The sequence below is a fragment of the Alligator mississippiensis genome, chromosome 11 (genome assembly GCF_030867095.1).
Source record: "Alligator mississippiensis isolate rAllMis1 chromosome 11, rAllMis1, whole genome shotgun sequence".
Taxonomy (NCBI): Eukaryota; Metazoa; Chordata; order Crocodylia; family Alligatoridae; genus Alligator; species Alligator mississippiensis.
The window spans coordinates 51464806-51606017 of NC_081834.1; the positions used below are offsets into that span (position 1 = coordinate 51464806).

The 141212-nt window shown below is 50.3% G+C and overlaps 3 protein-coding genes and 3 non-coding genes across 7 annotated transcripts; 1 reads left to right on the forward strand and 5 right to left on the reverse strand.

Moving 5' to 3' along the window:
* Positions 1–451: 451 nt before the first annotated feature.
* LOC102574760 (E3 ubiquitin-protein ligase TRIM39-like) lies at positions 452–10416 on the reverse strand. The gene is made up of 7 exons (XM_006270029.4): positions 9951–10416; positions 9362–9457; positions 5986–6216; positions 5333–5355; positions 3001–3116; positions 2362–2394; positions 452–1394 (listed from the first exon to the last, which is right to left on the reverse strand). Exons 1-7 carry the CDS (start codon positions 10365–10367, stop codon positions 880–882), a joined length of 1431 nt encoding a protein of 476 aa, XP_006270091.1. The 5' UTR covers positions 10368–10416; the 3' UTR covers positions 452–879.
* A 3491-nt stretch (positions 10417–13907) lies between these two features.
* On the reverse strand, positions 13908–30481 carry LOC102574993 (zinc finger protein RFP). The gene is made up of 8 exons (XM_006270030.4): positions 29769–30481; positions 23582–24004; positions 21602–21697; positions 19986–20216; positions 17282–17304; positions 16821–16936; positions 15611–15643; positions 13908–15194 (listed from the first exon to the last, which is right to left on the reverse strand). The coding sequence occupies exons 2-8, from the start codon at positions 23996–23998 to the stop codon at positions 14683–14685; spliced, it is 1428 nt and encodes a 475-aa protein (XP_006270092.1). The 5' UTR covers positions 23999–24004; positions 29769–30481; the 3' UTR covers positions 13908–14682.
* A 136-nt stretch (positions 30482–30617) lies between these two features.
* LOC102575226 (tripartite motif-containing protein 10) lies at positions 30618–45196 on the forward strand. 2 transcript variants are annotated; one of them, XM_059714269.1, is made up of 9 exons: positions 30618–31001; positions 32383–32567; positions 33298–33808; positions 35557–35652; positions 38226–38456; positions 40529–40551; positions 41126–41241; positions 42918–42974; positions 43885–45196. In XM_059714269.1, the coding sequence occupies exons 3-9, from the start codon at positions 33392–33394 to the stop codon at positions 44400–44402; spliced, it is 1458 nt and encodes a 485-aa protein (XP_059570252.1). In that variant the 5' UTR covers positions 30618–31001; positions 32383–32567; positions 33298–33391; the 3' UTR covers positions 44403–45196. The 2 variants fall into 2 exon arrangements, with proteins under 2 accessions (XP_059570252.1, XP_059570254.1); XM_059714271.1 differs by lacking the exon at positions 32383–32567.
* Positions 45197–57171: 11975 nt separating this feature from the next.
* TRNAI-AAU (transfer RNA isoleucine (anticodon AAU)) lies at positions 57172–57245 on the reverse strand. The gene has a single exon. It is a non-coding gene; the product is annotated as a tRNA-Ile (tRNA).
* A 43768-nt stretch (positions 57246–101013) lies between these two features.
* Positions 101014–101087, reverse strand: TRNAI-AAU (transfer RNA isoleucine (anticodon AAU)). The gene has a single exon. It is a non-coding gene; the product is annotated as a tRNA-Ile (tRNA).
* Positions 101088–101890: 803 nt separating this feature from the next.
* On the reverse strand, positions 101891–101962 carry TRNAG-UCC (transfer RNA glycine (anticodon UCC)). Its single transcript has one exon. It is a non-coding gene; the product is annotated as a tRNA-Gly (tRNA).
* Between the last annotated feature and the right edge of the window lie 39250 nt (positions 101963–141212).

The window sequence follows — 141212 nt, forward strand, 5'->3', positions numbered from 1 at the left end:
CTGATGCTGACCTCATTCAGGATTTAAGCTACCTCCTGTGGGACTTAGCTGGTGCTGCTCTGAGCCACGATTCAATTATTCATTCACTAAGTCCTTCTCACACATTGGTGTCTCCATTGATACAGGCTTAAAGCAAGGCATGTCTGGAGCCAAGCAACAGCCTCACCTCTGAAACAACTGTGAATAAATAAAAAGAATTAGGGCTGGGGACAGTCCCTGCTTCCACAGGACCCCACAGCACAAAGGTCCGTGGGTTGAGAGAGTAGATTTGCTTTGCCCCAGCTGCAAGTATGAGAAAGGCAGTCCTTTTCCATTCCCTTCACTCACATCACAATCAGCAGAGAAGGACGAGGGGACATCACACCCCCCTCACATCTGCAGCCAATTCTGTCTAGAAGCATAGAGGCACTGGGTCACATGCAGGCCTGGTATAGACACAGATGGAACTTGCTCTCAGTCCAAAGGTATGAACATTTATTTATCTGGGTTTGTAGCATGACATGATGCTAAGTGAATGAACTTGGGGAACTTGGAACAAAACATCAAAGACTAGTTTCCATTTTGCTCATCCTATTGTACATCAGAAATAACTCTAGTGAGGTCAAAGGGAATGACCCCCCACAGTCATATTGGTGCAAAGTAGCTAGAGTGCAATTGTTCTCCAGTCCATACCTACAGACCCTGCAAATTGCTAGGGTGCTCCATAAAGGAGTAACAAACTGCCTGGACAACACATTTGGCTTCTCTAGTATCATAACCCAGCTCACTGAGGTTATCATCATTTCCACTCCTTGTGACCCTGGAGGCTGATACCAGGTGCTGTTGGGAGCTTCTTCATTCAGCAAGGACAGGTATCAAGGGAGAATTTTACCTTGTGCATCAAGGGCACAGACTGAGCTGGGATCCCTTCTCCACCCAGAACCAAGGGTAGATTTTCTCTCCTTTAAAATAGGTTGGAGAGAAAGTGAAGATTTGGGCCTTTGTCTCTGCATCAAAAAATTCCACCTGGTTCCTTTCATAGTAGAGAGAGATCTGAATCCTCCTGGGGACCTGGCTCAGGGACAGGTGGGTTGAAGGGGATGTAATAACCAAGTACTCATGTTTCCATAGTCCCACAGCCCAGATCCCTTCCTGAGGGCTGAAGAAATACTCTCCCTTCCTTCTCACAGACTCTCTGGCAACTCCCACACCCCAACCTGTTCCACCCCCAACCTCCACCTCCCAGCAGTGTCTTCCCGAGGTGAATCCTTCACAACCCAGCACACAGAGCTCTGCATCAAATCTTTTGGAGTTGTTGGGCAGCTGATGATATTTTTCTCCCCATTTCACACATTTTCGATCTTTGGACAGGAGCAGGCAGGGATGAACTGTGTTTGGATCCAGAGTCACATTCACTGTTGGGAAAGAGAAAAGGGTCAGAGCTCAGCCTTGGGGTAGAATGGGACCATTCCTTGCCTTTCCTAGAAGTCCTGCACTGCCTAGGACACCTCCTGATCTTCTGTCTCTTGGACCTGAGCCCCAGGGAACTACCTCTCTTCTGGGGCAGGGAATGGATGTCACTGCAGCTCCCAGGTACTGCAGGAGCCAGGTATTAGAGCTGCTGTTCCTGTTGCTGCTGGGGCTGCAGAGGTACCAGGGAGGAAGTGGGGAAGGGGAAAGGCATCAGGGTCTGGGAGTGGGGAGTAGAGAAGAACCACCAGGTTGCATTGCATGTTAGAGATGTTCCCATGTGCCTCTATACAGGAGGTGGCACATAAGAGAGTGCATACAAACGCTAGTCCTGGTGGAAGGGCATGGGCAGTGGCCACAAGCATGGTGGGGGAGTCGGCAGTGATGCAAGGAAACTGAGGCAGAAACAGGCAGAAATTGGGTGTTGCAGAAATGGTGAACAGAGGCACCCAGCCCATATGTGATGGGTACAAGGCAGTACCAGATGGACAGTCTCCTCCCAACCCAGCTTGAAAGGGGGAGAAAGGAGGCAGTAAATGGAGAGAGACCTCAAGTACAGTGCGAAGAAAAAAGCTTCATGGAGAGTCCCCCAACTCAGAAGGATGGGAGAGTGGTCAGTCCTGAAGAGGACAGTCGTGGCATCTACTCAGTCTGGCTATGGCTCAGGAGAGCCCTTACCACTAGGAAAGGTTTTAACAGACCAGGATGTTGAAGACCCTCTTTCTTTCTGTCCTGCTCCATCTCAGTACATAGCAGCCTCTGATTTGTTGGAGTTCAGAATTTGACAAATGAATCCAGTCACAAACAGTGCATCTTGTGTTCTTCTTGCTAGCAAAATAGCCCTGAGAAAGCTCACCATGCCCAACTTTCCCTCTTCCTCCTCCTTTTCCACAGCCAGTCCCAGACACTTACCCCATTCTTTCTCCAGCTCCAGTAATAGAGACTCTAGAGAGATGAGAGGAGGGAAATGATATGTCATGTTGCTGTGTTATGACAAGATTTCTGTTGTTAGTGATTACAGTATTGTTGAATGTGATGGCACAAATGTTACAAGGAAGGAAAGGAAAAAGAAAAAACAATAAGAAAGCATTCTTGGCAGTTTGTACTAAAAAGGTAAAAATGGCAGGGGGAATGGTAGAAAGCAGAAACAAAATCAAAATGTAGGTCAATTAAAAGCAAAAAAGAAGAACGGAGACGATTTTGGAAAATACATTTTTTCCATCAAAAATACTTGAAAAATTGTGCATTTCGTTAGTCAAAATAAATGCCTTCAAGCGTGGGACAAGACAGGGAAAGAAAAAAAGATGCCATAACTGAGAAAGAAGCAAAAGTCATGGACTGCACATCTAGAGAGGCCAGGTTAAAGGACTGAGACTCACATTAACATTTTTGTTTCTGATACGCACTTAATTTTTCCTAGGCATGATAGCCTTTTTGCTCTGTGCAAGACTTTTAATCTACTTCTGGGTCATTGTTTCACTTAATTTTCCATTAGTAACTAATTGGCCAGTGTTCATCTCTTCCCACATTCTCAGAGGCAGATCTCCCTACCTTTGAAAGCCTTCAGAGTGTTCTTCAGAACAACGTTTTTCTGGCACAAGCCTCCAAATTTCCTTTTTGCCTCAGGGGAAACCTCCACCAGCTTCTGAAATGTCCCCTTTTCCCATCTAGAAGACAAACATTTCTAATTAATCATGTGCTTTCTTTGCTTCTGTGTTCATAATTTGAACTCCTTGGGCATGTCCAGACAAGTGTGCATGTGTGGTATGTGGCACTGTGCAGACCTGTTTGCAGTGCCGCAGACTACACATGCCACACATGTTCCCCACACTGCTAATTTGCAGCACTGTGGGGAGGGACGGCTTGACACCAGGAGATCCCAGGGTCAAGAAAACCTTCAGTGGAAAAAAAGTGCAGTGGTGCACGTGGCGGCAGCATGCACTAGCCAAAACTGGAGCCTGGCCGGGCTCCCTGCTGCTGGATTGCTGTCACTGGAGCCCTTGGAGGCGCCCAGGTCCCAAGGTAAGGCTGCTGGGGCCAGCCCAGGTACTGGCCCCAGCCTCCCCTACCCCACCTGGGACAACTTGCAGTGTGCCAGAGTGCATGTGCATGATAATTCCCCAGGGACAAGTAGCAGCGGCACATATGGTGCCACCACTATTTGTCCCCAGGGAAACTCACCTGCATGCTCATCTAGGTGCGCATGATGGCAGAAACTTCTGAACTGAGGACAATTTTTTTCTGTATATCCTAACTGCACAGCAAGTATAGCCCAGGAAATGGCAGCATGGTGCGTAGTCCTTAACTTTAGTTATCATTTTAATAGCGCTATCAGGTGAATAAAATTTCCCTTAGATCAGATAATCAAAGAGCCCACTATGGGTGTGTCCAGACATGTGTGAATGTTTGGTTCCCTGGGTACAACTAGCAATGGCACACCTTGTGCTGCAGTTACTTATCACCAGGTGTGCCACACATGCTTTGGCAAGTGGCAAATTGCCCTGGGTAGGGGAGGGGAGGCTGGGGTCAGCACTGGGCTGGCCCCAGCAGCCTTACCTGGGGGCCTGGAGGCCTCCACCACAGTGATTCTGCCATGTGAAGCTTGGCTGGCAGCTGCAGCACAACTCTGGTTGGCCTGGCTCCACTTTTCAGCAGCATGTGCTGCCCGACCGAGCGCTACACGGTTTTTTTTTCTGCAGTTTTTTTTTTGATCCCTGGATATCCAAGGGTCAAAGAAACCCATGAAAAAAAAACCAAACCATGCAGCACTAATTTGGGTAGTGTGACCTTGTAGCACAGAGAACACCAGGCTGCGCGGTATCTGGCACTGCAAACATGTTTGTGGTGCCACATACTGCATGGTCGTGCTCATCCGGAAATGCCCTATGAAGCTCACTGAGTCCAAGGTGTGACAAGGGTCCAGCACTGCTACTGGCCCTCCTCTGTCTCTGGACAAACCAACCACCTACTCACCTGCCATGCCTTGTTGGTAATTAGTAAAGATAGTAAACAGGCAGAAGGCTGCCCTTCGAGTGCCCTGCTGTACTTGGGCAATTATCCACGGCTGCCACCATCCCTTACCATGGCCCATGCCTCGCAGATGTATCCTCCAGTGATTTGCACTGGGCTCTTTCTTTATACAGACAAATGGACAAACACACACACAAACATACACTGAGCCCCTGACCCCACATACTGGGCTCCAAGCCCTTGGCCCCCTCACTGGGGCTCCACACTGGGCTCCTGCACCCCGTGGGGCTCAGGTGGCCACAGCTGTGCCTGGTCCCCTCTCAGTGTCTCCACCACTGCAGGACTCACGGGGAGCCTGGGTGCTGTTCCAGGTCCCTCCCCTGACCTGGGTCCTGCCTCAGGACTCCTGTGAGCCTGGGCTTCCCCTGTGTTGATCAAACCCACCAGGGATGTGAGGCTGGGGTTATGAGGCTCACCTCCTCGCCTTTCACTGGGGAGGTGATTGGCTTCACATTTCCTGGGGGCTTCCATGACACTAGGAACCCCACCAGACCACTGTAGGGTGCAGTTTTACATCTTACCCGGGACAAATGAGGCCTCTTCCACCCCCATAGCCTCATCCTTTCCTCTGCGATGTTCCTAGAGCTGGAGCTCAGCATGGAGATGTTTGTCCCCTGCTGGCTGGTCTCAAACTGCTCTCCCTGGCTAGCCTAAGGTTGATTATGTCCACCCCCATCAGTCACCTGCTAGATAACTGCCTTAACACAAGGTTCACTGCCAAAGAGGCAGAGCACTATGTGCGTAGCAGTCCTGATCCTTGCACTCTGCTCTTATTCTTCAAAGAGACAAAGTGACATCCTTATCCCAAGTCCCTTCCCATCAGTGTGAGTGTGAGTGAGGAGGAGCCACATACCTGTACATGGAGCTTTTGGCATCCTAGATGGGAAAGAAGAAAAAGAAAGTTCAATCCTGCACACATAATAATGAGCCTGTACTTGTTTGCCTTTCAAACAGGTTTAATGGGGAGGCATATGCCATATTCTTAGTGCACCTTGGTTGTTGGTGCATAGTTAGACCCACTTAGTGCAAACCTGGGGCTCAAGACATCTGGGTTCCATGTCTAGTTTCACCACAGACCCCCCTTGAAGCCTTAGGCAAGTCACAACCTCTCTTTATGTTTCAGTTCATCCATCTTTAAAATGCAGATGATATTATTTTAAGAATAACATTTCCCTTCCTCTCAGAGGAAAGGATAAATTCATGTTATTGGAATGCTCAGACAACGTCGTGATGAAGGCTGAAAAACCATTCGAGAAACCAGATGCTGGAATAATTGAAAATCTCATGCACACTAAGCAGCCCCTTTCCTGGTGTCCTGGGAAACAGAGAGGTATAATGTTCAGAACAATAACATGAAGAGCCAAAGAAAGTGACTGGCAGCCTGTTTTTATTAAAGTAACATGCAAAGTGGATCCTAGTGCATGACTGGGATCCTGGACTCCTCACCTTGCAGGCTTCACCCTCTCCCTTTTTCCTCAAACTCTATGAGAGGCCCTGAGTTCTCACCTGCAGGAGGTCACTGGCTGGTTGCTGGCACTTCTCTTCCATCTCCCTGATCAGATCACTGAGAAGGGAAATCTCCTCAGAGAGTTTGGTGGTATTTTTCTTCTCTGTTTCTGCAATGTCTCTCTCCACTTCCTCTAGCCAGGCCAGCAGGTGTTGTTCTTGTTTCTCCAGAAACTGGTGCAGTTGGTGAAATTCAGACACAGTCTTCTGCCTCTCAACCTTTATCTTCTCCTGCAATGGATGCATGTGATGTAAACAGGAAAAAGGCCAAGATAAGGGGCATTTCAGAGCAGGCTGGGTGGTGGCAGGGAGAATATCCTCAGACCACTTGACATTTGGAGAGAAACTATCTCTTGTTGGCAACAGAAGAGATTTTCCTGGTCCTTTCCATTAGGAGAGTGATTCTCAACCAAGGTGCCATAGCACCATGGCATGCCTTGAGATCTTGGTAAGGGTGCAGCAAGGTGCCAGGCAATGTTAGCATTGTTAGGTGTACAAACATGATTCACAAGATAAACCCAGCGATTTCACATAGGAATCCATAGCAATAAAAACATTCTAACTTGCTGTGGACTTTCTGAGTTCTTTGCAACAGAAAAATTGCTCTATATTTTTTTCTGTGGCCAAAACATGAGTGAAAATGAAGAGCTAGCATTTTCTGAGAAGGGTCTTGAGTCTAACAAGGGGTGCCTTGGGTTTAAAAGGGTTGAGAACCATTGAACTGGGATTTGACTGAAACTCTCCCAGCCTGCAAGGGGAAACTCATTGTTTCCCACATTTTTTTCCTTTAAAGGAGAATCTGTTTTTAAATTTTGTTCACAACCTTTTCATATATGCTTATGACCCACTTTTGGGTCGTGACCCAAGGGTTGAGAAATACTGCTTTAGGGAACTCTGGGGAGTCAGGGAGACCAATTCTTGAGGCTCTTGAGGTTCTAACTTACATCTCCAGAATAAAGGAAAGGCAAAGGTGAACTAAATCTAAACCCATATATAGAAGCTACATAACTGAGTATTAATAGCACACAATACCACCACAAAGACAGGGAGGGACAACTACTTTCCCCTAGCTCCTTCAGGGATCTTCTGACATGACTATGAATGTATCTACAGTTCCCCTGTGCTAGCAAAAGCCCTTCTTTCTGTCAGCAGAACAACCTGACCTCTGTGAGAGACAGATGGCTTCTCCTGACAACAAGCAAAAAATGTGTGCACACTTCTCACAAGACAGCCACTCTCCAATATCTCAGTTCTAATCTTCAAAGGGAATTTACAAAACACCTTTCATAGACAAGTCTATGAACTTCACTTCATAAATCTACTGGATACAAAAAATCATGGACTGAATACAGACATTGTTTCATAATTTCATAGTAGTTAGGGAAACGAGGGACCTGAACAGATCATCTAGCCTGACCCCCTGCCACAGGCAGGAATGAATGCTGGGTTCACAAGACCCCAGACAGGTGATCGTCCAACCTCCTCTTGAATTTGCCCAAGGTAGGGGCAAGGACCACTTCCCTGGGAAGTTGGTTCCAGTTTTTGGCCACCCTAACTGTAAAATATTGCCTTCTGATCTCCAACCTAAACCTATTCTCCATCAGCTTATGACCATTGTTCCTTGTCACCCCAGGTGGTGCTGGGGAGAAAAGGGCTCTACCTATCTGCTGTTGATTTCCCCTGATGAGCTTGTAGGCAGCTACCAGGTCCCTGCTCAGCCTCCTCTTGCTGAGGCTGAACAGGTTCAGGTCCCTCAGTCTCTCATCGTAGGGCCTGTCCTGCTGCCCTCTCACCAAGAAGGTAGCCCTCCTCTGAACCCTCTCCAGGCTGCCACATCCCTTTTGAAGTGCAGTGCCCAGTACTGGACGCAGTACTCCAACTGCGCCCTGACCAAAGTCACATAGAGGGGGAGTATCACCTCTCTGGACTGGCTTGGGATGCATCTTTGGATGCATGACAAGGTATGGCTGGCCTTGCTGGCTGCGGTCTGGCATTGGCGGCTCATGTTCATCTTGGAGTCGATAATGACTCCGAGATCCCTTTGCACCTCTGTGCTTTCAAGAGGGGAACTCCCCAGCCTGTATGTATGCTGTGGATCCCTTCTCCCAAGGTGCAGCACCCTGCATTTGTCTACGTTGAACCTCATCCTATTCTCATCTGCCCACTTTTGTAGTCTGTCTAAATCTAGTTGCAGCCTCTCTCTCCCTTCAAGTATGTCCACCTCGCCCCACATCTTAGTGTCATCAGCAAACTTGGACAGTGTGCTTTCCACCCCCTCATCCAAGTCACTGATGAAGATGCAGTGTAGGCCCAAGGACCGAGTCCTGGGGTACCCCACTGCTCACATCTCACTAGTTTGGGTACAGTCCATCCACCACTAAAAGGAGTCACTTCACTTCTGTGGCCCATACAAGGCTTGAACCCATGACTTTGGCATTATTAGCACCCCCTTTAACCAACTGAGCTAACCAGCCACCATTGGATTTGTAGCATATTAAAACTACCTGCCATAATAACCCCAGATAACCTCTCTACCTTTTACTAGCTACATTCTATCACCAGATCAACATTCCCCCCACTCCTTTGCCTCTGGTCAACCAACCTGTCTCACACTTATTGTCTCTCATTCCCTCTGATCCTCACTACCATGCATTTGCATTTTCACAGACCTGCATTTTGCATATTGGCTTCTGTTCCATCCAGGACAGCACAAAACAACAGCAGACACTCCCTATGCCTGAAGAAGGGTGTTTGTGCCTGAAACCTTGCAAAGAACAATTTTTCCAGCTATTTAGTTGGTCTAATAAAAGATATCACATTTACCTAAAGTACCTTGTCCGTACTTCTTTTACATCTTTTACCTTCTGTCCTGTCCCTTTCAAACAGCTAGTGCTGCCCAGGATGCTCTGAGCACCCTGCTGGCACACCTACTATGGTGTAACTGTGCTGAGCAGAAGGAATGGGGCATGCTCTGGTGGCTGCTATCTGTTGAAAGAAGTGCTGTCACATAGACCAGTGGTTCTCAACCTTTTTTTGTACCAGAACCCATTTGTAAACATCAATGGCCAGTCCTGACTCAGTGCCCCTCTCTTCCAACCCACTGCCCCCTACCCCCAGGCCCAGTGTGGGGGGCAGGGCTGCCCCAAGAAGCCCCTTTAATACTGGAATTCTGACAGCCTGAAAGGGAAAAGCCACCGTTTCCCATGTTTTTTAATCCATTTTTAAAGTTTGTTCGTGACCCTTTCATATATTCTCGTGACCCACTTTTGGGTTGCGACCAATGGTTTGCGAAACACTGCCATAAACAAGGCTTCAGGGAGAGAGATACCCATCCCATTACTTTAATGTTAATAATAAAACCCCCCCAAACACCTACCAGATATTCCTGGGTTTTCCTTTCTCCCATTGTTTGAAATCCCTGGAGCTTCTCTCTCTCTTCCCTCAAGGTCTGGAGTTCAGCCTGAATAAATTGCTGAGGAAAGATACGGTTTTGATTAGCATTTACTTGCACTGTTTTTTGGGGAAGTCCCTCAGCAAGGGTGAACAGTTTGTCCTGTCTATGAAATCCTGTGTGACACATAACCACCAGGCTGAAGCTGGCTCCTTATTCTTAGTTACTTATTCCCGGTTCCTTATTCCTTATTCCCGGTTCCTTTTTTCAAAGCTAATCTATAGCCACTAATAGCTTGTTAATAATAAATTACACAGTCTAAAGAGAGCTAACTGCATTAGCTATGTATATTTACTAATTAATTAAAATGTAAAATAATATCCTGCATCAAGTACAGAACCCTAAAGGAAGATCAGATTAGGATGAGATTATGGGGCAAAATACTTCTCGGGCCACCCCAAACTTCCTGTCACATAACCTGCCTCCTGGTCTTTATCCTTTAAACTAATAAAAAACAATAGTCATGAAAACACAGAACTGTTACAAAATAGGATCCTAAACAGAAGTTTCTTACCTTGTACTTTTTGGCAGCCTCCTCTTTGCATAACGCAGTGTGAGCTTGGTGGGTGTGGGGTTCCCTGCAGATCGCACAAATTGGTTCCTGGTCCTTCTCACAGAGGAGTTTCAGCTCCTCTCTGTGTGTCTCAGTCACTTTTTCGCACCCTGCTACTGCTGTTGTCTGCAAACTCAGGCGTTTAGCTATTTCTACAATGTTTGCCAGCTCCCGGTTGGGCCTGAAGTTTCTCTGCTGGGCAGCTTCTCTGCACTGGGGGCAGAAGAAGTTTGCCTCGGTTTCCTTCCAGTACTGACTGATGCAGGCTCGGCAGAAATTGTGCCCGCAGGGTATAGACACAGGGTCTTTGAAATACTCCAGACAGATGGAACAGGAAAGTTCATCTTGGAGACTCTGTACAGGGCCCTGTGCAGCCATGGCTACTGGTAGGGGGTGTGTTGACTAAGTTCGTTTCTCTTTGTTCGGGTCAATTCCAGAAATGGGTGTTTCCCTTCCTGGCTCTGCCTGATTAGCTGCTCTGGCATGAAGCAAAGCTATGAGTTTAAAACCCTGGGAGATGCACGCCTCCCCTTTCTATGAAGGAGTGACAGTAAAGTCTGAAACTCATAAATGCAATTAAAGCTTGTGAAACAGTGCTAAGCAATAGATAAATCCTGTGTCTGTTACTCAGAGGAGAGATGAATGGGATCTGCTGGTAAACTAGTAACAGCAGGATCACAGCTCAAACTTTGTGTGAGCTCCATTCAGGGGCAGTGGGACCCATAGCTCTAACATCCCATGAACTGGGTGCTGCACTCCTGCTGGTGCAGTCCTGTGCCAATGCCTTCGTGGCCACTAAGGGGAGGGAGAGCCATGACATTGCTGTGCCAGCAAGGACGGGCAGAGGCTGGCAGCTAGACGAGTGGACTGCCAGCACTGGAAGGGCACAGGGGGCAGATCCAGGTGGATGGCTGATAAGTAACAGCCAGAGGTGTCAAATGGAGAACTCTCCATCCCACCCTGTTGAGCTCAGGGAGGGTCTGAACTGCAGGGAGAGATTCTGGGGGAGCTGTTCTCCCACTGGGCAGTGGATGAGGTGGTGACTGAGAGCCCAGAGGGTGAGGGACCAACCTTGTCCCTGAGTCCTGGACTCCGTGGAAAGTTTGCAGCTTTCAGGGACTGTGGGCAGAGCATCATGTGATCTCAAACTGGATTGTGTCCTCAGTCCTCCCCCTGAGCAGGGGCTAGTGCACAGAACTACTGTACCCCAATTCCCAGAGAAGCCCTGGTAGGGTGTGCTTGAGACGTTCCCTCTGGGACGTGTGATTCATCCAAAGGACATGTGGAAGTGACTGCAGCCTGTGATCAGAGATCAGTCTACACGCCCCCCCGCCCATTGCCTAAGCAGGGAGCATGGCCTGTCAGGGGGTGCACCAATGCTCTCAGGGGGTGCATGTGCACCCCTGTGGGCCCCTATGCATCGTCGCTGTTTGTAAGTTTGCATTGAAGCAGCTCCCATGCCTGAGCAGCCAAGTGGGACCCCTTCATACCCCTGCCAGCCACTCCCAAGCCTGTTTCTAAGAAAGGCGTGTGGACAAAATGACCAGTTTGGTTCTGAATCACACAGGACGTTTCTGGCAGAAAAAATCCTGATCCCCAGGTCTGCAATCTTAGGTTACCCCTTTAACCACAATACCACCCTTTCTCCCATGTGCTGAAGGTCAGTGTCATTCACCATGGAACTAGATGTATGGGAGTCAGGAGTGCTACCTGCCTGCACTAGCCTTGGTTCAGTTAGGAAGAGGGAAGAGAATACACCTCTTCTTTTCTCATCTCTTAGTTTTTAGAGGCCTACAGAGGCTATTTCTAGAAGTAGTGTGTGTGGGGAAGGGTGATCTGGCTGGGGGGAGTTCTGGAGTATCATGGAGGTTAGGGCAGAAAAGAGGGGGAGGCATTCATAGGAAAAGTGATGGGAAGTCCAAACAGGAAAGCACAGGCGTTTGACGCAGCCAGGGAATTGCTTTCTAGAAACAAGATGCCCTGTTCCCATGCCTATGTCAGGAGACAGCTTAGCCTCTAGTTTAGTTCAGAAGAGGGCTAATATGGACTAAACTGTAACACATTTGACTCATGTGGGTGTAGACTCTTGACCAAGCCCGTTTCTCATGGGAAAAAACATAGGAAACAAAAACTTCCGTCTGTTTCCCTTGGGTTAGCTGAGTCGCAATGTATTTACAAATCCCTGGGGAAAGCAAACCCCATCTTCCCACAGGCAGCTTGCTGTTTGTGAAGGGCCAGGGATTGTCCATGTCATTTTATAAATCACCCACACAGTTCCTGCTCCAAGGAAATTAATGCTTACATTAATGTTTACAGGAGCCTATGCCACCTCAACACAGAGTACATGGTGGACCTCCAAACCACAACTGGTTTTCATGATATCTGCATTTGAGGGAATATACCCACCTGCCAGACAGCAACTGTCATAGAGGCACACTTTTATTTGACCCCAGCAGGCTTTCCTGCCAGAGCAGGCAGGGCTGGACTGATGATCTCATGCGGTCCCTTCCAGCCCTAAACTTCTGTGAATCTGTGAATCTATGTTCGTCTGCACTGGCACTGAAGCACTCATTGTCAAGGTGTGGGACTGCATCGCTGGCACACGCAGCCTGGAAAAGCTTCCTCCTTCCTGCAGATATCCTGCAACCATTGCTGATCTGAAAAGTAAGAGATCCTTTTGCTCAGTGCTTGCAGTCCCGACACATCAGAAGTGTAGGGACCCTCCTTGCAATGAGCTCTCACCTCTTTGAGTAGCTTAACTCTTTGTTGAATCCTAGGTTCAATACTGTTTCCCCACATAGGAAGCTACTATGCCCTTTCTTTAGGTAAAGGTCAAACACTTGTAACCCTTTGGGAATCAACCAGGGCCAGTTTGATTTCTAAACATGCTTCAAAATGTAAGAAGGGCTGTCAATCTTGAGTTTGTCTTTCTTGTTTTTGCACCTGGGAATGCTGTTGCTCAACTGACCCTACGTTTCAATCAAAACCTAAATCCACCCCACCATGAGAAAGACAACATTTTGGGCAATTAATTGAATTTTAGAGCAGTTCGAGTTCTAAGAAGTAGTGAAGTGCCCCATCCATTTCACTGGAGCATTTCCAGCTGAATGAGACTACCCACTGGTGATGAATACAGGCATAAATGATGTTTCTGAGAGGTTTGACTTGCTGCATTCATCTCAGCGGAGGTTCTCTTTTTGTCCCCGGTACCATTCCTTGAGAGCTTGTTCTCATCTCCTCAATCCAGTCTCAGCCTTATGTGCTTGGTGCTTCTCAGTGAGACAGGGTTGCATGTTACCAGCTCCAATGGAAGGATCCAGACCCCCAGCAAAGAATTAAAGTATCTCTGAACATGGCTACCACATAAAGCAGTCAGAGAAAGGGACTCAGATACACCCAAAGAAACTGGCTGTCAGCAGGAGGCCTTAGTAGAGATATTCAGAGGCCCACAAAAGCACAGCTCCCCGCAGATCCCAGCCCTGGGCACGCAGAGGAAGTGTTCTGTTGGGTATGCTCCATGCTTGCTACTGGATCAGCTCCTTCAGCAGATTTAGGCACTGTTCCACCTGGTTTCTAGATCCCAATGGGGATCTAGGCAGGAGTTAGACACACATCTGACCTGACATATACAGGCTTGTAAGCACTGAGGGAGTTATTATATAATAACTGAAACAAAGATCCACCCAAGCCTGAAATTTGAATTTTAAAGGAACCACATTAAAGTGCTTGAATTGAACATAGAAGAGAAAGGAGTATTTCTAAAATGAGATTGAAAGGGATTGTCATTAGGTGCTTATAGCTTTCCTTTAATGGAAGCCATCTTGATGGGAATGAATGTCAGTAAAAATAACCAAATATTCAGGTTACAAGAACAGTTCAGATGGCTCCTGTGCTCCTCGTGAGAAGAATAAGGAGGCCTTTACAGTGAATAAGATTCTTTAATTAAATCTTTTTCTGGAGTGTACAAAAAATTGCTAAAAAAATAACACTGTAAAATTCCAGAAAATGTTCTCCAAATGTGTAGGCTTGCCTCTCCTGTTTCTGCTTTATCCACCCACACACTAGCTCTGAGAAACACAGATCGTATCACTGAGCTCAGTGAATTTTAACTCTGAAATCTAAATATGGCAACTGCATGGTCAGCATCACTAGTTCTTTGACTGGTGATTGTTTTAGCAGAAAAGTTGTGGTATTGCATGTAGCTCAAACTGTTCCCTACTCCCTTCGCATGGGTCAAGATCCTCAATGTGCCTACTCAGTAGGCAAAACTTGCAACTTCCTCTACTGAAAACTTCTACAACCAATAAATGTATCTATTGGCAGCTGGACAAAGTATAATGATACAAATTGAACATCAAAATCTATGCCCCAGGGGCTGCTTAATTATGGGATTCAAGCTTAGGCCAAGTGAAATACTCCATGTCAAACCTATCTCAGCTTTTGAGGAATGTACAACTAAGGCTGGAGAATCTAGAGACCATGTCACAGAATCACTAGTTTCCTGATCCCCCAGACATCTCTAGTTCTTCAAAACCACAGATGGATGATAATGCCACACAGACTAGGCAATACCATTTGCTCCACTTCCTTCTTCCTTGTTTTGATACTCTAACTTCTGCAGTCATGGAAATGGAGATGTCAGAGACTTCTCTAGATTTCATTTCATGGTCTACATTGAGATATAACCCGTATCTCAGGGGCACAGCATGAGCTGGGATTCCCAGACCCAGAAGAAAGGGAGGATTCTTTCTCCATTGAAGGAGGCTGGAGGGAAAGTGAAGCTTAGGACCTCTTCATGAACATCAAAAAAAGCCACATGTCCCCCTTCATAGTCCAGAGACACCCGGATTATTTTGGGCCTTCCATTCAAAGGCAGCGAGGTTTCAACAGAGGTGAAAGCCCGGTACTGCTCTCCACAGAGCCCCACAGCCCATATGCCTTGGCAGGGGTCAAGGCTGATCCATCCTTTTCTCCATGCAGACTCTCTGGCAACCCCCACAGCCCAGTATCCTGTAGGGCCCATATGCACTTCCCAGTAATGTCTTCCTGATGTGAATCCCTCACAGCCCAGTATGGAGCAATATGTATCAAATCTCTCCGGATTGTTGGGCAAATCCTGCTCTGTTTCTTCCCATCTCACACTTTTCTGATCCTCAGAAAGAACAAGGTGGCGATTTGCTGTGTCTGGATCCAGCTTCACATTCACTGCAGAAGGAAAGAGACTCAGTGTTAGGGGCAGAGTGCAGCCCTGGGAGATGTTTGGGCCATTTGTCACCCTCCCTAGCAGTCCTGAGCCGGCTGGAATGTTCCTTGATCTCCTCAAGGAGACAGGAAACAGAAGCTACAAACATGGTTAACCAGTCAGTTTTATATGGCCCCCTTCTCAGTTCTCTGCACTGCCTATTGCTTTGATATCTGCTATTAAGCAATTAGCTCTGGGGTGCTAAAGGCCTTTTGTAAAATTTCTTTATCATTGGTGTGAGACTTTGGTTTGACTCAGAATCATCTTCTGCAAAGGAATCCAGGTGCAAAGTGGATCTCCTCATTCGGGAATTGCACCTGTGAAAATTCTTTCTTCTACCTGCTTTTGCTCCCCTCCCCTCCCCTTCCCTGAGACTTACCCCATTCCACCTTCAGTTCAGCCAACAGATTGTCTAGAGAAAGGAAAGGGAGGAGTGATGAAATTTCATGGGGTTCTCTTTATGAGATAGTTTCTACAATTCTTCATATAGCTTGATTTGAATTATGGGAAACAAAGAGAATGAGACAGGGATATTCAGAGAAGAGACACCCATCTTACGGCCTAAACAACAACTGAATCCCCATCCTTAAGGGTAAAGTTTTGTCAAAAGAGGCAGGACAGAGTGGTACCTGGTTCAGAGAAGTGCGAGCTTTTATAAGTAATACCTTGCTTGGGCAAATGATTCATTCAATGCAGTTTTGTCACAGCAGTTTAGGTAAGTTACCTTGAGATCGGTTGAAAAAGGTGTGGTGAAAAAAAAATGAGGCATTTTTCGTGGAAACATCCAAACAATAAACTCTTGACTACACTTCCCTACGATAGAGGACTGGCAAAGGAAAACTATAGTATGGCAGGCAGGTATTTATTTTTTCCTACATGCCAATATCTCAACATTTGGTATGTATTTCTCCCTATAATGGAATAATATCTGGAACCGTGTTTGATTAATTTCAGTGTATCTGGGAAATTTGTTGGTATCCGTGGCCAGAATCCTTCTCCTGGGAAAATAAAGGAATTCAGTCACTCTGACCTTCTAGATGTGACTGCTGTCTCCCACAAACTACAGCTCCCATGATCCTGTAAGCTCTGCTCCTGGTTGAAGGGCAGAATGGGTGACAAGAGATGCACAGTTTTTCAAGGTCATGGATTCTGTGTCCTCAGTGACAAAATTGTAGCCTTACCCATGATATAATTTAAAATGAGCTATAGCAGCACACTGGCCTTTTGTGCTGTCTCCCTAGTGGCGAGCTGAATTTCTTAGCCAACGGATATTAATGGGGGATGAACAGGAATGTGATTTGTTCCCTTTTGCATGGCTGTAGAGCTGGTTTCACCCCAGGACAGGGCATATCTCAATACGTGTGACAAAGGAATAAAGGGGTGTAGGTTGTAGCTGTGTTGGTCTAAGGACATAAGCAGACAAGGTTCAAAGACAAAGGAATAAATGCATTTATGCAAACACAGTGATACCCTCTCCTGGACTTCCCTCCCTAATCCAAAGATTTCTATATTTCTTTACTGTTATTTAGGTAGGCTATCCATTAGCAGCTACTTGGGCACAGCTTCTCTCTATTTCCCCTTGGTGGTACCTTTGAATTGCTGTAGAGCTGACTTCAGAACAATATTTTTTTGAGAAAAATTGTTGAGTTTTTTTTCCACTTCAGGGAATGTTTCCATCAGCTTCTCAAAATCCCTGCTTTCACACCTACAGAGAAACAGACTCTTATTTATTTGTTCTTTACTGGCCAAACAAAGCAAGTCTCTATGTTCATTCAAGGGCATTTTTATTAATATTTCTTTCAGTAATGTGATAACTTTTGAATCTGCTTGCAATCAGTTCCAGCACTCCAGGGGGGCTGTGGTTGGTATCAGTAGCCAGAATCCAACTCTAGGGAAAGTAAAGGGATTAATTTACTTCGGCCTTACAGACGTGTCACGCTGCTCTACCCAGGGAAGTACCACAGTTGAGCCCTGCCCATGGGGTCTGAAGCTGTGCCCTAAGGATATCTCCCCTCAGAGCATAGTGTGAGCAAGAAGAGTAGATACATACCTATTCAAGGTGCTTCTGATGCCCTAGAGGTAGAGAAAGAGAACAGGATGCCCAGTTAAGGAACAACACCAAATAATCTTGGAAAGTCTTGGTGCATTTTCCCTCTCTAGGACCCTCAGCTCTAGTCTATACCTACAAATTATGTGTTGATTTGGGTCCTTATCTTCCTTGTCTCTGAGGCACAAATCAGTGTTCATGAAAGAATTAATTGATAAATCAGCTTGGGAACAGAGCAGCCTCATCCCCCTTGCCTCCCTCCTGCCCATACTAGAATACTCAATATAGTGAATTCAGAATGATCCTGGTTAGAAGAGCAGTCCTCCAAACCGTGACTCACTACCCCTACCTACCCCTTCATTATTCTATAAAGAATTTCTGTTTGTCCTGGAGAGGAAATGGTTTTATACTTAACGGCTTGGTGGAGGACTGAGGCTTGTCTCCACTACAGACTCCACCAGCCTAGAGCCTCACTAGAATAGCTGTATTGGTTAAATCTTCCATCTGGATGAGGCTCAGTTGACAGAATTGGATTCTGCCAACAGAGATGCTGTCAACTGGGGCAGGGATGAGGCAAAGCCAGCAGAAAAAGCCTTCCTATCACTATAGGCCATGTGCTTACCTGGGGGCTTTGCTATCATAGTTCTACAGCAGGGGTGGGCAAAAGATGGCCCATGGGCCATATCCAGCCTGCCAAGGGATTTTATCTGGTTTACAGTGGGTCCCTCTATCCTGCCCAGCCAAGGGGTTGGGCAGGTAGGGCAGACAGCCCAGGCTGTAGTGTGTGTGGCCAGTCCTGCTACCCCTGGGCATGCAGGGGGACTGGAGAAGTACAGTGGCTGGACTCCACTTCCCAGCAGCTCCAAAGGTGGCAGCTCCTTCTGGCTGCTGCTGCCAGTGTTGCTGCCACAGCCAGACCCATCCCCATTGACCAGGCACCGTCTGCTCCGCACCCACCTCTAAGGGCACAGGATGGAGTAGACAGGAAGAGTCTCCATGGAGACTGGTCTGGGACCCCTATAGGCAGGGTGTGCTTGGCCAGATGGATGGGGCTCTGAAGTTTGGCACCCACAGCAAAGCCTGAAGTGGCAGCCCGCCCATGCACAGATCACGGGGTGGGGGGGAGCACATCCCCCCCATGCTTGCCCAGAGTGCACGCAGTGGTGGGAGCTGCCCTTCCCTCGTCCCTGTGTCCCCAAATGAGCCACTCGTGGCTGCGTCCTGCACCCCGACCTGACTGGGCAGCACCTGTTGGCACCCCCTTTGCTTCACCCACCCCTGTTTGCTATGGCACTGGCTGGGACTGCAGGGTGGTGACAGTGTGGGGCCATGTGGGGAGTGGATCATAGTTCTGCCCTGGGCTCAGGCCCTGGACCTGCACCATCACTGCCCTGAGATCCCAGCCATCCATCCTGCTCCTGGATGTTGCTCCCCACCCACCCATGGCCCTATCCCATTTGCCTGGCCAAGCACATCCTGACTACGGGGATCCTGGGCCAATCTCCATGGAAACCCCTCCTACCCACCCACTTGTTCAGTCCAGCACCCCTGAACCAGTCTAAGAATATGCCACTTAGGGAGCTTTTGTGAGCTGTTGCGGGCTGTGGGGGTTCTCAGCAAAACTCTCCTAAGTAGCCCTCCAGCCCAAATAATTGCCCACCCCTATTCTACAGGTATGGCTTTTCAAACTCCATGATATAAACAAGCCGTGATTGGGATTCATTCCTGACTCTGCTTCTCCAGACCTCACCTTGCCACAGTCATGTCATGTCATCTGTGTGCCTCATACATCAAAGTCCCTTCACCAACTTGCATGTAATTGTTACAAACAAAATTGACTGATTGGATCATAGGACCTTCTCAGCATATATTAATGACCTGCTTTCCCGTCACTGCAGTGGCAGGACATGAACAGTGCCCTTTTCTTCCCTGCTTTTCCCTATGGCCTGCTATAGGATGTTCTTGCTGTTTTGTGCATTGTGCCTTGTAGCCATGTGTGATGATTCGAAGTAGCGATTTGGGGGGTTCCTTGGGTAAGTGGTTGCCTGCAAATGCAGGAGACTGGATTCAGTGGTCCAACTGACCTATTCTCATCCTGTGTTCTTATCTTTACCAGACCCTCAGGTCCTCCAACAGTGGTGAGAGCCACCAAAGTCACAATAAGAAACTTGGGTCAGTTGAATTCTACCAAAACAGAGAGAGATCATGAATCAGTTTTATAACACTTGATGCTAAATTTACAGGTCACATAATGGGCCGTCTTCTAGGATCTCAGTCCTCTGACCAAATGTGAAAAAAGTAAGTTAATTTAACTGCATTATAATCAATATTAATAGAAAGTGATTAGAAAACAATGATCATATGAGTTGAGCATTAGTCATGATAAGCACATAAGCATGTTAGCTCAAGGTTAAAGAAGGGCAGGTTATCTGCTCCATGGTAACTGTCCATGTACCTGCTTCTATCCTCAATAAGTGAAAACTAAGTTGCCTTAGCTTAGCCCTCAACAGCAGACGTATAAGCTGCCATGATATTGTTTTCATTTACTACAGGGTAAAAGCCGGCACATGGGCAGACATTGCTGAGTGGCAGATTCATTGTACAGAGTCTTTCCTCCTTTACTTTGTAGTAACTTTTTCACATGCCAATAACTTTATATATGCTAAGGTTCCCAGGATCCATCTCCAAAGTACTTCACAGCTCTCACCTGCAGGAATTCATCCACTGGCTGCTGGTACTTCCCCTCCATCTCACTGATCAGATCACTGAGATAGGAGATCTCCTTAGAGAGTATGGTGACATTTTCAGTCTGTGTCTTCACCACCTCCTTCTCCAGCTCTCCTAGCTGGGCCAGCAGGAGCTGTTCTTGTTGCTGCAGAAACTGGTGCAGTCGCTGAAATTCAGATGCAATCTTCCTTCTAACCGTTTTTGTCTGTTCCTGTAGTGAGTGGATGGAAAGAGAAAGGACAGGTCAGAGACATGGGAAGGCAAGGACCTTTTTACTGAGCTCTATCTGCAGCAGGGAGGATTTCTCCGAAACCCTTAGAAAGTACATTTTAATTAAGTTTAGTTGAATGAGATGTTTTTGGTGGACCAATTCTACAAGTACTTCCAGATTGTCCATAATAAAAGTCACATTTACCCATACTTCAGTAATACTCCCAAACTATCTCTTTGATGTTCTCATTGTCACTGTCCTCATTGGGTGTTATTGGGGTGGTGTCAGTGTTGAGATCTGAGACTGCTGTGCTGCCAAGCAGTCACAGCCAGGAGATGCCAACACCAATCTTGTCTTAAGGAACGACCACAGGCTCCGTTAGGTGGGAAAGCCTGGAGCAGGTCTATTCTCTACAAGGTGTGGCCCTAACACACCTGTGATCTGATAGACAAGGTGTTAAAGCATGTATGCCTATAACAAGGTATTAGCACAACACAAAGCAGGCTCCCCTGGGCCAATACGAAGTTCCCATACTTTCTAATTCTCCTTTCATATAGTGATCAAAATTACATATTACATACCACCAATATCTTGAATATTTTGAGCCTCTCTGTGTCATGGGCATGTTCCACATACCGATCTGGGTGTTCCCATTCCAGCCTTATCATCTTTGTACTGAACTATTCTACATCTTGTACAGTCATCTCCTGCCAAGAGTGCCCATCTGACTCACGGTTCAGGTTTTGCTTATGTAAAAAATGTATGCATCAGTCAGGTTCACTAATCAGGCCTACGCTGGCCAATGTTTTAGCAAAGCTTTGTGTAAGCAGGAGGTTGGGTTCCACTTGGGTTTGGCATTTCATCCCCTGGCTCTCTTCAGCATTCCTTCAATTCCTAAATTGGTGGCAAGTTTTAGGTAGTACAGTGGCATCTCTGCTGACTCTTTCCTCTGTCCTAGTTAGATAAACGAGCTTTAGGATATTTTGGTGAAATGCCTGTTATGGTTCCCCAAACTTTTGAGGAAATATCTGTCTCCTGCTTCCTCATATTCAGGGCATGGGAGTAGACAGTATCTGTCCCAGCTACTGCTTACTCTGTCCCAGTTTTCATCCTTAGTGTGTGGTCACTGATTGTGGATTTGGTGAGAAGCTGCTTCAATTCATGCCACTGTGGTGGGGTAGATGTTAGTGGGACATTTCTGTATTGGGCTCTGGAGCAGTCTGGATCATAGCGGTTTGATTTAGTCTTCCCAATGGTGCTGCATTAGGTGCTGATCTAGAATCCAGTCCATTATTATTCATTCTTTTGGCCAAAGAATGACACTGACCTAACAGTATTGAAACCTACCCCCAAGTCTCTGCTGGTCAATAAAAGTAGGCACTTACCAGATAATGCTGGCTTTTCATCTCTCTGGTAGCTTTTAATCCCAACAGCTTTAGTCTCTTTTCCTTCAGAATCTGTAGTTGGATCTGGATTTGTTCCTGGGCATAGAAAAATGGTCTGAATAAGATTTAAAAGTATGTGGTGGGGAAGGCATAATTGTTTTTTCTGTAAATCTCTGAAAAGTAGCTAGCAATCAATATAAATTGTCAGGAATGAAGTGTGGAAAATTGATAGAGGAAACTGTACATATCAGGGGAAAATGTCACAGATGGGATGAAAGAAAAATCAGAAAAGTTTTTTTTGAGGATATTAGAAAAAGAAAAAGCTTATGGGCCTATGATTATGGGCATTTGATTATGCTTATGGGCATTTGATTATGCTGTGAATCAGGATCCAGAACAGGCCAAAGTATTCAACAAGTATTTCCTTTGAAGAGAAACAGGCTGATGTAGTTGTATCACATGGGAATAAAGAGGTGCTTTCCAGTCCTCTGTTATTGCCAGGTCCTCTCTTGCAGATGTTTCTGTTAGTTTCTTTTTGGATGAAGCTCTTTCTGAACAACAGTCTTCTCCATTAGGCTGTCTACAGCGGCAGGGACAACTGAATAAAAGCCTCGAATGTGATGCAGTGCCAACCAGATACAATATGATCTTGGGATACATAAAAAGCAGAGTAGTAAGTAGAGGTGAAAAAGCAATTTTACCTCTAAATATGATATTGGTGAAACTGATACTCAAATCCTGAAAGATTTTTTAATTCAATTCTGATGCCCACATTTTAAAAGAATTTATTGAAATATTGGACAGATTATAGAAAAAGACCACAAAAATAGTCTTGGTCTGGAAAAAAAATGCTTTACAGGGAGAGATTTAAGGCTTCTGATGTGTTTAGCTTAGTGATTCTCAACCAGGGTGGCATGACACCCTGGAGTGCTGGGAAATCGTTTTAAGAGTGCCACAGGATGTTGTGTAACATTAATTCGTGAATCACATGTAGATGTTTGCATACCTAACAGTGCTAAACCCAGACATTTCAAATATGAATCCACAGTGTCAACAACACTCCTACCTGTTGTGGTCTTTCTGGGTTCTTTGCAACAGAAAAATTACTCTATTTTTCTGCAGTCAAAAACTGAGTGAAACCTAAGTGCTGGTATTTTCTGAGGGGTGTCCTGAGTCTAAAAATGGTGGAGATCCACTAGTTGGGCTTATTTTTAAAAAGACTTGAAAGGTATCAGTGTGGATATACCTTTGCAGAGTTTATAGCATGTAAAGGACTCTGAAATCAAAGAAAGGCATAACATAAATGAATAGCTGGAAGAGAAATCTTGATAAATTCAAATTAGAAATAAGAAACAAAATATTAAACAGTAAATAGCCTGAGTACAAATTACCAAAGGAAATGGTGTATTTGCCATGTCCTCGCGCTGAAGCTGGATGCCTTTCTAGATTAGCAATCAGGACTCATTGCAGAGATAATATCTTTTATTAGACCAACAAGATTTTTGCAAAAACATTTCTTTAATTGCAAGCTTTGGGTAACAAACACCCTTCATCAGGCATTGAAGAAAAGATTGTAAAAGTTCTCCTGGGTAGAAATGAAAGTTCATGTTTCATAGGATTTCACAGAGGAGACAACAGATGGAAAACTCCTCTGGGCAGTCAAAAAGCCTGAAAGCTTGCAATTAAAGAGATTTCTTTGCAAAAATCTTGTTGGGCTAATAAAAGATATCATCTCTACTATGAGTCCTGATTGCCTTTTCCTCTAGACCAATACGGCTACAACCTGGATATCTTTCTAGATTAGCTGAACACAAGTGATTGGTCTTGGTACAGGAAGAACTGGATGGAGTTTCCCTATAAGGGATGAGGTATAGGAGGGGAAGCCTGAATCTTTGTCCTATGGAATCATGAAGAAAATAACAGTTAAAGTATTAAAAAAAAAAATAGTACCAACTCTGGCACTAGACAGAGATTTCTTACCTTGTATTCCTGGGCAGCTTCCTCTATGGGGGCCACAGCGTGAGATCGGTGAATCCTGGACTCCCTGCAGATCAAACAGATGGGGGTTTGGTCCTCCTGACAGAAGAGTTTCAGAGCCTCCTGGTGCTTCTCACACATCATTTCCACTCCTGCTGATTTTCCTCCCTGTAACCTGAGCCGCTTGGCAATTTCTGCAACATTTGCCAGCTCCCTGTTGGGCCTGATCATTCTCTTCTGGGCAGTTCCTCTGCATTGAGGGCAGGAGAATTTTCTTTCTGATTTCCCTGAGCAGCGGGTAATGCAGTCTCGGCAGAAGTTGTGCCCACAATCGATGGACACCGGGTCACTGAAATAATCCAGACAGATGGAACAAGATGCTTCTCTTTGGAGGCTTTCTATGGGATCTTCTGCAGCCATGGCTGCCTGCAAAGAGAATGACACAGTTGGTTTCACTTTTCTGTTCACCCTTCAGTGAAAAATGGGTGTTTCCCAGTCTGAATAACCTCACATTCTGAGCTGGAAATACTTGTGCATGAGCACTACAGCCTGTTGGGTGTTGGGAACGTTAGTTGTCTCTGCGCAGGGCACAAGTTGCAATTCCCATTTGAAAAGTGAGTCAGTGGGACTTCATTACCTAAGCCACATGAGCACTCTTGAAATGGTCTGTGACGCTCCTGACAACTAGAACGAACTTGCTTCATCTGGGAGATTTTCAGCTGGGTTCCCCATAGCCACAGCTACCCATAATACAAGCAGCTTCCCTGTGTTTAGAAATATGCTCAACATACAGCAAAAAATGGCCTTTGCTGGGCTCGTTTCAATTCACTGCCTGAGCTACAATGCTTGACTGAGCCCTTGGGATCTCCAAGAGATGTGCAGCCTTTTCGAATGAGCTAAACAAAGTTTCAGGACTTTTTTTTTTTCTAATATAAGCCTGGCCAATGATTAACGCACTCTACCATTCTAGCTCCTGTTCTAGTCATGAATCATTGTTAATCATATTCTGCTGGCCCCCATCTGTTTCCTGTTCAACTTTTGCAGTTCAGAAGCATTGGACTATTGTTTTGGATGAATCATCATCACTGTTTTAATCCACAGCCCCCCCCCCCCTTTATCTTATAATAAAACAGTCATTTTAGTCATACAATATGGGTTTTGCTTTCTGAATACAACTCCAGGAGAATCAAGCATTATTATCCTAGCCAGGATAATTAAGAAAACGAATGGTAAATGACCATAAATGAACTTTCCTGGACATTCTCCAATGGGTAAATAGTCACACTTAGGATTTTTTAGATATATTCATGGATACATGATTAGTCAACCACATATTTCTGATTGGCGGGTTAATATTCTGTTAATAGAAGAATAACCACTACCAACAACTGTGCCCAGAGTAACCAGTACTGCGCAGCAATCCATATTGTTTCAGGTAGAAACACTGAGATTAAGAGCTGCACAATTGTTCCTGAGCTAAATGTAACCCTTGGTTAGTGTGCAAGACCCCCCCCCCCCCCCCATTAGTGGCCACTTGTTCCTGTAAACCACAAATGTTTGTGTTCTGGAACAAGTATTTAGGGAGTGCCCAGACTCTTATTTACAAACATGCTAATTTGCTTCAAGTTGACAATCCATTTACTCAATCAGTTACTATCAATCAATTAACTCAATCAGTTAGTAACAATCAGTTTATTCAAATTATTAGTTCAGGTTAAAAAAACCCAAAACTCAAGCATCTTGAGGATGGCATCTTTGTAGTTTCTCAGCCTGCTACTGGCTTCAGCTGGAACCAAGATGCCAAGTGTTGTGTTATGCTCAAGAGGGCACAACTAACATGGGCAGTCACACTCAGCGAGGGTGCCTTGATATCCTTTCAAGAGTATTGCAGGGGGCCACACAATATTAGAACTGCTAGGGTGTACTAAACTATCTTTGTGGCAGGGGAAACACCATGTATCTGGGTCCATGAAGGCAGTTTTCCTGAAGCGCTCCAGGGGATAACTGTTCTTCTGGCGTGGTTTAGTACCCACTGAAGGTGTTGGGGCTTAAAGCCCACTTCATGGAAATGGGAAGTTCCTCCTTAGCTTTCTCCTACAGCCATATGGCTGAGGGCAAGAAAAACTTGGGGTTCCTCCCTAGCTTTCTCCTACGGCCATATGGCTGAGGGCAAGAAAAACTTGGGGGCATCTGAACCCCAAGCCTCTGGGATTGGGCTTGCACATAGGATGCCTGCCAAAAGACTGGAAATATTTGAAGCCCTTGGTGGGGTTAGAGCATTGGCGACATGTACGGGGTGCACATGGGTACATGTGCACCCCCTGGAAATGCTAGCTGTGAAACCAGAAGTGCTGGTGGAAGCACAATTTGAGTTTTGCTGCTGGTGATTTCGGGCTTGGTGATTGGCCGCTGGGGGACCCGCCTCCCTGGTTGGTGTTCTGGTGCCCCCCAGACTCCATTCTCCCATGGGATGGGATGGAGGATGTTTGCTGGTTGGCTGGTTGTAGGGCCATTTATGGTTGTAGACTGACTCACGGATTTGGACTTAATTTGGCTGATTTGTCTTGGAACACAAAAAATTTCATTAAAAAAAAATTCACAAAATAATCTCAGAGATTTCAAACAGGAATCCAGTGTCAAAAGCATTCAGACCTGTTGTGGACTTTCGGAGTTCTTTTTGCAATAGAAAAAAAGTTCTATTATTTTTGTTGGGTTGAAAAATGAGTGAAAACTAAGAACAGGAATTTTCTAGGGGGTGCCTCGAGTCTACCGAGGGGGGTCTTGGGTCCAAAAGGATTGAGAACCACTGGCTCAGGGTGTCTGACAATAAAATCTGCAATGGGGAATTGTACTCTTTCTGACATTCCTGGCATGAGCAATGGGAAAGATAAAAGGACCATTTACAATGAATTGCCCGTCCCACCCCCATCTCCCATCAATGCAATGCTGTTCTTCAAAGCTGGGGCCCCTTTGCACACTAGATAACATGGCTGCAGTAGCCTGCTACAAGCTCGCATCTCTATGAGGGCTTTAATCAGCCTCTGGCTCTGTACCCTGACCACATGCCCTTCCAGCCCTTCTTTGCTCTACCCTGTGGCTGCAGAGCTCGCCCCAGCTCCTGCTGCTACCCCATGAGTTGTGCACAGACCTGAACTTGGCTGCAGTGTCCCTCAGTCATAATCTGCTCCGCCTGCAGTCTCCCTACAGGCTTCTTTGCTGCTCCTGGCTCACTATGTGGCTCCATGCTTCACCAAAGCAAGTTAATTCCTGGATCAGGGCCTTTCAATGGAAAAGGATATGCCTGTATAGTATAGCCACCCTGCTGAAAGGTGGGGTCACTGGGAAGTGGGCTGGTGGGTGATGATGGAGTCCTGGTTAACACATTCATCATCACAGATGGTTTTCTGAAACAGTGTCGCCACCCAGATCAGCCGTGGCTTAGTGAAGATCTAGTTTAAATGTGAGGATGATGAGAATTTGGCCTTGTAGGATTCCTACTTGAACAAGTCAGCATTTTGCATTGGAGTCTATTTTTTCCAATGAAAAATGGTCCTTTAACCTTTCATGAAAGCTTTTAACCTTTATATATATATATTTTAAATTTTAGGTTTTTCATCAAGAACATATTATCTACAGTGTTTTCCTCTTCTTTCCAGTGACCCTTTTCTTTTCTTTTTTTTTGAAACACTGAATAAAAATGATGAACAAATGCATGAACTCTGAGATTGGTGGTTTTTCAAAATTTCCTTCCCACTTCCTTCAAGCTGGCAAAATTAATCTCCGCCACTACTTTTCTGAAGTTGGAGAAATTTTGTAAAATTAACATTGCAGAAGAAGGGGTGGGAGAAAAGGGTTAAAAACACTGAACATGTGGACATTCTTCTTTTTTGTGGGGGGAAGGTTACCAGGGAAAAAGGAAAATGGAGGTGGGGGGAATGTTAGAGAACAATTTTTTAAAAATCAAGAAAATATTTAAAAAAAAACAGAAAATAATCCAACATTCACCTCTGAGCTCTTTGGTATTTTTAAACTTGTCTTGGTTTCTTTTTTGATTAGAATCTAGTAGCGTGATATAGCAAACTCTGATAACCTTGAAGAGATGGATTTTAACTAGATTGTATATGGATATTCTGCGTGTTGTCTGTTTGTGTATGCATGTGTGTATTGTGTGAAGTTTCTCCCTTTAATCATCCCTTGCAGACTGGGTAGACAGATCTGTAGCTCCCATGCCTACAGAAAAACAGGGAATATTTTCCTACCAATTAAACGTGAACTTTCCTCTTTTCCACTGCTTTTGAAGCATGCTTTATATTTTATTCCAGAGGCTTTAAAACAGTACAGCTTTAACTACATGCTCATTTTTTACAGCCCACTTCATTTCTGAAATCAATTTTCTCTAAAGGACAATTGATGGAGAGATGAAGATGACTGTTACTACAGTCATTATCCTTGCTTTTGTTGCTGCTGGTGGTGCTCCAAGTTGAGCATAGATTTTTGACTGGGGGAATTTTTCATGGTTCTCAGTACCCGAATGATTACATTTCATAGCAAAGGCTGGAGTGTGATGACTCAATACCGTTTAGTTAATCAGTACTAACCAGCAAGAGAAACACACTTTTGTTGAAGATGACACAAAGATGAGAAATGAAAGTAGCCACATGAGCCCCCCTACTGGGAACCTGGCCTTGCGAAGGGCCTCTAGTCTACAGCCAGGCTTCTGGCTCCCTCTGCTTGGACATGCTCACAGCCCCTGGATTGCACTGCACTGCAGTGTGCACTGAACCTGTTGTATGCAGTGCTAGGGGGATCAGAAACATTTCTCCTTGCAAGAGACCCCCCATGAGAGAGACTTCAGGCTGAATAGGCTGTTGGTATTTATATATTAGGAGTTGAATTTATACGTGAGATGCTGCAGAAGAACACAGGAAAATGAAAAAGCAGCTCAAACTCACAGCTGTGACAAACCTCAGGTTCACTAAGTTCACACGCTTCCTGTTGAAGCCTGCCCAGGGTTACATGGTGTGGGTTAAAGGCAGCTATACTTCAAAGCAACATGCCTGTACAACCAGGTTCCTTCCTTCCTGGGCTGTCTATGTAGCTCTACACAAAACAAAGCTTTATTACAAAGAGGCAAATGTTGAAACTCAGGAATCTTACAGCTCTTAATGTGTTTTGAACTAAACACTTTTTAAATCCTTTTTGGTTTTTTTTTACTATATTGAAAACTTTTTTCTTTTTTTTTGGAAAGGGGAACTCAGATGGGTCCAAATTCATATGAACTATGTAAAGAGGGGTAATTATTCATTAGGAGTTAGTCTGGACTAAAATGCATTAACTTTTAATTAGTTTTATAATGATGGCATATTTAGCAGGAAATGGAATAATAACCTTAGATGCTAATCCTAGGATAGTTCAGTATTATGATGCAAACTTTAGAGTGGTGCTATAGCTCAACTTTCAATCAAGGAAATATCATCATAATCAAGGAAATATTGTCATAATGCAGGGGAACTAAGAAACAGGTTTGCAGAGGTATTCAGAGGCATAAAGGTACAGTTGGTACCTAGTGAGATTTTCTGAGAATTACCTAAGTGTGCCCCAATTCCCATTAATTTCAAATGAGGAACTTTAAAAAAGTCCTCTGCAAACCAGAATCTAAAAGGGACATAGGTGCCTAAAACAGGACTTCAAGCTCCTATGTCCAAAATTACAATTAATAAACAAAAATAATCCTGACCAACAGCTGCCTAATCCTGAGGGCACCTTTTAGTTTGCTAGGCAGCTCCCTTGTTGATCACAATGTTTCTTAGCTTCCTGCATTTGCACTTCTCTATGTATGTGAAAAATGGTGTCAGCCTGAGGGATTAGGTGCTGATCTCCTGCCTAAGATCCCTGAAGATCCAGACACTTGGCAGGTCCGTGTCTGGGTAGATCTAACTCCTTTGAGGGCTTCACTAGGCTGCAGGTGTAGTAAATCCTGCTCTGTGTTTGCAGCATCTGCGGGTGCGGCATTTTCAGACCCATCTGGACAGAGACATACTGTACTGCCTCTGTGGTTTAAACCAGCCTTGAGAGGCCCAGTTTTATAGACATGGTTTGGGCATGAACTTTTTCAGCATGAATGGTTATCTGTGACCTCCAGATTTAAAACTATTGATCTCTGCTGTTTGTGCTAAATAATAATACCTACCTGGTCTATGAATACACTTAATAGCTTCTGGCCAGAAGCGGACAGAGGTAGTTAGCTGTGTTAGTCTGAAGTCAGTCAGAAGGCAGGGTAGTATGTTTCTTTTTCACCAGAGAAAATGGAGCAAAATTCATTGTACACTCTTACTGGCTGTTCTCCAGTTTTAACATTTCCAGTTACAGTACCTTGTCATAGAGCAGAAGTAACAGCTGCTCAGCCAAAAAAAAGGACAAGTAAGGAACAGCAACAATTATGGAGTGTGGAAATCAACGGGTTTGCAAACAATGCCAATAAATTAATAGCAGCAGCAATAGTAACGATGATGATGATGATGATGATGATGTCAAGTCAGTCCCAAGGCCACCTTTGGGTGAGTGGCTCCATACCAGCTATGGGCTGCCCAGGGGAGTTTTCCAGCTATTGACTCCTCTGTGAAATCCTCTTGAGTCTTCCTGGCAATGAATAAGAAACACAGCTTTCGCAGGCTCCAAGCTTATCAAAGGCAAAGGAGGAAAATAACCACACCAGCAGTTGATTGCTGCTGGCAGGCGCTGAAGGGCGTTCTTGTGCAAAGGGAGTTTCTTTTCTGCTGTGTTTGTGCAGCACCGAGTACAGGCTGCTCCTGCCCAGGATCAGGAGCCGTCCAAGAGAACACATCCCAGTTTGATCAGATGGTGAAAAAGGATGGAGGCTCTGAAGGGTTACAGGCCTTGCTGCAGGCTCTGACGATAGCACACAGCTGACTCATTCAGGCTCAGCAAATAACAGGAGACAGGTCCTGGAAGGGAAATAATTTACAAGCCTTTGCTGCTGCCAGCCTGCCTGCTTTTTTTGGGACATCAGGAAGAGAAACCTGCTTTGTCATATTCCCTTCAAGGATCTGTGGTCCTTTACTAAGTTTCACCCATTGAAGTGTTTTTGCTTTATGTTTCTGGATTATTTCAGAGACCTGGTGCCTGTCCAACTGTGGGCACAATTTGTACCAAGTTTGCATTGCCCAGTGCTGGGAGAAATCAGCTACAGCCTGCTCCTGCCCTTGGTGTAGAGAAATTGCCCAGCGGAGAAACATCAGGCCAAGCAGAGAGGTGGTGAGAGTGATAGAAATGCCCAGATGGCTGAGATCCCCGGCAGAAATGGGAGCGCCAGGAGGAGAGAGAGTGTGAGAGACACCAGGAGCCCCTGAAACTCTTCTGTGCCTAGGATCAAAGTCCTGTCTGTGTGTGCAAGGGATCTCAGGTATGCAGAGGTCAGGCTGTGGTTTCCATAGAGGAAGCTGGTCAAGGACATATCTGGAAAGTATATTTGGTCTGTATTGCTGATGTTTAACTATCACTGCAGTTCCCCCATAGCACTAAATTCCTTGTCCTCTGATTGCGACTAAGTCTCAGGTCAGCAAGGCAACGGGCAGCTGAAACCAACTTGAACTTTCTGTTTGTCCAAGTTCTGATCCCACCTCTGCTCTCGGTGTCTGGGAGCAGAGCTGGAAGATAAACCTGCAAAAGAGGAAAATGACCACGCCAGCAGTCGATTGCTGCTGACAGAAGCTGAAGTGAGTTCTTGTGCAGAGCACAAGAGATTCAGCTCTAGTTGCTCTTCATGGCTTATCTGTTGGCCATTAACAAAATAAAAAGCCATGTACAAGAGTGGTTCTCAATGGTTTTAGACTTCGGGCCCACCTGAGAAAATGCCAGCTCTGAGCTTTCACTCATTTTTGGACTATGGAAATAGAGCAATTCTTCTGTTGCAGAGAACTCAGACTGGAGCAGGTCAGAAAGTTTGTAATACTATGGATTCTTGTTTGAAATCTCTGGGATTATCTTGTGAGTCATGTGCAGGTGTTTGCACACTTAACAGTGCTAAAATTGTGTGGCGCCCACAGCACCTTTAAAAGGATCTCTCAGAACTTGGCTGAACATCACTAGTATATGATCAGGTTTGACTCTGCACAGCTGGATAGCTTGCATTCACATATATGCCTGAGCAAAACTGGCTAGATACTCGGCTCCAGGCAGGCCAAGTTCATTTGGCTCATAGTCCGCAAAGGACAGTTGAAGGGTGTGCATGTGTGGCCATATCAGGTGAGCCTTTGCTGGTATTTCTAGAGCAACTGGGGCTTCTTCAATTTACAGCAGGTGCAATGGTGCTGTGTGTGCCATTCCAGTAGCCAAGTGGAGCTGGAGCACAGAGTGAGCATGGTACCCACTCATCTCCCTAGCTGCGTCCCCTGAATGTCATTAGACTGTTGGCCATGTGTGTATAAGATGAGGATGCACAAAGTATTCTGCTCAATCTATGATGCTCTTACTCTGTGTATATTCAGGGACCTAGTTCTACTAGGTTTTACACCACTTAGGCAATGCAGTTTGGCCTTGACGTTGTTGAGAATTGTGCCCAGTGCATGTAGAATGCCCTCCTTCTCTTTTTGAAAGTTAGCTGGAAAGCGCCATCCAAACTAGGGTCAGCTCCTCCCAGCCTGTGTTTAGGGCTGATTTTGCCTGTGACCCTGGTTCTGGTTTCACTCTGGGTGGTGCTATAAAAAGCACTGTTATTCTTTCCTCCATACCACTGACACCACGTGATATTTAGTCACTGTTGTACTTGCTCTTGCTGGCTGCAGAGAGCATCACGTCGTTTTATTTCCTGGAAATCACCAAAGTTGCAGTCAAGACAGAAGGGCAGAGAGAGAGAGAAGCTTATGACTCCAGATAAAACTGGAAATATGACTTTATCGATGCACTTTCTGGATTGCTTTCAATTCTAAGAAAAGAAACAGCACATCTTGGCATCTGGAACTGCTAAGTAGTAAGTGTGTGAATGGCTACTAGAGGCCTGGGTAGCCGGGCCAGCTGTGCTAGAACCTCAATGATCTCATCTGCCCCAAAATTAAAAAAGGGAAAAAAATGGCATTTTAGCTGGGCCAAGTACCCCATGCTCAGAGGGACTGCCAGGGCTTTGAATGAAGTACAGACCACAATATGGGGATGGATGTAGCATGCTGAAACCCCAAGGCAGGCCTGCAGGGGTGGCTGTCATTCTTGTGTCCCCTCTAAACTGGCATCCAGGGCTGGTGCCTTTGTCACCACCTTTAGGTAGGCTACTGGGCAGTGGGCAACTGTCTGTTTGCATTCCCCAGGCAGTAAGTACACTTTAACTCTCTAGGCACAGGAATAAGGAGTCAGACCTTCCAGCTGAAATTTGAATTTCTGCTTTAGTAATGGCTTGTCTATGTGCAATTCACCCGGAGTAGGGTGGATATCAATGGGTAGAAGCCTTTTGATTTGCTATGGGGGACAGAGCTAGTGTGAAGCCTTTTGCACTTTGATTGTGTGGGTTGGCAGAGAGTTACCCATGTAGCATTGCATCTGTCCCCTCTACACACTGTAGAATCATCAAGTCAATGGATTACCACACAGTGGAAGAGGTGGGGAGTCTCTCTCTAGGGCAGAAGGGTTGAAAATTGCCTTGCCTTGGGGTGCATTTTCTAGGCTAACACGTCTAACGGCATAACCAGAGCTCATTTTCTATGTGACAGAAAACAGCTGATACGTTACGGAAAGAGTCTTTGCGTTGCTGGCTCTAAGGCATAGAAAGATCAGATAAGAAGAACCCCAGAGATCTCAGCAGTTATGGCCTCACTGATTCCTGACTGGGAGATCCAAGATGAAACCAAGTGTCCCATCTGCCTGGAGTACTTCACAGACCCAGTGAGTGTTGAGTGTGGACACAACTTCTGCCGGAGCTGCATCTCTCAGTGCTGTGAGCAGCTTCACCGCATGGAGTGTCCCATCTGCAGAGGCCAGATCCAGAAAAAACACTTCCGGCCCAACTGGGACCTGGCAAATATAGTAGGGAAAGTTAGACAGTGGGACTCCAGCCGGAGCAGTGTCGAAGAAGCAGAGGTGAACCTATGTGTGAAACACAAGAAAAGCCTGGATCTGTTCTGTGAGGAGGACAGGGAAGCCGTGTGCGTGGTGTGTGAGAGATCTCCGGAGCACAGCTCTCACACCGTGCTGCTGCTGGAAGAGGCTGCCCAGAAATGCAAGGTAGGGAACACCATGCATCCTGTACAGTTTCTCTTTTCAATTGCACAGTAGTGTAGATTCTCCTCCCTGGAATTTCGTGCTGTCTCTGAGCCCCCGAATGTCCCTGTTCTCTGGCTCCATCCAAGCTTGTCCCCTGCTGGACCCCTCACTCCAGGCAGTTGTGGTTAGCAGTGCTGTCTCAGCATTTCAGTACCACACTGTCCATTAAAAAGAATAAAGCGTGAGGCATTTCCTTCAAGAAGGTGCCTCTGTCAAGAATGAATGGAACAAGATAATCACCCACGTCCCTGATGATTCATGTGATGATTCATGTGATGTCCCTGATGTGAGTTTTGTAAGGTTCCTGAGATAACAGCAGTGCTGTAGCTGTAAATGTAGCTGTAGCTATGGACAGATGAGGGTAAGAGCCAGCAATCCTGGGTTTGTGGGTCAGTGGACAAATCTGGGGTTTCCTTTGGTGGAGAGTGAGCAGGGAGCTTTACCAAAAAGAAAAGCTGTTCAGGTGGTGCTAAAAAGGACCAGGGTTCATTGCTTGTCTCTGGTGCAGATACCTTGTGCAAACATCATTCAGGGCCCGTGTTTCCAAGAGTTTACTGCGCAACAGAGGAAAGAGCGTCGGTTGTGTTTGTGTCACTCGGCTCAATCCCAATGAGAAAGTAAGAGTCCAAAAATATCCTGAAATCACTCAGATATCAAGACTGGCAATTTTGATTTTGCGTATTAGGCTTCCTGAATTGTTACTGCCAATAGCACTGACTAGTGAAAGAGTCCCAAGGGATCCTGGCGGATTAGTTTCAGAAACTGGCCATCATTTCCTCCAATCAATGGTGTTAAGTTGGAAAGAACTCAGTCAGACACTAAATCATAGCAATGTAGCATTTTATTTGTAGCTAAAGGTACCAGACATGAACACAGCTGTATTCTTTCTCCCTCTAGTGCTAAGATTATAGAGAGAAGTTTATGAGAACCGCTGCTCAGGAAAGGAATGTCTTCTCCTGTGAAAAGCGTCCTCTGCTTTCATTTTTTGAATTAGGGGGTTAGGGGTTAAGTGGGTGGGCAGGGGGCGGGAGGGGTTGTTCCTTAAGAAAATGTCATGGAGTTATAGACACTAAGGGCTGGAAGGGACCTGGAAAGTTCATCTAGTGCAACCCCCCTGTTCTGGGTAGGAATACTGCTGAGATCAAATGATCCCAGCAAGGTGTCTGTCCAGTCTCCTCTTGAAGTCTCCCGAGGTTGGGGATGCACCACCTCCTTGGGAAGTCTATTCCAGGTTCTGGTCACCTTTACCATAAAGGAGTGCTTCCTTGCATCCAACCTGAAACCATCCTCTAACCACTTATGGTCATTGCTGCTTGTCCTCCCCTGGGGTGCCCTAGTGAAGAGTTTTTCTCCCGACTCCTGATATTCACCCCTTACATACTTATAGGCGGCCACCAAGTCCCCCACAGTCTTCTCTTCCCCAAGCTGAACAGTCCCAGATCCCTTAGTCTTTCTTCCACGGTAGTGCAATCCATAATGTTTTATTTAACAAAAATAGGTATTTTCCATAAAAAAGAGGTTTAGAAATGCAGGAAAAAAATACTAGATCTATTGATGAGGCAGCCACTGTCTCTGCACTGTTTCAGCTGATCCTTTAGTTCAGGCTTATGAGTGTAGAAGCAGAATCCCAGGAGGTAGTTCTTTGAGCTGGTAGCTAATTTATTGTTGTTACACCACTAAAATTTACACACATTTTCCCCTTTGTTAAGGAACAAATTCAGACCCACCTGCAGACTCTGAAGGGAGAGCGAGAGAAGCTCAAAGAATTTCAAGTGCGTGGAGAAAGGGAAAGCCAGGAGTGGATGGTAAGTTCCCGTAGTCAATACCCAGCTGATAGCTGAGTATATGGTGTCTCGTGTTTTAACTGTGTGTTTCTGGAGACCCATGCAATCACACACATACGGTATTATATATAAAGAAACACATCCAACATTTTTGGATATGTTTCTTTATATATAATACTGTATGTGTGTGATTGCATACAGACAGCCTTTTTCTCCATGTGTCTGTGCATACACATGTGTGTGTGTGTTTCTTGTATCTTTGTGTGTATACAGCAATTGTGTGCCCATATTTCTATGTGAATGCATACAGGGTTTAATCCAGGATTGTCCTTTACATGTGCACAAAGGGATAAGAACACATTTGCTCCTCTTTCTGGGCTACCCACATCACTGAGTACAGTGCCCCCCTGCATGAAGTGCCCTTACTGTTGGGATTCTCTTCTTACTCCCATGCAACTGGGTGGGGAGGCAACACAGCCTGGCTTCCAGCCTTTAAATAGGCTGGCCAACATAGCTAAGTCAGCAAAGAAAATCATGTCTGGCTCAGATTCCTCCTCACCATAGGAAGCAGAGATCAAACTGTGACTCTTATTCAGGGCAGAATGTGAAGGAATGGTGCAGCCACTAATAAGGGTTAGATCCTACATTTCAATCTCTGCTTGCAATTCTGCACTTCATGTGTGCATGCTTATATTTGTGCACATTATGTGTGTGTGTATGTGTGCTTGCAGTGCCTGTACAGATACCTTTCTACAGATCTTTGGAGTTTTATGTACTATTTTTGTGTGCTCCAAAAAGTTTTATGTACTATGTTTTGTGTGTGTACACACGTACTATTTGTGTGTGTCTATGTATACACTGTCTCTTTATATAAGCTTACTATGTGGAGATACACAAGCTGTTTGAGCTTGTATACTCTGCATATTTGTATACACATGGGGGTGTGTGTGCAAGCATGCATGCATGTGTGCGTACAGTGTTCTGTGTGTGTTACTGAGACCAAGCCTATGCTGCAGTTAGGAAGTTTGGCTATAACCTTTGTCAGGGGTCATCGTGGAGCCCTTGGCCCAGCTGAATGAGCATTCGTGGTCATTTGGCCAGGTGCCGGGGGACTGGAAACTGGCTAATGTGGTCCCAGTTTTCAAGAAAGGGAGGAAGGAGGACCCAAGTAACTATAGGTCTGTAAGCCTCACCTCGGTGCTCGGGAAGATCTTGGAGAGAATCATCAAGGAGCACATTTGTGGGGGGCCTGCAGGGGAGATCATGCTCAGGGGCAACCAGCATGGGTTCATCAAAGGCAGGCCCTGCCTGACCAACCTGATTGCCTTCTATGACCAGGTAACTAAATCCTTGGATGATGGTGTTGCTGTGGACATAGTCTTTCTAGACTTTAAGAAGGCCTTTGACACTGTCTCTCACCCCATCCTCATCAATAAATTAAGCAACTGTGGCATTGATGCCTACACCATTGGATGGGTAAAAAAATGGCTGATGGGGTGCACCCAGAGAGTAGTGGTGGACAGGTCGTACTCAACCTGGCGAGATGTGAGCAGTGGGGTCCCCAAGGGCTCAGTCCTCGGGCCCGCACTGTTTAACATCTTTATCAGCGACTTGGATGAGGGGGTTGAAAGCACGCTGTCCAAGTTTGCTGATGACAGTAAGATGTGGGGTGAGGTGGGTACACTTGAAGGGAGAGAGAGGCTGCAACTAGATTTAGACCGACTACAAAAGTGGGCAGATGAGAATAGGATGGGGTTCAATGTAGATAAATGCAGGGTGCTGCACCTATTCTCCCCAGCACCACCTGTGGTGATGAGGAACAATGGTAATACGCTGATGGAGAATAGGTGTAGGTTACAGATCAGGAGGCAATATTATACAGTTAGGGTGGCCAAAATCTGGAACCAGCTTCCCAGGGAAGTGGTCCTCACCCCTACCTTGGGCAAATTCAAGGAGAGGTTGGATGGTCACCTGTCTGGGGTCTTGTGAACCAAGCATTCATTCCTGCCTGTGGCAGGGGGTCAGGCTAGATGATCTGTTCAGGTCCCTCCTGACCCTAGCTACTATGGAACTATGAAACCTTAACAAGCTCAGGTAATGAGAGCAGTGAAGGTGTGGCAACAAACCAGCTTCAGCTTGTGTTGTCCAAGCTTGCCTAAGACCCTGGATGTGTATCTGGGTGGTTAGCTTCTGGTTACAGTGTAGACTCTGTGTGTGTGTGTGTGTGTGTGGATACACATGTGCACATGTGTTCACAGTCTCCAGGTGTATGTGCATCCAACAGTGCAGTTTTGAATCCTACCTCCTGCAGTCGTCTGCTGTATGAGAAGGATGGGGATGGCCACAGGCCAGTGCGAATGGAAGACCATAATTCTCCCAGCACTCACAGGTTCTTGACAGACCTTGTGCAATCTGGAGAGCTCCTGAAAATGCCAACTCTGGAAGGGGCTTCTTAGCAAATCTCTTTTCCTGCTTACACAGGAATAGGATTCAGTTCCCCTGCTCTCCCTACCAGGCTCTGTGAAGTGTCCCAGGCTTTCACCAGACTTTTCTAACCTGCCCTCTCCCTTGTCATTTGTGTTTGTTCATTCTAGGAAGGGACAGAAGCTGACAAGCAGGAGATGGTGTCTGAATTTCAGCAACTGCACCAGTTCTTGCAACAGCAAGAGCACCACCTGCTGGCACACCTGGAACAACTGCAGGAGGAAATTAGAAAGAAGAAAACTGAAACATTCATCCAGCTCTCTGAGGAGATTTCCCATTTCACTGACCTGATCACTGAGGTGGAGGGGAAGTGCCAGCAGCCAGTGAGTGAGCTGCTGCAGGTGAGATTGCACTAGAGAAACCCCAAAGCCCTCCCCACGGACGGAGGGAAGAATGCTGCCCTGTGCATTCAGGACTTGTTCCCACCTCTCTTGCTATGTTTGCAATCATGAAAGCCCTGGAGCTGGTGGATAGTAGTGAGAGTTGCTAGTGGAGGATTCGGTTACAGCTCCTGGACTCCAGAATTTACTCCTTCATCAACTTGCCCCAGTTTGGCTGAGAAATGTCAAATCAGTGACCTGAAGCAGGGGTTGATGTTTGAGTTAGTAGTATGAGGAGGGCAGAGACAAGTAGACAAGTCTTCAAAAAGGCTAGATAATCATCTAGCCGGGGTCATTTGAGCCCAGCATTCTTTTCTGGCCATGGCAGGGGGTCGGACTTGATGATCTGCTCAGGTCCTCTCCAACCCTACCAACTATGAAACTAAGCTATGAAGAATTTAGGAGAACACTTCCTTTTATTCCTGTTTATCAGCTCAATAGCAACAATAGGAATGAATTAGGTCTTGGCAGGGGTTTAGGTTGTAGCCGTGTTGGTCTAAGGACATAGGCAGACAAGGTTCCTTGGGTGAATTTGATATCTTTTATTAGACCAACCCAAATAGTTGGAGACTATTTATTAAGCAAGCTTTCGGGTTCAAAAACCCTTCGTCAGGCTAAACCCTTTGTTTAGGTCTTGGCACTCATTCAGTTTCTGTTGTTCAGTGTTTGCCAAATATTGGGTAAGGTTTCCTTGGTTGTGTTTAGAGTGTTTAGGACTCCAAGGTGGTCTCTCATCCCAGTATGACCTAGGCCCAGCATGGCTGAGCTTCCAGGATCAGGTGCATTCAGTCTGGCATGGCTGCTCATTGCGAGTGAGCTAGGGAATGGGTGCTTTGCTATGCCCCCCTCATAGGGCCTGAGTCCTGTGGATCAAGGGATGCTGTTTTCCTGCTGGACTAGCTGTTGAGGTGTTTTCATGGGACTTGCGAAGCCCAAGTCCCAGCCCTGGCAGAAACTCTCTAAGTAACCATGGGCGAGTTACTCAAGCCCTGATCCTCCCAAATTATTCATGATTAGAACCACAAAGTCATGTATGCTCCTAATTGCCCTTTGATTTGAACCAGGAATTAATGTTCTAAATACTGAGGATTTGGGCCTAGGCGCCTCTCTCCTATTTACATGCATGTGAATCAAGAAGCTAAGTATTTCAGGGCACCTGAGCTTCAGTCTTAGTGCTGGAGAGCCAATGTGAACTCAGGCTCACTGAAAACTCATTGAACTTTTTGTCTTTATACCCTGACTGGAAATAGCAGATTACTACCCCCATTTCACAGGAAGAGTCAGGGCACAGAGAGTAAATTATCTCCTACAAGGTCACACGGGAAGTGTCTGGTAGGCCAATGAATGGATAAACCCTTCTTTGAATGTTTTAAGTCCAAGGGTATAAATTATTGCCAGTGTCACAAGGACTTCTGAAGGGGGCAAAGAAAATATTCCCTTTTTCATTATTAACCTCCAGACTATAAGATATGTAGGTGGGCATGAATCAAATGCATTGTCACAAAACATTATTTTTGCTTGTGTTAATGTATGCAAAATCTGCCATATATGTTTATCTGCTTCTACCACAACAGCACCTGACAACCTCATAGGTACTAATGAATCCATCCCCATGAGCCACTGTGTGTTAAGAACAATTATCCTTGCTACATGGATGGGGAACAGAGGTGCAGAGAACAACCCAGATGACTTGCAGAGCCAAGGACTAAACATCTCTGGGAATGAAAAATGTTTTTACCAGCAGTCTTCCATTTCTACAGAGGTGGCTGACCACATTGGCCAAGAAAGACCTTAAGTTAACTGCTAGGAATGGAGCTCTGCTAACTACAGCACCATCAGTATAGATTAACTGGGTCCCAACTCTAGCTCCTGCTGTTTTAAATTATTGAAGAATTATTGGCTTGCTCTGCAGAGAGGCAGAGATGGTCAGGGGCTGACAAGAATTATTGTTATTTGTCATACTGTCAAGAGCAGGAAGAATCCCGTGTGTATAGCATGCGAGACCTAACTTCTCTCTCTTTTCCCTCTTCTAGGATTTCAGAAGCACTTTGACCAGGTGTGTTCCTTCTTCTCATTCCTTGTAACGCTTCATTTGGAGTCTGGTTAGTTCTTAGTAGCTATTAATTTAATTTATCAGTAATCATTGCATGGAAGCCAAGGATTGAACTGGCTGCAGTCCATCATTTGCTTTCCTGTCCTCTGAAGTGATCTCTCTTCAAGTCACAGATGAAGCAAATTAGGAGTGTTGGCGATAAGAGGAGGGAAGCATGTAGTGGCGATATGCAGGCTCTCTGCTCAGGCGATGGGCAGCAGGCAGGAGGGGAGCTGCTTCCCAGCTGGTGCAATAAGCTGTGGGGGGAACCCCACCCCCAATGGTGTGATTGGCCGTGGGGGAACCTCCCCCGTCACTAACTGGTCGCTGGGGGGGTGCACATGGCCCTCCTGACTAAGGTGGCACCAGTCTCCCATGAAAGCATGCAGTGTCATGGACTTGGGTGGTGTCTCCTCTGAGGCTGGAATGCAGAGAGGAATTCAACCCCTAGGCACCTCAACCTGGCAGTTTCCACTGGCATGAAATTCAGTGTAGAAAGTCGATAAAATGAAGAAGAAACCATTCTGTTCCTCTTCAGGTGCGAGAAGGCGAAGTTGCAACAGTTGGTGGGTGTTTCTCCTGAGCTGGAAAAGAGAGTTGTCAATTCCTACCGGATCAATAAAGCTCTGAAAGAGACTCTGAAGACTTTTAAAGGTACAGAGGAAGGGGAAGGGAGGCATGTTTCTGTAACTGCAGGAGAAGAGGAGCTTTGACCAATTAGCTACTAACACTCCATGAGGACATTAAATCACAGTACAGTTTCTGAATTAGAAGAGGGGATGGGGGATTTTTCTGGGGCAATCACTAAAAAAGGAACTGCTTTTTCCCACAACATGTAATAAAACTCTGGAGCTCATTGCCATAAGCTGTTGTGGAAACTGACAGTTTAACCAGATTCAAAAAGGGATTGGGCAAATTCTTGGAGGAAAGGTACATCAATAGCTATTGAGCATTGGGGTTAGGGATACAGCCTCTGAATCAAAACTTCCTAGACCCTAAATGCTGGAGGCTGGAAGTGGAAGAGGAATGGGTGGGGGGAACCCTGGTCATACCCATCTCTTTCTTCTTTTCAGCATTCACTCTCTGCCCCTGTGTGACACAGGACACTGGGCAGGGTGGACCTATGGCGTGGCCTAGTAAATGGCAGTTCTTATGTTCTTAATAGAAACAATGATCAAGAAACACAGATAGGATAAAAATAAATATGTGCATATGAATCTGATTCACTGGTCATAATGACCTGATCATCTTAAGTCAGGGATCAGCAGTCCATGGGCCACAGGCTGGGCCTGGCCTCTGAGATTTTATCTAGCCTGCCAAATATATTTGCATGAGAAGGCACCAATTAGTTGCCGCCTCCATGAAACACCACCTCCAGCCCTCTGCTTCCATCAATAGCTACCTCTGGCCCCAAGAGGACCAAGCTGTGCTAATTCACCTCTTCCCTGCTAGTGGAAGGTTGCTGATCCCTGTCCTAAGTCACAAAAGGCGAGAACCAAGTGACAGAAACAATGTCACATTTTCCCATGGGATAGTGTGTAACAGGCCTAACTTTTGTTTATGAATGAATAGCAACAGTTTAGGAAGAGTGCACAGCCTGCCCAAGAGGGTAGGTAAATGCTCAGCTGCTGATTACCCTGCACTGAGCTCCATGGTGCTGCAGCAGCACTGCTTGCTAGTTCAAAGCTAACTTGGGCATGTGTTACTACATTGCAGCCCAAGCAGTGACTGCAGTGTAGACATGCCCTGCGAGGAATTCGGCACACCCAGTGCTAAGAGCTGGAGGACACATGGCAGAGTCTGGGCCCCTGGGACCTCAGTAGACTTGACCCTCAGCAGTCGAGGGGCAAACAAGGCCTGTGCTGACACAGCCTTGTTTGCCCTGAGTCCGCTTGCTGGCAGCTGCTTGCATGACCTCTGCAACAGCAAGTGGCTGTGGCCAATGGAGGCTTGCCCTACTGCTGCCATTGTGGTGGCCACTGCAGTGGCCACCATGATTGTCCTTATGCTCATGGCTGCTGTACTGGCTCTGACAGTAGTCTTGTGGATCCCGCCTATGGAGGAGCCCCCAGTCCAGTTCCAGCCCCGGGCACGGGGCGAGTTCGACAGCCTGTACCGACCTGTCCTGAAAGGACTAGATTACTTCAGTAATCCCATTGTGCAGAGTGTTTCTTTGTTACATTTCCCTTTGATCATACTATGAAGTCTGTATTTCATTATTCTCCCTCTTCCTTTTCCTCTGTTCATGTTTGTAGTTAATCATAATCATTTTTAATTGGAGAAATATCGTAAGAGTCACAAACAGCATGCAATATCATTCCCTTCTCTAGGCACTCTGCTCCTTGAACTGGAGAAAGACCAGGGTGTAGAAAAAAGAAGCAGAAAAGGTGAGTTTCTAGGAGCAATCTCTTTCTTAGAAAACTTAAATCTAGTATTGTATGTATGGCTCAAAAAATATGAGTAAATGGAAAGTGCCATAATTTTTTGTAAAAAACAGCAAATACTTATAATTTTTCACAAAAACAAAAAAACAAAACAACCCCTCCCCTGAAATTCTTCTGGTTTTTGAAAGCCATTTCTAGTAAAGCTTCAGTTTTTAGTACTTTGGAGTGCAAAAAAAGCAAAGGCTTTCAACAGTAGGGAATAAGCACTACAAATAAGATTGGGGGGGGGGGGGGGCAGGTTAGATTTGGATGTTCCAGCTAAATAACTGTTGGGCAGGGTGACATGCCGTGGAGAAGAAGGGGTACTGTGCCTCATGTGATAGACACCTGTGCCTCTCCCCAGTGTCAAGGAATTGGTAAGGCAACACATTGGGAAATCCTGAACTAAATGCAACTGTGCTACTGGTCCTGAAGAGGATAATAGCTAGCACTTGGTTTAGCTGCTCTGCCATGTACTTTCAGTCTAAGAAATTCTTGCCCTTAGACTTCCTTTCTCTCCATTGAGCCTGTTTTGGAAGATTTGGTAATATCCTTCCCTCGGTATCGGAGCACTGCTGCTCCTATAGCACAATCATTATGATGTGAGCTTGATAAATGACACTTTGAAATCGCTCTAGCAAGGGAGGAGGCAGAGAGGCAGCTTTGCAGTGAGAGCAGTGTCTCTAGGGCCTGGTGGGAAGGAGCTGCAGTGACATTCCTGCCCAGGCCCACTGCCTGGGTTGCAGTCCCAAGAGGTAGGGGATCGGGGGGATGTCCCAGTCAGCAAAGGACTGCTGGGGAAGGTGAGGGATGATTCCAGCCTCCTTCAGGACTGAAATCTCCTTATACGCTAATTTTCCATCTTTCTCAACAGCAAATATAACTCTGGATCCAAAGACGGTTCATCCCTGCCTCCTCTTATCTGAGGATCTGAAAAGCGTGAGATTGGCGGACATTAAGCAGAAACTTCCCAACAATCCTGAGAGATTTAACACTGATTACTGTGTGCTGGGCCAGGAGGGATTCACCTCGGGGAGGCATTACTGGGAGGTAGATGTAGGTGTCTGGGGAGCTTGGGCTATAGGGGTTGCCACAGAGTCTGTGAAGAGGAAGGGGCAGCTCAGCCTGAGCCCTGAGCAGGGGACCTGGGCTATACGCTACTGCTGGGGCCAGTTCTTGGCTCTCACCTCCCCTGAGACCCCTTTCACCCTGTGCCAGGTCCCTAGGAGAATCCGAGTCTTTCTGGACTACGAAGCAGGACAGGTGGTATTTTTGGATGCTGACAGTGAGGCTGCCATCTTCCTTTTTCCAACTACCTCTTTCACTGGAAAGAGAATTGTCCCTTTCTTTTGGCTGTGGGACAGAGGCTGCCAGCTAAGACTATGCCCCTGAAAGACCAGACTACTTGAGCCCACCCTGACATACTGCATCACTTCCTTATTTCTCCAATTCTGTAGGTTAAAATGCCTGGGTTAATCTCTGCCCAGACAGTACCTGACAGCATAAAGTCACCTGGAGAGGGTAGAGAAGTATCCAGTGCTCTCCTGCCTCATAGTTTCATAGTTTTATAGTAACTAGGGTTAGGAGGGACCTGAACAGATCATCTAGCCTGACCCCCTGCCACAGGCAGGAATGAATGCTTGGTTCACAAGACCCCAGACAGGTGATCATCCAACCTCCTCTTGAATTTGCCCAAGGTAGGGGTGAGGACCACTGCCATGGGAAGTTGGTTCCAGATTTTGGCCACCCTAACTGTAAAATATTGCCTTCTGATCTCTAATCTAAACCTATTCTCCATCAGCTTATTACTATTGTTCCTTGTCACCCCAGGTGGTGCTGGGGAGAAAAGGGCTCTGCCTATTTGCTGTTGATAGGCACAGCCCTCCCCTGTAGCTCTGCAGGGATCTGGAGGGCTGTAGTTATCTGGAAGGGCAAAAAGGAGGTGCGGCAGTCCCATGAGAAGGAGAGAATAGGAGGGTGGGAGAGCAGATTCATCTTGGTGCCAGTCCACTGATTTTGGGGAAAGGGGAAAGAGACCCAGAGGTTCCCGTGAGAGATCCCTCATTTGCACCAGTTTGAAGACGAGGGGAAATGGATCCTGTATTTTCTCTACCAGATTCTTCCCTAGTTTAATATGCATCCACTCATTTGGAGGAAATAAATCAATTCCCACCTTTGTGATTTCAGTGGGAGCTGCGCTCGTGTTCTGTCACACCTGAATTTGGTTTAATGCAGTTACGTAGAAAAGCTTCCCTCAGCCTATTCCTCGGTTCGGATCCCCCTGCCTGCCAGTGTCTAGTCCTGGCAGCATCAGAGTGCGTCCCTAGAGCTGCTCTCTATCAACAAACAATCCATATGCTCTGTCTGGAAGTCAGGGCTGAGGACAAGTGCTGGATGGACCCAGGGAGGCACATTTGTCCAAAAATAAGTATTTGTGAAGCTGCAGCCTTTTTCAATGCCCTGCCTATCCATGTACTCCTTCTCTGGTGTTAACAGGGAAAGTTCATCAGATCTTGATCTTGTATTTGGGGTACCGCTGCTGCATCCATGTTTCTTTGGTAAGCACAACCTGCCCTAGAGGACAAGTACTACTATGATGTATAGTAGCTGAGATATTCAAGAGGTCAGACCACTCTATATGTGCCTAAAACTGTTCTTGAACCTTCCTCTGAAGGGCCTGGTGCCCACTCACTGGACTCCTGGTGTGACCCAAGCTAGATGGTCTTGTATTGTTGTATCATCTTACCAAATAATTCATTTCTTCATCAATTCCCCTGTGTGTTAGAAAAAGCTACCTAGCCCATGCAGGACATTGTTTTACCGAGCTCATGGGCTCTGCAGGTTTGGCCTTCCTAGAATTTTATGATTATTAAAAAAACAAAACAAAACAACTTTTTAACTTTGGAAAAAAAAAACAACATTAACTCAAGGAGAGCCCAGGCTGAATTCCCACCTTGGGGAAATTTAAACCACATAGCCTATTCCTCCCTCCCCTCCCCTGGAAGGTTCCTAGCTACTGAGCTAGAAGCTGGGAGGGAAGCGCAGCATCAACCCCCTTTCGAGGCTGTGCTACTTTGCAGCAACCAACTGCAGATTCCATTTGGACCCATACTCTAACCCAAGGGTTGTCAACTGGGGCTCCATGTACCCCCCGGGATACTCTGAAAAGACCCAGGTTGTACCTGGGGGACGGAGCACCACCACCGTGCACTGCTGCCTCACAGGAGCTGGCGTGGGGTGAGAGCAGCGGCTTCCTTCGGTGGGCCACACAGGTGCCACCCTGCCGCCACTCCGCCACTTGCTACCCCCTACCTCACCACGTCCGGCTTCTTGCCACCCCTCCCCATTCCATGCCTGGCCGCCCGCCTCCCCCTCTCCCCATCCAGCTGTGTGCTTCCCACCCCTGCCCCAGCACTACACTTATTAAAAAGGGGGCTGCCAGGGATACACTTATTAAAAACGGTTGAAAGCCCCTGCTCTGACCACTTGGTTATAACAGGACAAGCAGGTACCACCTCCTCTTGCTTTTCTAAGTAAAGAAGTGCCCACTGCATCTGCTGTGGAGACCAGTCCTGCTTCTGTGTGTAAGGCTTGCTCGGAGAACATCTACTGGGCTGGGCCCCACCGGGCCCCCTTAGTTCCTGGATCCCAGTCAGGCTCAGCTGAGATCTGGGCACCCTCTAATGAGTGGAGCAGTTCTTGGCATACACAGACATAGCTCTAGGTCCCTGGAGAAGTGCAAGGTGAGATAGTGAGGGGCCCATGGAGTTAGACAGCTCCAGGAATTGGTGGAAGCCTAGCACAAGGGTTTAGGCTCTGATTTTGGTTTTAGGAGCCTAATTTCTGCCAGAGGCCAACATTCGGTGCCTAATTCTTTATTGAATCTAGCACTTAGTCATAAAATGTTGTACACAAGTGGAAATGGGGATCTGAGTTCTCAGTCTGAATTTCAATTGAGTAGTGTCTGCTTCACTGTTTGATTGGCGGGACAGGGAGAAGGGAGGGATGTAATCTTTGTTGTTGTTGTTTTCTTATTTAACTTTCTAACTAGGGTATTGAGAAGATTTTTACAAGGCCTAAAGGCATTCAGAGGCACAGATCCTGTTGACTTTCCACAGAACTCATGCTTCCTAAATCCCTTGGGTGCTTTTGACAAATCTTCCCATGGGTCTATCCCATCTTGTCACGGTGAAAATCCAGCCCTGGTGATCAAATGTCCAGAGGTTTTAAGAGAACAACAAACCCTAAACTGATAAAGGAATAACATAATTGCATACTGTGACCATCAGTGCTCATAATAACTAGCAGGGAACAGCAGACAGGTGGAACTATTTTGGATTTCCAGTGAAACCAGTCCCAATCTGGTTTAAATTGACCATTAGCCAGTCAAATCCTGAGCCTGAAACTTTGTACGCAGTTTGAGCAGTGTTACTTTGTATAATCCTGCTGGCTTGGGTTGCTCCTGGTAGTAAAACTAACAGCATGTGTCAGTAAGGCAGGGCTCATGGTTAGGTGTAAAAGGAGAATTAACTCTATTCCTTCAACAGTTGCTCTTATGGGACACTCTCCTGGTAGAAGGGAGCAGAATTCATGTGTCTATAGGTAGGGTGGGTGGGACATTGGCATGGGCACTGCCATGGTGATACAGACAAGCCCTCAGAGGATTGTACCCAAACCACACCACATCCTCTAGAGGTACAGCAGCATGCATCAGTATGTGTGCTGGTGGGGACCGACAAGCACAGTGCAGCCTAATGGGACTCTCAGCTGCCGGTAAGACCAGACCTGCCCTACCAAGAACGATTTGGCACTGCTCGTGTGGCTAGAAGCATATAAGAAAGGGCACCAGGGCTTGCATTCCTACAAGGAAAAAAACTCAGATCCTGACATGGAGTTTGGGAAAGCTGCAGGACCTGACAGGTGTGTAGAGCAGAACCCACGGTGCACTCCTGCCATGTTAGCTTAGGTCAGTGTTTCTCAACCCATGGGTCATAATAAATGAAAAGTGGGTCACAAGAATACATGAAAGGGTGGAGAACAAACTTCAAAAATGGATTCTCCTTTAAAGGAGAATAATGTGGGAAAATGTGGCTTTTCCTTTTCAGGCTGGCAGAGTTCCAGCTTGCAAGGGGCTGCTTGGGGCCCCCCATGCCCCACACACCCTCCACTGCCCTACACACCCACCTGCTGCTGTACACACTGGGCAGCGGGGGGCTGGGAGCAGTGGGTTGGGAGCGAGGGTCATTGGGGTGGGACTGGCCATGAGTGTTTAGCAAATGGGTCCTGGTAGAAAAGAAGGTTGAGAACCACTGGCTTAGGCTGTGCAGGAAGGTTGCAGATGAGAGCAGGAACCTCTTTTCCCTGTGCCTGATGGAAGGTATTTGTACCTGAAAGCTTGCAAAAACCATGGTTTTCCAACTATTCAGCTGGTCTAGTAAACGATGTCACATTTAGAAAGAAGTTTCTCGCTCAGAGGGTAGTAGAACAATGGAAGAGGTTACCCAGAGCAGTTGTGCAATTTCCATCCTTGACGGTTTTTAAGACCCATCTAGACAAAACTTTGCCTGGGATTATCTAGTTGGGGATAGTCCTGCTTTGGGCAGGGGGCTAGACTAGAAGCACTAGAACAGTGGTTCTCAACCTTTTTTGTACCAGGACCCATCTGTAAACATCCATGGCCAATCCTGGCCCAGTGCCCCTCACTCCTGACCTGCTGCCCCCCACCCCACAGACCAGCACCCCCAGTGCACGGGGCAGGTAGTGGGGATGCAGGGAAGCAGCGGGGGAGGGGGCAAGCAGCCCCTTGCAGGCTGGGACTGCCAAACTGCAAGGGAAAACCCACAGTTTCCCGTGTTTTTCTCCTTTAAAGGAGAATCCATTTTTATAGTGTATTGATCCATTTTTTAAGTTTGTTCACAGCCCGTTCATATGTTCTTGTGACCCACTGGTTGGGACATGCTGCACTAGATGACCTCCTGAGGTCCCTTCTAACCCTAATTTTCTATGATACCCAATGATATCTATGATATTCTGTGTTTTTTTGCTGGAACATTTAAGTAGCTTAAAGAAGAAAATGCCTCCCTTCACACATTTCCCTCCCTTCACCGGCTCCTCCTATCTCTACCCATTGTCTTTTAAACAGCCATTCGTCTGCATTGTGAGATTTCTTGTTATACTTCAGCTTCTTTTCTACCTTGGGGACCACACAACAGCAGAGTCTTCCAATGCCCGAAGAAGCCTGCAAAACCTCAAAGCTTGGAAAAAAGTTTTCCCCCCAACCATTTAGCAGGTCTAATAAAAGATATCACATCTACCCAAGCTTTGTATGATCTACCTGCTATGAACCCGTGCTGGTTTCCCCTCGGCATAATTTTTCCTGCCGGGCTCTCGCAAATGTGAGCCTTGATAATTTTTTCAAAGACTTTGCCAAGGATGGAGGTGAGACTGACTGGCCTATAGTTGCCCGGGTCCTCCTTCCTCCCCTTCTTGAAAATGGGGACCACGTTGGCCCTTTTCCAGTCCTCCGGGACCTGGCCCGTGCGCCATGAATGTTCAAATATTCCTACCAGTAGCTGTGCAATGATGTCAGCCAGTGCCTTCAGCACCCTCGGATGGAGCTCATCCGGGCCTGCCGACTTAAAGGCATCCAGTTCCTCCAAGTGCCTCTGCAGCATCTCAGGGTCTACGCTTGGTAGCCTGGCGCCTTGCTGCTGCCTCTCTACAACCCCAGTGAGAAACTTGTCTTGCCCCTCGCTTAGGAACACTGAGGCAAAGAACTCGTTGAGGAGTTCAGCCTTGTCCCCCCTGTCCGTCACCAATTGCTTCTGCCCATTCAGTAGAGGGCCTAGTCCACCCTGGGCCTTCCTGATGTACGAATGTATGAATGATGTACGAATGTATTTACTTTTACCCCATACTGGAGTGCCTGAGCATCCACTCCTGCATCTTCTTCTGTAACAACTGGCCTCTCCCCCTGAGGACTGGTTTACACAAAATGCTGGGAGGGGGATTTGGGGGAGAAATATCAGGAAATGATAGTAACTGGCTCACCCTAGCCCCCCAGTACTCTGTTGAAAGGTGAGAAATATAGGAAACTTATAGTAATTAGCTAATATTTCTCTTTCCGCCCCTCCCCCCCCCCAGCTCCCCCCGAAATATCCTGTGCGGAAGAACAGGATAAATAAATAGATAAATAGATTCGTAATAACTTATTCCTATTTCTCCATTTCCCCCCTACTATTGGAGGGTGATAAATATGAGAAACATAATAATTAGCCAATGTCCATGCCCTCCACCCCAGCAAAAAGGATCCTACAAGGGGAAGGATATAAATAGATTAGTACTAACTTCATCCAGTTTCTCCATTTCCCCCCTACACAACTCTGTTGGAAGGTGAGAAAGATGAGAAACTTATAATAATTAGCCAATATTCCTGTTTCCCCACCCCACTCCCCCCCAAAATGTCATATGAGGGGGATATAAATAGATTAGTAATAATTTAGCCAATGCCTCAGGGTTTTTTTCAGGGAAAAATGGAGACATTAATTATATATCCCCCTCAATGAGAGAGTTTTTTTAGGGGGTAAAATGATCTCATGGAGGGGATAAATAGATTTTGGCTTTTGGAAGTCAATTTTATGGGTTCTTGGGTAACAAACCCATGATTCTGCTTTTTTTTCCTATAAATCTTGAACAACATGTTTTTGGAAGTTTGACTTGATAGACCGTTTTTTTTTAGGTCAAACCCTGCTATTCTGGGTATTTTTCCCTTCCACTAACATTTCTAGAAGTTGATTTATTTTTTTTTTTTTTTTTATGATCAAAAGCCTGCAATTTTTTTTTAAACCCCTCTTTCCGCCCCGCCGCCCCCGCTTGTCAATTTTGGGGTAATAAATTGGCAATTCAGGGCATGGGGGTTGGCATCATGGTTTTTTGGACATTGATCTCAATATTTGGGGCCAAACCCTGCAATTTGTCTATTTTTTTGTTTGCATTTTTGTAAGTGGCTCAAACTTTTGGGTCAAAATCTGGACTCGCTGTTTCTCAGGGATGCAGTGAGGGGGGTGGGGAATAAAATCGCACTTCAGCGCCTAAGTCTGCTGATAGGTCTCATGGATGGAGTAGTCTCCCAGCTATTTAGTAAAATAGACCGATATTGAGTCCAGGGCTCCTGTGTAAGGCTGCTGCCAGGACCCTGTCGAGCTACTTGAATAGCTGTGACCTCAGTGGAGATGTACCTGACTGTGGAGGAATGGCATGGGCCAAAGCCTCAGCTACTTGGTTGCTAAATGAGAATGGGGATGCATGTGTGATTCAGTTACTGTATTTCATGGCCCAGTCTAAAACAGTGCAGCCCCAGCACTGCTTTAGCAGATTTCTGCTTTTCAGGGGTGTCTTCAGGATTTGCAAAACAAACTAGGTCGAGTACAGTTCACTCAACCCACCCCTTCACTGCAACCCTATATCACAAACCGAGACCCAGACTCTGTTCCCCTCCTAAGTGGGTCGGTGGATTTAGGTGCTTCAGTGCAGTTCTCTTCCACCCTGCTGGGTCCCTGGAAAACAGTTGATGCAAAAGGAGGGTCGATTGTTTGCCACCACCGCTGCCTCCTCACTTTTTTTTTTTAATGCCTCAGCCTTAAGGAGATGGCAATCGTTACAAAAACAGATTAATGCATGGATTTTTCAGGAACTTGAGCAAGGTGGACTAGAATTACACTTAGGTGCTTAAGTCTATTGGGATGTCTGATAGGCAGTGATGACAAGAGTGAGGCCATTTGTTTACTGAGGAAGCCCTACATAAGACATGGCTGAAAACCCAGCAAGCTACATTCAAACCTAGAATCAGGGGAGCAATGTCCGGTAGCGGGGCAGGGGGTGTTTTGTCTCCCTCTGGGGTGGGTTGTGGCAGTGATGCCATGCTCTCTACTGAGGTGAGGGCTCCCAGGAGAGCAGAGCAGTTGTGCAAAGGGCAGCTACTCATACAGCTACAAGATGTGACGTGACGAGCACAGGCTCAGCGCTATGACAAGGGTACTTTCCTTTCTGGTCAGAGCTGACCACAGCCGTGCCCTCCTCCCTGACGTGCCAGTCAGAGAACTGTTGGATTTTGGGGTGTGTTATGAAATTCTTCCCACCGGGCCCATGAAACATCTCTCGACTTTCCCCATCAGGGGTTCTGGACCTTACTGGACAGACGGGTGCCTTAAGTAACTTTTGCATCATCACAGATCCTCACGGGAGGTGAGAAGCTCCGTACCAGCTATGAACAGACTGCCCAGAGAAGTTTTCCATCTCTTGATTCCTCTGTGAAATCCAATGGAATATGAACTTTTATCTCTACCCAGGACAGCAGCAAGGAGAGGGGAGCAGTGCCACAGCCACTGCCTGTGCCTGAGACTGCATCCGGTCCACATGCAGCAGCCATACCCCCTCCACCCCAACCATGACGACAACCACAACCAGCAGCACCAGACCAGCGGCCTACTCCACCCCTCTGTCCCTTCCCATGCTGAGCCTTCCAGTGCCAGAAGAAGAGCTGGTGCTGGATCTTAGTGCCCTGGCAAAGGAAGTTCTGGGGAAGGAGGGAAAAGAGCTGAGTTTGTGCTTGACACCCACAAGTTTCCCTTCAAGCCAGGTCTACTTCCCCAGAAGGCACTTTGGAGGATGTTGATGTACAGGTGGAGGCAAGCAGCTCAGCTGAGTGTGCTCCTCCTCTTGCTGTGCCTCTGCCTGCTGAGGAGGGGGAAAGTGCAGCAGCATCCATAGATTCACCCACACCCCAGAAGTGAGTGGGTAGTGTGGTCTGGGATCACTTTGAACTGGCAGACGATCCCATGTATGCTATCTGCCTGCAATGCCAAGCCAAAACCAGCTGGGGAAGGGAACAAAACAGATGAGCACTATGGGGATGCTGATGCATCTCTGCAGGGAGAGCCCTCTTGCCCTTGCTCCTTCTCAGCCTGGCAGCAGTGGGAGCATGCCCAAAGAGAAGTCCCCCACTGACTCCAAAGCTCCCGTCCCCCCAAAGCAGAGGCAGGCCACGCTGGAACAGTGGGGGAAAGGAGGACAGAAAGTGGGGCACGTTGCAAGGCCGAGCGAGCTCACCCAGAGCATTGGGGAGATGCTTGCTGTTAATGACCAGGCCTTCTTCGTTGAGCGACCAGGGTTCAGGCATCTCATGGCACTTGCAGTCCCATCACACCAAGTGCCCACATGCACCACCTTCAGTAGGAAGGTGGTGCCATCTCTGTATGAAGCATGCAGGGGGTACTTGAGGGAGGAGCTGTGCAAGACAGGTCTGCAGGTGACTTTACACTTCTCCTTAGATATCTGGAGCAGCTGGGGTGGAGATCATGCCTGCCTCTCCTTCACAGGGCACTGGTGCGACCAGTCAGGCTGTCGGTGGGCTTTCCTTCAAGTCGAGGTGATGGATGAGTCCTATACAGCAGGAGAGATCATGGGGGCCATGAACTGCCCGGTGCAGGTGTGGCTTGCTGTGCAGGGCAAGCTCACCAGTGGGTTCATGGTCACTGACGATGGGGCCAGTATGGGCAAGGTGGTCTGTGATGCCAACTTTGATAACATCCGCTGTGTGGCACACAAGTTGCACATTGTTGTCAGGGATGCCTTAGAGGGGGACAGGGCTGCCGGTGATGGCGCCAGCCAGCACCACCAGCAAGCTCATTTCCAAATGCAGGAAGGTGGCAGCTACCTCCACTGGAGCATCAAGGGGGGCAAGAAGCTGTGGGACAAACAAACAGAGCTGAACATCCTGCAACACGAAATCATGCAGGATGTGGAGATTCAGCAGAACTCCACATTCCTGATGCTGGAGAGGCTGGTGGAGCAATAGAAGGCAATCCATGAGATCATCCTGCTCTGGGAGATTGGGGCTGGTCACCCCCTGAACAAAGTTATGTGGGATACCATCTCCCAGATCTCGGTGGTCCTCAAGCCCTTCCTTTAGGCCCCCAAGAGCCTCGGTGCTGCTGCTGCCCTCCTTAGCCAGGTGATCCCCACAGTGAGGGAACTTCAGAGACAAATGGCGAGCTTGCAGTGGATCAATGATCCTGGCTGGGGCCAGCCACTGTCACCAGATGTGCAGGCACTGGTGAGGCGGCTGAAGGAGGGCATCAGGAAATTGCTTGATATCCCTTGCAGTCCAGTGCAGTCCACGTGCTGGCTGCCATGTGTGACCAAAGGGTGAAGGGCTCTGGATCTGGCAGCCAAACACTGTATCAGCGGATGGAGGTGCTGGTAAAGGAAGTCAGGGAGGCAGAATGACAGAGGTGGGGGGACGTGGAACAGGTGGATACACTGTCTCATGCTAGCACATCATCCACGAGCCAATCTTGAGCTCCACCACAGGTGCATGCCTTCTGTGGTGGGGTCCAGAGCCACCAGACCCCAGCATGAGGCAGGTAGTGCTCACCCCTTGGTGGCTGCCTATGTTGCCGAGGATGTGGAGCCACTGGGGTGTGACCCCTTGGCCTACTGACCAGTGTGCTGAGTGAGAGGGTGTTGAGCAACCCTGGGGATGTAGTGACACCCCACCGCACCTGCTTGGACGGTGGTTTAGTGGAGCAGCTGGTGTTCCTGCAGGTGAACCTCCCGCTGCTGGGGTTCCCCAAGCTCCAGGTGTAGATGGACTGAGTGCCACCCTCCTCACTCTGTCCACGCCTATTTCCTTTTTTCCTTTTTCAAAAACCAGGTAATGCCCCGCTCTCAGCTTGAGTGGGCACTAACTGCATCACCAGCCAACAGGGGAAGAACATGTCCCTGGAGAGCTCTTACTCCTGCCAGGATGAACTTGGAGGTATGGCATGGTGGGATGGGGAAGGAGGAGGCACCAGGTCCTGGGCATGACCACTAAAACTGCACCCTGCCACTGTAGGGAGGGTTGGTGGCACTGCTGGCAGTGTGGCAGCCGTGTAAATGCCAGGACCAACGATCCCCTGGCTAAAGGTGGGTAGGAGGTACCATAACCTCCAGCTAATGTATGCACACAGTCCTCACTGTGGCCTCAGCGCGGCACACTGCCATGTTGTGCAGGGGCACCAGTGCCAGGAAGAGCACACCTGAACACACACACAGTGTCACTCACCAGTGTCACGAGTTTTGCCTGTCAACAGCCAGAGGTGCAGGGCCCCAGAGCCCAGAGTGCCCCTGCACCTATCTCGTTGGAACGTGGCAGGCTTCGTTGCCTCACCAGGGCTAGCAAGCCTGCAGTTTTAACCCCGCTGTGGCTTCACACATACACATGACAGGAGTTTTGCTCTCAAGATTTTGGGGTGCAGTTTATCCTAACCCCCTGCACCTATCTCCTTGAATGTTGGCAGGTGTCATGTGCTCAGAACGGGCTACCATTGCAGTATGTTTCATCAAAATCAAGTCAGAAATGACAAAGTTATAGCCTGTTTTGAACTTCCCCATTATAGCCTATGGGCGGAACGTCGAAACAGGCACGAAATGGGAAACTCTAGACGAAGTGACACAGAACAGCTGCTGTGACTCGAAACAAAAGTCGGGGCACACTCTGCAACTTCACTGGAACATAGATGTGTCTGTATGCCCTGGTCCTAACTTCTCATGCTCACTAGGTTGGCCACCTGAGTGTAGCATTGAGCAGCGGACTTTGGTCCTATAACATCTGCGGAGTGATTGTGACTGTGAGTGTGAGTGTGTGTGTGTTAGAGCTCTTTTGAATCTTATAATCAATAAACATGTCATCTTGACATATCTCCCTCATAAGGTCTCGCTCATCACTCGAGGCAGCTGGTCATTTGTGCAACACAGAGGCAGCCACATGTGATGCCAGCCACATCACTCCTTTGTGCCTTTCCTGCATTAGTCCAATGGGCAGCTAGGCTTGGATGAAATTTCCTTATTTAGCTGCCTACAGCGGAGTTCAAAATCATCTGGCCCCTTTGCAGCCATTGTGCAGGTTGCATGCAGAGCACAGTGCTATGACATCTGGCCCACGGGGGTGGACTTTGATGGCAGCAGCATAAATAGTTGTGGCTGTCACAGTGGTGGCAACTAGTTCTGCCACCAGGTTCCTCACTGTCCTCTTCCTGGGCCAGACGACATGGCTCCTCAGTCTAGAACCACCTGGTAGGTGCTATATTTGAGAGCCTTGGCCTGCAGTATTAATTTGTGATTTGAATATTTGAGGTAATGACTTGGTGTCAGCTGTGACTTTGACTTGGTGATACCATTGCTCTGTTGTTAAAAAACTTGGTGAAATGATGGAGCTAATTTATTATAAAACACTAAAGTGAGTATTTGCTTGCTTGTCCCTTGTAATAAAAGGCACAGCTGGAATAAAAAATATCTGGAAAAGCACCCCTCCTGCCTGGGAAGATGAGACTGCAGTGATGTCCCTGCCTAGCTCCAGCAGAGGGTTGGGCCGCAGGAGGCAAGAGAACGGGGAAGGTCCCAGGTAAAACAGGGCTGCTGCGGGGTTGGAGGAGAGGAATGGCCCCTGCTTCCCCCAGGTCTGAACTGTCCCCCGACCCTCTTATTTGCATTCATCTCATGTAGAGACTTGACTGTGCGTTTGACTCATCTTGTGCAGAACTTGTCCTGCTGGAGGACTGGGACAGTGTGAGCTGGAGAGAAGCACAGCAGAAGTTGAGCTGTGGGGGCTGGTCCTGAGGGATTCACCCTAGGGAGACGTCACTGGGAAGTAGAAATGAAAGTGGGGGTGATGCAAATACTTCTGGGAAGATTCCTAAAGGCTCTATGAACAGTCCTGGCTTATACTGCATCTCTTGACCTGAGAGAGGGCTCTGGGCTGTGGGTGAGGAAGAGTACATGCTGAGTTCATTGGTTTCCAACCAGCCTTGCACAGGAGGGAGAATCCCACCCCTAGGAAATCCCTCCCGGCACTAGGTGCCTGGACCAGGCAACAGAGACCTGTGCCTCCCACTCTTCTCCCCACTTTCCTTCCCTTTGCCTGGGACAGGGCTGCTAAAACTCCTGCTGCCTGCGGGGACGGACCTCGGCCTTGCAACAGCACTTCCTGGAGCAGAGCTGAGCCGTGCAGGAAGTCAACTCCTGCTCCCTTTCCCTCCCAAGGAGCAGAGGTGGAGGGCGGGGGGTTTTTGCACGAGAAAGAGGAGGACAAGGAAGTAGGACACAAAAGGACTCCGCTCTGTGGCCCGTACGGGGATCGAACCCGCGACCTTGGCGTTATTAGCACCACGCTCTAACCAACTGAGCTAACCGGCCACCGTACGACAGCTCCTGGGACGAGCAGTCATTCAGACCCGCCCCTCTCTCACTGCCCGGCTCCGCCCAGCAGCTGCCGCAGGACACGGGCAGCAGAGGAGCAGGCCATGAGCGCCGCCGGCCCCTGTCCCAGGCAGCGGGCTGCTTCCCTGCTCCGCCGCCGCCAGAGCGCACGGACCTAACCCCGTGCTGTCCAGGCTCCTCCAGCCCAGCCCAGCCCAGCCCAGCCCTGCGCTGGTCACAAGTGTCCCCTGGGGCCCGTGGCTGCTGATCCTGTGGGGACACAAGTGCCTGCGCTTCCCTGCTCCAGCAGTGCCAGCCCTGCACCAGCCCTCGCAGCACTCGCCATGCTGGGTCCCAGCAGGATGGATGGAGGGGGAGGCTGCCGGGGGGAGTGGTGCACGGGGCATGGAGTGGGAGGCAGGAGTGGCCGGGCTGAAGGCTGCAAGGAAAGCCCGTGTGTGTGGGGTCCCGGGGTTTTATTTGCTGCCCCGTGGACCCGGCAGGGAAGCGCTGGTGGAGGGAGCACGGGGAGGGGCTGTGGGGTTTGGTGAGAGGGAAAAGCAGCACCACATCATTGGGGCATCCAACCTGGGGCGCCCGTGGGACAACAGGGACACTCACCATGACCCTGACAAGGACAAGGCTGGTGCTGGAGCTGTCGCTCAGCCCTGGGCCATGGAGAAGGGAGTCAGGCTCCCAAGAGCCAGCTGTTGCCAGGAGCGGGACAAGGACGTGTCTTGTGGCCACTGTAGGGGCAGGTGCAGCTGGGAGAAGGCAGGTGGGGATTTGGCCTTGTCCAGAGGTGTTCTCAGGCTGGACAGCTGGTGCTCACCCTCTCACACTCCAGCCCCTCTGTAACGGTGCCAGGACATGTGGGGATGAGGACGGGGCTGAGCCCTCCCCAGGGGCTTGGCAAAGGCTGCCGGGCATCGGTCACATGGAAGGTCACTCCTGTGTGAATGTCCCGTGTCCCTCTCTTCCCCCTGAGCCTCCTTCCATCTCCTCTGCCTTGCCTCTGCCTCCCTTCAGCTGAAAAACCCCAAGTGCGAGGGGCTCATCTCCACTCGGGGCTGCACTGTCTGCCAGTGTGGTGACCAGGGCGAGCGAGTGTGAAAGGTTTCATTCGGTGGAGCATGCGGTGAACCGGAGCCAAGATCACCCCTCTCTGCTGCCCCGGCTCGGCCTGCTTGTGCAGAGAGGGATCCGTGGGAGCCGCTCCCCACCTGTCAGTGAATCCAGTGGCTCTCCACCTGCTACCTTATTTGTCCCCTGCCGAGCGAGGCGGCAAAAGGGAAACTGGAAGCCCCTCCGTGGCACTTCCGTTTTCGCGGCCACAAGCCAAGTCCCACTTTTTCCACCGTGGCCTGGGCCAAAGCAGCCTGCGTGGGGCCTCCCTCCCTATCCCCTGGCACACTGATGCTGGGGTGTGAATGCCTGGTGCACCGGACTCAGTGGGAGGGGTGGCAGCAGGAACTTCTGGTCTATGAAGGTAAAGTCCGAAATGCAGCACCCGCCAACACCCTGCGTGTGTCTCGCGTACCCCAAGGGTACACATACCACAAGTTGAGAAACACTGGCCTAATCCAACTCTTGGTGCACCTGAGCAAATTCCTGAACCAAGGGAAAAAGCCTCCGCCCCTCTGGACTGGAGAGATCCTCGCTGTTTTTCTTGTGCATCATGTTTCTCTTCCCTGCCTTCCCTCGCAGTCTGGATATTGAGGGCTGAGGAAAGAAGCAAAAGTGGGGGGAAAGGAGAAGAAACTGCATTGGCCGGGAATCGAACCCAGGTCAACTGCTTGGAAGGCAGCTATGCTCACCACTATACCAACAACACAGGCCAAATCTACACTTGCCAAACAGCTAACCAAGGAGGAAACCCTGGTACTGTGTTTCTGTTTCACAGGGCCCTAGTCCTGCTCCACTCCTGGCTTCTCAGATTTCTCCAACTGGGGATATGGGATCATGTCAGAACCTGTGGATTTGCACCTGCTCCTGCCCATCCCGGACTGGTGCAACCCAGGGAGTGTCCAGCCTTCCCTGGACATCAGAGGAGGGTCTGGGACCACAGAGCTGGGAGAGAGGAGCAGAGCACAGCCCAGGAGCAGACCCTGAGCAGGGAGGTGGCACAAGCGGGTGTGTTGCATGGGAGCGGGGATCCCTACAAATCTCGGGAGAGGGTCCAACTGGTCTGAGTTGCTGGGCGGGCTCCAGCCTTGGGCCAGGTGGGGCCGGTTACTATTCTCCCTCCAGTTTCGGCCACAGTGCTCATTTTCATTGGGTCCCTCCGGTCCTTGGCACGGTTATTTGTAGCGTTGTTCTTTCACCATCTCATTTCCATCAGCCCTTGTCTTCCACAGGCCTGAAGAGACTTGAGGCCGTGAACTGGGAGCTAACTCTGCACACAAGGGGCAAGGCCCCAGGAGGAGTTGAGCTGCCTTTGGTGCCCGAACATCGCAGGCTCCCACTACTTCGCTCGGCTCACACCAGGCAACTGCCTCCCACCCCAGCTGAGAGTGGCGGCAAGGCCTGGCTTCATCTCTGCTGGGCAGGTCGGAGCTGGCCGGGCATGGGGTGGGCACTTCCAACCCCAGCGTCCCTCCTGCCGAGGCGGAGGCTGCAGTATAAAATACTTGTGTTGTCAGAGGCAGGTCATAGATTCATAGTTTCATAGTTTGTAGGGTAGGAAGGGACCTTGACAGATCATCAAGTCCGACCCCCTGCCATGACAGGAAAGAGTAGTGAGGTCAAACGACCCCAGCAATTTGTTCATCTAGCCTCCTCTTAAAGACCCCAGGGTAGGAGCCACCACCACTTCTCTTGGAAGTTGGTTCCAGATCCTAGCTGCCCTGACAGTGAAGTAGCGCCTCCTGATGTCTAGTCTGAATCTACCCTCTGCTAGCTTGTGAGCATTATTTCTAGTCACTCCTGGTAGTGCTCTGGGGACAGGGACTCCCCCAATGATTGCTAGTCCCCCCTGACTAGTTATAACAGGCCACTAGATCCCCGCTCAGCCTTCTCTTGTGGAGGCTGAACAGGTTCAGGTCCCATAGCCTCTCCTCGTAGGGCCTGCCCTGCTGCCCCCCATCACGCTGGTGGCCCTCCTCTGGACCCTCTCAATGCTGTCCACATCCCCCCTGAATTGCGGCACCCAGGACTGGATGCAGTATTCCAACTGTGGCCTGACCACTGTCGCATAGAGGAGGAGGATCACCTCCTTGGACCTGCTTGAGATGCATCTGTGGATGTATGACAAGGTGTGGTTGGCCTTCCTGACAGCGTCCCCACACTCAGCCCATGTTCATTTTGGCAGCAATAATGTCTCCAAGATCCTTTTCTGCCTCTGCACTGACGAGAAGGGAGTTCCCCAGCCTGTAGGTATGCTGCTGGTTGTTCCTCCCCAGGTGCAGCACCTTGTACTTGTCGGTGTTGAAACCCATCCTGTTCTCATCCGCCCACACCCGTAACCTGTCTAGGTCCAATTGCAGCCTATTCCTCCCTTGTAGTGTGCCCACATCCCCCCACATCTTAGTGTCATCAGCAAATTTGAACAAGGTGTTTTTTACCCCCTCGTCCAAGTCACTGATGAAGATGTTGAACAGTGCAGGTCCGAGGACTGAGCCCCAGGGGAACTGTCCCTGTGGGGGATGCAGAGCCTTGGAGGGGATGGCGGCAGCTGGTGCCATGGGCAGAGATGGCGCAAGAGCAGGTCCTGGGGCACCGCTGTCGCAGAGCAGTGGCAAGAGCTGTCTGTCCACAACCCGAGGCAGGAGCAGGTGGCAGGGCTGCATTTCCAACGCAGAGTCCCTCCAGCCGAGGCACAGGCTGCAGTACTAAATACTTGTGCTATCAAAGGGGATCATGAAGATGCTATTTGAAGCATGATGACAACTTTGGAACAGGAACAGCAGAGTGGCGCAGCGGGAGCGTGCTGGGCCCATAACCCAGAGGTCGATGGATCGAAACCATTCTCTGCTAAATGCTTCTTTTTTTTTTGCTCTTTCTCCTCCTGAGGATGTGCTGTGCTTTTCCCTCAGTCCTGAAGCTTTGTTCCCGGCTTGGCCACACGGTGGCGCCAAAACCAGGGCACGGGCTCCACCGACCCCTTGGACCCAAGGAGCTGCTGCGTGTCCAGGCTTGTGAAAGAGGGTTTCTCAAGCAGGGACTGTGGCACCCTCGGGCACCTTGAGATCCTCAGAGAAAGTCTGAGTCTCTCCAAGGCAATGTTAGATGTGGAGGAAGTGTGCAGAGCCTGCCAGAAAGAGCTACTGAGATAGGAGGGATCCCGGGCTTCCCACACAGACAAGCCGGCTGCTGGCTGGGAGTCTGGACCATCCTGCTTAGACTCTTGGGTTTTCCCACTCAGCAATGGTTAATGCTTAATTCACTGGTGCAGGAAATATGCCCCACAGGCCAGATTCAGCCTGCGGAGCCTCTTCCCCCAAGCCTCCCTTTCTGCATCTTGGTATGCCAGAGAGAAGAGTGGCAGTGGGTTCCAGGTGCTCTTGTTCGCTGTGGGTCCATTGGGAAGAGGTGCTAGGAGTGCGGCCCCACCTGCCACTGCCACTGTCCCTATGCAAGACGGGCACCCCAGCTGCTGCTTCCCTGTCGAGCTGCCTGGCCTCTTACTGGAGGAGCTGGAAGCCGGGCTGTGACCCTCTCAGGTTGCTGCTCCGATCCTTGCTGGAGCTGGGGAGCCTCTCCTACTGGCCACAGCCTCTCATAGGTGACCCAGGAGCCCAGTGGGGAGCCTCTCCTGCTGGCTGCACGCCGCACTGCTGAGGGTCCAACTGCTGCCTGCAGGTCCCACTCCTTCAGGTGCTTCTGGGGCAACTGCTCCCACCCCACTGGCTCAGCTCTTGCCAGGTCTTTGAAACTCCTTCCTTGTGGTTCCTCAGTGGTCTTCCCTTGAGTCAGCTATGCTGCCCCTTTTATCCCCCTCCAGGTGACCCAAGGGGCCAATCAGGGGACATGGAGGGTGCGTTTCTGGGGCCTGATTGGTGAGGAAGGGGAATCCCAAGTCCGCCAATCATCTTTTGCCCTTTCAAAACCCCTGGGCTAAGTCACTGCCAGCTAGCCCATCCCAGTAGGAAATGTGCAGGAGGCAGTTCAAATGCATCATAGGGCAGAGAGCAAAGTGTTGGGAGGACACAAGTGAAGCATGCACACCAGGTTAGCACCAGAGTGACCGTGCACCACACTACACAGCGCAGCCCATTGAAGAGCAGCTTCTGTCAAGAGCTGCTTGGCTTCAGTCTAGTTCTTCTCTGCTCCTCCCGATGGTGCAGCTACTCACTTGCCCTGCAGCCAGACGCACCTTTACCCCTTCCAGTTGTGAAAACATAACAAACACCTGAGCCCATCAGCTGGGGACACCAAACCTGATGTTTGGTGCTGGGGTGGTCACCCCTGTAGCTCCTGCCCAACCGGGGTCCTGGCCCTGGCCCCAACCCCAGCTCTGGCCCAGGCTGTGGAGAGCAGGGGCTTGGTGCAGGGTGGACTCTTCAGGCCTTGATGACGATCTGCGCAGGAGCCTTGAGGCTTTCCCCTCCCCAAAGCAGTCAGGGGCTGCAGAGACAGACTCAGAATATGATCAGTGCCATATCCTGGGACACCTCTGCCTGTGTTTCTGAGGGTGGATTTTGTCCCTCTTCTATAGTTGATGGGCTTAGTTTTTCACCAGGTACCAGGGATTTCACAGGACCACATAGAGTGGTATCATGCACCCCTAATCTCACACAGAAACTTGCACACATGCACCCAGTTTGGGCCTGGGACCCTGGGGGTGAGTCTCTTCCACAAATACGGTATGACTGGGCCTGGCTTCTGTGGCAGAAAGGGAGGCATCTTTCCCCTCTTCTTCCAAATCAGTCTCTTTCCAAGAAAGAAATACGGGAACTGGAGACTGTTGCAAGTGAGTTTTGGGACCTAGCGTCCTGGGAGAGCACTCTATTCCCAGCTCCCTAGGTTTCCTTTGGCCAAGGGGCTGAGGGTGAGGGGCAGTATGTGATGACATGGGCAGCAAAGCTAATCAAACTCTGGCATGAATGCGTCGATGCATCTTTAACAAAACCTGGGATGGCCTCCTCCCAATTCATTCAGCTGTGGTGAGTCCACAACTGGAGTACTGCACTCAGTTTTGGGCCTCCCAGTTCAGGAGGGATGTGGATAAGCTCAAGAGAGTCCAGAGGAGAGCCACCATATTATCGGTGACCAAGAGAGAAACCTTCTGAGGAGAGGCTGAGGGACATGGGACTTTTCAGCCTGAAGAAGAGAAGGCTGAGGGGAAACTTGGTGGCAGCCTGGAAGTACATAAGGGGAGTGCGTCAGGACCTGGGAGAAGAGTTGTTCACCAGGGCCCCCTCAGGAATAACAAGGTCCAATGGTGACAAGCTCCTAAAAGGCTGATTTCAATTGAACATAAGGAGAAACTTTTTTATGAACTTAGTGTTCAGCATCTGGAACAGACTCCCGCGATGTCTTCTGCCCGGCGCAATCCCCTGTCCATGTGACTTTCAGCCCTGTGGTGGATGCATTCATGTTTCCTGGGATACCTGTGGTGTGCTAGGGGATAAAAAAAGAAAGACAGAAAGGGATTTTCAGAAGCCAGGCTGCTGAGTGAAGAGGAAGAGCCTGTCACTAGGAGGAAAGGTAAGCCAGCTCCTTGAAAGAGTGACGGGAGTCAGGCTGATGACAAGGGAGATGGAGATTTATGGACAGCTGACTGAGGAGCAGAGGTCCCAGTCAGTGCTTTTCAATCAGTTTGTGTCCTTTGTCAGAAGCGCCGTGCGGCAATACAGGAACCTCCAAGCTCAATCAAACAGACTGTGTTAAAATGTTTCTGAGTGAACTTCAGTCTCACCACCGGAAATCAGTGAGCGAAGGTGAAGAGGATATAGCCAACTCCATCTGGAAAGTCAACACCTGGTGCAGGTTGTTCAAAGACCCCTTGGGAGGGGAAGTGAAGAGAGAGAATGAAAAGGAGACGTATGCAACTAGACCTGGAGACAGCGAGAAGGACTACAACAGGACCAGGACACTGGCTCCACCTAATGCTCAACACCCAGGAGCTTTGCAACTCAGTAACCTCTGGACTTGTTTAGCAAGGGGCATGAGGGCAGGCAGGGGATGTGGCATATGCACAGTGACGGCAGCCCTGCCCTGTTGCCCTTGTGGTGGGCGAACGTTGGTGCTCCTGCACTAAGGCACCGACCTCACTGCACCCAACTGACTTCCAGGCTCTGAGTGCCTCTCTGGGGGTGCCTCACATTTGGCCGACCCCCTTCCTGGAGCACACCCACTAGCCTCGCGGTAACGCTACCAACACCCAGGCTCTGGATTGATCAGAACTCTGTGCCTCCTAGGAAACACAGGCCTAGTAGCCCTTGAAGGTACTTGACCCACTTCAAGAACTTGGGGATCATTCCTCAGTTTTAAGCACAAATAGTGTTCCCCCTTAATCAGCTGAACCAAGGGGACCCAATGCATAACCTAGCCCCTCTCCCAAGAAGTAGATTACTAAGGAGTATCATCCAGAGGCAGGTGGAGATTGCCTCTGGAGGCAGGCAGTACATTGATCATAAGTTTCAAGAGAAAGTGCAAGTTTCAGATGGTCCAGCTTCTTTCTCTGAGTTTTTCCATCCTGGCTACTGCCGCTCCTTCTGGGCAGTCCTTAACTTACATAGACCGTATGACCTCATTTCCCTGGTCCAATGGAGGCCAGCAGCTGTTGGCTGCCAGACAACCAATTTGAAAAGCATCACTGGTTGCTGGGGAGACTGGCAGGGTCTCTAGCCCCGTCCCAGTAAAGTTGGCCTTGCTTTGAACAATAGGGAACATAAACTCCTGACCTAGGTATGTGATGGCAGTCAGGTAGGCAGAGGGAGCAGGTTATCCCCTCCCTCAGGAATGTATCCAGCTCAGGTTACAACTCACGGTCACCTGACAAAGGGGGACGAGTTGTGTGCCCTTTCAGTGACCAAGGTAACCAAATTGTCACATAGCAGAGTCGTGGGGCAGAGACAGAGGTGGCATTCTGCCACAGCCCTCGTACCTGCCAGTCTGTCCAACACCTCCCTAAAGCCTTCCTTCTGTTCCAGGGCTCAGGGTCGCTTTCTTCCCAGGCACTGGAAGTACTGCCCAAGCAGGGATCAGAGTCGGTGTGGGGAGCAGGATGGACAGACTAAGAGCTGTGGTGTGACTGCCCAAAGGAGGATCTCATTGGCTTGTTCCCTGGGCAGGAGTGTGTCAGTGATGGGAGTTGAGGTGGAGCTCAAAGGGGGCCGGCGTCTCCAGTGTTTTCCTAAGGAATGAGGGACTTGTCAGGACTTGGGAACTAAAATACCCATGAGGGTTTCAGGCCACATTTCTGCCCAGACTTCATTGCCTCAGGGAATGGCGGCAGAACGGAAAGAGGAAATGGAAGAAGAACCCCTGGGGCACAAGAAATCCCACCTTGGGTCGGAGCTGGGGTTGCCCCATCCATGAGGTTGTGTGGACTTTGGCAGACAGAAAGGTGGCAAGGTGCTGAAGAGGGAGAGGATACTTGCTGGTGAATATTTCTTCCTGTGTCCTCTGTCAAACCTCCCCTGGCATCACCTGCCCTTCCTGGCTGTATTTCACACCCCTCAAAGAATCTGTCCTTGAGGAATGTGGCAAATCTCTTTCCACGCTGGGTGTACTTTCAGCCCCTCCAACCTCCCAGGGAGACAAGGTCTTTGGAGTCAGTGCACGCTGTGTAAGGAAGGACTTGCTCATGTTTGTAGATGTGATGGTGGAAAATCTAGATGCTGCTCAGCGAGACTGTCCCCCATGAAGATCTTCTGTAGTTCCAAGACAGAGAGGACTTTTGTGGTGGAAGGGCACGTCCATGTGCCACCTCCCTCTGGCTTGTGTCTGCAGAGGTCAGCGACCTCAGCACCGTGACTCTGATCAGTGCTGGCAGGGTCTCAATGGAGGAGTATAAATGCTTCACTCCCACTGCTCCAGAACAGCAACTTGTTCCAGGTGGGCTGCTGGGGTGGCAGAGTTGGCATCTGCCCAGGGCATTTGCTCTTGCATGATCTGATGTCAGTTCCAAACTTGTCCCTCACCCACATTTCATGCCAATATTGGGATAACCAGCACCCGAGGGATCCATCTCTCCCCAAAGCACCCACAGACTCCTCCCAGGTCCCTACAAGTCTCACAGATAAAGGGGAAGAGGTCCAATGGCAACACTGCCACACACAAAATAGACATCGTTGGAGCGTACCAGTCTGGGTAACTTATGGTAGGGGTGATCACTCCCATGGGTATCCTCAGTGACCACGGAAACTCACTCAATTCCCTAACTAAGCACCCATCCATGGCAGTAGCTTGTTGGGAACAGGGAGCTGGCCCTGGGAGATCAGGTTCAACTGATCCGTCACCACTTGTCTAGCATCAGTTTTGGGAATCATTGCTTCCCAGCAGAGAATGCCCAAGCCTGCCTGAGCTTCTGAATTCCTGGTGGCTTCATGTTTCCTTCCAGAGTAAGAAGGCCCTATAATATTAAAGACATTCTACCCTTGAGTCTACATTCCCAAGTAATCCAGACTGCATTGGTGGAGAGACCTGTGCTCTTCACTGTAGACTTTGTGCCAGATTTTGTGGCATTTGCAAATGGCATCAGTGATGATTTATGTTTCATTCCAAGCTCATTCCACGCTCCTGAAAGCTCAAGTCAGGACCCAATCAGCCCCTGTGGGACAGATCACACTTGAAAGGCCCTGGCACAGTGAAGATGCCTCTTTTACAATTGTATTCTTAGACCTATTGCTTAGTTCATTTTTGATGTGGTGAATAGGAGCCATGCTTGTAACTTGGGCCAGCTCTTTTGTACACAAATTATGACAGGTATCCTCACTGTAGGTCCTGTAATGTAGGTCTGGGTAGGGCAACATGTCATTGAAAACTACAATGAACTATGTCTGCACCTGTTCCCCAGTGCTTCATGTCCCTAAGTCCCTCTCACCACATCTCCTCTCGGGCCTTGGTGCCCGAGTCATGCTGGCCCCACCAAAGCATTCCCTGGAGAAGTGAAGCCCCGTGCACCATTCCCCACAACCCATCCCTGAAGCTTCCCACGGGAAAGGTAAGGAAGGTCTGGGGTCCTTTTCAGAACCTGGCTGGCCTCAGGTACAGAGAAATGGGGCAAGTGAGAGAGTAGTTCTTATCCAAAGTAAGGTAAAGAAGGAGGGAAATGTTGGCACCCTGTAGCAAGAAACCCTTTCGTCTGCCTCAGCCCCCGCTTCAAATGTGGAGCTCCTCCATATGGCTAAAGCCCCTCTTTTAGTAGTTGCTCCCTTTTGGGGAGTCACCAAAGTCTGCCAGAGAGGGATAAAAGGCAGCAAAGAATATCCCACAATGGTACTCTCTTTGACGTGACCAGCACCCTGCCTGTCCAGCCAGAAGGACCAGCTGGTGGCCCCCTTCCAAAGCAACATCACGCTGTAAGAAGCCTCAACTAGCCATCAATGGTGGACTCCAGCACTTGGGGATAGGTATATCTTGATTCCGGTGCTTAGTATTCATAGCTAGCTACTGTGTGTGTGTTTGTGTGCGTGAATTTGTGTGTTTGGAGGGATCACCACCAAGGTTTATGGTCTGACTTTTGCATCCATCCAATAAACTCGAATTTTATGATGATCCTGTGAGTTGGTGCTTTGTAGCCATAGGAAACTCATTGCCACAAATGACAGCAGTGTGTTCCAGGTTAAGGTGATCTACCCATCTGAGGACAGTTATGTTGCCAATCTGGCAAGAAGTGCGTATAGCTGCCACATTGGAATCCAAGATGGCTGCTCTGAATTCCCCTTGTGGTCAATATTTCAGACCTCAGTAGCGATAGAAAATTTTGAAAAATTGCTACATCAACTCTGTTCTGTTTCATATTACCTCAATAAAAAAACCTGCCATGCAGATGGTTGACACCCCCCAGACTCTCCTACATCGTCCATAAAGAAACATTGCTATGGTGCAGATAGCATCCCAGAGTCCAGTGAAGCACAGGAGGTACTGGTAATATAAACAACCTTCATTTATAAATCTGTATGGATTCATACGTTCTCTTTGGGAGAAGAGATTGATGTCATATATCTTGACTTCAAAAAAGCCTTCGAGCTGGTATCCCATGATCACCTCCTGGTGAAAGTGGCCAATCGTGGCTTTGGGACCACCGCGATCCATTGGCTGGGAAATTGGCTCTGTGGTCAGACCCAGAGGGTAGTATTTGATGGAAATCAGTCATAATGGTGCCCTGTTACAAGTGGGGTCACCCAAGGCTCTCTCCTTGGACCCATATTGTTCAAGATCTTCATTAATGATGTGGACATTGGAGTCAGAAGCAGACTGGCCTAGTTTGCCGATGACACCAAACTTTGGGGCAAAGCATCCACATCTGAAGACAGGAGGGTGATCCAGGCTGACCTGGACAGGCTCAGCAAATGGACGGATGAGAAACTGATGGTGTTTAACATTGAGAAATGCAAGGTTCTCCATCTCGGGAGGAAAAACCTGCAGCATCCTTATACATCATTGACCACAAGATGAACATGAGCCTGCATTGTGATGCTGCGGCTAATAAAGCGACCAAAACACTACATTGCATCCATAGATGCTTCTCAAGCAAATCCCAGGACGTCATTCTCCCCTTGTACTCGGCCTTGGTGAGGCTGCAACTGGAGTACTGCATCCAGTTTTGGGCTCCACAATTCAAAAAGGATGCGGAGAAGCTTGAGAGAGTGTAGAGGAGAGCCACACACATGATCAGAGGCCAGGAAAACAGGACTTAAGGAGAAAGGCTGAGAGCCATGGGACTCTTCAGCCTGGAAAAGCGCAGGCTCAGGGGTGATCTGGTGGCCACCTATAAGTTAATTAGGGCTGCTCACCACCATCTGGGGGAACGTCTGTTCACCAGAGCACCCTAGGGGATGAAAAGGTCGAACCGTCACAAACTCCTCCATGACCGTATCAGGCTGGACATAAGGAAGAACTTCTTTACTTTCTGAGCGCCCAAGGTTTGGAATAGACTGCCACCAGAGGTGGCTCAAGCACCTACCTTGAACACCTTCAAGAAACATTTGGATATTTATCTTGCTGGGATCCTATGATCCCTGCTGACTTCCTGTCCCTGAGGCAGGAGGCTGGACACCATGATCTTCTGAGGTCCCATCCAGCCCTAATGTCTATGAATGTATGAATATTCTATGTTTGATATTAAGCATCTGTATTTATTCTTGTAATTAATTGTACATAGTTAAGTATCTGGTTTCGGCCAACTCTATAAAGGGTGAGGAAGCTGCTCTAGTAGCTGACCGCTTCCTCAGCACCCTGCCTGACGAGCACCCCTGCCGTCGGTATACAGGGCACACCATGGGGTTTACTTGGGCTACGTTTGATTCATAGGATGGTTTTGATCCATAGCCTTCTAAGCTGTAGCTGTGCAGGCTCACCCTCACCTGACAACTGAAGAAGGAAGGTAAGGGATGTTCCTGGATGCTGAATACAGGGTAGCCCACAAACTGCATATCCCTCCCCACCTGCTCCTGCACTGAGGGCTTCAAACTGCAGACCAGTCAGGCAGCTTAAACACTTTACAGCCTGTGAGATGAAGGATGCCATCCTGCCCTACACGGTGGAAGATTCAATTGCCCAGGTTGTGGGAAATTCCTCACCCTGAGCAATGCTTTTCCAAGAAGATGTGGGCATGGAACGAGGTGATTCTGGATCAAATCAATTCCTAGAAGAACTGGTAAACCCTTTGCCTGGAGGGAGCTGTGCCTGAAACAGCACTGTGTTCCTAGCACATACCCAGCCTCCCGGGGCTGCACAATCCCAGACTGAGGTATGTGTAAGGACAGATATGCAAAGTAAAGGCAGGGAATGCATGGTACCTTGCAGCCGAGAGCAGGGATTTGGAGAAGGCTGTGCTGAGTCGCATCCTGAGTGCAATATCCAAGGTTGGGAAAATTGGCAAGATTCACAAAAGGAGAAGCCTGACCCCACAGCCCTCAAATTAAGAGTCACACACTTTACCAACAGAGCCACACAGGTCAGGATGATGTGAGCTGCACCTGGCCTTTCTGCCCTTGCACTGTCTTTAGGGAACGGCTGCATCAGCTGTCAGCACCAGGGCCCGGCAGGCCCAGCCTCTGCCAGCAGGGCTCGGGCGCAAGGGTCCGAGAGGCGCTGTGGCAGGAGGAGGAGGAACTTGGGGCCAGGACGTGCCACAGAACAGGAGGAGGAGCAGGTGCGGGTTTTGTTTGCTTATGGTTTTGGGTAGTCAAGCTTCCTGTAGCCCTGAGCTCATCTAGCTCTAATCTCTACTCCTGGAGCAGTCCAAATGCTCCTGATAGGACAAGAGAGCCGAAAGTGAGTCAACAAACGTGGGAAGTCACAGGTCCAGGGGCTTGGACTGCTTTGGCACTTTCACCTTTCTGGCAAAAGATCAGTTCCCAGGCACAAAAACCACCCGCCCCGCCTCCTCCCCGCTTTTTTCCCCCTCTTGCCCACTGCCTGTCTCTTTTTTCCCCTCCATTTGGCAAGGAGAGAGAGCCATTTGCCTACACATGCTGTTGGGAACCAGGAGCTCCATCTCAGGTCAGAGCTAGCTTGCGCATGGGGCTGGCCAAGGACAGAGAGAAGAACAGGCCCAGGGTTGCGGGTCTGCTTCAGCCCAGCTCCAATCCTGGGCCCGTTCTCATGTGAAGGGAACATGGGGAATTGGAAGTGCCAGTGCCCCTTCCGGGAGAGGGCGTGCGGATTGCCATCCCCGCTCCCGCATATGGACCAAATTTTGGCCCAGCGAGAGTTGACCCACACTCGTAGGCATTCTAAGTGAGCAAAGCCACAGCGGGTGTGGCTCTTGTGGGGGCCTTGTGCGGAGCTTCAGTGCTGGGCCCCTCATCTTTCCCAAAGACTGGAAAGGAAAGAGAGCTGTCAACCAGAAAAAGGCCCTGTGGAAATCACGCTTGATTTGGCAGGCCAGGCCCAGGTAGACCTAGGCACCAGGTGGTGGCGAGATCTCCTTGGAGGCCGGCTTCCCAAACTCGCTTGCCACAAAGTCTCCATCTCCTTGGCTCTGTTCCTAAGGATGCGGCTGCTTGGGAAGAAGAGGGGAAGGGTGCTTCTCTTCCTTGCAGACAAGCTAGCCCCACATAGGCCCTGGCTAGGGAAGAGCCCGTGCCCAGGGGCCCCAACCCCAAACTTGCTGTGCGGGTGCACGTGTCTGTTCTGCAGCGGGGGAACATGAGCAAGCCCTGCGTGGTTGTGTAAGTTCCCCGTTCCCTGGAGAAAATCTAAGACCATCAACTATACAAGGGCCTGCAAGAAGCAGAGTGGAGGCCAGCTCTGCATAGGGCAAAGCCCAGCTGCAGTCCAATCAAGGGGAGGCAGGGTTCCTCCACCACACCACCATTGCCAGAAGCAGGCCCGGCAAGGGCAAGCTTTCGTGCTGGACCTGCACAAGTCAGTCCCCCCTTGGAAAGTGCTTATTCCCAGCCTCTCCTCTCAGCCAGCTCTTGGCTTCTGCCTCCCCCTGCCTGGAGCTGAAGCTGAGAAGCCGCACAACGTCCCTGCCACTCCCATGTCTGTTTGGCCTTTACTTGAAGGGGAAGAAGGGGCTGGAGGAAAAGCCCACGTTCCCTGGCTGGGAATCAAATGTGGGCCGCAGCAGTGAAAGCGCCAAATCCTATCCACTAGACCATCAGGGAGGGTGCAGCGCTGAAACTCATTGCCTCCTGCAACGCTGTCTCACTTGCCTTTTCACAGCTCCCTGGATTTTATCCAAGGCTGCTGCCTGCCGCCTTGGGGAGACTTGGGCATTGCTAAGAGGGAAGCCATCTTGTACCTTAGGCCAACTTGAATTCCCCAGCTGGGCAAATGCCAGGGGGTGGGGCTCTCTGAGCCCTTCCGCCCTGATCTTCCTCACTCCTGGCATTGAAATCCAGGTGCTGCCAGGCTGCGCTTTGAGCTCAGCGCAGCCACTCCTGCATGTCTGCTTCTCCCAGCACACACCGCGCACCGGCACTTTGCGGGCTTCACGCAGCGGCCTGGCCAGACTCATGCCTGGGATGAGCCCAGCCACCGTCAGCGCCTGGTCCCCCTGGGAGAACCACTTCCTGGGCACCCGCTCCCACCCCACGAGACCCGAGTCCTCACCCCCAAGGGCAGCGGCGCTTGGAGGCGAGGCCCGAGCCCTGGTTGTGCTCCCCAAGTGTCTGCACCCCAATCCCCGTCCCTGGCTCTCGCAGCCGGGGGCAGTGGCTGCAGCGTGTTCCCGGCACCGGCCTTGCTATGCCCAGGCCCGTGAATGGCAGGACAGAGCTGTGCAGGCAGGGGGTGGCAGCTGCCTTCCTGCCAAGAGCGCCAGCTGGGGCCAAGGGGGTGCCGAGTCATGACCTGGGAGCAAAAGGCACTCATGGGATCAAAGGTGCAAGAGCATCTACCTCGGGGTCTGCTTGGCGCAGATCTTTCAGGGTGAGCTGCCTGGGACTGAGTTGTTGTCCATTGCCATCATGTGTTTGACACCCTCCTCCGGAGTGATCAGGGCCTTGAATGCGCAGCTATCCACATCGCTTTGGACCCCGAACAGTCAGAGACCCTTGAAAGGCAGCTCAGCCTTCCACTTTCCCTGGTAGGCCTGGAAGACCACCTTGAATGGGAGGGTGCACAGATTACGCTCCGCGCCGTCCAGGATGATGGCCTCCAGGAACTTCCCGTTGATACAAAACAGGTGCTCTTACCGATGGAAAGTACCCCGTTTTACAGCATGTTTGTTCATGCAGGAGATTTGTTTGCCACCCTCATTGGGCCCCTTCTTGCTCAGAGCCGTCTGCAGTCCTGGGGGCACTCCCAAGAATAAAGTCAAAACATCAAGTGAGGTGGAGTCGACCTAAGCACAAAATCCTGGGTTGAACCGACATTGCTGCAAGCCCCAGGCACCGAGCGTGGCCCTTCCAGCCCAGCAGCGTGACACGGTCGGGGCGCAATGAGGACAGTCTGCCTTGGTTAACAGTCGCACTGGGAGTGAGGGGGCCTGTCCAGTGGCGGGACCTTGTGTGGCCCCCACTGCAAGGAGGGGAGAATAGGGGGCCATGGGGGAAGGCATGGCAGTGATCATCTCCCTCGAATCTGGGATGCTGCGAGAGCTGATGCCTGGGGTCTGTAACACTGCCCACCACCCCTCCTCAGGTTTCCCAGAGCCGGTTGCGGTGCACTGCCATCATAGAAATGCACCCTACTGGGGCCAGGGCCTGCCGGGCAGTGGTTCCCAACCACCCCAGTACGTGGAGATCGGGGAAGCGGGGTCCATCGTTCCAGGCCAGCCAGCCAAAGCTGCCGGGTTCAATCCTCTGGGCAGATTGTGCGGAGCCCACCCATTTACTTCTTAATGATTTCGCGGCCTCTTAAACTCTCTCTTCAAAGCTCTTTTCAACTTTCCCTTAGGGTACTTGATGACTTTTGGTCTCATGCCAGTATTTAGAGCTGCCTGGAGAGAACCTCGGGTGCAGTCCCTGAGCAGCAGCTGGACCTGGCAGCTGCAGAAGTGTCGGATCCCACCGCTAGGAAATCCCTCCTGGCATTAGGTGCCTGGACCAGGCAACAGACACCCCTCCCACACCTATTCTCCCCTCTCACCTTGCCTGCACCCCAGACAGAAGGTGTTTCCATTGCTAAACCAGCTTCTACCTGGGGTGAGCACTAGGGGTGTGTGAAGCTTTGGAAGTGCCCACTCCATGCCTGGCCAGCTCCGACCTGCCGAGCAGGCTGTGACTGAACCAGGCAGCTCCCTTCTCGGGGTCTTTTTTGCAACAGCAAAACTGGAAGCCCCACTGTGGCACTTCTGTTTTGTGGCCACAAGCCAAGTCCCACTTTTTCCACCGTGGCCTGGGCCAGAGCAGCTTGTGTGGGGCCTCCCTCCCTATCCCCTGGCACACTGATGCTGGGGTGTGAACACCCTGGTACACCAGACACAGTGGGAGGGGTGACACCAGGAACTTCTGGCCCATGCAGGCAAAGCCCAAAATGCAGCACCCGCCAACCCCCTGCCTGTGTCTCACGTACCCCAAGGGTACACGTGACTCCCACCCCAGCTGGAAGTGGGCAGCAAGGCCTGGCTCAATCACAGCCTGCTCAGCAGGCCGGAGTTGGCCGGGCATGGGGTGGGCACTTCCAACCCCAGAGTCCCTCCAGACAAGGTGGAGGCTGCAGTAAAAAATACTCGTGTTTTCAGAGCGGGTATGAAGATGCTTTTTGAAACACGATGAGAATGCATAGGCAGCAGCAGCAGAGTGGCGCAGCACAAGCGTGCTGGGACCATAACCCAGAGGTCAATGGATTGAAACAAAAGTCCTTTTTCAAGTAGATTGGGAGCAGCAAGAGGGCACCAGGCAATGTATGGCCCCTACAAGATGCAAACGGTAATCTTGTGGCTATGCCAAGCAAGAAAGTGGATATTTTTAATAGTTTCTTTGCCTCTGTTTTCTTGAGTAGATACCAGGATATCCCACCTACCAGAGGTAGGGACAATCTTGGGGATAGCTCTGTCAGGCCTTCAATCAGTGCAGAGGTAGTTAGGGATCTTCTGGAAGGGCTAGACATTTTTAAATCTGCAGGTCCAGATGCCCTCCACCCAAGGGTGTTGAAAGAGCTGGCAGGGGTCATCGCGGAGCCGTTGGCCCGGCTCTATGATCATTCATGGTAATCTGGCCAGGTGCCAGGGGATTGGAAACTGGTTAATGTGGTCCCAATTTTCAAGAAAGGGAGGAAGGAGGACCCAAGTAAATATAGGCCTGTAAGCCTCACCTCGGTGCTGGGGAAGATCTTGGAGAGAATCATCAAGGAGCACATCTATGGGGGCCAGCAGGGGAGATCATGCTCTGGGGCAATCGGCACGGGTTCATCAAAGGCAGGCCCTGCCTGACCAACCTGATTGTCTTTTATGACCTAGTAACTAAATCCCTGGATGATGATGTCGCTGTGGACCTTGTCTTTCTAGACTTTAAGAAGGCCTTTGACACTGTCTCTCACCCCATCCTCATCAATAAATTAAGTGACAGTGGCATTGATGCCTACACAGTTGGATGGGTAAAAAATTGGCTGATGGGGTGGACCCAGAGAGTAGTGGTGGATGGGTTGTACTCAACCTGGCGAGATGTGAGCAGTGGAGTATCCCAGGACTCGGTCCTTGGGCTTGCACTGCATCTTCATCAGTGACTTGGAGAAAGGGGTGGAAAGCATGCTGTCCAAATTTACTGATGACACTAAGATGTGGGGCGAGGCGGACACACTTGAAGGGAGAGAGAGGTTGCAACCAGATTTAGACAGACTACAAAAGTGGGCAGATGAGAATAGGATGGGGTTCAATGTAGACAAGTGCAGGGTGCTGCACCTTGGGAGAAGGAATCCACAGCATACATACAGGCCGGGGAGTTCCCCTCTTGAAAGCACAGAAGCGGAAAGGGATCTTGGAGTCATTATTGACTCCAAGATGAACATGAGCCGCCAATGACAGACCGCAGCCAGCAAGGCCAGCCATACCTTGTCATGCATCCAAAGGTGCATCTCAAGCTGGTCCAGATAGGTGATACCCCCTCTCTATGTGAATTTGGTCAGGCCGCAGTTGGCGTTGTGTCCAGTACTTGGTGCGGCACTTCAAAAGGGTTGTGGCCAGCCTGGAGAGGGTTCAGAGGAGGGCCACCTGCTTGGTGAGAGGGCAGCAGGACAGGCCCTACATGGAGAGACTGAGGGACCTGAACCTGTTCAGCCTCAGCAAGAGGAGGCTGAGGGGGGACCTGGTGGCTGCCTACAAGCCCATCAGGGGAGATCAACACGAAATAGGTAGAGCCCTTTTCTCCCAAGCACCACCTGGGATGATGAGGAACAATGGTCATAAGCTGATGGAGAATAGGTTTAGGTTAGAGAACAGAAGACAATATTTTACAGTTAGGGTGGCCAAAATAGGTACTAACTTCCCAGGGAAGTGGTCCTCGCCCCTACCTTGGGCAAATTCAAGAGGAGGTTGGACGATCACCTGTCTGGGGTCTTGTGAACCCAGCATTCATTCCTGCCTGTGGCAGGGGGTCAGGCTAGATGATCTGTTCAGGTCTCTCCTGACCCTAGCTACTATGAAACCGTCGTCTGCTAAATGTTTCTTCTTTTTTTAGCTCTTTGTCTTTCTGAGGTTGTGCTGTGCTTTTCCCTCCATCCTGAAGGTTTGGTCCCCATTTGATTCAATGGGGAAGAAATGCTGCTATTCCATCCCAGGCTCCCCCAACCCTCTTCTCAATGTTTGTGATGAGGGCCGCAAAATATTGTAACCACAGACCATGGACATCTGCCTCTTCCTTGGCATCTGTCCAGTCGGGGCTCCTGCCCCTGCCCCAGGAATCCCAGGGCAATGCAGGACACTGCTCCCTGCAAGGTGCCGGCCAGAGAGTTGCCTGTCAGCTTCTTTGGTGTTGTCTGACTTGGGCGAGACCTGAGCAGCAATGTCTTGCATTGCACACCTTGTCTACTTTGAAGGATTTGGGGCTTGGCCGGGGCTAAAAGGCAGGGCTGAAAGGCTTCATCTGCTGGAGGCCACAGGGAAAAGAAGCTGATATAGCCACTGTCCTCTGCCAGTTCTTGGCCTGTTTGGGGAGGGAGGGATGATGTTTTTCTGGTGAATCACATTTCTTTTCCATGCCATCCCCCACAGTTGGGATCTTGAAGGCAGAGCGAGGAAGCAAAATTGGGAGAAAAAGATAAGGACCACGATGTCCAGGAATTGAATCCAGATCAACGGCTGGGAACAGCTGCGCTTGCCACTTTAGCATCAATGCATGGTTACCAGACCAGGGTCATCCAGCTGGAGAAGAAGGGCTCCTCTGCACTGTGTGCATCTTTCCTCAAGCTGGCATCAGCTCTAGGGGTTTGTGGAGGAAAAGACCCAGCCCTTGTGATCCCCTTGGAGCAGTCTCCCTCGCTGTATGGAGCAGGGACACCCAGCAGTGGCCTGGAGACCCAATTCCCTTTCAACTCAAGAAAAGCTTCAGTGCACAGTCGGAGCTGCCCAATCCCTGCGCTTACAGGAGCAGCCGGAAGAGTGACACTGCAGGGTGTCAGGGAGCCTGCACACCACAGACAGTCCTGGGGCACTGCGGTGCTGACGGGGATATTTGGGGACCAGGCAGGTGCCAGGATCACTGCCCTCCACTCAGGCAGTTCGCCGGGGAAACTCCCATGCTTCTGTGCACCGCAGCTGTGAAGGGCTGAGGTGCAAAGTGGAGAACAGCAGCACTCCTGGGTGGGGTGGGCAGAGCAAGGCGGTGCTTTCCTCTGGCAGCAGGTGGTTTAGCACTTCCTTTGCTGGGCAGAGGGAAGGGCAGAGGTGGGGCAGGGAGAGGAGGGTCTCTGCTGCCAATCCCAGGCCAGGGGGCAGGAGGGGGCTCCTAGTGCCAGGAGTGATTTCCCTCAAAAATCCCTCATGTCATTCTGCTGGAGACCCCAGCAAAGGGTGGCCAGTCCTCAGCTGGTCCTTGCCAGCCCAGGGAGATCCAGCTACTTCAACTGTCCCTGTGGGGGATGCAGAGCCTTGGTGGGGATGGCTGCAGCTGGTGCTGTGGGCAGAGTTGGTTCAAGAGCAGGGCCTGGGGCACTGCCGTGGCAGAGCAGTGGCAAGAGCTGTCTGTCCCCAGCCCAAAGCAGGAGCATGTGCCAGGCCTGCATTTCCAACTGCAGAGTCCTTCCGGCTCAGGGAGAGGCCAGAGTCCTAAATACTCGTGTTGTCAGAAGGGATCGTGAAGATGCTATTTGAATCATGATCACAGGTTTGGGGCCCTGATAGCTGAGTGGCGCATCGAAAGCGTGCTGGGCTCCTAACCCAGAGGTTGATGAATTGAAACCATCCTCTGCTAAAGGCTTGTGTTTTATGCTTTTTCTCCTCCTGAGGATGTGCTGTGACTTTCCCTCAGGCCTGAAGCTTTGCTGCCAGCTTAGCCACAGAGTGGTGCCAAAACCCTAGGGCAAGAAACAGGCAACAAATTCAGACACGGCGAGAAGTACCTGGTGCAGCCACCCGCATGGACCGGGGCACGGGCTCCACCAACCCCTTTGGACACAAGGAGCTGCTGCGTGTCTGGGCTTTTGAAAGAGGGTTTCTCATGCAGGGACTGTGGCATTCTGGGGCACCTTGAGATCCTCAGAGAAAATCTGATTGTCTCCAAGGAAATGTTAAACCTGGAGGAAGTGTGCGGAGCCTGCCAGAAAGAGCTACCGAGATAGGAGGGATCCCAGGCTTCCCACACAGACAAGCCAGCTACTGGCTGGGAGTCTGGACCATCCTGCTTAGACTCTCAGGTTTTCCCACTCACCTATGGTTAATGCTTAATTCACTGGTGCAGGAGATATGGCCCACAGGCTGGATTCAGCCTGTGGAGCCTCTTCCACCAAGCCCCCATGTCTGACCCTTGATATGCAAGAGACAAGAGTGGCAGTGGGTTCTAGGTGCTGTTGTTCCCCGTTCGTCTACTGGGTGGCCCTGGCATCCTGGGAACAGGTACTAGGAGTGTGGACCCACCTGCCACTGCCACTGACCCTATGCAAGACGGGCACCCCAGCTGCTGCTTCCCTGCTCTCCCAGCTGGAGGAGGGCAGGGGCAGGCTTGGCTCTCCACCACCTCTTGGTAAGCCACAGAAACCAGACAGCAGGAAGCTCCATGCTGCTTCCACCCTGAGCAAAGTCCTTTTGGACACTGTGGGAGTGGAGGGAAGTACTGGCACTGAAGAGCAGGGGATGCTGAGCTGTGCTCAGATAAGTCGAATTGCTTCAGGGACTGCAAATGATGATAGGTTAATGCTATCGTGTCCTCCTGTATTTGTACAGTGTGGAAGGTGGCACTGGTGGCAGCTCTTGCACCTGCTTCTCCAATTCCTAGAGCTTCCCCTGGCCTCACCTCACAAATCTGTAAGGCAAGTGAAACCAAAGTATGCTCCAGGGGCAACTCAGCCTTGCTTGCAGCCTGGCATGGAGTAAATGTTGCTCAGGTACAGGAAAGTGTAAGGTGCCCCTGCCTGCAGTGAGCCGGAGACTTCTGCTTCCAAAGTATGCACTGCTTTTCCCTTTGTAGGAAATGTGAAGGAGGCAGTTCAAATGCATCATAGGGTAGAGGGCAAAGTGTTGGGTGGGAACAAGTGAAACATGCACACCAGGTTAGCACCAGAGTGACCCTGCACCACACTACACACCACAGGCGCTGAAGAGCCAGCTTTTGTCAAGAGCTGCTTGGCTTCAGTCTAGTTCTTCTCTGCTCCTCCCGATGGTGCAGCTACTCACTTGCCCTGCAGCCAGACTGACCTTTACCCCTTCCAGTTGTGAAAACATAACAAACACCTGAGCCCATCAGCTGGGGACACCAAACCTCATGTTTGGTGCTGGGGTGGGCACCCCTGTAGCTCCTGCCCAACTGGGGCCCTGGCCCTGGCCCTGGCTCCAGTCGTGGCTCTGACCATGGCTGTGGAGAGCAAGGGCTTGGTGCAGGGTGAACTCTTCAGGCCTTGGTGAGTATCTCTGCAGAAGCCTTGAGGCTGTCCCGTCCCCATAGCATTGAGGGGCTGCAGAGACAGACACAGATTATGAGTGGTGCCATATCCTGGGACACCTCTGCCTGTGTTTCTGAGGGTGGATTTTGTCCCCACTCTACAGTTGATGGGCTTAGTTTTTCACCACATACCAGGGATTTCACAGGGCCACATAGAGTGTTATGATGCCCCCCTCTCCTGACACACAAACATGCACCAAGACACCAACTGCAGTGCTGGGACCCTGGGGGAAAGCCTCTTCCCCAAACATGGCATGGCTGGGGCTGGCTTTTGTGGCAGAAATAGAGGCACCGTTCCCCTCTTCTTCCAAATCAGCCTCTTTCCTAAGAAGAGAGCCAAGAACTTGGACACTGTGGTGATTGAATTTTGGGACCTAGCCTCCCTGAGAGCTGTCCATCCCCAGGTGCCTAGGTCTATTTGGGTCCAAGGGGAAGGTTTGGGGGAGAATCACTTGAGAAGCATCTATGGATGCAAGCCAGAAGTTGGTTTGCTTTACGGGCTGCAACATTGCACTGGGTGGCCCTGGCATCCTGGGAAGAGGTGGTAGAAGTGCAGACCCACCTGCCACTGGCACTGTCCCCATCCAAGATGGACTCCGGCGGGGCAGGGCAGTTTGCCATGCCATGGCCATCAAAGCTAACCAAACTCTGGCATGCATTCATCGATGAAAAACCAGGGCCGTTGTCTTCCCATTGTACTTGGCCTTGGTGAGTCTGCAACTGGAGTACTGTGTCCAGCTTTGGGCCCCACAGTTCAGGAGGGACATAGATAAGCTCAAGAGAGATCAAAGGAGAGCCAACCGTATGATCAAATATGAAGAGAGCAAACCTTATGAGGAGAGGCTGAGGGACATAGGACTTTCACCCTGGAAAAGAGAAGGCACAGGGGTAGGTTGGGTGGCAGCCTGTAGATACATAAGGGGAGTGCATGAGGATCTGGGAGAACAGTTGTTCACCAGGTCTGCCCAAGGAATAACAAGGTCCAATGGCCACAAACTCCTAGAAGGCTGATTTAGATTGAACATAAGGAGAATCTTGGTCATGGTCCGAGTGCCCAGGGTCTGCAACAGACTGCCCCCGGAGGTGGTGCAAGCACCTACTCTGGACTCATTTAAAAGGCGTTTGGATGTTTATGTTGCTGGGATCACTTGATCTCTGAAGACTTGCTGTCTACAGTAGGAGAGCTGGACTTGGTGATCTCGCATGGCCCCTTCCAGCCCCTAATGTCTATGAAATGTCTGAGTATGCCCATGCATTTAGAGTCCATCTGCCCAGACCCTTCCTTCTTTTACAGTTATAATTCAGGTCCATGCTGCAGCTGAAGGGCCCAGGACTGAATCAGAAATGAGCACTGAAAATAGGCTAAGTGGGTCCGTGGTGGTCTAATGGTTAGGATTTGGTGCGTTCCTTGCTGTGGCCCGCGTTCAATTCCCGGCCGGGGAATCTTCCTTTTCCTCCCGTGCCACCCTCTGTTTTTCTTCTCCGGCTACACAAGGGAGCCCTTCAACCCACTCCCCACAGCTCCTACAGCACATGGGAGACGAGATACGAATAAGGCAGTTCCCTTACTCAGTTCTGCACCAGATTTACATCTGGCTAGGGTAGGTTGTGGCAGAAAGGCACAAAAATATGGGGTGGGCACGGGTGGATCATGGAGGGAGAGGGAGACAGGCTTCTCACATGATTTCCAAGTGGGGAAACCTTTCCCCTGTCAGGACAATGTGACAACTACTGCGTGACAGAACATGGGGAACCCAAGGTGGGGTGATGCAAATCATTTCGGGAAGATTCCTAAAGGCTCTACGAGGAAGCATGGAATATAAGGCATCTTTTGACCTGAGAGAGGGATTTGGGCTGTGGGTGAGGAAGAGTACATGCTGAGTTCATTGGTTTCCAACCAGCCTTGTTCAGGACAGAGAATCTGACTATTACTGTCAATGGGAAACGTAATGCAGTTATTTTGCTGTAGCAACTGCACTTTTCTGTAGCAAGAGCTCCTTAAGTGGAAAACTAGGGCCACCGTAGAATACTTTGACACACAATGGTTTTGTTTTGGTGTACCCATTGCTTCTGAGGAACAGTGACCATAAGATTAAAGGACCTGCTGGATTAAATCCCTAAGCCTCTCATTAAGGCAGGGGTAAGGATGTCTGGTGCTTCCTCTCTTCTCAGGACAACATGATCAGGTGCAATCCAACCTCTGAAACCAAGCAGTGAAGGTACTGCAAACTCACAGCTGTGAAAAGCAGACATGCAATGTTACAGTGTGCACAGCTTCTGCAGTGGACTCCTGCCCCAGTCTCTTTAACCAGTTACCGATACAGGTAGAAGTCCTGCAATGAATCCCAGTACTTAGGAACTCCTGTGAATCCTACTTAAGCTGGAGGAAAGGTCGCAGGAGTTTGTAGAGGCCCAGGTCCTTCGCTGCTGTGCAGTGCCTGGAAGGATAGACACACAGATCTGGGTACCAGGGCAGGGCTTGCCCAGTGCAGTGCAGTCCTGGCCTGGAGTACAAAGTGTTCCCCGGTCCCACAACTGCCCCTGACATCTAAGTAGCCTGAGGGCAGGTGGCAGGAGAAGGCCCCCATGAAGGTCAGCTATCCCAGGGCTCAGCAAGTGTCTGAGAGGGAGGGTGCAGGGCAGGATCCCCTAGCACATTTCTCGGGGGGCAAAGGATTAGTAAGTATTGGAGGGGATAAATGCTTGACCAATGAACCCTGACACACAAGGGACATTTATCTTCACTGCTCAGGTGGGGCTTGTGTCCTGCCTTGCGCCTCTGCACAATGATCACTGCAGCTCCCTGGGTGACAAGGCCAGGGAGCCCTGGCACATAGCCACTGGAAAAGCCCTTTTTTAGTCCGAGCTGCGTGTCCGCTCTGGGCAGAGAAGGGGCGAGAGGAAAGGGAGTGGGGAGAGGGAATCCCAGTGCCACATTTCAAGCTCTATTAAAGAGATCTGCGGGGCCTGAACAGAGGGGAAGGATGGGCTGGAGGCAGTGGGGTGGAGGGCACGGCTCAGCCTGTCTCTGCTGTGTGAGAGCGGTGCTGCGCGGGGCTGCAAAGGTGAGCGGGTCGTTGCAGCACTGTGCGGGGCAAGGGAGCAGAGAAGGGTGACGGACCCAGCAGCTGCAAAAGTGCTGGATCTCACCCCGAGGAAATGCCTCCTGGTATTAGGTGCCTCCTTCCCATCTCCTCTGCTTTGTCTCTGCCTCCCTTCAACTTAAAAAACCCCAGCACGAGGGGTCATCTCTGTTGGGGGCAGCACTGGCTGGCTGTGTGCGGAGCAGGGTGAATGAGGCTGAAAGGTTTTGTCTGCTGGAGCCTGCAGGGAACCAGAGCCAAGATGGGCCCTCTGCTGCCCCGGCTCAGCTGCTTGTGCAGGGAGGGATCCGGTTGGAGCCACTCCCCACCTGTCACGTAATCAAGTAGTTCTCAACCTTTGGTGCTTTATGTGACCCCTGTCGATCGAGGCGGCAAAAGGGAAACTGGAAGTCCCACCGTGGCACTTCTGTTTTCGCCGCTGCAACCTCAGTCCCAATTTTTCCATCGTGGCCTGGGCCAAAGCAGCCGGCGTGGGGCCTCCCTCCCTATCCCCTGGCACACTGATGCTGGGGTGTGAATGCCCTGGTGCACCGGACACAGTGGGAGGGGTGGCAGCCTCAACTTCTGGCCTATTAAGGCAAAGCCCGAAATGCAGCACCCGCCAACACCCTGCCTGTGTCTCGCATACCCCAAGGGTACACGTACCACAGGTTGAGAAACAGTGGCCTAATCCAACCCTTGGAGCACTTGAGCAAATTCCTGAACCACAGGGAAAAGCCTCCGCCCCTCTGGCCTGCAGAGATCCTCACTGTTTTTCTTGTGCATCATGTTTCTCTTCCCTGCCTTCTCTCGCAGTCTGGATCTTCATGGCAGAGGAAGGAAGCAAAAGTGGGGAGAAAGATCTGTATTGGCCAAGAATCGAACCCAGGTCAACTGCTTAGAAAGCAGCTATGCTCACCACTATACCACCAACACAGGCCAAGTCTTTAAAAAAAAGCAGCTGTGTTGGCTGGCAATCAAATCCAGGTCAACTGCCAAGAAAGCAACTATGTTCTCTACTATACCACCAACACAAGCCCTGCTTCAACTTGCTGACCAATGAAGGAAGGAGGAAACCCTGGTACTGGGTTTCTGTTTTGCCAGGACCCTTGGCCTGCTCCACTCCTGGCTTTTCAGATTTCTCCACCTGGGGATATGGGATCATGTCAGAACCTGTGGATTTGCACCTGCTCCCACCCATCTCAGACTGGTGCAGCCTGGGGAGTGTGCAGCCTGCCCTGGGCAGCAGAGGAGGGTCTGGGATCACAGGGCTGGGGGAGAGGAGTGGAGCCCAGGCCAGGAGCAGACACCGAGCAGGGAGGTGCCACCAGCGGGTGTGTTGCACAGGGGCTGGGATCCCCGCAGGTCTCGGGAGAGGTGAGAGGCTCTAACCAGTTCGTGCTGCCAGGTGGGCTCCAGCCTTGGGCCAGGTGGGGCCTGTCGCTATTGTCCTTCTGGTTCCTGCCACAGTGCTCATTGTCACCAGGTCTCTCCAGCCCTTGGTGTGGTTATTCGTCACGTTGTTCTTTCAATGCCTGCCTGTGGCCCCAGGGAAGCGTCTCTGCCCTAAGCCTGCACGCAAAGGAGAAAGGCCCCAGGAGAAAGTGATTTGCCTTTGGTGCCCAAACATTGCAGGTTCCCACTGGTCTCCTCAGCTCACACCAGACACCTGACCCCGATCCCAGCTGGGAGTGGGCAGCAAGGCCTGGCTCCATCGCAGCCTGCTGGGCAGGTCGGAGCTGGCCGGGCATGGGGTGGGCACTTCCCACCCCAGAGTCCCTCCAGCCGAGGCACAGGCTGCAGTACAAAATACTCGTGTTGTCAGAGGGCATCGTGAAGATGATTTTTGAAACATGGCAGGTGTGCCTGAACAACAGTAGCAGAGGGGCGCAGCAGAAGCATTCAGGGCCTGTAAATCAGTGGTTAATGGATCCTTTCTCTGCTAAATGTCTTTCCTCTTTTTTTTTTTTTTTTTTGCTCTTTCTCCTCCTGAGGTTGTGCTTTGCTTTTTCTTCCATCCTAAAGCTTTGTTCCCCATTTGACAACCTAAAGGGAAGGGGAGTGCAGGTTGAGTGTTCGCTCCTCAGGGGAGCAATCTTGGATGCAGAAGCAAAGTCAATCCCGTCTCAGAGGAAAGGCAGCAAAAGAGCACAGCTGCCCCCTTGGCTCTTCAGGGAACTAGCAGACCTCCTGCATCTTAAAAGAAAGACCTACAAAGGATGGAGGACTGAATCCACCACCAAGGAGGAATACTCTGCACTGATCTGGACCTGCAGGGAGTGAACATGGAAAGCCAAAGCTGCTACAGAACTCCAGGTAGCTACAAATATCAAGGGCAATAAAAAGTCCTTTTCAGATATGTGGGGAGCCAGAGGAAAAGCAAGGACAGCATTGGACCCCTGCTAAACCAGATGGGACAACTGACAACTGATACTCAGGAAAACACAAACTTGCTAAATGGGTATTTTGTGTCAGTTTTTCACCAGTCCCATGGGACCCACCTGCCCTCTACGGGACAGGGAGGCCAAGGTGTTGGACATTCCTTACCCTCCATCTATGCTGACCTTGTAAAGGACCACCTTGAGAGGCTGGACACTTTCAAGTCAGCTGGCCCTGACAGTCTAAACCCCAGGGTACTCAAGAAACTGGCAAGCACCGGACCCCAGCCCCTGGTACGGATTGTCGAGAACTTCTGGTGCTCCGGTGAAATGCCCAAAGATTGGAAGAAGGCCAATGTGGTGCCTATTTTCAAGAAAGGGAGGAAAGTAGGTCCAGCAAGCTACAGGCCCATCATCAGCCTGACCTCTATCCCGGGAAGGTCTTGTAAAAAGTTTTCAAAGAGGCTGTCCTTAACAGTCCGGCTGATGGCCACATCCTGAGCGATAGCCAGCATGGGTTTGTTGTGGGTAGGTCTTGCTTGGCAAATCTCATTTCCTTTTATGACCAGGTGACCTATCACCTGGGCAAGAGAGTAGAGATTGATATCATATATCTTCAAAAAAGCCTTTGATCTGGTATCCCATGGTCACTTCTTGACAAAACTGCTTAACTGCGGCCTTGGCCTCAGCACAATCCACTGGCTGGGGAATTGGCTCTGCGGTAGGACCCAGAGGGTGGTGGTTGATGGAAGTGAATTGTCATGGTGTGCTGTGACCTGTGGGGTCCCTCAAGGCTCTTTCCTAGGATCTGTACTATTTAACACCTTCATTAATGATGTAGACATTGGTGGCAGAAGCACACTGGTCAAGTTCACCGATGACACCAAGCTCTGGGGTAAAGCATCCACACCTGAGGACAGAAGGGTGATCCAGGAAGACCTTGTCAGGCTCAGGTATTGGGTGGGTGAGAATCTGATGGTGTTTAGCACTGTAAAATGTAAGGTTCTCCGCCTTGGGAGGAAAAACTGGCAGCATGCTTATAGGCTCGGCAGTGCTACGCTGGTTAGCACTATGGATGAAAGGGACGTGGGGGTCATGATGAACATGAGCCTTCAAAGTGATGCTGCGGCTAGTAAAGTGAGCAAAACTCTGGCTTGCATCCATTGATGCTTCTCAAGTAAATCCCAGGATGTCATTCTCCCCTTGTACTTGGCCTTGGTGAGGCCACAGCTGGAGTACTGCATCCAGTTTTGGGCTCCACAATTCAAAAAGCTTGTGGAGAAGCTTAAGAGAGTGTACAGGAGAGGCACATGCATGACCAGAGGCCAGAAAAACAGGCCTTATGAAGCGAGGCTGAAAGCCATGGGACTCTTCAGTCTGGAAAAGCACAGGCTCAGGGGTGATCTGGTGGCCACCTATAAGTTTATCAGGGGTGCTCACCAGCATCTGGGGGAATCCCTGTTCACCAGAGCGCCCTGAGGGATGACAAGATCGAATCGTCACAAACTCCTCCATTACAGTTTCAGGCTGGACATAAGGAAGAACTTCATTACTGTCCGAGCGCCCAAGGTATGGAATAGACTGCCACCAGCGGTGGTTCAAGTGCCTACCTTGAATGACTTCAAGAGACATTTGGATATTTATCTTGCTGGGACACTATGATCCCTGCTGACTTCCTGCCTCTGGGGTAGGGGCTGGACCCAATGATCTTCTGAGGTCCCTTCCAGCTCCAGTGTCTATGAAACCTATGAATATTCAATGTTTCATATTAAGCATCTGTATTTATTCTTGTAATTAATTGTACATAGTTACATTTTTGGTTTTGGCGAACTCTGTACAGGGTGAGGAAGCTGCTCTAGTAGCTGACCCCTTCCTCAGCACCTTGCCTGGCCAGCACCACTGCCATCGGTATACAGGGCACACCGTGGGGTGTAGCTGGGCTACATTTGATTCATAGGAGGGTTTTGATCCATAGCCGTCTAAGCTGTAGCTGTGCAGGCTCACCCTCACCTCACACCTGAGGAAGGAAGGTAAGGGATGTTCCTGGATGGTGAGTACAGGACAGCCACCAAACCGCATATCCCTCCCCACCTGCTCCTGCACTGAGGGCTTCAAACTGCAGACCAGTCAGGCAGCCCACACACTCTACAGCCTGCTTCCACTCAGTGTGGCCAGGAGCTGTGGGATTTATCTCCATGGAGGTGGGCAGGGGAAAGGTCACGCAGGCACTGCAGCTTTCACATGTCTCTGCAAACTTGGGCCCTTGGTTCTCAGGCCCGGTCAGAGGTGAAGCCTGTAATTCCCTGTCCTGCGTTGCTGTTTTCTGGACTGCAGGAAATACTGCTGCTTGTGTCTGACCAGAAGCCGCCCCTGTGAGAGGAAGGATCCTGTCCTGCCCCTCACAGTGGAAGCTCCACCTGCCCTGGTTGTGGGCCATTCCTCCCCCTCCCTGAGCAAGGCTGTCCTAAGAAGCTGTGGGGATGGAAGGAGGCGATCCTGGCTCAAATCTGATAAAGCCTTTGCCTGGAAGGAGCTGTGCCTGAAACAGCACTGTGTTCCTGGCACGTACCCAGCCTCCCGGGGCTGCACAGCCCAGCCTGCGGCACGTGAATGTCAGGACGGAGATGCAATGTAAAGGCAAGGGATCCAAGGTGCCTTCCTGCCAATAGCGGGGCCTGGAGAAGGGCTGTGCTGAGTCAGGCCTGAGGGGAAATCCAAGTGTGGGAAGATAGGTACGACACACCCAAGGAGAGGGCTGACCCCACAGCCCTCAAATTATGAGTCTCATGCTTTACCAACAGAGCCACTCAGGCCAGGCTGGCAGGAGCTGCACCTTGCCTTTCTGCGCTTGCAGTGTTTTCAGAGGAGGGCTTCAGGAGGAGTCAGGAGCAAGGCCCCCAGGCCCAGCCTCTGCGAGCAGGGCTCAGGCACTAGGACCCGAGAGGTGCTATGGCTGGAGGGTCTTGGGACCATGATGCACCAGAGAACAGGAACAGGGACAGGAGCAGGCACTGTTTCTTTCACTTGCTGTTTTGGGTATCCAGGTTTCCTGTAACCGTGAGCTTCCCCACCTGGGGAAGTGCCAGGGTGCGGGGTTTCTCAGCTGCCTGCGTGGGGCAGAGCCCTGCCCCCCTGGTCTTCCTCACTCCCGGCATTGAAATCCAGCTTATGCCAGGCTGAGCTTTGAGTTCAGCGCAGCCACTCCTGCATGTCTGCTTCTCCCAGCACACGCCGCGCACCGGCACTTCGTGGGCTCCGTGGAGCTGTCTGGCCAGAATCACGGCTGGGATGCACCCAGCCACCGTCAGTGCCCTGTCCCCATCAGAGAACCACTTCCCAGGCACCTGCTCCCACCCCATGAGACCTGAGTCCTCACCCACAAGGGCAGCAGTGCTTGGAGGTGAGGCCCGAGCCCTGTTTCTTCTCCTCAAGTGGGGAGGTGGTGCTGCCCCACAGCAGCAAGAGGTTTAGCAGTGGAGACATCCTCCGTGCTGGGCGAAGGGAAGGACAGAGATGAAGTGGTGACCAAAGGGCTCTCTGCTGCTGTGTCTGGGTCAGTGGGCAGTGGGGGGGCAACTAATGCCATGAGCGCTTTCCTTCAAAAATCCCTCATGTCATTGTGTTTGGAGACACCCACCAAAGGGTGGCCAGTCCTTAGCTCATCCTTGCAGCCCCCGGGAGATCCAGATCCTGCAACTGTCCCTGTGGGGGATGAAGAGCCTGGGCAGGTATGGCTGCAGCTGGTGCTGTGGGCACAGATACCACAAGAGCAGGGTCTGGGGCACCGCCATCCCAGACCAGTGGCAGGTCATTGTTGCATGGGCAGCAGCATGTCAGTGATGGGGGTCAAGGTGGAGCCCAAAAGGGATCGGTGTCTCCAGTGTTTTCCTAAGGGAAGATGGACCCGTGGGGACCTGACAACTAAAATACCCATGAGGATTTCAGTCCATGTCTCTGCTCAGCCCTCCCCACCTCAGGAAATGGCAGCAGGAGGCAAAGAGGCAATGGAAGAAGCACACCTGGAGCACAAGAAAGGCCGCGTTCGGTCAGGGGCCGCCCTATCCATGAGGCTGTCTGGTCACTGGGAGGCTGAAATGTGGCAAGATGTTGGAGAGGGAGAGGAGATTTGTGGGTGAATCTCACATCCCCTGTCTTCTGGCAAACCATCCCTGGCATCACCTGTTCTTCCCTGTTGGATTTCAGAGCCCTCAAAGAATCTGTCCTTCAGGAAGGCAGCAAATCTCTTTCCTCTCTTGTTGCACTTTCAGCCCTTCCAATCTCCCATGGAGACAAGCTCCTTGGAGTCAGCGCACGCTGTATAAAGAAGGAGTTGCTCATATTTGTAGATGTGGTGGTGGGAAATCCGGGTGCTGTGGAGCAAGGAAGATCCCCATGAAGATCTTCTGTTGTTCTAAGACGTGGGGAGAACTTTTGTGGGGTAAGGCCACGTGCAGGTGCCACCTCCATCTGGGTCATGTCTGCATGGGTTAGTGACCTCAGCATCATGGCTCTGATCTGACTTGGCAGGCTGCTTCAGTGCAGGAGCTCAATGGTGGAGTGTCATTGCTTCGCTCCCATGTGTGTGCTTCAGAAAAGCAACTTGTTCCAAGTGGGCTGCTGGGGTGGCAGAGCTGGTGTCCCAGTCCCAGGACTGGGTGGATTTGATTCCCTGTCACTGCAGCAGGGTGTTTCAAGAGCATTTGCTTTGTTTTGCTCTCTGGAATGGGAATGAGAGCAGTCTGGTTACATGACTGGTTAGTAGCAGCAAGTGCAGGGAGAGGGGAGAAAGAATCGATAAGAGGCTTGTGCCAGGAGCTGGAAGTTTTCATTGGGCTGTGATGCTGTAGTGTCTGTGTTGTTACTGTCAAGACAACCAGCAAACCTCTGGAGCAGGTGTTCATGTTTTGGGTCCTCAGCACTCTCCCCTGTGCTCTGTGAGGTATTTCCTCTGCTCCAACTTGTAACCAGGAAAGTGCAGAGCAACTCATATGGTGCCACTTCTTCTTGCGTCAAGGTCTTTTTGTGTTCAAGCAGAAATGGCATTAGAAGAAATAGTATCTATACAAAAGAAATAGGCACAGGGCAGAGCCAATGGAAGCCCAAGGGCTTTCATTTCTCTGGTGACACCAGTCTTTGCCTATTTGGTCCCACTGCTGCATCAGCCCTAGGCACGCGGATGCAACCCAGCCACTCACCCAAGGCTCTCAATGCTCCAGCACCATTTCTCAGGTCGGCTTCACTCCTGCGGGTAGATCCTTCTGGCTACAACCCAAACATTGTTGCCTGGCACATGACCACGGTCCAGATGTGATGGGGACCAAAAAGCTTTTATTTAAATCAAAGCAGTATTTTAGTTTTGAGCCACAGAGGTAGAAGCTTCAAACTGAGTAGCAGGGCCATTTCTCCTCCTGGCAGAGTGAGAAAGAGCAACGCTTCGTGGTAATGCTGGGATAACCCCTGCCCAGGGATCCCTCTCATCTGAAGGAGCAACCCCAACCTACTCCCCGGCTGCACCACCTTTGACAGATACAGGCAAGGGAGCAGACCGAGCAGTTCCTACAACAGGTGGAGAAAAAGGTGGTGTGGATCTGCTCAAAATCAGGCATGCCACACCTATGCCTGGAGAGCAGCGCTCCCTTTAAGCTGCACAGCATGCATGGTCATGCAGGCATGCTCATGCCGAGCTGCCAGCTACACCTGCAAGGCTGTGCACACCACACAGCTCAGAGGGAACGCTCTTGAGAGTATTGCTTGTGTTGGATCCTGGACAATAAGGAAGGGTTTCAAAGAGATGGCAGAAGCTGGCTTAGCTGATCCTAAAGGGGCATGACCCGCAGGCACTTGTTGAACTCTCGGCAGCACAACCAGCAGGAGAGGCTCCCTGCTGAACTCCACAATCCCCAGCAAATGGCTGCAGCCAGCAGGAGCGCTTCCCCACCTGGCTCCAGCACAAAGCTGTGCAGTGACCTGAGAGGCTCCCAGATCCGCTTCCAGTTTTTCCAGCAAGAGGCAGGCCAGCTTGACATGAAGCAGGTGCTTCCAGATGGACAAAAGCCCTAGCAATCTAAAGCAGGCCCAGCTATGTGGTACAGTTTCAGCTTAGCATGTGGGAGGTCTTCGTCCAAGTCCTGGCTGCGTCGATTAGGGGTGAGTGAAGTGACAAGTGGTGGGGAAGTCTTTTTGGATTGGAGGTGATCACTGTGGTCTCCCTCTTCCCCCACCCAGGTACCTATGCCCTATATCTCTTGTTATTTGGTGTTTTGCATTTTGCACATTTTATACTTTGTCAATCACTATTGTTTATTGTGTTGTTTGCTTTTTATATTTTGTTACATCTGTCTTTTGTTAACTAGATGAATATGTCTATAAATGTGAATTCCTAACCTTTTTTTAATCCTGTCCCCTCAGGGTATTGTAATGTCCCCTATCCCCGCTGGGTTATATATGTTATGTTCCCACCACTGTTTCTCTCATTAAAAGGTGTATGGTTAAGTCCCCATTGATGATATGGCTCTGCTCGATAGGGAAGGAGAGTTCCTACACCTCCCACAGCACTCCTGCACCTGCTCTGATCCCTTCAATAGGGCAGGGGTACATCTTGAAGTACCACTCAGGTTACGTGACAATGCATGAAACATGCTAACTCTGAAGCTACTGGTTAAGGGCACTTTTACAGATGGCAAAGTAGTCCTTCTCCTCTCTCACTTCCAGGGTCCCTCCTTAGGGTGGGTTGGGGCAGAAGGGTGCAAAATATGGGGTAGGCACAGCTGGATCCAGGACACAGAGGGTAGACAAGCTTCTCACATGATTTCCAACTGGTGGAGTCTTTCCCAGCTGTGGACAAGGCGACACTTGCTGCATGATAGATAATGGGGATCTCAGACTTGTAAACTAGAGTGCTGCTACTTCACTCTGACTTCACCTTCCTCCAAAGGTGGATTGGGGCAAGTGCCACCCTGGCAGCTCTGAGCCTCCCTCCCTCCCATGCCACGACAATGCCAGGGCTTTGGGACTGCAATGGGTGGTAGGGCAGTGCTTGAACCTTTCTACTGGACTTTGGTCTTCAACCCAGGAAAAGCCATACTTTCTCCAAGGACAGTGGCTGAAGCTAATGCTCAGCACCCAGGAGCTCTGCAACTTGGTAACCTCTGGATTTGTCTGGCAAGGGGTACGAGTTGCAGCCCGGGACCATGGCATATCCACAGTGAGGCTATCCCTGCCCCATTGCCCTTCCACCTGCCAAGCTTTTGGACACTTCCAAAATGCCTTCTGTTCTTGGGGTCAGGGTCGCTTTCTTCCCAGGCAATGGGAGTCATGCCTGAGCAGGGATCAGTGACAGGCAGCGGTGAGTGGGACGGACAGACACAGCACCATGGTATGACTGCCCAAAGGAGCATCTCATGAACTTGTTCCATGGGAAGGACCATGTCAATCATGGGGGTTGAGGTGGAGCCCAAAGGGGACCAGTGTCTCGAGTGTTTTCCTAAGGGATGAGGTGCCTGTGGGGACCTGGCAACTAAAATGTCCACGAGGATTTCAGGCCACATCTCTGCCTAGACCTCACTGCCTCAGGGAATGGCAGCAGGAGGCAAAGAGGAAATGGCAGAAGAACCCCTGGAGCAGAAGAAATGTCACCTTGGGTCAGAGCAGTGGCCTCCCCATCCATGAGGCTATCTGGACATGGGCAGGCAGAAAGGTGGCTAGATGCTGGGCAGGGAGAGGATATTTGGGGGTGAATCTAGCTTCCCCTGTCCTCTGTCAAAACCCTCGTGGCATCTCCTATACTCCGGTGTTGGATTTAAGAGCCCTCAAAAAATCTGTCCTTCAGGAACTTGGCAAATGTCTTTCCACTCTTGCTGCACTTTCAGCCCCTCCAACCTCCCATGGGGACAAGTTCCTTGGAGTCAGTGCATGCTGTGTAAGGAAGGACATACTTGTGTTTGTACATGTGGTGGTGGGAAATCTGGGTGCTGCGCAGCGAGGATGTTCTCCATGAAGCTCTTTGGTAGATCCAAGACAGAGAGAACCTTTTTGGGAGAAGGGTACAGCCAGGTGCCACCTCCCTCTGGGTCATGTCTGCACAGGTCAGTGACCTCAGCATCATGACTCTGATCTGACCTGGCAGGCTGCTCAAATGCAGGAGCTCAATGGAGGGGTGTCATTGCTCCGATCCCATGTGTGTGCTGCTTCAGAAAAGCAACTTGTTTCATGTGTGTTGCTGGGGTGGCAGAGGTGGTGATGCAGTTGCCTCTGCTACAGTTGAATTTGAGGTCTGTCATTTGACTCATTCTTTACCCAGTGAATCAGAGTCATGCCTGTGACTTTGGACAGGTCTTTCCTGTACTAAGATAGCAGCATTTCAGGTCTTGCAGTTTAGGCTTGGATAGGGTGAGATATCAATAACAAATATATAGCTTGCAGGAACTCAGCTGCGAGATCAAAGGCTACCCCAGCCACAGGAGTTTGCTCTATGGGATTTCTCTGATATTGCTCTACCCTGGACCCTGTTCTAACCCTACCCTCTGTAACCAATAAAGTTCTCCTTTGTTCCTAGTGTGGGAGACTTATTGGGAGTGCATCTAGATTATGCCTTGGGGTCCCCGTGGTTCGGATAACTAAGGGAGACCGCTACTTGTGCTTCTGACTGAGGGAAGCATCCCAGCTTCTTGAAGTGAATCACGTACCCTTGTCTCACTTGCCTTTTCACAGCTCCCTGGATTTTATCCAAGGCTGGTGCCTGCCACCTTGGGGAGACTTGGGCATTCCCAAGAGGGAAGCCATCACCTGCAACTATGCTTCAAAACCAGCAAGGGCACTTCTGTGTCCTGCCCGGCAGCTGCTTTTGAGCATCCCAGAAACCAAGGCAACTGAGGGATGCCCTGAAGCACCTTTCCTCCTGGTATTTCTGGCTTTGGAGGGTGCCTATAGGTATGGTGGGTGGGACACTGGCATGGGCACTGCCATGGTGATACAGACAGGCTCTCTGAGCATTGTACCCAAACCACACCACATCCTCTGGAGGTACAGCAGCATGCATCAGTATGTGTGCTGGTGGGGACCGGCAAGCACAGTTCAGCCTAATGGGACTCTCAGCTGCCGGTAAGACCAGACCTACCCTACCAAGAACGATTTGGCACTGCTCGTGTGGCTAGAAGCATGTAAGAAAGGGCACCAGGGCATGCATTCCTACATAGATTTTGGCTTTTGGAAGTCAATTTTATGGGTTCTTGGGTAACAAACCCATGATTCTGCTTTTTTTTCCTGTAAATCTTGAACAACATGTTTTTGGAAGTTTGACTTGATTGACCGTTTTTTTTTTAGGTCAAACCCTGCTATTCTGGGTATTTTCCCCTTCCATTAACGTTTCTAGAAGTTGATTTTTTTTTTTTTAAGATCAAAAGCCTGCATTTTTTTTTAAACCCCTCTTTGCACCCCTCCCCCCCTCCTGCCCACGCTTGTCAATTTTGGTTTAAAAAATTTGCAATTCAGGGCATGGGGGTTTGCATCATGGTTTTTGGACATTGATCTCAATATTTGGAGCAAAACCCTGCAATTCGTCTTTTTTCTTCTTTGCATTTTTGTAAGTGGCTCAAACTTCTGGGTCAAAATCTGGACTCGCTGTTTCTCAGGGATGCAGTGAGGGGGGTGGGGAATAAAATCGCACTTCATCGCCTAAGTCTGCTGATAGGTCTCATGGATGGAGTAGTCTCCCAGCTATTTAGTAAAATAGACTGATATTGAGTCCAGGGCTCCTGTGTAAGGCTGCTGCCAGGACTCTATCGAGCTACTTGAATAGCTGTGACCTCAGTGGAGATGTACCTGACTGTGGAGGAATGGCATGGGCCAAAGCCTCAGCTACTCGGTTTCTAAATGAGAATGGGGATGCATGTGTGATTCGGTTACTGTATTTCATGGCCCGGTCTAAAACAGTGCAGCCCCAGCACTGCTTTAGCAGATCTCTGCTTTTCAGGAGTGTCTTCAGGACTTGGAAAACAAACTAGGTCGAGTACAGTTCACTCAACCCACCCCTCCACTGCAACCCTATATCACAAACCAAGACCCAGACTCTGTTCCCCCTCCTAAGTGGGTCGGTGGATTTAGGTGCTTCAGTGCAGTTCTCTTCCACCCTGCTGGGTCCCTGGAAAACAGTTGATGCAAAAGGAGGGTCGATTGTTTGCCACCACCGCTGCCTCCTCATTTTTTTTTTTTTTTTTTAATGCCTCAGCCTTAAGGAGATGGCAATCATTACAAAAACAGATTAATGCATGGATTTTTCAGGAACTTGAGCAAGGTGGACTAGAATTACACTTAGGTGCTTAAGTCTATTGGGATGTCTGATAGGCAGTGATGACAAGAGTGAGGCCATTTATTTACTAGGGAAGCCCTACATAAGACATGGCTGAAAACCCAGCAAGCTACATTCAAACCTAGAATCAGGGGAGCAATGTCCGGTAGCGGGGCAGGGGGTGTTTTGTCTCCCTCTGGGGTGGGTTGTGGCAGTGATGCCATGCTCTCTACTGAGGTGAGGGCTCCCAGGAGAGCAGAGCAGTTGTGCAAAGGGCAGCTACTGATACAGCTACAAGATGTGACGTGACGAGCACAGGCTCAGCGCTATGACAAGGGTACTTTCCTTTCTGGTCAGAGCTGACCACAGCCGTGCCCTCCTCCCTGACGTGCCAGTCAGAGAACTGTTGGATTTTGGGGTGTGTTATGAAATTCTTCCCACCGGGCCCATGAAACATCTCTCGACTTTCCCCATCAGGGGTTCTGGACCTTACTGGACAGACGGGTGCCTTAAGTAACTTTTGCATCATCACAGATCCTCACGGGAGGTGAGTAGCTCCGTACCAGCTATGAACAGACTGCCCAGAGAAGTTTTCCATCTCTTGATTCCTCTGTGAAATCCAATGGAATATGAACTTTTATCTCTACCCAGGACAGCAGCAAGGAGAGGGGAGCAGTGCCACAGCCACTGCCTGTGCCTGAGACTGCATCCGGTCCACATGCAGCAGCCATACCCCCTCCACCCCAACCATGACGACAACCACAACCAGCAGCACCAGACCAGCGGCCTACTCCACCCCTGTGTCCCTTCCCATGCTGAGCCTTCCAGTGCCAGAAGAAGAGCTGGTGCTGGATCTTAGTGCCCTAGCAGGGGAAGTTCTGGGGAAGGAGGGGAATCAGCTGAGTTTGTGCTTGACACCCTCAAGTTTCCCTTCAGGCCAGGTCTACTTCCCCAGAAGGCACTTTGGAGGATGTTGGTGTAGAGGTGGAGGCAAGCAGCTCAGCTGAGTGTGCTCCTCCTCTTGCTGTGCCTCTACCTGCTGAGGAGGGGGAAAGCGCAGCAGCATCCATAGATGCACCCACACCCCAGAAGTGAGCGCGTAGTGTGGTCTGGGATCACTTTGAACTGGCAGATGATCCCACGTACACTATCTGCCTGCAATGCCAAGCCAAAACCAGCTGGGGAAGGGAACAAAACAGATGAGCACCAGGGGGATTCTGATGTATCTCTGCAGGGAGAGCCCCCTTGCCCTTGCTCCTTCTCAGCCTGGCAGCAGCGGGAGCATGCCCAAAGAGAAGTCCCCCACTTGCTCCAAATCTCCCGTCCCCCCATACCAGAGGCAGGCCATGCTGGAACAGTGGGGGAAAGGTGGAGAGAAAGTGGGTCATGTTGCAAGGCCGAGCGAGCTCACCCAGAGCATTGGGGAGATGCTTGCTGTCAATGGCCAGGCCTTCTTCGTTGAGTGGCCAGGCTTCAGGTACCTCATGGCACTTGCAGTCCCATCACACCAAATGCCCGCATGCACCACCTTCAGTAGGAATGTGGTGCCATCTCTGTATGAAGCATGCACGGGGTACTTGAGGGAGGGGCTGTGCAAGACAGGTCTGCAGGTGACCTTACACTTCTCCTTAGATATGTGGAGCACCCAGGGTGGACATCATGCCTGCCTCTCCTTCACAGGGCACTGGTGTGACCAGTCAGTCTGTCGGTGGGCTCTCCTTCAAGTCGAGGAGATGGATGAGTCCCATACAGCAGGAGAGGTCATGGGCGCCATGAACTGCCCGGTTCAGGTGTGGCTTGCTGTGCAGGGAAGCTCACCAGCAGGTTCATGGTCACCGACAATGCGGCCAGTATGGGCAAGGTGGTCTGTGATGCCAACTTTGATGACATCCGCTGTGTGGCACACAAGTTGCACATTGTTGTCACGGATGCCTTAGAGGGGGACAGGGCTGCCGGTGATGGTGGCAGCCAGCACCACCAGAAAGCTCATTTCCAAATGCAGGAAGGTGGCAGCTACCTCCACTGGAGCATCAAGGGGGGCAAGATGCTGTGGGATAAACAAACAGAGCCGAACATCCTGCAACACAAAATCATGCAGGATGTGGAGATTCGGCAGAATTCCACATTCCTGATGCTCGAGAGGCTGGTGGAGCAACAGACGGCCGTCCATGTGATTGCCCTGCATGGGGAGATTGGAATCGCGCTCCCGCCCCCCCACCCCCGGTATCCCCTTTGTGGGATACCATCTTCCAGATCTTGGTGGTCCTCAAGCCCTGCCTTTAGGCCCCCAAGAACCTCGGTGCTGCTGCTGCCCTCCTTAGCCAGGTGATCCCCACAGTGAGGGAACTTCAGAGTCAAATGGCGAGCTTGCAGCGGATCAATGATCCTGGCTGGCTCCAGCTTGATATCCCTTGCAGTCCAGTACAGTCCACGTGCTGGCTGCCATGTCTGACCCAAGGGTGAAGGGCCCTGGATGTGCCAGGCAAGCACTGAATCAGTGGATGGAGGTGCTGGTAAAGAAAGTCAGGGAGGCAGAATGATAGAGGCGGGGGGACGTGGAACAGGGGGATACACTGTCTCATTCTTGCACATCATCCACGAGCCAATCTTGAGCTCCACCACAGGTGCATGTCTTCTATAGTGGGGTCCAGAGCCACCAGACCCCAGCATGAGGCAGATAGCACTCACCCCTTGGTGGCTGCCTATGTTGCCGAGGATGTGGAGCCACTGGTGTGTGACCCCTTGGCCTACTGACCAGTGTGCCGAGTGAGAGGGTGTTGAGCATCACTGGGGATGTAGTGACACCCCACCGCACCTGCTTGGACGGTGGTTTAGTGGAGCAGCTGGTGTTCCTGCAGGTGAACCTCCCGCTGCTGGGGTTCCCCAAGCTCCAGGTGTAGATGGACTGAGTGCCACCCTCCTCACTCCGTCCACACCTATTTCCTTTTTTCATTTTTCAAAAACCAGGTAATGCCCCGCTGTCAGCTTGAGGGGGCACTAACGGCATCACCATCCCACAGGGGAAGAACATGTCCCTGGAGAGCTCTTACTCCTGCCAGGATGAACTTGAAGGTATGGGATGGGGGGATGGGGAAGGAGGGGGCCCCAGGTCCTGGGCATGACCACTAAAACTGCACCCTGCCACTGTAGGGAGGGTTGGTGGCACTGCTGGCAGTGTGGCAGCCCTGTAAATGCCAGGACCAACGATCCCCTGGCTAAAGGTGGGTAGGAGGTACCATAACCTCCAGCTAATGTATGCACACAGTCCTCACTGTGGCCTCAGCGCGGCACACTGCCATGTTGTGCAGGGGCCCCAGTGCCAGGAAGAGCACACCTGAACACACACACAGTGTCACTCACCAGTGTCACGAGTTTTGCCTGTCAACAGCCAGAGGTGCAGGGCCCCAGAGCCCAGAGTGCCCCTGCACCTATCTCGTTGGAACGTGGCAGGCTTCGTTGCCTCACCAGGGCTAGCAAGCCTGCAGTTTTAACCCCGCTGTGGCTTCACACATACACATGACAGGAGTTTTGCTCTCAAGATTTTGGGGTGCAGTTTATCCTAACCCCCTGCAACTATCTCCTTGAATGTTGGCAGGTGTCATGTGCTCAGAACGGGCTACCATTGCAGTATGTTTCATCAAAATCAAGTCAGAAATGACAAAGTTATAGCCTGTTTTGAACTTCCCCATTATAGCCTATGGGCGGAACGTCGAAACAGGCACGAAATGGGAAACTCTTGACGAAGCGACACAGAACAGCCGCTGTGACTCGAAACAAAAGTCGGGGCACACTCTGCAACTTCACTGGAACATAGATGTGTCTGTATGCCCTGGTCCTAACTTCTCATGCTCACTAGGTTGGCCACCTGAGTGTAGCATTGAGCAGCGGACTTTGGTCCTATAATATCTGCAGAGTGATTGTGACTGTGAGTGTGACTGTGTGTGTGTTAGAGCTCTTTTGAATCTTATAATCAATAAACATGTCATCTTGACATATCTCCCTCATAAGGTCTCACTCATCACTCGAGGCAGCTGGTCATTTGTGCAACACAGAGGCAGCCACATGTGATGCCAGCCACATCACTCCTTTGTGCCTTTCCTGCATTAATCCAATGGGTAGCTAGGCTTGGATGAAATTTCCTTATTTAGCTGCCTACAGCGGAGTTCAAAATCATCTGGCCCCTTTGCAGCCATTGTGCAGGTTGCATGCAGAGCACAGTGCTATGACATGTGGCCCACGGGGGTGGACTTTGATGGCAGCAGCATAAATAGTTGTGGCTGTGACAGTGGTGGCAACTAGTTCTGCCACCAGGTTCCTCACTGTCCTCTTCCTGGGCCAGACGGCATGGCTCCTCAGTCTAGAACCACCTGGTAGGTGCTATATTTGAGAGCCCTGGCCTGCAGTATTAATTTGTGATTTGAATATTTGAGGTAATGACTTGGTGTCAGCTGTGACTTTGACTTGGTGATACCATTGCTCTGTTGTTAAAAAGCTTGGTGAAATGATGGAGGTAATTTAATATAAGACACTAAAGTGAGTATTTGCTTGCTTGTCCCTTGTAATAAAAGGCACAGCTGGAATAAAAAAGTGTCTGGAAAAGCACCCCTCCTGCCTGGGAAGATGAGACTGCAGTGATGTCCCTGCCTAGCTCCAGCAGAGGGTTGGGCCGCAGGAGGCAAGAGAACGGGGAAGGTCCCAGGTAAAACAGGGCTGCTGCGGGGTTGGAGGAGAGGAATGGCCCCTGCTTCCCCCAGGCCTGAACTGTCCCCCGACCCTCTTATTTGCATTCATCTCATGTAGAGACTTGACTGTGTGTTTGACTCATCTTGTGCAGAACTTGTCCTGCTGGAGGACTGGGACAGTGTGAGCTGGAGAGAAGCACACCAGAAGTTGAGCTGTGGGGGCTGGTCCTGAGGGATTCACCTTAGGGAGACGTCACTGGGAAGTAGAAATGAAAGTGGGGGTGATGCAAATACTTCTGGGAAGATTCCTAAAGGCTCTATGAACAGTCCTGGCTTATACTGCATCTCTTGACCTGAGAGAGGGCTCTGGGCTGTGGGTGAGGAAGAGTACATGCTGAGTTCATTGGTTTCCAACCAGCCTTGTTCAGGAGGGAGAATCCCACCCCTAGGAAATCCCTCCCGGCACTAGGTGCCTGGACCAGGCAACAGAGACCTGTGCCACCCACTCTTCTCCCCACTTTCCTTTCCTTTCCTTTGCCTGGGACAGGGCTGCTAAAACTCCTGCTGCCTGCGGGGACGGACCTGGGCCTTGCAACAGCACTTCCTGGAGCAGAGCTGAGCCGTGCAGGAAGTCAACTCCTGCTCCCTTTCCCTCCCAAGGAGCAGAGGTGGAGGGCGGGGGGTTTTTGCACGAGAAAGAGGAGGAGAAGGAAGTAGGACACAAAAGGACTCTGCTCTGTGGCCCGTACGGGGATCGAACCCGCGACCTTGGCGTTATTAGCACCACGCTCTAACCAACTGAGCTAACCGGCCACCGTACGACAGCTCCTGGGACTAGCAGTCATTCAGACCCGCCCCTCTCTCACTGCCTTGCCTCTGCCTCCCTTCAGCTGAAAAACCCCAAGTGCGAGGGGCTCATCTCCACTCGGGGCTGCACTGTCTGCCAGTGTGGTGAGCAGGGCGAGCGAGTGTGAAAGGTTTCATCTGCTGGAGCCTGCGATGAACCGGAGCCAAGATCACCCCTCTCTGCTGCCCCGGCTCGGCCTGCTTGTGCAGAGAGGGATCCGGTGGGAGCCGCTCCCCACCTGTCAGCTAATCCAGTGGTTCTCCACCTGCTACCTTATTTGTCCCCTGCCGAGCGAGGCGGCAAAAGGGAAACTGGAAGCCCCTCCGTGGCACTTCCGTTTTCGCGGCCACAAGCCAAGTCCCACTTTTTCCACCGTGGCCTGGGCCAAAGCAGCCTGCGTGGGGCCTCCCTCCCTATCCCCTGGCACACTGATGCTGGGGTGTGAACGCCCTTGTGCACCGGACTCAGTGGGAAGGGTGGCAGCAGGAACTTCTGGTCTATGAAGGTAAAGCCCAAAATGCAGCACCCGCCAACACCCTGCGTGTGTCTCGCGTACCCCAAGGGTACACGTACCACAGGTTAAGAAACACTGGCCTTATCCAACTCTTAGGGCACCTGAGCAAATTCCTAAACCACGGGGAAAAGCTTCCGCCCCTCTGGACTGGAGAGATCCTCGCTGTTTTTCTTGTGCATCATGTTTCTCTTCCCTCGCAGTCTGGAAATTGAGGGCTAAGGAAGGAAGCAAAAGTGGGGGGAAAAGAGGAGGATCTGCGTTGGCCGGGAATCGAACCCAGGTCAACTGCTTGGAAGGCAGCTATGCTCACCACTATACCACCAACGCAGGCCAAATCTGCAGTTGCCAATCAGCTAAACAAGGAGGAAACCCTGGTACTGTGTTTCTGTTTCGCAGGGCCCTAGTCCCGCTCCACTCCTGGCTTTTCAGATTTCTCCAACTGGGGATATGGGATCATGTCAGAACCTGTGGATTTGCACCTGCTCCTGCCCATCCCGGACTGGTGCAACCCAGGGAGTGTCCAGCCTTCCCTGGACATCAGAGGAGGGTCTGGGACCACAGAGCTGGGAGAGAGGAGCAGAGCCCAGCCCAGGAGCAGACCCTGAGCAGGGAGGTGGCACAAGCGGGTGTGTTGCATGGGAGCGGGGATCCCTGCAGGTCTCGGGAGAGGGTCCAACTGGTCTGAGTTGCTGGGCGGGCTCCAGCCTTGGGCCAGGTGGGGCCGGTCACTATTCTCCCTCCGGTTCCGGCCACGGTGCTCATTTTCACTGGGTTCCTCCGGTCCTTGGCATGGTTATTTGTAGCATTGTTCTTTCACCATCTCATTTCCATCAGCCCTTGTCTTCCACAGGCCTGAAGACGCTTGAGGCCGTGAACTGGGAGCTAACCCTGCACACAAGGGGCAAGGCCCCAGGAGGAGGTGAGCTGCCTTTGGTGCCCGAACATCACAAGCTCCCACTACTCTGCTCGGCTCACACCAGGCAACTGACTCCCACCCAAGCTGAGAGTGGCAGCAAGGCCTGGCTTCATCTCTGCTGGGCAGGTCGGAGCTGGCCGGGCATGGGGTGGGCACTTCCAACCCCAGCGTCCCTCCTGCCGAGGCGGAGGCTGCAGTATAAAATACTTGTGTTGTCAGAGGCGGGTCATAGATTCATAGTTTCATAGTTTGTAGGGTAGGAAGGGACCTTGACAGATCATCAAGTCCGACCCCCTGTTCATTTAGCCTCCTCTTAAAGACCCCAGGGTAGGAGCCAGCACCACTTCTCTTGGAAGCTGGTTCCAGATCCTAGACACCCTGACAGTGAAGTAGCGCCTCCTGATGTCTAGTCTGAATCTACCCTCTGCCAGCTTGTGAGCGTTATTTCTAGTCACTCCTGGTAGTGCTCTGGGGACAGGGACTCCCCCAATGATTGCTAGTCCCCCCTGACTAGTTATAACAGGCCACTAGATCCCCCCTCAGCCTTCTCTTGTGGAGGCTGAACAGGTTCAGGTCCCGTAGCCTCTCCTCGTAGGGCCTGCCCTGCTGCCCCCTATCATGCTGGAGGCCCTCCTCTGGACCCTCTCAATGCTGTCCACATCCCCCCTGAATTGCGGCACCCAGAACTGGACGCAGTACTCCAACTGCAGCCTGACCAGTGTCGCATAGAGGGGGAGGATCACCTCCTTGGACCTGCTTGAGATGCATCTGTGGATGTATGACAAGGTGTGGTTGGCCTTCCTGACAGCGTCCCCACACTCAGCCCATGTTCATTTTGGCAGCAATAATGACTCCAAGATCCTTTTCTGCCTCTGCACTGACGAGAAGGGAGTTCCCCAGCCTGTAGGTATGCTGCAAGGTGCTTTTTACCCCCTCGTCCAAGTCACTGATGAAGATTTTGAACAGTGCAGGTCCGAGGACTGAGCCCCAGGGGAACTGTCCCTGTGGGGGATGCAGAGCCTTGGAAGGGATGGCGGCAGCTGGTGCCATGGGCAGAGATGGCGCAAGAGCAGGTCCTGGGGCACCACTGTCGCAGAGCAGTGGCAAGAGCTGTCTGTCCACAACCCGAGGCAGGAGAATGTGGCAGGGCTGCATTTCCAACGCAGAGTTTCTCCAGCCGAGGCACAGGCTGCATTACTAAATACTTGTGCTATCAAAGGGGATCATGAAGATGCTATTTGAAGCATGATGACAACTTTAGGATACCCACAGCAGAGTGGCGCAGCGGGAGCGTGCTGGGCCCATAACCCAGAGGTCGATGGATCGAAACCATCCTCTGCTAAATGCTTCTTTTTTTTTTTGCTCTTTCTCCTCCTGAGGATGTGCTGTGCTTTTCCCTCAGTCCTGAAGCTTTGTTCCTGGCTTGGCCACACCGTGGTGCCAAAACCAAGGGCGAGAAACCAGCAACAAATTGAGACACAGCCACCAGTACCTGGTGCAGCCACACACAGGGACCGTGGCACGAGTTCCACTGACCCCTTGGACCCAAGGAGCTGCTGCGTGTCCAGGCTTGTGAAAGAGGGTTTCTCAAGCAGCGACTGTGGCACCCTCGGGCACCTTGAAATCCTCAGAGAAAGTCGGAGTCTCTCCAAGGCAATGTTAGATGTGGAGGAAGTGTGCAGAGCCTGCCAGAATGAGCTACCGAGATAGGAGGGATCCCCTGTCCATGTGACTTTCAGCCCTGTGGTGGGTGCATTCATGTTTCCTGGGATACCTGTGGTGTGCTAGGGGTTAAAAAAAGAAAGACAGAAAGGGATTTTCAGAAGCCAGGCTGCTGAGTGAAGAGGAAGAGCCTGTCACTAGAAGGAAAGGTAAGCCGGCTCCTTGAAAGAGTGATGGGAGTCAGGGTGATGACAAGCGAGGTAGAGATTTATGGACAGCTGACTGAGGAGCAGAGGTCCCAGTCAATGCTTTTCAATCAGTTTGTGTCCTTTGTCAGAAGCGCCGTGCGGCAATACAGGAACCTCCTGTTATACAGGCACACCAAGCTCAATCAAACAGACTGCGTTAAAATGTTTCTGAGTGAACTTCAGTCTCACCACCGGAAATCAGTGAGTGAGAGTGAAGAGGATATAGCCAACTCCATCTGGAAAGTCAACACCTGGTGCAGGTTGTTTAAAGACCCCTTGGGAGGGGAAGTGAAGAGAGAGAATGAAAAGGAGACATATGCAACTAGACCTGGAGACAGCGAGAAGGACTACAACAGGACCAGGACACTGGCTCCACCTCATGCTCAGCACATTGGAGCTTTGAAACTCAGTAACCTCTGTACTTGTCTAGCAAGGGGCATGAGGGCAGGCAGGGGATGCGGCATATGCACAGTGACGGCAGTCCTGCCCTGTTGCCCTTGTGGTGGGCGAATGTTGGTGCTCCTGCACTAAGGCACCGACCTCACTGCACCCAACTGACTTCCAGGCTCCTAGTGCCTGTCTGGGGGTGCCTCACATCTGGCCGACCCCCTTCCTGGAGCACAGCCACTAGCCTGGGGTTAACGCTGCCAACACCCAGGCTCTGGATTGATCATAGGTCTGTGCCTCCTGGGAAACACAGGCCTAGTAGCCCCTGAAGGTACTTGACCCACTTCAAGAACTTGGGGATCATCCCTCTGTTTTAAGCACAAATAGTGTTCTCCCTTAATCAGCTGAACCAAGGGGACCCAATGCATAATCTAGCCCCTCTCCCAAGAAGTAGATTACTAAGGAGTATCATCCAGAGGCAGGTGGAGATTGCCTCTGGAGGCAGGCAGTTCATTGATCATAACTTTCAAGAGAAAGTGCAAGTTTCAGATGGTCCAGCTTCTTTCTCTGAGTTTTTCTGATGTTGGACCAGCAACAAGACTGGCGCCAGCACAGCCTGGCATCCTTTAAGATGCCTAAAATGACTAAAGAGGATGACCCGGAGGCATATATTGAGGCCTTTGAACGGAATGCCCTCGTGGCAGGATTGGATAAGAGATACTGGGCCAGCCAGCTGGGGGCCTTAGTAGTGGGCAAGGCCCAAGCCGCGTACCGGGCCCTGTTGAGGGAGGATGCCCTGGACTACGAGTCCGTAAAGGAAGCCATCTTATATCGCTTGGAGATCAACCCCGAGCACTACCGGCGCCGATTCCGAGCTAAGAAGGGCCATGAGATAAGACAGCCGAGACAGCTGTTACAACAGTTGCATGACTTGCTGGATAAGTGGGTGAGCCCAGCGGGGCATGACCGAGAGGCAGTAGCCGACCAGATCGTCCTGGAGCAGTTCAAGAACGACTTAGAGGAGCGGACGCAACGATGGGTCCGGCAGCATACCCCACAGAATTGTGAGGAAGCTCTGAGGTTGGCCGAAGTTTTCTCTGCCTCGGAGGCATACTACCCCAGGGAGAGAAGGAGCCAGGGCCCCTCGATGGCAGCCCCACGAGAACCGGAGCGCAGGCGTCCACCCGACCGAGGGACTCCCAGGGATACGGTATGTTTCCGGTGCGGGCAGAAGGGCCATTTTTCCAGAGAATGCCCGCGGCAGGCCACAGAATGGTGGGCCCCGGATAACCAAACAAAAGCCCCAGCAGAGCGGTGGCGAGGCCAAGGCCTCGGTGAGCCTATGGACTGCAGTTATGTGGTTGGCGGAGGGAACGTGGCTTGGAAGTGCCCAGTTGTCACAGCGTGGGTGGAAGGCCGCCCCGTGTGAGCTACCTTGGATTCGGGATGTGCTCAATCCTTCATCAGGGAAGATTTGATACCACCGCACCGTCGGGGGACAGCTTTCCCCGTGAGAATTGCCTGCCTCCATGGGGATGCGAAGCAGACCGAGCGCCAATGGGTCCGCCTACAGGTAACGGAGCATCAGGGAGAACTCCTGGTGGGCGCGGTGCCCCGGTTAGCCTGTGAAATGCTCCTGGGGCACGACTGGGCACCAATATACGACGTCTTAGACAGGGTAAGGGACGCAGAAGTGGCCTGTAAAAGGATCCAGGGCCGAGAGGGCTGGTTGGGCGAGCTGGAAGAAGGCAAAGGGCCAGCAGATGAGGCGAATATGTTGGACCTCGACAACCTCACGAGTAGTCTCCTGTTCCGCGACGCCCAGGAGAAGGATCCGGAGACTGGGGCACTTCGAGAGCAGGCCCAAGGTACCCAGAGGGCCTCTACGTCGACAACGGAAGGACGAGCCCACTTTGAGATAAGGGATCGACTCCTGTACCGCCTACAGGGGGACAGGGGGGAGGAGGTTGAGGGTCCGCAGCTAGTGGTGCCCACCCAATTCCGCCAGGCTATTTGGAAGTTGGCGCATGCAAGCCCCATAGGGGGGCATCTGGGCCGAGACAAAACCCTCGCGAAGGTGAACAGATGGTTTTTTTGGCCCGGGATGAGGGAGGAAGTAGCCCGCTGGTGTGCGGCCTGCCCCATTTGTCAAAAGACCAGAACCGAATGCCCTCCTCAGGCCCCCCTCCAATCCATGTCTGTTATTACCACCCTGTTCTCGAGGATCACATTAGATGTCGTGGGCCCTGTGCCCCGCAGTAGCTCGGGTCACCAATATATCCTAGTTATCATGGACTATGCCACCCGATACCCGGAGGCAATCCCCCTGCGAACGGTAACGGCCCCGCGTATCACGGAGGAACTAATAAACTGGATAGCCCGAGTGGGGATCCCACAAGAAATCCTGACAGACCAAGGGAAAAATTTCATGTCTGGGGTTCTAAGATCGGTATGCCGGACCCTTCAGATAAAGCAGCTCCGCACCTCGGTATACCATCCCCAGACCAACGGGCTGGTAGAACGCCTTAACGGAACCATAAAACGGGCATTGCGCCGGTGCATACAGGGGGATCCCCGGAAATGGGACCTCCTCCTCCCCCTAATACTATTCACTCTCAGGGACACCCCCCAAGAATCCACAAAGTTCTCACCATTCGAGCTAGTATTGGGGCATCGCCCGCAGAGCCTATTACAGGTCCTAAGAGAAGAATGGGAGCGAGGAGAAGGACCCTCCCAGGAGCCGAAGACATACCAGCAGACGTTCCAACAGAGGATCAGATTGGCCCGGGATCTGGCCCACGAGAACCTCAGGGAAGCCCAAACCCGCCAAAAGGGCCAGTATGATCGCCGGGCCAAGGAGCAAGAATTCGAACTGGGGCAGAGGGTCCTGGTATTGCTCCCCACGTCCACCAGTAAGCTCCTAACGCAGTGGCAGGGGCCGTTCGAGATCCTCCGCCGGGTGGGGCCCGTAGATTATGAGGTTCACAGACCCGGACACCTCCAGGAGAAGCAGATCTATCACGTAAACCTCCTGCGGGAATGGCGGGATCCCAAGGGCTGGGCAGCCTTTTCCAAGGCCGAGGACGAAGAACTAGGACCCCAAGGGCCGGAAAGAAGGATGGAGCCCGCTTCAGAAAATACCCCGGTCAGGCTGGGGGAGGAACTAACTCTGGCACAACAGCGAGAGGCCCAAACCCTGATAAATGAATTCAGAGGGGTCTTTCGCGAAGAGCCCGGCTGGGTTCGGAATGCGTGCCATGCCACAAAAACACCCCCTGGGGCAATAGTGAGGGAGAGATGGCGACCCATTCCCCACCATCTCCTGGAAACGGTCCGCAAAGAAGTTGAGTCCATGTTGCAGCTAGGAGTTATCCGGCCTTCCAGAAGTCCCTGGAGAAGCCCATTGATACCTGTGCATAAGCCGGACGGATCATTAAGACTTTGTGTGGACTACCAGCGCTTGAATGCCATGGCAGTCTTTGATGCATTCCCCATGCCCCACATGGCAGAGCTGGTAGAAAGGATAGGAGACGCATGGTATATATTGACCCTTGACATGGCCAAGGGATATTGGCAGATTCCGGTAGCCAAGAGAGACCAGCAGAAGACGGCATTCAGCACCCCGTGGGGGCTGTACGAATTTGTTAGGATGCCTTTTGGATTGCACGGCGCCACCGCAACATTCCAACGTTTGATGGACCAAATCCTGGTGCCCCACACCGAATATGCAGCGGTGTATATAGATGACATCATCATATACACCCGGACTTGAGAGCAACACAAGGGAGCCCTTCGGGCCGTCCTCGCAGAGTTGAGGCGCGTCGGCCTAACCGCAAATCCTCGGAAGTGCGCTTTTGCGCAGAAAGAAACAAAATATTTGGGATTCTTGGTCGGCAGGGGCACAATTAAACCTTTGGCCGACAAAGTAGAAATTATCCGAAATTTTACGGCCCCACAAGATTGTCGCCAGTTATGGTCCTTTCTGGGACTAACCAACTATTATAGGCGATTTGTACCCCATTTCGCAGAATTAGCAGCACCCCTGTCGGGGGCCCTCAAAGGGCGGAAAACGGGAGTAGTCAGGTGGTCGGAGGAAATGATACAAAGTTTTGAAAAGTTGAAGAGGGCATTATGCGAAGACGTCATAATTCATACCCCTGACTTCCGAAAACCCTTTATCTTGCAGGCGGACGCCTCGGAGACGGCGGTGGGTGCAGTCCTCACCCAAGCGGGGGGGGGGGGGGGGGCGAAAGACCTGTGGCATACGCGAGCCGCAAGCTACTACCGGCAGAAAAAAGGTACGCCACTATCGAGCACGAGTGCATGGCAATTCGGTGGGCGGTGGATTACTTCAGGTACTACCTGATGGGCAGGGAATTTACACTAGTGATGGACCACGCCCCACTGAAGTGGCTAAGTACAGCCAAGTCCGATAATGCTCGGATCACCCGGTGGGCATTAGCGCTCCAACCGTATAAATTCCGCGTCACATACTGACCCGGGAAAACCAACACCGTGGCGGACTTCTTATCTAGGTGTGGAAATGAAGACCAGGCCGGGGACCAAAAGGATCCAGGGAAAGGGTGGACCGACCCTACAGGTACGACCTGCAGGGTAAACAAAGCAGCACCCCAAGGCATCCCCAGCGAGAGCGAGGCAGGTCCGGTTAGTCACCCACACAAGAGTTGCCCGAGAGTGCCTTCTGGAGCAGAGGCGGGCACAATACAAACAAACAATTTCTACAGACCGGTCTTTTTAACAAACTACAAAATACAGTAACTTAAACATATAACAACAACTATTGGTCATCATCTGATGGGAGAACATCTGTTTGGGACTCCCCCCTCTTATTAGCTAGTGAAATGCAGTTCATAACGAAGTACTCGTTGCGAAACGTCCATCTTCTCCCATAGCAGACAATGCCAATTAAAATACTTCCCAGTACTAGAAAGAGACTTATCCCTACTGCACTACCGATGATGGTACCCCGACTGCGTCCCTGCATTACTGTTAAGGTTAATGTTGACGCTAAACCCATAATGCTATTCGTTGAAGGATACCATGAAACCGTGGGTGATCGTGTGGTAGTGATGGTGGAGAGATCTAATACGTAAATAGTCTTTTGATTGCTTCTTTTACCAAGGGAATTTGTCACCCTACAAATGTCAGTCCCGCCATGATTGTGGGTTAGTGGGCTATTGAAATGCAGAGTATTGTTTACAGACAGTAAGCCTTTAGGCCATTGTCCATCTAATCTGGCCCAGGTAAACTTTATAGGTGGTGGATTGGAATTAGTTTTGCACTTAAGCTGAATATTTCTTTGTCCAACAAACCAATTTTTATCATAGCCAGTTATTGACACTTCAGGAGCATATTGGATGTCTAGTTCGTGAGCGTATCTTATTTCTTTGTTTAAAGCTGGGTGTTTCACGATACAAGTTATACGTCTTCCCCTCGCAAATTTAGTGGGAATGATCTTATATCGGCTTATAACTGTTACCATTCTATTTGGAAAGGAAATTGAACTACACTCCACTTTACTAAAGTCTCCTTCCCAACTTATATTTGCAGCGGGTTTCCCAGTGGCTGCTGTACAAATGGCTGCCACTGCCCACTTTCCATCATCTATTAGAGAATTTGGCCCCTTGGTAAACCTTACAGTGGGCTCAACCAGTACAGTTACAATTGTTACCGATTGTGTATTTCCCAATGGGAATGTAGTTACTTTGCATATATACTTTCCTTCATCATAGAAACTCACATTGTGCAGACTGATTGTCGCATCAATGGGCGAAGAACTTCTAGATAACACCCTCCTGTGGTATTTTCTTTGAATAGAGACCCCATATTCGGGATGATGCACAACAATAGTTTGTGCACTTTTATCATATATCTTTTCCCATGAAACTTGTATTATGGTTTCATTCATGTCAATTATACACCTTAATGTGACATTCTTCCCCCAAACTGTTGTTACGTACGGATCAACAGTAGGTCTAACTAACACACTGCAGCAGAAATGAGAGAGGAGCAGCGCCAGAGCGAGTTCTGACCCGACGGACATTCGCTGCCTCGGTGCCCCCTCCATGGCCGTCACTACGTTGACTTGAGGGAACCGCAGTTGGGTGCTCGATGGATCTCACAATCGAGCGGTTGTAGATTACTGCTTTGTTGAGGTTAGGCCTGTAAAGAAAGAAATCAACAACAAAAGAAAAGAAAAGAAAATCATAATTGAATTTACTATAAAGATACTAGGGGTAAACGTCGGAACGACGAGTCATCCAGTTGTGATGAGCGATAATAGGGGGATGATCGGGCTTTTCCTCTAATAGGACAGAATAGGTATTAGGATACTGTCCCGACCGTTGAACTGTTCCCTTGTGAACTTGCGGATGAGCTTGGTGGGGGTGTGGTATTGAGACCCACACTAACTCATCTGGTTGGAACTTAGGTTCCCAAGGTAGAGGTTTCTTGACATTAGCTTTGTCCCATAACGGTTTTGTGGTGTTCAGTGAGATGAGAACATCATGATTGAATTTAGTCCAGTTTTTAAACGTCCCTCCTCCTCTGAGACGAAGTTGTTCTTTGTACAGGCCTATGTGTCTTTCTACAACGCCATTGGACTGCGGGCAGTACGGCAGATGGAGATGCCATGCTACATTGTGAAGACGAGCAAATCTGTCTAGAGCGTGAGAGTTAAACGGGGGTCCCCCATCAGACTGAATCTCATGAGGAGGTTGCCAGGTGGCAAATACAGCAGTTGAAGCAGAAACAACAGCAGTGGCATTGCTTTTCCGTTAGGGAATGACTTGTAACTGTCTTGTTCCCAAGTCAACAATGACTAATCCTTTATTTGGCGGATTAGACCCTGGGAGGGGTCCTAGCAGATCTACCTGCCAGACTTTTCCTGCCTGGAACTGCGAAGAGTCGAAAGCTCCGAGCTGATGTTTGGTTCTATGACACTTCTCCTTAGCACATATCTCACAGGCCTGAGCTACCTTTTCCCAATCATGCCGAACTCCATACGAGGCCGGCTCCGTAATGGTTTGTCGCCGACGTTGATGGCAAGCTCGTGGTCCCGGGTGGCCCCAATTTTCATGAAGCCACATGAGGAATGGGTTTACTTCAGGACCGGAGGTAGATGTGATAGGCAAAACTACGTCGGTCCAGAGTGGGTCTTCTAAGAGTTTATCGATGACCTCATGTACTGGATCAGTATCCAGACGGTGTGACTTAGTGTGCCTAACCAATGGGAGCCGTGCAAATTTAGTTAACGTTTTCCAGATGTCTTGCCAATCATCCAAATTTTCAGTAGGAAGGGCTGTACCAGTAAGAATCTTGTAAATGTACTGCGAGTCGATTGCGATGATTGGAACTGGGAGCATATCGTCATGATGTGTCAGACAATGCTCCAGTACCGTGAGGAATCCTAACAACTCACATTTTTGGGCCGAGTTGTCATCCAGGTAGGCTTGAAATATTTCCTTATCGTGACAAGCCTTGCAATAGTACCCATAGCCTCTGCCATGTCGGGAGGTTCCATCTGAAGCCATCCATGCCGGGGCAGAGGTTCCATACAGTGTAGGGACCTTTTCCTCATCTCCTGGGCTAGGATTGGGCGTCATATCTTCAAACTTCCAGCAGTGCCAGTTGTAATGGTGGGTAAGCACCAATGTATTCCACGTTTTAGGCTCCCCCTGAAAACGCGGGTCGACTTTCTCCGCACCCAGCAAGGGTAACAATGTGGCACCGGGAGCGCGTAGTGTTCCATACCCCTTGCTAATGGCTCCACTAGCTGTCCAGCTAGGAGGATTTTCCCTATAGCTCCATACCAATGTTGTGCCGCCTGAAGCGTCTTATGGGCAGTGTATACTAGCTCATCGCGAGGGTTGTGCACAACAGCCCACACGTGGTTTGTGGTGAACCCAAGGGTTACAGTTAATGGCTCACCCAGATCGATGGCGTGGAGCTGTGTGTTTTTAACCGTGGCTAGCAGGCGAAGCAGGTTCCGCTGATCTCCTTTCATCCAGGGTGTGGATTTTCCAGATTTGTCATGGATCTGTCGCTGCAACTTAGTGAGGAGCGCCAAATGTCTGGGTTCAACATAATGCCGGTACCAATTTATATGACCTAAAAGCTGTTGGAAGTGTCTCTTAGTAACAGGGAGGAATGTCTTTAATGGATCAATGTTAGGACCATCATGTGAGATTCTGTGGCGGATGGAACCAATATATTGGGTGCTGAGGAACGTGATGTCATCTACAGGATGTAGGCATGACTTTTCTTCGTTGATCGTCCATCCCTCACTTTGAAGGTGACCGACTAGTTGGTTGACTATACTAGAACTAACAGTCAGTGGTGGTAATGATGGTTATGCTGCCTCCTCAACTGGAAGAAACACGGCCCACCTCCACTCCACACAAGAGGCGGCAGGCACCCGCGTGATCTTGCTTCTTTCTGAAGCAAAGTCAGAAGGATATAACACAGTCATTGTCACAATGTGGTAGCTCTATCCAAATAAAGCTTCTGCTGACCTGACCCAAAAGTTTGCTGCGTGTGTTTTCCACGACAACAAGCCGTGACACCGAAGTCCTATTGCTACTGATTGCATTCTGGCCTTGTCTCAGCAGTGAGCTGTGGATGAGAGCAAGCCCATCAAGAACTCAACAATACATTGCTGTGCACAAGGTGGAGTGCTGTGATGAACTAAGGGACGGACTGCTGGGTTTTCATGCCAACGCGGGGTATGATACCACAAGCTAGCTTGCAGCAATTTCTAAAAAGTTTGCTTGGAAGATCTGTGAAACTCATCTCCTGTCTCAGTCTGAAGTACCTCACACACCAGATGCCCAAGTACTGGCCATTAGACTCAAGGCCCCCCATGAAGGATGCCTGAGCTTAATTTTCGCTCATTTTTTGACGTAAGTAAGAATAATTTTTCTGTTGCGAAGAGCTCAGAAAGATCAATCGCCACAGACAGGGCAGAGCTGTTTTTTAATACAACAGATTCCCATTTGAAACCTCTAGTTTTATCTTGTGAATTGGGTTTGCTGCGACCCCCGATTGAGAATCAAGTTCTAGACCAGCGGTTCTGAACCAGGCTACATGTACCCCCAGGGGGTACATGAAGCCTCATCGGGGGTACATGAGATATGTTTCATACACCGTCTAACACAGGTCGAAGGGCCTAAAAAATGTGAAAATGCTGGGGCTTTAGTGTCGTTAAAATGCACACGCGCATGGAAACCAGATATCCTACTCCTGCTCCATGCCTCAACCTTGCACCAGAAACGTTGCTCCAAACACCTGTCACTCAGTCGTGTAGTCAAGTCTTTGAACATAGTTGTGTGTTCGAAGTTGTTGTGTTTGCATTTGAGTTTTTTACATCTTTTTTTTATGCACGTGGCGGTTCCACGCAAGTAACAGTATACATCTGCTTTTTCCTTTCATTTTGGTAAGTACCTATGTTCAATTTTACATTGTTACCAACCTATGATGTATATTTTAAGGGTTTTACTTTGCACTATTTTTCAGGGACTGAATTCTTGCTTCGTCCATCGATTTATCATGTCAAAGAAGTGTTATTACTAGGATTTGCATGTGCAGTTTGGCTTTACGTTCATGCTTGATACAGATGATTGACAGAAGCCACAATGCTTCCTTCACTCAAAAGGTACTTTGCAATGGATATATGAAGCCATCTAAACTTAAAGAGCACCTTCAGACTGTTCACCCTGAAAATACTAAAGACCCAGAAGCTTTATTCAAAATCAAGCGATCGCAACTTGAAACGAGCATACTCTCCGATCATGGATTTACTCCCCAGAAGCCAGCACTGGAGGCAAGTTATCACGTGGCATTAAGGATGGCCACAGAAAAAAAAGCTGCATACCATCGCAGAGACCCTGGTGAAACTGTGCCATGGAAATGGCCGAGCTGATGTGTGGTAAAGATGCACAACTAAAAATAGCACAGATCCCCCATACAACACCATTCACGACCGAATCAAGGACATGTCAGAGGACATACGCAAACAAGTAGTGGAGCAAGTCAAGAAAAGTCTGGTAAAATTGGCTTGCAGTTGGATGAATCAACTGATGGCTCACATTGCGCACAACTTCTCGTTTTTGCTCGATATGTGCATGAGAATCGTGTCAAAGAAGAATTTCTCTTTTGTGAACTGCTGAAAGAAATAACGAAGGCAGCAGACATTATGGCTACGATGAATTAATTTTTTTCCTTTTTTCCAGCCTTTCCTGGGACCTTGTAGGAGCTATTTGTACTGGTGGTGCTCCTGCTATGTTGGGGAAATATTCAGAGTTCACCGCTCTCGTCAAAAAGGTGAATCCAAATGTGATCTCTAGTCATTGCATTCTCCTCCCTCTTATTTGAAAGTCGTGTTGGATGTTGTCATCCAGGCCGTCAACTTGATCAGAGCAAGGGCATTGAATCACTGCGTGTTCAAAGCGCTGTGCGAAGGAAGAGGTTGGGTCTGAACACACTGTACTTCTGCTTCACACAGAAGTACGCTGGTTATCCACACAAAAAGTTCTGACAAGAGTATTTGAACTTTGAGATTAATTGAAATGTTTCTGCATGAAAATGGATTAATTCTGCTTCAGTGTTTCATAGGTCCGAACTTTGCGGGTTGTTTGGCATACCTCGCAGATGTGTTCAGAATTCTAAACTCATTGAACATTTCAGTCCAAACTCGTTGAACATTTCAGTCCAAGGTGAAGAAGTGACTATCTTGGAGGACAAAAAAGTCAAATGCTTTCAAGAGAAGTTGGCTCTCTGGGGAAGAAGAGGGAATTCCAGTAACTTGGCCAATTTTCCTCTCTTTAATGAAATCACTTTAGATCCAGTGCATCCAGGGGAACCAAGAGTTCGTGAGAGTATCATTAGGCAGACAAGGTTCTTTGGGTGAATCTGATCTTCTGTTAGACCAACTTAAATAGTTGGAAAAAAAATTTTAAGCCAGCTTTTGGGTTCAAATACCATTTGTCGAGCTGAGGAAGTTTCAGCAATTGGCATGCGCTCTTCCTGGATGGAATGAATGAAGACCAACATGAATACAGCCTACACCCCGAGAGTATTGTTATGCATCTTGAAAATCTGAAAGTCATCACAGAAGGAATTATCCCAACTATTCAGGTAGCTGACATTTGGGTAAACACCTCTTTACCGCTTCTCTTGAACAAATCAGCGATGCCGACCTGGCAAAAGATGAGCTACTTGATTTGCACAATAATCAGAAACTTTGTGTCGATTTTGAATCAATGAAATTGGATCCATTCTGCTGCAGACTTGGGGAGACATATCCCACTTGGACCAAGCCAGCTTACCAAGTTCTAGCGCCGTTTGTCACAACCCATCTCTGCGAGTCGGGATTTTCAGTGCTTTTTGCAAAAACCAAAGCGAGGAACAAACTGAAAGCTGAACATGACGTGCATGTGGCGCTCTCGAAAATGTCGCCTAGAATCAAAATGTTGGTTGATAGTAAGCAGCAGCACTGTTTGCACTAATAAGTTTGGGCATGTTTTGGCATTTGACACCAAGTGGTGTTTTTTTGCACTTTTTATGTGCATTGAATAAATGAACCTTCTTTAAGACGAAGAAGTCTTTGTATGAGTATCTTGCTGTTTTAATAATACACGAGTACACATAGTTTGACATAAAAATTAATTTCCCATTGAAAGGGGTACGTGAAGTCTCACTCGGAGACCAAGGGGTACGTCAACTGCCTTCTTTGGAGTAATCACTAAAACCTTTTTTTTTTTCACTTCAATACCCACATTAGTGACTTCTGTCTAGGTCTTCATGGCCCAATACCTACTGCAGCCTCCTCATTTCTGGCATTCAAGCTTTGTTGCTTGGGTAACCCTGACCATATTCTCTCTCCCTACAGGCTTCGCACTGCTTCACCGTTACACCTGATACAAGTTTGCAGTCATTACCTTTAAGGCATTTATCGCCTAGGTTCTCTGATCGTACTAGCCCCTTGCACTACCGAGAACGCCACTCTCCATTGCCCATCCCCCCCACAGAGTCATTTTTCTCCTGGCTGCTCTTTATTCCTCTACAGCTCGGCGTGGGGAAACAGGACATTCTGGCCCCTGTCTGGTTTAGATACAACTTCCAACCCACGTTTTGAAAAGAAATGCTTAAAAATAGTAAATAAATAAATAAAAAAATCAACCCTTTCAGAGCGTAAGGTACTATCTGTGATTTGCCTTGTGGTATGGCTTCAAGTTCCTCATTAATAGCAATGCCTCGTGCTAGAGGGCATACGCTGAAGCCATGGCTCCTTCCCTTAAAAGCAGCTTTCCCCCGAGCAACGCACAAGCAAAACAGTCCCTGTACGGCGGGGGTACACTGGCACGCACATTTTGGACGAAATGTCAGCGTGGCGTTTAGTTCCACGACACAGGTAAGAGTCAAGGGGGTCTCTCTTCAAATTGTGGAAGTGGAGAGCAAATCTTGAACAGACCAAATTCAGCATAATGGCAGTATTTATTTTCCCCACTTGCTGCTCCAGCGCAGGCGCGTTTGAGTGCCCAGCCGGACCTTTCGGTTTCGACACGAGAGAAGTGGCAGACCCGGCTGTGGCGACTCAGCCAATGCCCCTGCAGCTTTGTAGCTCACGGGGAGCCCCTCTTTGCGGCTCAAGGGCAGCCCCTCAAAAAACACTCGTTTCACTCGAATTTTTGACAAGGAAAAGAATGTTTTTGCTGTGGCTAAGAAACCCCGACAGCTCAGACCGATTTGAACTCTCCGAGCTCCTACCTGACATCCCAGCTCACGAATGGGCGTGCAGAGCTGACACCGTGACTGTCGTCTGGCACCCTCCCCCGGGCCGCAGCATCTAACGGGAGTAAAGAGTTTAATCCACGAATTAACTGCAGCGGTGACTAAGGAAAGCGCCCTCCGCACAGCCGCGCTGCCGCAGCAGGGCTGGGGGACGCTCAAGTGCTGGGGAAACACCTGTCACTCTGCTCCTGGAGGCCTGAGCCCAGCTGCAGCCGAGTGCCCCGGAGCCGCCCGCCCGCCCGCCCGCCCGCACGGCGCTGCACGTGCCCCGAGCCGGCATGCGGGAGCCCCGGGGCCGCCTGCTCCTTCCCTCCCCACCCCGGCCCCAGAACAGCCGGGGACGCGCCTCCTGGATGCTTAGTGCTACCTTTTACACGTGGCTATTCACTAATTACCGTATGTTTACATAGTGCTAATTAACGTTCATGTTGCTTACTATTCTAATTATTTCTCATTCTAGCGGTGCATGATCATCATGACGTTAATAAGATGATTTTTAAAATTATTATCATGACATTAATGAAATGATTTTTAAAATCCGTTGGGTGTGCAAAACGCGCTCTGCACATCCAGCTTCTTTTAAACCAGTTGCGTGGGCGCTAGAAACCCTGGGCTGGGCATCAGCTAATCGCTATTATTGCGGTACTGCTATGTCATAATTATTCTTGATATAGTATTGTCATTATTGTGATTGGCTATGTAGTATTCCTGTTTTTGAAAGACGGGGTGTTTTCTGCACTCGATGCAGGTGAACAACTTATTTTCTTTTCCCCTCCCCTTTTCTTCAGTTAACTCTGAGTCTGGGTCACCCGCTGCAATTCGCCCTCCATGCATTTCTTGGTTGTGTTGGGGGTGAGATTTTGGGGAGGTAAAAATCCTTTTAAAAATAAATAAATAAATCTCAAGCTGCTTTTCTGGGGGCTGGGGATGCATAGTGAAGGTTCAGGGGTGCTCATCAGGGAGAAGCCCAAAGCTGCCTGCGGGGCCCCGGCTCCTCCATCCCGCCCACCAGGCTGAAGGTGGTTGCTTATTCCCAGTTCCTTTTTCAAAGCTAATCTAGACCCAATCAAAGCTTGTTGTTAATGAATTACACATCTTTAAATAGAGAGAATTTCATTGCATATTTGTTAATGAATATGCAAAATAATATTCTTCATCAAGGACAGAGCCCTAAATAAAGGTCAGATTAGGATGGGATTATAGGGCAAAATACTTTTTGGGCCACCCAAACAGCCTGTTGGCGTCACAGGGGACTGTCCCGAAGCACCTTGACCACAGCGTTGCCCGGCCCAAAGTGCGGTTTGGCCGTGCTGGCTGCCAGCCGACACCCCCAGCCCCTGTACTAAATATACGGGCGTGAGTTAGGAACTAGTTTTTGGGCTGGGATTATAGCCAGAAATCCTTGGGCCACCCCATGACAGACCTGTGTGCCATCGGGGACTCTGCTGGACGTCTCTCACCAGTCTTGCCCGACCCAAAACGCAGCTTGCCCGTGATAGACTGCGAACCGACAGCGTGCCAGCTTCCGTGCTGAGTATATGGACCCAAATAAGGACCTGGATTTAGGGCTGGGATCACAGCTAGAAATCCTTCTTGGGCCAGCCCATGCCATGCCTCTGTGGCACATGGGACTCTCCTGGTTTTCTCTGCAGAGTCCTGCCCATCCCAGGAAACGGTTTGGCTGTGCCAGGCTGCCAGCTGATAGTCCACCCAGACGCCACCAACTACAGAGGCCTGAATAAAGAACTGGGATTTGGGCTGGGATTAGAGATGGAAATGCTTGTTGGGCCACCCCACGCTGTCACTCTGTGGTACCAGTGGACTCCCCTGGACATCCCTGACCACAGCTTGCCTGGCCCAACTCGTGGTTTGGCCCTGCCAGGATGCCAACGGACAGCTCCCCCCAGCCACGGTACTAAGTATGTGGGTTTGAGTAAGGAACTGGATCTTGGGCTGGGATTATGGTTGGAAATCTGTTTTGGGCCACCTCACAGCATGTCCCTGTTGCATCAGGGGACTCTCCTGGTCTTCTCTGACCAGAGTCATAGTATCATAGTACTTGGGGGTGGAAGGGACCTAAACAGATCTTCAGGTCCGACTCCCTCCCTCAGGCAGGAATGGGTGCCAGGATCATGTCACCCCAGCCAAATATCTGCCCATCCTCCTCTTGAAGACGCCCAAGGTAGGAGAGCACCACCTCCCTTGGGAGCCCATTGTAGAGCCTGGCAGCCCTAAGCGTAAAGTAACGTTTCCTGATGTCCAGCCTGAGCATTTTCTCTAACAATTGGAGGGTGTTATTCCTAGTAACCCTGGGTGGTGCCTGTGGGGAACAGAGCCTCCCCCAATTCTCTCTGGTCCCCCCTGGGGAGTTTGTATATGGCCATCAGATCCCCTCTCAGCCTTCTCCTGTGGAGGCTGAATAGGTTCAGGCCTTCTAGCCTCTCTTGGTAGGGCCTGCCCTGCTGCCCCATGAAAAGTGGAGATGCTGGGGATTGAACCCAGGACCTCATACATGCAAAGCATGCACTCTATGCACTCTGGGCAGTCCTGCTAGTCTGAAGACATGGTTTGGCTGTGCCAGGCCCTGAACTGACAGCCCCCACAAATACTGTACTAAGTATATGGGCTTGAATAAGGAACTGGGTTTTGGGCTGGGTTGACGACAGGAAATCCTCTTTGGGCCACCCCACACCATGCCTCTGTGGCACTGGATACTATCCCACACCCCACAACCAGAGTCTTGCCTGTCCCAAAGTGCAGTTTGTGCATGCCAAGCTGCCAACTGACAGCCCCCCATGCCCACTGTACTCAGTACATGGACCCAAATAAGGACCTGGTTTTGGACTGGGGTTACGGCTGCAAATACTGTTTGGGCCAGTTCCCCCATCCCCACTGTACCAAGTAGACAGGCTCAAGGAAGGAATTTCTCATGGGCTGGGATTAGAGATGGAAATCCTTCTTGGGCCACCCCACACCATGCCTCTATGGCACCGGGGGACTCTCCCAGACATCACTGACCAGTCTGGCCCAGACCAGAGTGTGGTTTCTTCCTGCCAGGCTGCCAACTAACACCCCCTCATTCCCATGGTACTAAGTATACACTCTTGACTAAGGACCTGGCATTTGGGCTGAGATTACAGACTGAATTGATGACCAGTGTCTTGCCTGGCTCAGATGGTGTGGGGTGGCCCAAAATGGATTTTCAGCCATAATCCCAGCTGTTACCAGATTTGCCTGTCACTTTGATGAGGTGTGTGTGTGAGTGGAGGGGGTGGAAATAGAAAAAGTCCTTTGTAAATCCAGCAAGCTGGGTGCCAGGGCTCCCTCGGGACCACAGAGCTGGCAGGGAACACAGCCCCAAAGCCAATTCCTTATTCAAGCCCAGATACTTAGTACAGTGCCTGGGGGGCTGTCAGATGGATGCCTGGCATGAACAAACTTACTTCAGGATGTGTAATTCATTAATAAGAAGCTTTTATTGGGTCTAGATTAGCTTTGAAAAGGGAACCGAGACTAAGGAATAAGGAACTGGGAATAAGCAGCCAACTTCAGCCTCATTCCCGTGTTGGCATGGCTGGCATGATGGGTCTTCATTTATTTTTAACTTTGGTTGTAAACAAGTCGTAGCGGCACCGAATCCATCTTTAAATTAAAAAAAAAGCATAATCTGGGTAGCTGACTTTGATTTCCTCCAGCCGGTGGTCAGAAAGAATAAAAACCCTCATTTGTCAAAATTTGCCTCTTTATTAGCTGGAGTTTGGGGCTGTTTATTCTGGATTTGATCTTTTATTATTATGATTATTATTCTGATGATTAGTGGCATTATTAGTATTATTCTTTTCTTTCTCCTCCCCGCCCCCACTATAAGGAGTGACTTAGAAACCTCTACTTGAAGACGAAGCCGAAGAGAATGTTATGTAAAAAATGCCCATCTACAATGATAAGGAGGAGACAGTCCTAGATAAAGGAGGCTTGAAAACAAAAGAAGAAGCAGAGTACTGGGTTAAAGGGCTCATTAAAATACTAAAAATCACGCCCCTAGGTGGGGAAGAAGTATGCTAATGAAACACATATGTATGTAAATGAGATACGTGGCTAAAACACAGGTATAGAGACATGCTCAGTAAAGAACTCCTTGCGTCACTCACTTATAACCAATCAGCAAACAAGCACGTTTGTAAAAACTTAAAAACTCCTGTATAAAAGATGCTTAGAAGTAATAGTGGGGGGTGCTTGTTACATAAATTATTCCGCTTGCACCTTTTATTGCTAGCAATAAACCTTCTTTATCCTTTCACCCCTGGTATCTTTATTAGCCTTTGCATACCGGGCACGATCCCAGACTTGAGCTGGGGCTCAACAGTTTTGGCACCCCAGATGGGACTGCCTCAGATAAGGCTTTGCCCGGACTACCTGACGACCAGAGAGCCGCTCCTCCGGAACGAATGTCAGGCGCGCCCCGGGATCTCTTTTCCCGGTAAGACTTTTGCTTCAGGGGGAGTTGGATCACTGAGGTTGACCCCCTCCCCTCCTTCCCTTGCAACCACATAACCGGCCTTCCTAATGGCTAGAGGCAAGAAGGGGATTGCTGCTGGGTCCTGCTCAGTCATCAGAGACAAGATTGGCTCGTGGCTGGTCTGTGAGTCCTGCAGACTCCCTCCCCACCCCACCCGAGAGCAGAGGAGGGCTCTTCTCCCTGCCCTCCATGCAGCTACAGCCAGGTAGCTCTTTCCCTCTGTGAACTGGGTGCTGGGAGTGGTGCTCCAGTGGTGCAGAAAATGCCATCCCCTGCCTCTGTAGCATGACTTGAAACCAAAAGTCCCATGGAAGCCAGTGACGGCGAACCTTTATGGGGTTTTATTTTCTTTTTTCCAATCCTCTTCCTTTTACAACAAGGTGTCTATGAAACAGCATCTTGACGTTTTCTCTTAACTTTTTAATCCTGAGCCATTTTGGTTCCGGCCAGCCTCAAGGCACTCATGCTTACAAAATCAAATGGAGATGCACAGAACTGAGACAGGTTTTCCTGTCGATTGTCTGAAGAGGCTTCATCTTTTGTTAAGTGCACTGACGGCGTCTGTCTTGGGGCAGTGGATTGTTCTTGGTGCTGTGTATTGAGCTGGTCCCTGAGGGAATCATGATTAATTGGTAACTGGTAACAGCCGGGCCTGCAGTGATCCCAGGTCCCATGCCTTAAAACAGACACAGTTGCACGAGCACCCATGTCACGAGTTTTGCCTGTCAGCAGCCAGAGGTGCAGGCCCCCGAGCCCAGAAGCCCTGCACCAATCTCCTTGACAGCTGGCAGGCCTCGTGGCCGCAGCAGGGGCCACCATCGCTGCAGCTGTCACCCCTGCTGCGCCTCAACACACACACTGTCACCCATGGCACGAGTTTTGCCTGTCAGCAGCTTGAGATGCAGTTCCCCCCAAAACCCTGCACCGATCTTGAAACTTGGCAGGCTTCATGCTCTCAACAGGGGCTAACACCCCTGCAAGTGTCATCTAAATCAGACAAAAAACAACAAAGTTGTAGATATCTCATTCCTTCTCCATTATACCCTATGGCCGGGTCTCCGAGGCGGCTCCAAAGCTTCCTACTCACACAGGCTGACTAGTGACTATAATGGACTACAGATGCCAGATCTACTCTAAGCAGGATTACCTCTATCATCACATCCACAGCTGCCGCATTCAGGCCATGGAAAGCTGTCTGTGCACCAGGCATGGCAGGATCGGCGCTGGGACAGTTGGCTGTGCCGACCTCAGAGAATGGGAGAACTTTGCATCTCCCCGGGTGATTATAGGATCATATTTCTGAAGACAGATGTACTTTTGGGGCATCCAGAAGCAAAGACACACATTTCAATGGGATGGAAAGTGGGTCAAACCTGTTTCAAAGGGAGTGTAGAGAGAGTGTCTGATCTTATGGGGAAGGGATGTTGACTGTCAGCACGAAGACTTCTTACATGAGCTCTGTACAATGGGAAACAGCAACGGAGAAGAGGTGGTGGGAGGTAGCCAGCAAGATCAGTGACATTTAGGAGGCAGCATTGCAGTACTTGGAGGTACCAAGTAGTTATTTCATCTTGGTGAGCAATTTTAATTCATTTTCAGCAAAATCTTAAAAACTTGAAGACCTGGACTTCTTCAGCTGTGCCATCACAAACCTGAAGGATTACAGGGAAAGGATTTTTGAGCTGTTCAGGAGATCACCTACCTAGATTGATTTGATCAGGAAGATAGCGAGGCCCCCAACTCAAAAGATGAAGATGATGAGGGTGATGTCTCTAAACATGCAGTCATTAGTTATGCCATTCAGTCAGGATCTAAATACAAAATTGAGACTAAAGTGACTGTGGAACTGCTGGAGCACAAATCAGCTACGTGTGTCAGGTGAAGGCCAGTATCACATACTGCTTCTATTGAGTAATGCCGGGGTGTGGGGCAATGCACTTGCAAGGAATGTAGTCGTGGATGCTGTGCACAGTTAAAGGAGAGCTGCACTTAGGAAAACATGAGTACACATCTTTACACTGAGATATAACTACATAAAAGCAGTTACTGCTGGTACCAAAAGCTGCTTTTTTTTTTTTTTCCGTACCCATCATCTCATATTCGATGCTGTGGCACATTCAGTTCTGTGTTTTCTCTTCCTATAGAAAGAGGAAAAAGTGGGATGTTACTTCTTGTCCTGTCTTTTTCTAAAGATTTCTGGAGAAGGTTTTGTAGCTGAATTAAGTCAGATTTCAGAAGCTCATTTAAGATGAGTTTACAAACAAGCCTCTGAGGTTTAAGCAAAGCTGTAAGGAATTAATTTACCTGCCTTTCAGAAGGATGGATGAGGAGGATGAAGCAGATGAAGATGAAGCTGGTCCACCAGGAGAGTACAAAGAAGATGAAGATGATGGAGGTTCAGATTTGGGGGAGGGTGAAGAGGAGGAAGAAGCTGGCCTTTCATACCTGATGACGGACAAGATCCAGGCAGGACTTACCCTATTCTACTGTAAGGCTCAGGATTTTCTTGACACCGTCTGCTATAAGTGTGTGATAATTTAAATGTGTATGAGCAGAATCATGTAAACCCACTATCATATATGAGCAATAGAGTACTTTAGAGAGAGACCTTTTACGATCAAAGAAGTGCGTTACAGTAGGGGAACCGCCACTCTTTGGTATTCTCCGTTATCTTGCTCAAAATGAAATGCTTCAAGATTCATTACTTCACGGCCTTGTAGAATTAGTGTCATTCTGCACCAGATCACCAAGTCCGATTTAGAGGACAACGTGGCCGAAACAAATCCACCTGCCCTACCAGGATGCTCACAAGTGCCTGGGGCGCTTCAGCCTTGACGAGCCATGCCCTCACCATGCAGATCTGCAGGTTGCCAGGTGTGGGGCTGGGGCTTCCAGGCAGGGGGGAGAGGGTGAGTATGGAGGAGCTAGGGCCTGAGGGTGCAGGGGGCTGATCAGGATGTGAGGGCTGAGGCAAAGGGGAGACAGGCTGGGAATCCAGGAGTGAGGGGTGGCCACTGAGGAAGAAGTCAGGGAGAGGCTGGAGCTGTGGCCCTGGGAGCGCCGTGGGTTCGGCCATGCAGGGGAGAGCTGGGGCAGGGAGCGGAGACTTGCCCTGGGTGGGAGCGCATTGCCCTTGCCCTGGGTGGGAGCACAGGACTTTGAGCTGCTGTTAGTGGAGGGAGGTGGGTGGGAAGTTGGATCCTGGCATTTTGGGGAAGGAGAAGGGATTGGACGCTCCTTTCACCCCACTTATCTCAGGGCCCTTTTCTTTCCTAGCCAGGGGGCAGACAGCCCGTGTGATGTTTGCTGAGCTGACCTGCAGGGAGCCTGATGGACCCAGGGGATGGAAACGGGGCTGTGTCGGGTTCGCTGCTCTGGGAAGGAAGCGCGTTAGAGCAGAGCAGGCGTGAGGACCAGGACTTGCAGGTTGTGCCCTGCTCTGGCTCTTCGATAGGAGTGCTGTCCAGCATGCTATAGTGAGGGGCATGGTTTGGGAGGACTCCTGGGTCCTGTTTCTAGCTGAGGCAAGGGGAGGGTGGAAGGGGTGGGAGGAAGGTTTTGTGGCTCAGGACTCCTGGCTTCTTTTTGGGATCTGTCACTTCCCCAGAATGAACCCACAAATCATCTGTGCATTGAGTCAGTTGATCCCTTGGGTGATGCTGTCAGCACGTACATGGAGGTGAGTGGAAGCAGCGCGGTGGGAGGTGTCCACTGCCCTGATCAGAGGAGGCCGGGGTTGGGGGAATACTGGGCCCATGGATCGGATTGAAGGGTGGATGGCGATACTGGGCTGGGGTGGCCTCATGGGTCCCATCTGTCAGGCAGAGGAAGGTAGTAATAGGTGCATGGGTCAGATCCCGGCTGGCATGGATGGGGTTCCTGTCTGGGGCTGCAGGGAAGCGGAAGGGTTACTTGGCTGGGGGTGGGCCCGTGGGTCCCACGGGAGGGTTTGTATACTACAAGCAGTGCCCTCCTGCCAGGGTCCCCATTGGGTCCCAGTTGTGCCCTTCACTGCCCAGCCCTGTCCTGGCAGTGGCTGATGGGGAAAACGTGGGGTCTTTCCATTCTCCTTCAGCATGGAAATGGCCTCTGCTTTGCCTCCCACCCCCTTCATGCTTTGCCTCCTGTCTCCTCTTCACAGCGGTGATCAACGTGAGCCATGATGCATGACTGATCACGCAGACCAGCTGCCAGCTCTGGGTGGTGGAGGAGCAGTCCATCAGCCACATCAACGGCGACTTCGACTGCAAGCGGGAGGTGCTGGAGGCCTCAGGCCAGGTCAGCATTAACTGGCCTCGGGAGTGACCTTGCTGTGGGGAGGCTCCTCGAGGACCTGCCCATCCCCTCTCAGAGACCTGCCTGCACAGCTTCACGTGCACCCACACCCAAAGGCCTCCGTGTAGAGGGGGCAGGGCTGCAGGCATGGTTGCGGGTTGAACTCTGAAGATGTGGGGTGGGGGCTAATGCAAGACATGTTTATTTTTAGAGCTGTTCTACACCTGCTGCTTTCCCAGGAGAGAGAGACTTAATTTATATGAATGGGAGGGAGGGGGTTGTACTGGAATGGTCTATTTTAGGCAGGAGTGAGGGCTGTCCTTGTCCCGTTGCTGGGTTCCCTGCCCCCTGTGCGGGCTGGGGGCGAGCTGGGCCCGTCTTTGCGCGTGCGGGCTGTGGCCAGCAGCCCGGGCACGCGGGGCCGGAGGAGACCAGGGGCGAGCTAGAATTAGTCACAGAGGCGTAATGGTTGATTTAAAGATTATTTACTTACACCCAAGATGTTCGTGGTGTAGGCTGGACAGTTTCCAGGTGCAGCTCCGCTTAAATCCTCGTTGGAGGACTATGACAAATTTGGTTCTCTGGCCCCGGAGTTGTTAAGGCTCCGCGGGTTTGGTAATTTCTTTCCCATGGAGTTGTCGAAGCTCCGTGGGTTCGGTTCGGTTCTCTGGCCCCGGAGTTGTTAAAGCTCTGTGGGTTCGAATTTTTAGTATACAGGAAAAGAGATACGTCTAGGATTACGCTTGGCGACGGGGAGAGGCCAGAGGCTGTTTAGACCTCTGTTGCCTTCTTAACAAATGCGTTGGGTCCGTAAGGATCCGCAGCACTTAGAGATCTTCACACAGCGCGAAGTCTCCTCCTCCTGGTGAGTTCTCTAATTCCTCCGACTTGGGTGGAAACCACCCAAGCTCTTTATACGGCTAGCAAGCCAATCGCTAGCCGCCACGTGTGCATGTATTAGAATCGGCCAATAACGTGGCACAAATCTTCATACAAATGGCGGGAACTCCTTTGCACTGTGCATTTCTTGGATGCAAAAGAAATGCACCATGCAAAGAAAGCTTCAAATTGGTGGGAAATTCTCCGTTGCACCGGGGTTCTCTTCTGCAGCAGAAAACTCCACCGTGCAAGGAAGCTGCAATTTAGCGGGAACATAATTTAGCAGTGCCGAAGCACACACAAACAAAAAATCACAACTTTGGGTTGTGACACCCCCCCAGTCTGGAGAATGGCTTGAGCCTTGTTTTGCTTCCACCCAAGAAGATTATATTAAAATATAATAAAGGAAAAATGGCTCGTGATGGGTTTTATTCTGAAGGGGTAGGAGTGGGGCTTCACAGTACTGGCAGGAGGGACACCCCTGAGATTGCAGTGGACAGACAGACTGGGCTGAGGCATGGGGATGGAAAGAGCTTCTCTGTAAGACACATGGCTTGTCCCATCATAGACAATGATGTCTGAAAGGGACCTCAAGAGGTCACCTGGTCTAGTCCAACCACCTGCTTAGAACAGGCCCACCCACAACTATACCCTTTAAGGGACGTGTACTGGCCGGGAAGACCCCCTTGGGCCGAGGACAGGCCAAGCACCAGTGCTGTTGTCGTAGCTCTCTCTGTACCCCTGTGCCCAGGAGATCCATCTGGGCCCTTGCAGTTGAGCCATCTGGGACAAGGATGGTGCCTGGGATCCACAGGTGCAAGGTGATAAATGGCATCTAATGACCGGGGAGGGATTAGCATCCCCCGGGCCCTGCAGAGCACACCCCTGCAGAGGGAAGGCATTTCCGGTCCAGGCTGGGCCTGGCACACACGTATTCATTAGAGCTGTCACGGCAGGGGGCCGATGGTCTCTGACTTCCCCCGGCAGGTCCCCAGGCAGCCCTTGTGCTGGTAACATCTGAATTCCTCTGTGCTTGCACTTCCTGACCTCTTGAATACTCTCGCTCCTCCTGCCAAGCTCAGCTGGAAGCCGCTGGCCCCTGTGGGCAGGGAGCAGGGGCAGAGTTGCGTGAAGGGGCTGATCTCAGCTCTGGGGGGTTCAGAGAGACTCCGCGGGTCCGAGCCAGAGACCTGTTTGCCTGGGGAAGCCGCGCTGGTCTGGATTCCCACCGTGGCCTGGGCGCCGCTCCGCCTCGTGCTGCTCACACGCTGCTCGGGTACCCCGAAGGGGAGGGTCAGCCACGTCCTGGGCTTTATGAATCCCTGGTTCTCTTCCCACAGGTGTTTTTTCCAGTTCCTTGCCTTTTGGTCCTGCCCTGTCTGCCACAAAACCAGAGGCTCAGTGCAGATAAGGGGTTAATTCCTGTCATTCTTCCAGGTTCCCTCTCGCATCCCCACTGACTCAAGCGCCCGCAAAGTCCGTGACTCTGGGCAGCACTGCCAGTCTCTCGGACACTGAGCGGTGAGCACAGGCACTACTGTGTCCACTGGGACCAACAAAACCAGGGCCAGGCCCCGCAATTTCTCTGGCACAGCGAGGGGATCGAAGGGAATGGAGTCCCAGACGGATTCACTGTTTCCAACTCCAGCGCCATACGCTGTTTAACCACCACCAATGTCCCTGGGGAAGATGAGGCCATTTCCAGGTGTGGTGCAGATTACAAGATTGGAGGTAGTTATGGGTATGTCAGCGTGACACAGTCAGATGAGGACCTGAGACAAAATCCTCCCTTGGGCTCAACGGGGCTCTGTGCGGCTTGGACCTGTGCTCCATGACGAGTTTGCATGTCAGCAAGCTCTGCTAGCCCCTCGAGTAGCTACTCGCAGTCTAACAGGCCCTTCCTTGTCCTGCTCTGTCATTGTACTCTTGGACAGGCACAGCAGCTTTTCACTGTTTCCCGCCTAGCAGCTCTCTGCCCTTGACTGTCAACATACATTCCTCCTCTTCTCTTTGTGTAGAAAGGACTAAAGGTTCAGAGACACCTTTCCACACCCACTATTAGCAAACGAAGGATGGGAATGCGTGATGCACAAACCCAGCACAGATTCAGGAAACATCTCCAAAATGTGTGGTTGCAGCCTTCTCCCCTCTGATTCCTTGACAGATGTGTGGTGCCCCTTCAGAGGGAATCCCTTTCTTTAAGCAAAGAGCTAAACCCATACACCCATTGAGGAGGAAGGGCAATCCCAGCTCCGGGTTAAAGACTGTGCAGAGTGTCATCCCGAATCACACATAATCCCATTTGTATCCAGCCTTCGTCCCACATCTCTGCTCAGAGGTTAAGACAAGGGAAAGGAATTCTCGTTTGGGAAGAAACGAGTGACCTCTCCTCTTTTACTGTCCTCCTCGTGCTGCCTGCTGGGTCCCATCTTGTCCTGCTCTGTCATTGCATCCTTTGCCCAGGGGCAAAAGAACTTGTCAGTGCTTCCCCTTAGCAGTTCTCTGCTGTACATGGTGGAGACTCATTCATCCCCTCCTCTGGTGCTTGCCAAGGTCTGTATGCTTAGGAGCCCCTCCGCTCACCCAGCGTTCAGAAGCTCAGGGTGGCATCCTGGGTAAAGGACCAATCTCCATCAGGTGTCATTTCAACTCAAAACTGATTTCTCTTGAGACCTCTTGGGTGCATGTGCCCTTCTTTGCAGGGTGAGAGCTTTCTGTAGACAAAGCATTGGACCCCATGGATGTCCTGATGAGGATGGGAAATCAGAACAATGAATACATAGCAATGTGGAGTGTAATCTCGGATCATGTGTGCTTCCATCCTGACACTCGGTGAGCAAATTCTGTCTTCCAGGTTCAGTCTCAGGGAAGGAAAATCAGTGGATGATGGCACTGCAGGGTGCTGGACTTTCAGATAGTTTCTAAACTCAACAAAAGTTGAAGTTCCCACCGGTGCCCTGGGAAATACACCTTGTGAGATGTTTGTCATGGGGGACAGTGGGCTTTGGCCAAATCTGGGGACTTGTTTGGGGGTCTCTACAAAGGCACGAGAGAGAGGCAGATAACAGAGGCAGACACACACTGTGGGTAAATGTGATCCCACCTGACTAGCTGGTGTTTCACATAACCTACATCACCGTGCTACATTCACAACTACGTGGGCTCATTCTGTGATGTTTCTAGTAAGTGGGGGAGGTCGAGGCAGCAGCAGCCAGGGAGCAGGGAGCAGATTTGCGTGAAGGAACAGATCTCAGGTCTGGGAGTCAGAGAGAGACTTGGAGGGTCCCAGCGAGAAACTTCCTTGGCTTAGGAAGCTGTCCCAGTCTGGATTCCCACCATAACCCCTCTCCTCCTTGTGCTGCTCACGTGCTGCTCGGGTAGCTCATCAAAGGCTGCGTGCTGCAGATTACTTTTGCAGACCTGCCTGGGATGAACAGAGAAATGGGGAGTCCGCTGTACGAGAGGAGAGTAAAGGAACTGCCTTGTCCTACCTTGTGAGAAGCAGACCGAGAGCGGAGATGACTGCTGTCTGCGATTACATCCGAGAAAGCCAAGAGCCATGCAGAAGAAAAGGAGAGTGCCAGCTCCAGAAAAAGTGAGTAAATAGGAGTCCCACATAGAAACAGGCTGACGCTGAGAAGAAGGGTTGTAACCAGCAGAGCAGGAGGCTCTGGAGCAGGTTCCCCGTGGGAGGGAATGACTCGATTGAAGAAGCAGATTGACAGATTTCAGCATTGGATGATATGTGGGATTGCCTGTGCTGGCAAGGGTGTGGGCATGAGCCAGGAGGTCCCGTCCAGGCCCGTGTTGCCCTGTCCGCTCCAGTCCATCTTCAGAGAAAGACGACTCACCCGTTGCACACGGAAGAGGCCCCGAGATGTCGTTGGTGTCACACAAATCCCTTCCCTGCCCGGAGTGCGGCTGCCTGCTCTGTGCCCGTGTGTTACACAGGAGGAAACTGGTCCGGGGGGCAGTGCTGGAGGCGCTAGGGTGCGGGCGATGTGCTGTTCAGCCGGGAAGGGGCGGGGAGACGGGGATGGGCATCGCAGGGAGCACAGAGAAGGCAGGACGCTGCCAGGTCTGTTGTGGGGGGGCTGCTCCAGCGTTTTTGCTGAGGCCACTCGACCTCTTCCAACAAGATTTCTGGAGGCAGGAGCATGACTGTTTTGATGGGAAAGGGTCCTGGTGGCTCCCCCAAAGACAGCAATAGACTTAAAGCTCCCTCTCCATCCCAGGGAGCACAGAGAACTGCCACGCTCATCACATGTACGCGTGTCTCAGAAGCCAGTAAAGGCAAGAAAGCTACATAGACGTACAAAAAACTAGAGCTCTTCCTTCCAAAATGATACCTTTCATGACACCAACTGGAGAATCACAAGAAAATTGTCCTTTTCTGCAAGCTTTAGGGATCAAAGTCCCTTTGTCAAGCTCTGGGGAAAGTATAGGTGGTACAAGATGGTAAGGAGTCCCTATAGGTAGGAAATCAACTTCATTTTTGCACGGAGGGAGCTGGAGATGGAAGACTGTCCCTCTGGGGCCGTGAGAGTGTCTTTGTGAGCTGTGCCAAGTAGCTCTTTGCTGTGTTGGTCAGGTAGGACTCCTTCCCTGGAGGTGTCAGATGGCAAGCGGGGAAGTAACAAAAACTTCCTTCTTGTTCTGCAATGAAGTTTAAAATCCAAAAAAGAAAGCTACATAGGCATTTCAATTGACCTAGCAGCTACAGGGAACAAAAGGCTAAATATGCATCTCAAGAGAAACTTGTAAAAGATACAGAAACAATGTCCTGTCTGTGACAAACACTTGTCCCAACTAACATCCTAAGGGGTAGGGCGTTCAAAATGTCTGAGCCATTCAATGTATGTCTGGAGTTTGAAAAACAAACCGTCACCTATACAAGCTACTGCAAATGTGCCCAGTTGATATACAGATACCCCACGACAGGTTTGGTGACACCTCTAAGTATCCTGTCCAACTGCTCAGACCGACAATTATAGGGTCTGCAGGGATGCACAAGTTTTACACCTAGACAATGCAAGAACAGGAGCCAGCAATTACTAGTTATGATATGATGATCAATGCCCTTTTCTCCCTGTTCGTCTGGACTCTAAGTGGGCAACTATCAAGAAAAATGCTTTGAAGTTATACAATGAAACAGTATAAGAACTAACAGAATTTGCCAGCAAAGTGTGCGCTGCAGGAGAAGCAGAGAGAGATCACTGCTACATCGCACCCAGCGTAACCAGCACCGGATCCTGCGTGGTGAAAGCTGCACAACTGGACCAGCTTCCTTCGCCGGCATTGGTGAGAGAACACTGTTGCTGCTGAATATGTACTAGGACTTTGTGGAGTAGCTCCTTTTATTTTGGGAAGGAGTCTTTTTGTGTCCTTTGGTTTGATAAGCTTGATTGCGGTATTGTTATTAAAACCTTTCTGCTATTGAACAACCGGGTGTTGTGGCAATTCTTGGGGCACTAGGTTTAAAAACCTGCTTTCCACATGCAACAGTAATCATTCTCTCTTTACCCGTGGTGCGCAGGTACCCATCTGGTTCCCAGAGATCAAGCCATCTGGGACACGTATGGTGCCTGGGAGCCCACAGGGCACCTCCCTCTATGTGCAAGGGGATCGATGGCTTTTGAAATGGAGCCTGCTGCCGCGTTCGAATGAGAGCAGCCCAGCAGCCTTGGCATCGCATGTCTGTAGTGTCCGCACGTTTCAAAATGGTTGTGGGAGCCCTTTCACTAAAACTCCTTCAACAAGGTTTAGTTAAAGAGCCCCTGTTGCCATTTCAAAGCCCAGGATGCTGAATACATGAGACATTGCTGGTGATTTATTTAGAGTGGCTCTTGAGAGCCTCTCTAATTCAAATCCTTCCTCCCCCACCACTCCATCATCCCAGGGCACATATAAAGATGCCCAGGTGTCATCACATATGCACTCAGGTCTGAGAGAATTGGTAGACTCCAGGGCCATGAAGTCTGAAATGGAAAACCAAAGCCAGTTCATCCCAAAGACCAGAGCAAATAACACCCCTGTTGGCCCAATTTGGATGAGCCGTCTCAAGTCCTCTTCCTTCAAAGATGGCATTTCCTAGATTCCTTCTTGCACCAGCATGTCTCCCTTGCTCTCACCACTGCGAAGGGCTGGGGCACATCCCCTTGCTGGGATCATGTTGGGGTCCATGCTGGAGCTTTGCCTCTGGGATTTTTTCCTACCAGGAATAGGTGTGAGTTTGGCCACTTGTTTATTATGTTGTATTTATTAATTTATTAGATTTAAATGGTGCCTCTCCCAAAAAAGACTTCAGGCAACTTACATAAAGAGGAAAAATCCTCCCGTGCTCCACAGGACAGCGCAGGGCTGGGACCAGCGCTCTATGCAATGCAGTTTTGCGAGTCAACAAAGCAATGGGTCTTGTCTCGTCTTGCTCTGCCATTACATCCTTTGCTGAGAGGCAACGCAGCTGCTTCCCTTTATCAGTTCTCTGCTCTCCATCGTGGACACTTGTTCATTCCCTCCTCACTTGCTTGCCAAGGGCTGTAGGTCGGGAGCCCCTCAGCTCTCCCAGCATTCACACCCCCAGGATGGGGGTGAAGGAATCATCTCCATTAGACGCTGTGCTAAACCAAGCCTTGCTTCCATTCAGATCCCCACAGATGCATGTACCCTTCTCTGCAGAGTGAGAGAGCTTTCTATAAGCAAATCCCTGGAGCCCATTAATGGGGACATAACATCAGAGCAACAGCTCCATGGGGAGGCATGAAGTTTCACGTCAGATCGGACATGCTTCTGTTCTGACTCCCTCTCTGAACCACTTCTCTGCCCACAGTTGGTTTAAAGGGAGGTAAAATGGGTGGGCATGGGGTGCTGCATGGCCCTGGAATGGCAAATTGTTTCTAAGCCAAGAAAAAACCAGTTAAAACACACAGTGGTGCCCTGAGCTGTACACCTGTGCAACACACCTCTGTGAGAGCTCGTCCTGATGGAGGATGGGCTTTGGCTGGCCAAGGTTTTGGGAGCCTGTGCTTGAATTCAGTGCAAAGGCGCAGGAAAGAAGCAGGTAGATCTTACTCTGTGGGTAGTTTGTGGGGAGAGGATAGCCTCTGGATAATGCATGCATCTGGCTAACCAGCTCTTGCATTCTGTGTCCTACACTGTCATAATACCAGAGTTTGTTCCTATTTTCACAGTAACATGGAGGCATTGGTGGTAGTTTTGGAGTAAGAGGGGGGAAGGACTGGCAGCAGCAGCCAGTGACTGGGGTCAGATTTGCACGAAGGGGCTGATCTCAGCGGTGGGGATTGAACAGACGAGAAGAGGGTCCAAGCCACAAACCCACTTGGCTGGGGAAGCTGAGCTAGTCTGGATTCCTGCCATGGCCTGGGCCCCGCTCCTCCTCATGCTGCTCGTGTATACTGCTCGGGTAATCCATAAAACACTTCTGCAAATGTCTGCATTGCTTTGCTTAATTAATTTTCATTGTTTCATGCCTTTATTCTCTTGTAATGTGCTGCATAATAGAGGTGTAATTATGATAATAGATTAATGGCTGTCATCCTTCCAGGTTCCTTCTCGCAGCCCACCCTGACACAGGCGCCGTCAGAGTCTGTCCCTGGGAAACACCATTAAACTCTCCTGCCCGCTGAGCAGTCAGTACAGGAGTTACAGTGTTGGTTGTACCAACAGAGACCTGACCAGGCCCCATGATTTCTAAAGTACGGTTCAGGCAGCAAAGGGGATAGAGCCTCAGGTCAATTCACTGTCTCCAGCTCCGGTGCCATTCGCTATCTAACCATCACCGATGCCCAAGCAGACGACGAGGCCACTTACTGGTGTGGTGTAGATGATAGCATTAGTGGCAATTTCGGGTTTCACAGTGCCACTGTGACAAACCCCTCCCCTGCCCTCCCTGCGGCTGTGCTCACATCAGAGCTGGGCTCCAGGCAGAGCTTCGAGTGCCCACAAAGGAGCTGTATCTGGATCCTGGCATGCAGCTTCTCACCCCTCCCAGGGCCCATCGTGACCTCGTCTGCTGTTATACTCCCTACGTGTGGGCAGAGCTGCTTATTAGTTTTGTGTCTCCCAAGATGTCTGTCAGGGCCTTACGGAGAGGTGTCCTCTGCCAACTTGCCTGCAGAAATCTGGAGGCTCCGAAATATTTGTCTCAACAAGCCACAGATGGGTTTGTGTTACAGAGAGACACAGCTCAGATTCAAGAGTCATCTCCGCTTGGACCAAACCTTGCCAAAACCTTCTCCCCTCTTCTTCCCTGAGACAGGAGTTCCCTTGATGCAAAATGTAAGCTCTGCTTGTGTGCCAAGAGCTGGAGCACAGAGACTCGTCAATGAGTGTGAAGAATCCCAGCGCGAGACTCCTGGGCACAAAGAAGGTCATCGCTCATCCATCTTGCTTCCACACTAGGTGAGGTACCGCTGAAGGGACTGGTGGTTTGGGCAGAGATGTCCCGTGCTGCTGAAGTCAATGCTGACTGTCACTAATGAAGACTTCCCTGCAGTCCTGGCACTGGCTTTTATCTATGGTGCTCTCTATCCATCACATAGGGGTGGAGGTAGATGTAATATTTGAAGCATTTCACTGTGCAGCTGCAGTCTAAAATACTTAAAAAATGGGGTGTTTCTGCTGTGAACAGAGGTAGAACCCCTGTCGTGCTTTAAAATGTCTCAGGTGCCCTGCAGTGGCTTGCTGTCTGCACTGGGATGCAGCCGTGGGATGGAGCGACCTCCAGCTCTGTCCAATGCAGGGAACGGGGGAAGAAGCGGAGTGGCCTGTCGTTGTGGCTCTGCCACCGCTGGTGTCCTGGGGACAGTGGCTCTGTGCAGCCTCCTCAGTGGCTGAGGGGGATCATAGAGCTGAAGTCTGTGAGCAGTCTCCTCTCCACTTTGCCTCCGCTGTCTTGGAAACCCCCATTGCCAGATCTAGGAGACCATGGGACCAGGGGACAGGAGGCATCACTAAATGTGACTGGGGTATCTCTACTTGCAAGCTCCTCTTAAACACAGCATCGGCCTGAGTGCCCAGGGCTGGGGAGTTATAGATACAAAGTGTGTGCACAAAAGCAGAGGCAAAAGTGCAGGCAGACTTGAGGCATCCACTTCTGGAAGGACGGCAGCTGTGTGCGATTGGAGCCCCCCGGGTGCCAGAAGTGGAACGAGTCCAGACAAGACTTCCTGGGCTGATGAGGGAAATGTGGAGTTTGCTGAACGGAAGAGAGTGAAGGTACTGGCTTGTTCATCCTAGTGAGAGGCAGGCTGAGAAGGGAGCTGACTGCTCTCTGGAAATCCGTCTGAGAGGGAAACGAGCCACGCAAGTGAAAGGGCAATGCCACTGGGCTCAGTGCTGTGGTGGTGGGACGTGGCGGTGGCCAGGGGATGTAAAATGGAAGGGACTGGTAGTTCAGACAGAGATGTCCTGTGCTGCCAAAGTCAATGCTGACTGTCATTCATGAAGAGTTTCTTGCCGCCCTGGCTTTGTCCCATAGACACTGCTCTCTAGCCATCACGGTGTGGGTGCAGGCAGATGTAGCATTTGAAGCATTTCCCCGTACAGGTGTACACTTCAAAACCAGGGTGTTTCTGATGCGAACAGAGGTATGACCCCTGTTGTGCCTCCCAGCTGGAGAGTTTGAAGTCGCTCGGTCTCCCTGCAGTGACTTGCTTTCTGGACCAGGATGCAATTGTGGGATGCAGCGACCTCCAGCTCTGCCCGATGCAGGGAGTGGGAGGAGAGGCAGAGCGGGCTGTCAGCGTGGCTCTGCTACCCCGGTCTTCTGGGGGCTGTGGCTCCACGCAACCTCCTCCGTAGCTGAGGAAGAGATCAGAGCTGGTGTCTGTGAGCGGTCTCCTATCTGCTTTGCCTCCAGTCTCTTGGAAAACCCCATTGCCAGATCCAGGACACCCTGGAACCAAGGGAGAAGAGATATTGCTATATGTGCTGCAAGTGATGTGCTAGCTAGATGTACCTGCTGTATGTACATGCTATATATGCATGCAAGTGATGTGCTAGCTAGATGTACCTGCCGTGTGTACATGCTATATATGCATGCAAGTGATGTGCTAGCTAGAAGTACCTGCTGTGCGTACATGCTATATATGCATGCAAGTGATGTGCTAGCTATATGTACCTGCTGTGTGTACCTGCTACATATACGTGCAAGTGATGTGATAGCTCCCCTTCACACACAGCATATGCCTGGGTCCCCAGACTGGGAATGTACAGCTGAAAAGCAGGCGCACAAAAGCAGAGGCAGCAGTGCAGGCAGATGTGAGACATCCGTTTGTGGAAGGAAGTCGGCCGTGTGCGATCGGAGCCCCCACGTGCCAGAAGTGGAACAAGAGCAGCAGAGACTTCCTGGGATGAACCGGCTTGTTCATCCTAGTGAGCGGCAGGCTGAGAAGGGAGCTGACCGCTCTCTGGAAATACTGCTGAGAGGGAGAAGAGCCACACAAGAGACAAGACAACGCCAGCCCCAGGAGAAGTGGGGAAATAGGGGTCACACATACAAATAGGCTGAAGCTCAGAAGAAGGATTGTAACCATCAGAGCAGGAGGCTCTGGAGCAGGTTCCCCGTGGGAGGGAACAACTAGTTTTAAAATACCGATTGACGGATTTGAGCATGGGATCATATAGTGGGATTGCCTGCACTGGCAAGGATATGGCCAAGAACGAAGCGGTCCCCTCCAGTCCCATGTTTCCTTGTCCTCCCCAGTCCATGGTCTGAGAAAGCCACGGGGTCAACACACCATTTACACCCAACCGAGGCCAGTAGATATCATTGGCATCATACAGATTTCTTCTCTGCTCAGAGTGCAGCTGCTGTCTGTTAAATAAACCCCCCTGGGCATTGCTGTAGGCATGGGGGTGCTGCGCTGCTCAGCTGGGTGGTCCTCACGGCGGGACAGCACAGAGAAGGGAGGATGCTACTCGGTCTATTTTGGGGGTGTCTGTTCCAGGATTGTGGCTGAAGTCACTCGATCTGCCACAAGAAGATTTCTGGAGGCAGTAAAGTGACTGTTATGATGAGCAAGGGCCCTGCTGGCTGCTCCAGAGACAGCCATGGAGTTAAACATGCCCTGTCCACGTGCCTTAAATGTGGAGCTCTTGCCCAGTGCCCTAAGGGAAAGGGGCTGGGGCTGGAAGTCCTCTTTGTGCTGAGGACAGGGCAGCCGCCAGGTTTGTTATAATCATTCTTGCTGCAGCCTTGGGGCCTGAAGATCCCTCTGATTCCTGGACATCACGTCATCTGAGACAGGGATGGTGCCTGGGACCCTGCAGGGACCATCCTCTCTTATGTGCAACATGGTAAATGACTTCTAAAAACTACCCCAGGCCCTTACTGAGGATTTTATTGCCAAGGGAAGACCTTTCAGGTATGGGCTGAGCCTGGAATACACTGGAGCAGACGAAATCATGTCACAGGAGTGGAGGGATCCCCAGGGCCTTGCAGAGGATGTCACTGCACATATCCAGTCTGGTCCCGTCTCCTCTTGAAGCCCCCCAGGGTGGGGAAGAGCATCACCTCCCTTGGGAGCCCTTTCCAGATTCTGGCAACCCTCACCATGAAGAAGCTCTTTCTAATGTCCAACCTAAACCTGCTCTCCATCGATTTGTGGCTGTTGTTCCTAGTTACTGGAGGGGGTGCCCTAGTGAATAGAGCATCTCCTAGTCCCTGCTGCGCTTCCCTGATGAAATGTTAGGCAGCCACAAGATCACCTCTCAGCCTGCTCTGGTGCCGGCTGAGGAGATTCGGTCTCTCCGTCTCTCCTCGTAGGGCCTTGCCTCCAAGTGGGACACTTGTGTTACAGGTTGGCTTAGGGCTGTGCGAGGCTTCGGACCGTGCTTCAGATCTGGAGAAGCTTTGGACGCTTCGGCATCCGAAGCAGCATGTCTGGATCAAAGCACTGGCTTTGTTAGGCTTTCCAAAGCGCTTCGGAAAAGCTTCGGAGATCCGGCCATAGAGTATCATGGGGAATCAATGAAATATCTATAACGCTGTTGTTTTTTGTGTGATTTGGATGAAATGTGGAGGAGGTAGGGGCAGGGGCTTCTGGGGCCCTAGTTAACCCCTCGCTGCGGACAGGCAAAACTCATGCCGAGGGTGCTTGTGGGAATGACTGTCTCTGTCTTGGGGCAATTGATTGTATTGATCATTCCCTCTCCTTAGTCTGCGGGTTTGTAGGTGTTAATGGTTGATAATTGTCTAATTATCTAGTTGCTACTAGTAGCTAGGTCCTGTGTATTGAGCTGGTCCCTCAGTGAATCATGATTGATTGGTAACTGGTAACGCAGTAGGTTAGCAGCCAGGACTGCAGTAGTCCCCCCACCCTGTGCCACAAGACAGACACGATTGCACAAGCACCCATGTCACGAGTTGTGCCTGAGACATGGGAGGACATTCTCTTATCAAGACTTGCTCCAAATAGACGAACTGAACAGTTCATCTATTGATTTGTATTTATCTTATAAAAACAAGGAATGATCACAGAAAATAAGGAGAACATCACAATCCTGAGAAAATGCTCTTTATTTAATGAAACTAAAAGGCTCTGGGGACATCGGTCAGTACACACAGTCCATCTGATAGACTCTCATAGCTGCAGAATCCTCCAGGTCATTATTCGGGGGTGTGCCTCGTTAGGATATTCATCTTCTGCCCAAGCAGGAGCTTGGTTGTGTCCACAGGCCCCCTCATCTATGTCCCAAACACGGTGGTCCGGCCTCTCTTCCACCACCTCCTCCTTTAGGAGTGCCTGCCTTGGCGTCTTCTCCAGCCAGATCCTTCTTCGCCATTTCTTCTCTCCAAGCCTATGCTCTGCCCTCCGCAGCCTGTGGCGGCCCCTCTCTGCACCGGTCCTTCTGCCTCGTTTCCCTCGAGCCATTCGCATGTGGTTTCTCTTGTGACAACACTACTGTCGAGGAGCTTCTCGCTTTGATGGGAAGTCCTTGGCTTCAGAGAGGGGCTCAGCACTTGGGCCCTTTTATAAGGGAGCTGCTGGCCAGCCAAGTCCCATGTCATCACTCACCAGGGGCCAACCAGACTCGGCTTGTCCATATATGGTCTTCAGATGGGTCCCCATCCAGTCCAAGTGCCCATATAGGGGAGCACACAGCTATTATGACTGTGGGCATTGCCCTTACATGGGCACAGGACTTCTGAGTGGGTTTATGGCCATGTTTGGCCATGCATGTGTGTTTTCTTATATGGCCAAAGGTGGCCAAAAGCCATGTGGATCCCTGGGACTAGGACATGGGAGCAGTGGAGACAGTGGTCTGGTGCTCTGGAGAAGTATCAGATCCCCTCCTTTCAGTGGAGGAGTACTGCATTCAGCCTCCTGATTTGGAGATGGGGGGTGGGGTGCCAGTGGCTCTCCTGAGATGTCCTCTTCTGTTCATTCATCGCTCCTCTCCGTTCTGATCTCAGCAAATCCAGACACTTTCTGTGGCCGTGGTCAGTGCTGAGTTCTCCGTTGCAAGAAGCCTGCTGCCACTTGTATGATCCCCGTCACAAAAGAACCGAAATGACGTTCCCTGTTGTCACCAAGTGTGGTTCACCTACGCGCTCATCTCTTGCTTGCGTTTGAGCTCTCCTTTTACCCCTATCTCACGCCGAGGTCTGTGCTTACCGGAAGCACAGAACGTCCCCCTCCCACAGCGTGGCAGCAGCCGACCCCACCTTACCAAATCCACCCTGTTACCCTCTGCTTGTCCCTGTCTCCCTAGACATGCCATGTTGTGCTCTTCCTGGGTTCAGCCTGATCCCCAAATCTGATCTGAGAAGTTGGCCAAGTGTCTCTTGGAAGAACAAATGCTAAGAGGGGTTGTGAGGGGAAAACCTCGAGGGAGGTCACTGCAGAGGGCTGCGTGAGG

Bases quoted from the DNA above. Each gene is read 5' to 3' on its own strand.
- LOC102574760 (XM_006270029.4), bottom strand. From the start codon at position 10,367: ATGGCTGCACAGGGCCCTGTACAGAGTCTCCAAGATGAACTTTCCTGT. The intron at 2,395-3,000 runs GTAGGGAGATCT...TCATCTCTCTAG, and splicing joins CACTCTGAAGGCTTTCAAAG to AGTCTCTATTACTGGAGCTG. The intron at 1,395-2,361 runs GTAAGTGTCTGG...CTTTCCCAACAG, and splicing joins GGAGCTGGAGAAAGAATGGG to TGAATGTGACTCTGGATCCA.
- LOC102574993 (XM_006270030.4), bottom strand. From the start codon at position 23,998: ATGGCTGCAGAAGATCCCATAGAAAGCCTCCAAAGAGAAGCATCTTGT. The intron at 20,217-21,601 runs GTAAGTGCCTAC...CACTCACTACAG, and splicing joins TGAAAAGCCAGCATTATCTG to GAACAGACAAAAACGGTTAG. The intron at 16,937-17,281 runs GTATGTATCTAC...GTTTCTCTGTAG, and splicing joins ATCAGAAGCACCTTGAATAG to GTGTGAAAGCAGGGATTTTG.
- LOC102575226 (XM_059714269.1), top strand. From the start codon at position 33,392: ATGGCCTCACTGATTCCTGACTGGGAGATCCAAGATGAAACCAAGTGT. The intron at 35,653-38,225 runs GTAAGTTCCCGT...TGTTCATTCTAG, and splicing joins GGGAAAGCCAGGAGTGGATG to GAAGGGACAGAAGCTGACAA. The intron at 40,552-41,125 runs GTGTGTTCCTTC...GTTCCTCTTCAG, and splicing joins TTCAGAAGCACTTTGACCAG to GTGCGAGAAGGCGAAGTTGC.